This window comes from Sceloporus occidentalis, unplaced genomic scaffold, assembly GCF_023333645.1.
Source record: "Sceloporus occidentalis isolate IW3139 unplaced genomic scaffold, rSceOcc1.0.p SCAF_14, whole genome shotgun sequence".
Lineage (NCBI taxonomy): Eukaryota > Metazoa > Chordata > Lepidosauria > Squamata > Phrynosomatidae > Sceloporus > Sceloporus occidentalis.
In genome coordinates, this window is record NW_028316994.1 from 8,359,378 (window position 1) to 8,481,273 (window position 121,896).

Here is a 121,896-nt window from a genome sequence, read left to right on the forward strand (position 1 = left end):
GTCCTTATTTTTGCTTTAATTTTCCATCCATGGTAGAACAAAAATGGCTCTCTTGGCCCTAGTTTTGGCCCAGACACCCAAAAAAACAAAGCCAGGTGTGATGCCTCAAAGCAACAGCCCTAGCAAAAGATTTTGCCGCACAACCAGCCGCATGCTAAGCTGTAGTGATTTACTGTGTATACAAAGTATGGGCATCAAGGCAGAAAGTGGAGCCAGCTTTCTTATGCTCCTCAGGCAGCCCTTCAAGAAACACAACAACCTTTTCCATAGGTATTGTTGCTAAACCTCCATACAAGTTAGAGCCGTGAAGTAAGAGTGAGTGAAAGGATCCCTGCTGAAGCTTTCAACATAGTATGGAAATGCAGTGATTTGAAGTGTTTTACCTATTCAAACCTCATTTATTATGCAGCCATTACAGGCACAAGAGCTTTGCTGAGGAAGAAAGTGATCTTAATTCTGCCTAGGATATATAGATGAGTGCATATAACTATCCATTATTCAGCTGATATCCTTTCGATGGTTTATAAGCCTATAGTTTGATTTCATTTTTAAAATAAAAGCTGGTATGTTTTGATCTGTGTATTTTTACTTTAAAAAACAACATCAAGCCATCTTGATTCATTTGATGGAATCTGGCTATGAGATCTCTATTAGAAACACTAGGAAACATCTCTTACTGTGGTTTTGGGGGCAGTTGTACATTAGCTAATCAGAAGCTGTGCTCAGAAAAGTTACTCTTGTTTAGGGTTGCCATAATTCTGGACCTCCAAACTGGGACAAATGTAGGACAAAAGTAGGACAAAATTTTCCAAATGTAGGACACATTTTATAAAAATGGAGGACACGCAAAAATTGATGATTTTTTTTAAAAATGTTAATATAAATGCATGTTTCTTAGGCATGATCAAAATGGAGGACATTTTGGTATTGTTCCTAGACAGATGGCAGAAATGTACTTCCCTTTCTGGCTAACCTCCCCCCCCATTCCAAACAGCATATTTGGGCATTGAAGAGGAGGAAGAGTGGAAAAGGCAGAGGAGGAGGAAGAGGAGAAGAAGAGGAGGAGGAGGAAGAAGGGGAGGAAGAGGAGGAGGAGAAGAACAGATGGAGAAGAAGAGGAGAAAGAAGATGAAGAAGAGGAGGAAAAGGAGGAAGAAGGAAGAGGAAGAAGGGGAGGAAGAGGAGGAGTAGAAGAAGAGATGGAGAAGAAGAGGAGGAGGAAGAAGATGAAGAAGAGGAGGAAAAGGAGGAAGAAGGAAGAGGAAGAAGGGGAGGAAGAAGGGGAGGAGGAGAAGAAGAGATGGAAAAGAAGAGGAGGAAAGGGAGGAAGAAGGAAGATGGGGAGGAAGAAGGGGAGGAAGAGGAGGAGGAGAAGAAGAGGAGGAGGAAGAAGATGAAGAAGAGGAGGAAAAGGAGGAAGAAGGAAGAGGAAGAAGGGGAGGAAGAAGAGGAGGAGGAGGAGAAGGAGGAGAGGAGGAAGAAGAAGAGGAGGAAAAAGATGAAGAAGAAGGGGAGGAAGAGGAGGAGAAAGAAGAAGAAGAGGAGGAGGAAGAAGGGGAGGAAGAAAAGGAGGCAGAAGAAGAGGAGGAGGAGAAAGAGGAAAGGCTCTTTCCCCTGCCTGGCTGCCTCCGTCGCCAACGGAGAAAGCCAGGCAAGGGAATGGGGCCTCGCTGAAGCCAAGCCCCAAACCCCTGCCTGGCTGCCTCCGTCGCCGTTTTGCCCCCACCCCCGGGATTCCCCCCCCCCCAGAGACGGAGGCAGCCAGGCAGAGGTTTGGGGCTTGGCTTCAGCCGTCCTCCAAGCCCCAGCCAAGCCTGCAGGACTCGCTGGGGGGGGGGGGGGGAGTCCCGGGGGCAGGGCCAAACCGGGGCGGGACCGTGCGGACCCGCCCCAAATCGGGAAAGTCCCGCCCCCAGGCGGGATATGGGAAGCCTACTCTTGTTGGCCATGTTAATTTTGGGGTCCTGAAAGCTGTAATCCAAAAAAGTCAAAATTTCCATGCTCTGATAGAGGTTTATTACTTGTCGAGAGTACTGGGACAAGTAAGCCAACTGCGTGACTAAACCTTTGTAATAACTTGTTGAAATTCTGCTTAGTTTTCTATTTTTAAAGATACTCAAGCTCTGCTAGAGACAAGGCTCTTGGCAGCTTACCAACAATTGCTGTGGGGCAGGGCTCCTGTGCTTTTAACAGCTTGGGGAAAAGAGGAAATGCGGCAGGTGTGCCTTTCTGTGGACATTTGCGGCCTTATGCCCCCGTGCAGAGAACAAGTTAGCACAGCTGTTAAAGACAGAAACACATCAACAGAAACAAAAGCTGCTTCCTATATATACCCCACCTTTGACCTGCATGTTAACACAGTGGAGGACATGCAGTATATACAATTAGTGCTGCTCCGTGGCCGATACATAAACATTTTCTACTCCGTTCTACATGAATTGCATGCGTGTGGTGTCTGTTTATTGCCCTGTAAAAGACTACGAAACATTCTAATCACAGTGTATTTAGGCTGATACGAATAATGTTCTTCCTTTGGGAGTACATTATGAATTACAGGACATTCTGTACTAGACCATCAAATATGTAAAGGCTGAGTCTCCCTTATGCGGAATTCTGAAATACAAAATGCTCCAACTTTTAAATGGATGGCTGAGATAACCTTTGCTTTCTGATGGTTCAGTGTAAACACACTTTGTTTAATGCACAAAATTATTAAAAATATTGCACAAAATTACCTTCTGGCTATGTGTATATGAAACGGTTACATTAAGTTTCTGCTTAGACATGGGTCTCATCTCCAAAATATCTCATTATTAGAATATGAGCGTTCCAAAATCTTTTGAAAATCCAAAACACTTCTGGCATTTTGGATAAAGGAGAGGCAACCTGTATCATCATCATCCCCAGCTCCATCATTTTGGGCCAGCAATACATTATGAAATTAAAGTAGCTTAACTATTATTATTTGAGCTATTAAGAAATCTTGGGAATTGTAGCTGCCTTACAACCCAATGAAACGCTCACAAAAATGTCACCTTAGACTTCCCAGGATCCCTTGGGGGAAGCAGGGGTAATGCAATAGGTTTATTATATAGGTAGGATGGATGCACCTGTGATACATAAAGACTTTAAGAATTAGGATATTTATTACAGGAAAAGTATTTATGGATAATCATAATCCAAGTATATGTTCCAACAAAAAGGCAGAAAAGGAAGAAATTTAAACACTTTGTGCAGGTATTCAGGAAGAAACCGTCCATGTTGGGGGGAGAGAGGCAGGCTGGCTCCAACTGCCTGCCTGGAAGAAGACAATCCCTCCCTTCAGCCACCATCTTGGGGGGAGAGAGGCCTGTTATGTTTTATTTTAACTTTGTATTGTACTTCCTGTTGTACACCGCTTTGATCTCATTTGGAAAAGCGGTATATAAATAAGCATTATTATTATTATTATTATTATTATTATTATAGGCAATTGATGTGGCTGACAGACTGCAAACAATTAAAATACATTATAGTCCCAAAGAAAGGGGACACAAGGGATTGTAGGAACCACTGGACCAATACATTTATCTCCAATGAAATCAAAGTAATGCTCAAGATTTTACAACAAAGCGTTTTATCATAAAAGGAGTGAGAAATGTCAGGTGTGGAAGTTGGGGTGAGAAAAAGAAGAGGCACCAGAGATCATATTGCAAACATATCTTTGCTAATGGATCAAAGGATCTCAGAAGAAAATCAGAGGTGCTTTATAGATGATAGCAAAGCCATTGGTTGTAGATTGTTGGGTTATTCTGTAAGAAATAGGGTGTCATAATATTTCATTCTCCTGACAAGAGGCTAATTAATGCAAGTACATAATATGGAGAAAAAAGAATGCTTTCCAGTCAATTCAGGTGTCAGAATAGGCTGCGTTTATTAAGCTTTGTTTTTAATTTATACACAGAGCACAGTAAATGAAAAGCAGGATTAGACTCAGAGGAAGGTGAGAAAAGTGAAGGAAGGAACATCAACAACTTGCATCAGAAATGCATAAATACAATCTTGCATCATGAATTTTGTGCATTTTGGTTGGCAGAATAAATGTACCACTGTTTTGTGGGTTTTGGATGTTATTATTGTATTTTGCCTGATGAAGAATCCAGTGGAGGAGCATTGAAAGCTTACATCATAAATTTTGTGTGTTTTGGTTGGTAAAATAAAAGTATCACTGTGTTGTGGATTTTGGATGTTATTGTGCCTTTTTCTGATGAAGAATCCAGTGGAGGAGCATTGAAAGCTTGCATTGTAAATTTTTGTGTATTTTAGTTGGCCAATAAAGGTATCCCTGTTTTGTGGATTCTGGGCCTAATTGTCCTTCTCTGGGAGTGGATATTATGGCTTTCCCAGGGAGGGAGGGAGGGAGGCGACAGTGCTGCATAACAGAAGCACATTTAATTAAGACTGAATGAAAGCTCCCTCTCGCAGCGCATTCCTAGCCTAAAGCCAGCCCTAATTGAAAGAGAGGTTTTGGGTGACGTTCAATTGCTCTGAAACCTGTCACTCTCGTCTCTGAGCCTAAATCAAACAGGAAACGAGGGGAGGAGAGATTAGCAGCTGCCAATCGCTCGCACTGCGCAGGCGCCAACTTTATCCCGCAGTCTCCCTGCATGGACGGCGCATGCGCACAACAGTCCTTTCCTGTCCTCTTCCCGCGGAGGCGCTCGGAGCCACCACCTATTTAGCTTCGAACTGCAAACCATCAGAGGCGCATGCGCGGTGGTTTTATTTACAGAAGCCTCTGCCCGGGCGCGCGCGCGAGAGTCACGTCAGTCCCAGGGAACCTCACTGCGCACGAGCGCATTGTTTTGACAGAGCGCCCATTTACTCCCAAAGCGCATGCGCACTTTCTTTTTAAAACTACGCATGCGCGTTGAAGAAATTAGCTTGCAAAACTGCGCAAGTTTAAAAAAAATTTAAAATAAAAATATAATTGTCTCCTTTAATCTACAGAAGACATGGCCAACTGAGAGAAAACTGGATGAGAAACACCCAATGAAGCGCCATTGTTGTTATTGTTGCAGCCTTTTTCTGGTGCCTCATCTGGCAGCCATTTTGTTTCCTTTCCTCTTGTCCAGACCCGCTACGTAACCTCTTATCATGCGCAGACCTCATCTGCGACACTGCCTCAGAAGAAGCCCCAAAGACTGCTGCCATCCATAGCTATAGCTACCTGTGACTAAACCTTGTTGAACATAATGGGATTTATATCTGAATAAACACTTTTTTAGGACTAAAAGCTTGCTGTGCACTTGGGCTGCATCTACACTGGGGAAATAATAACCCGGTTTGGCAGCGCTTTAACTCTTTTCTGGCTCAAGGCTATGGAATTCTGGGAGTTGGAGTCTGTGGGGCCCAGAGCGGAGCTATGTACTTCTACTGTGGAATAACACAGTACTTAGTGCCTTTTCCCAATCTACTGTACAATAATATGCAAAGTCCACAAAACAAGTGATGACCTTTATTGGGCCAACCAAAATGCACAAAATACACGTGGCAGCTTGCAAAGCTCCATTGGCATCGTCAGATAAAAGGTTAAAAAAACCACACAAGAAATAAAGTTATGATGATATTAGACACAAGCCTGCATTTTGTCAAGATGTAGCTGTTCTCAGTTCAGGTTGTATGGGCATTCATGCAGGCAAGCCACTAAATATACATAGGATAGGGCTGCAGGGCCACAACTAACAGCTGCTCAGGCCAGTTCCAAAAACTGTTTGACTAAATACACATCAAGTTACTTTATCAATTCCTAATGTCAATCTGATGGTCATTTTAATTGTATAATGCTTTTTACTGTCAGCTTTGTAAACTTTTATCTTCACCACCACCTCTTGGTAGTCTGGTATTTCATCCTTTCATCGATGCAATTCTTGTGGAAGGAAAATAACCAAAGCACATAGGTAACATGTGCACAATGAACTTGCATTTTGTGGTTGCTTTAAAACAGGATTCTCAAACTCCTGCAAGGCAGAAGGTTATAGAAAAGTGGTAACAGGTTTAACAAGTTTAAGAATGTTAAGAAAAAATGTAAGGTTCATATCTAACAATGCTGAAGTCAGAACCAAGTCTGAGTAAAATTCACATTTCCGGTTCCTTGAGGCAGCATCAGAAGTTGTGTCACAGTAAAGCTTTTCCATGCTGTTGGGATACAGGATGCACCTCCTCCTTTATAAGCTCTTAACAGAGGTCCTTCACAATAAGAAACTGTAACACACTAGACAAGACACATTCTGTGACGACTGGTCAAAATTTATTTACGATCACTGGTTGCCACTGCATCCTCCAGCTGCTCAAGTGGACTTATGGAAAGATACATTTGGTCCCCCTTCCAAAGATGACAATTAGCATTTGTTTAGAATATTCTCTAGCACTGCTGGCAAAACTATGGTCCCAAACACACTGTAGAAGTAATCCAGTTTGAGACGACTTTAACTGCCCTGGCTCAATGCCAGGGAATTCTAGGAACTGTAGTGTTTGTGAGACGTTTAGCCTTCTCTGTCAGAGAGCTCTGGTGCCACAACAAACTACAGTTCCCAGGATTCCCTAGTACTGAACTAGGGCAGTTAAAGCGGTCTCAAGCTGGATTATTTCCGCAGTGTGTTTTGGACCTGTCTCATACCATTGCTAATTGTTCTTTGTTGAGGTTTCTTCTGCTTGTGTCTGATGTCATGCTAATCTACTACATTGTCTCTTCCCTCTGCAATAACAAAAATTGAAAAATGTACATTAAAAAAGCAAACTTTTAACAGAGCTCTACATTTTCCCCGCCTAGCCACGTCTTCTACTACGGACGAGTAGAGGCAATATAGTGAGAAACTCCTTTTTAAAAGGGGAATTATGACGTTCGTTTAAGTGGGCTGAATTAAAAATTCCTTTTTTAAAAATTAGGAGTTTCACATTATATTGTCCATAAAGGTCTATAGTGACAAAGTGGGTGAAACGTTGAGCTCTGTTGAGGGGAGATTTTTTTTAAGAGCCCACAATTTGCTATATAGAGTCTATACAGCAAATTGTGGGCTTTTAATATATATATTAAATAATAAATATATCCTCTAATATATATAGTTTGAGGGAGAGCAACCCTGGCGGCCATTTTGTGAGAGGAGGCGGTGTGTCACTAAAAGAACAACTAACGGGGAGGCGACAGAGCGAGCGCGAGGCAACCGTTACTCGCGCGTGCCCGCGCCTCAGCTCGAGCCAATCCGCTTGCTCCTTTGAAAAGAAAGAAGCCCTGCGGTCGCAGCGCCCAATCAGCAATCGCCAGACATTGGCGGGGGAGGGGAGGGGGGGCCGTTTGCGCGCGAGCCTCGGGAGCGAGCCTCGGCAGCCCCACCCAATCGCTGCCCGCCTCCTCTTTTCCACACTCTCCCCCTCCCATCTAGAAAAAAACTCCGGAGAAGAGGAGGAGGCGGGGGTCTGGTGTTGGAGCGAGCGAGGGCGCGCACGCCCTTCCGCGCGCAGCGTAGCGAGCCAATCAGCGTGCGCGCCGAGTCCTCCTGGCGCCGCTGCCGCCGCCTCCTCCTCCTCCTCGCTCGCGCTCTTCCCCCCTCCCACCTCACTCCCCCCGCCCGCGCGACGTCGCTGCTGCTGCTCCCCGCTCGCTCCCCCTCCCTTCCCGACCCCCCCTTCCTCTCTCTCTCTCTCTTTCGCGGGCGCCCCCTCCTCCTCCTCCTCCCCCCTCCCCCGCTCTTTGCTGCTGCCGCCGCCGCCGCCGCCGCCGCCATGGACCCGAGCAACTGGAGCAGCTTCATCTTCCAGGTAACCTCCTCCTCCTCCTCCTCCTCCTCCTTCTCCCTCCAAAAGAAAAAAGTGGGGCGGGGGGAGCGCGAGCCGGGAAGGAAGGAGAGCGAGCGAGAGAGAGAGAGAGAGAGAGGGGACTCTGGGCCGCTCCCGCTCACACCCTCCCTGCCCCGCCCCTCCCCTCGGGAATCCCAGCGGGAGGGGGCCTGGGAGGGCGCGCGCGGGGCAGAAGAGGAAGCGGCAGCGGCAGCGGCAGGGCGCCCTCGGCACGCGCCGCTCGGCCTCCGCTGCGCTGCCCCCCGTCCTCCCTCCCTCGTCCTCCCTCCCTCCTCCTCCTGGCGCTGCCCCGACGGTCACCTCCCTCTCTCGCTGCCTCCTGCGCTCCCCCCTTTGACGCCGCCTCGCCCAGACCCTCCTTCCCTGCCTCCCTCCCTCCCGCGCCTGGCGCTGCTGCTGCTTCTTCTTCGCCTCCTCTCCTCCTCCAACGGTCACCTCCCCCTGGCGCTCGCCTCTCTCCGCCCGGCCCCTCGCCATGCCCCCAGCCTTCCCTTCTACCCCCTCCTCCCGCTTCCAGGGATCCTTGCCTCCCCCCAAAAGAGACCCCTGTCTCCCCGTGACACACTCGCTGCGCCTTAGGACTCCTCTTCCCCACACGCGCCTCTTTCCCATTCACGTGTCGACACCTTTCTCACACACTTAACTCTCTTTTCCACAAGGATACAACCCCCCCCCCCCACACGCGCCTAAGCAACTCTTCCACAACCATCGCCTCATTCCCAGATGCCTGTACTTGCCTCTTTCCCAGGCACATGTAACTGTCTCTTTTCCATTTGCATCTAACTAACTCTTTCCCACACATCTAAACAATTCTTCCACAACCGTTTAAGCGCCTCTTTCCCACCACCTTTTCACTACACTTGTGTAACTGCCTCTTTCCCACACGCTTGTAGCCACCTTGTTACTACACTCGTCAATGGCCTCTTTCCCACACACATGGGACTCTTTCCCACAAGCGTGTAACCTTCCCTTTCCCACAGGCCTGTAGCCCCCTCTTTCCCACTTGTGTGTAACTGTCTCTTCCACAGGCGCATAAACGCCTCTTTCAGCTCTCCTGCCCAAAAGCAAAGATGGCCTCTTCCAAAGAGTGTTGCCACCCCCCTCACACACAGAGACACAGAGGCCTAAAAGCCATAGCCCTAGAGGTTCCTTCAACCCCCCCAGTTTGGACTGGGCCATCTTGGTCCCCCTCCGCCACCAGAGGCTGCCTTGCTCTTTTCTGGCCCTGGGGGTCTACTTCCCCTCCTGTTCCCACACACAGAGTAGGAAGGAGCCATGATACTACAGCCTATTTTGGTGCCAGTAGGTGTAGTGTGCATTTTCCACCTGTTTGCCCACCTATTTCTGTGTGTGTGAACACTTTGAGGGTGGGTTGTTGGGTTGCTTCTTGTGGTAAGAAAATGCAGGAAGGTTTCCCCCCCCCCCCCGTCACCCACAGCTGATTAAAACTATGATAGAGAAACATTACCTACAGATAATTAAGAATAGTAAATTACCTTGGATTATACTTGCTCTTACCTTGCTTTGAATGCAGCTGGGTGGCCAGATTTTGCTTGGCTCTTAACAGGGCCTTGCTGCACTTAACACTTCCCATGTATATGCATACACTACCTTATGTTTCCTTCATTGAACTAACCTTCCATACCCAATGGAGCCCCTTCTTTTGACATTACGCTTCCCATATAGACAATTTACTCTTTAAACCCATGACCCCGTGGACCCCAGTCACTCCTCCTTTCAGGTATCTCTCCAGAAAGACAACCTGGCCTTTGCCCTGGCGCTCTCCTCTTTCGCCTGCTGTGTCCCTCCCTCTCCTAGTGCTTCTTCCTCCTGCCCAGGATTTCCTCTTTGTGGGTGGTGCACCGCCAGGGCCTGGGCCTTTCCTTTTTGAGATAGGCTTCTCTAGCCACCCCTAAGTTCTCCTCCCTTCCCAGTATACATGCATATCAGGTTGAAAAGTTCTTCCAAAATAATTGTCCCTTCCTGTAATTGACCAGATTGGTTCTTCTTTCATACTCACTTCTGTGTTATAATCAGGAACCTGAACTTTAAAGCTGTGTACTCTTCCCCACTCTTCCCAAATTGCACTACCTTATTTAATACACTGTATTTTATACATTAAGCCATTTTCTCACAGTTTAAATCAAAGATTCTTTGTTGAATAACCTTTTTTTTTTACTTTCTGTTGCCACTGTTTTCATTTCGTACTATCCTTTAACTTTATTTCCTCGAAGATATCAGTAGCCACCATCTCCCACCTCGCTTTGGGATAGGGAGAGGGTTGTTGTCCTACAAAGGTTGCCTGATCTCATTTCTTTTGTGTCTTTAGCAGAGTCATACTCAGAACCCTCTGCAGGTTGGGACCGAAATCCAGTCCAGGTTTTTTGCTGCTCAGGGCTGCAATCAAAACCCCTTCCAGGTGAGCTTTGTCTGAGCAACAAATGGAGAGCCTTGGACTCCTTTGAAAACAATCATCTCAGTGCTGGAGACCACATTTGTGTAAATAAATTATCTCTGCCTCTAAGGGATTGTCCACTGTACGTATTCTTTTAAAAATTGCTGTAGTTTTTGCTGTAGCTGTTCTCAAGTACAGTATTTGAAGTCATATAATTTCATTATTGACATTGGTGGGATTAACACTCTGAAATCCCATCTCATCCTATTAAGTCTGTGGCAGAATTTTGAAGCAAGTATGCAGTCTGTGCTGTGTTGCAAGAAATCAGCACCCATCCAAATCTCTAATCAGATACACTTAAGTTTATGCCACCTTAAAGAAAAGAACAACTATACTGTTTCCCAATATAGCTGCACATTTTTCTTTCCCCCCACCATACATAGATATATAAAGGTAGAATTAAGAGAGAGGGCCATGTAAGTCTGGAACATGTATGCAAATGAGTCTTGTAGCACTTTTGAGACTGATGGAGGAAAGAAGATGTAGGTAGCATCAGCTTTCATAAACGTGGTCAACTTCCTCAGATGTATGGATGCTCATTTAATCACAAAGGTGCGATTAATGCCACAAGATCCCTTTGCATATGGATTTATAAGTTTATTTTTGTTGCCAGTTGGGAAAGTAACTTTAAAACTATTTTTTAAAATGTCCAGTGTGTACTGATGATCCTATGTATATTTACATATGTCAGTCCAGCCACATTCACTGTCAGGAAGCATAGGCGCGTTACAGATCGCCCCTTTGAGGCGGCCTGTAGGCGCTGCTTTCCCTAGTGTATCGGGGCCTCAGCTGCCAAAGTGGCAGCCTCCGAGGCCCTGATCCGCCGCTTTCCAGGCTGCGGGGAAGTGGCAAAAGGCCGCTTCCCCGCAGCCTGGAAAGGGGTGTCCTTGGGGCTTGAAGCCCCACGGTGGCGGGGAGGAGGAGAAAGGGACCGCTTGGCCCCTTTCTCCCTTGCGTTGCTGGGCACAGCCATCTAAAGGCTGCACCCAGCAACGCAAACCAGGAAGGAGCTCCGAAATGGAGCTCCTTCTTGCTCCGTGGAAAGGGTCACTAAGCGCCCTGGCACAGAGCGACAACATCACATCCGCGCCGCCCCGTATAGAGGCGGCGCGGTCGTGACATCGTCACGGCGGCCCCCATATGGAATGGGAGCCACCATTTTGTATGGACTCAGTCCGTACTAGGGTTAGGGGCGTCCGGAAGTGACGCCCCTTTTTAACCCTAGTATGGACTGACGTACTTAAAGGCCCGTCTGTAACGGGCCATAGAATTTCAGCCTAAATCAGTCTTGTGTTTCACCAATTCTAGACTTCAAAAAGCCAATGTAAATTTTAATGTGTCTTTTGACATTAATAAACCTTTACCAGAGGAAGTGAGTTTCACTGTAAGAATCAGCCACTGGAAACATTTCTCTATTTTCTTGCTGTTCACACGAATGCTACAGCCAAGAACATACTGATAAATTTGGAGAACTGAGGTGTGTGGCTGTTCTTGTCTCTGTAAAGAAGAGACAAAGTCTCATAGTATTTAAAACACACAATTATTCTTATTTTATTCCTATTTTAACGAATAAAGTCATCTTTTTAAACATCCTGAGACTGTCTCTTCTCTATGTCCCTTCTATTGGATGTTACCAGTCCTCTTTGCTCTCTGATTTTTGTTGTTACTAGGCAATGAGGACTTTTAAGTGGCTGGTAAGTGCTGAGACTTTTTTTTACCCGCCAGATAATTCTTGTCAGGGATAAAGCAAACATTTGTGCTCCTACTCTGTCTGTCTGGTTGCAGTGGAAGGATGTGGAGCATCTCTGCTTTTTGCAAGTTTGTCTTTGACAGGGGCAAACCCTCTGCCCTCCAGCTCAGAGCCTGAAAAGGGAGGCAGAAGCTTGTTTGATACCCATTTGCTCTGAAACACTGTGAAGTAGCATAACTAAGAAAGCTGGGATTTTTTTAGAGAAATAGAAGAGAGATTTCTGTGTGAAGTGTTTCAGTCAAAAATGGGTTATGTCATTCTTTGTGATCATGTTTTTTTCTGCATTTGTATAACATTGCTTGGTCCATTTTAGTGCCTAGTGTACTGAGACTGCAGTTGCATATGTGGGTTTCTTGGAAACTAACCTTGCAGAGCCCAGTGGGACTTACTTTCTAAGTAAATTTGTTAGCATCTGGCTGCATACATAATTTTGTCCGTGATTATAAGCTCATGGCTAGACAGGACTTTTAATTCAAACTTTTCCAGTTTTCTTAATTTGATGACTAGATAAAAGTGTATCTTCTCTGCTTTTTACTATAGATGATAATAATAATAATTTGTTTTATTTATATACCGCTATTCCAAAGATCATAGCGGTGAACAGCAAGTAAGCTAATTAGCAAGTAAGCATGATGACATGGCATATTCTATTTATTGTCTGCCCGTGTATATGTGTTAAAAGGAAGATTATCACCTCAGTGAGGTAGTTCCTCTTCCTTGTTGCCTATTGGGAAATGGGAGCAAACACTAGAATAATGGAGCATTGTCTTCTAAATAGGTGCTTCAGTACCAAATATCTTAACTATTTTTCCCTAGGATGTCACTTTACATCAGGAGTATAACTAATATGTAGTAGCTTCTCAGCAAAACCATCTCTTGTGCTGTGAAGATGTATCCTTAAAAATTGGGTGTGTGTATAAAAAAGCCTCATGTTAAATGGCTTAATCTGATGATGTTGACTGCCTACATATATTCATTGGAATTCATTTTTTAAATTGAACATTTCCCTTGATTTTAACAAGTCTGAACACATTGTCTGTCCTTCAACCATGTAATTTCTTTTCACAGTGTTGTAAGCATTTTTAGCAAGTATTAAGAGCAAACTATTATCTACAAGATCCTTATGCCAAATGTTTGGACGTCTTGTTTCTATGAGTCAGCAACATCCTTAAGTCATTCTGAAGAGGTCCATAAGTGTTCAGTTCTGGCACCTTTAGAGAATCTCACACCATTCACATCCTTAGGCATTCATGGTTAGAGTGGAGATCTCATTAAAATCAAATAAAAAGATAAAATGTACATAATCCAGATTAAGGATCAAAATAGACAGGCCTAATGAAGCAGCTTCGGACCACTTTGGAGGTGTGCTGTTAAAACGCACATATCCTAAGATTCTTTCTCTTTAGTGCCAGTTAAAAGAGCAACAAGTATTCCACACTCATGCTTGGTTAATGCATTCTGTATGCTGACATATAAACATATTTGCCTTAGGGGCAGAAAAAGGACTCTGAATAAAATCTCTTAAATGTGAATGAATGTTTATGCAACAACTAGAAAACTGGGTTTGAATTAGTGTGAAGTTTCTACCACTTTGAGTTTGGTGGTACTGCATTATGTCATGAGTGTAGGGTGGGGGCAAATTGCTTGCAGAACATTAGCTCACAATTTTTAAAATGCACTAAAGCATGCTAAAGTATTCACTTAGCTTTACAATGGCAACCTGGCCTCTTTGCAAAAGTAGACTTCTCCAACCCTAAGCAGCTCTTCAGCCTAAATCACAAACAAATATTCACAGGAGGTGGTGAGTGTTTCTAGCCACTTTACACTGCATCTCCAATATGTGGTGATATATCCATATTCAGCCCTCCTACAAGGACCACTGAGGCATGTTAGTAATTCTGCCTTCTGTTCATTAAGATATGATATGTCACCTTGGCATTATTTACATTTTCACTTTGTATAATCATTTCAACAGCTAGATACTTACACCAGGCCAGTTTCAAGGAGAAAGTTGAACAGTTCCAGAGAGCACAGCAAGGTGCAGCTTGCTTTCTAACTAAACTTCAACTAATATCAACAATAGGAAGAAGTTCTTCTCACATAGTTGCCTTGCCTCCCTTATTTGCATGTTGTAATTTCTCAGTGGCATCTTGCATGGAGCAAATGTAGGGGAGTTGGGAGAGGATATGTTTGCTGGAAAGTCAGGGATGCCTCTCAGTACATTTGTTCTTCATTCCTTTTGCCCCTGTAAACTCCCCTTTCTGCCCTGTGATAGGTAAAAGGACTACTGGTCTTATTCCATTGGTATTGCACACGTGCTGGTGTTGTTTTTCATACTTCGTTGGTTCCCATTTATAAAATTTACTGGTAATTTGATCATTGATTTCTCCTTATGAGACAAACCATCAGCATAGTTTTAAGCGGTGGAGAATATAAAATGAAGTGGTGCGCTGAGAAAATACACTGCATACACAGGTGAATACAAATAATATGCTAAAATTTCTATATTTGCTTTGAGTCCTATTCCATAAACTAAATAATGTTTTAGCCAGTCCCTTTTTATTTGTTTCCTAGGATGATTTCAAGCTAGATTATTAAATAAATGAGGTTTGCTTTTGAAGTGGTAATTTACCATTCTCCTCCCCCACCATGTTGCTAGAATACAACAAGTGCTCAGGTTTGGTTCATCGCACTATTTCTCAATTACACACTCTCTTTTTCTCTCCAGACTGCCACCACCACAGCTCCTCCCCAGCAGACAGCTACCACTGCTGAGTCCCTCCAAGTGGACCTCCTGCCTGTCTTGGCTGCAGCCCAGGAAACAGCAGCTGCTGCTGCTGTGGTTGCTGCCGCCACTGGTTCTGCACCAGCTGCTTCCACAGTAGACACGGCTGCCTTGAAACAGCAGCAGCCTTCTGCTTCCGAGGGTGGAGGTGGCCAGGTAGCACCATCCTCTCAAAACACCCAAGCCCCAACCTCCCAGGCAGCTGCTACTACACCACAGGCAAGTGAGGCCCAGAAGAAGCAGAAGAGCAAAGGGCCCTACATCTGTTCTCTGTGTGCAAAAGAATTCAAAAATGGCTATAACCTGCGACGCCATGAAGCCATTCACACAGGAGCCAAAGCTTCTCGTTCTGGGCCCACCACCATGAAGATGCCCACCATGGTTCCCCTCAGCTTGCTTAGTGTTTCTGCCATTGGTGGTACAACCCAAGCAACCTCTTCCCCTGCTGAGGGTGGAGGAAACACTGCAGGGTCAGGTGCTGGGCTGGTGACCACTACAGCATCAGGCAAACGCATCCGGAAGAATCATGCATGTGAAATGTGTGGGAAAGCCTTCCGGGACGTCTACCATCTCAATCGGCATAAGTTGTCGCATTCAGATGAGAAGCCCTACCAGTGTCCTGTTTGCCAGCAGCGATTCAAGAGGAAGGATCGCATGAGCTACCACGTTCGTTCACATGATGGTGCTGTGCACAAGCCGTACATCTGCAGCCACTGTGGGAAGAGTTTCTCCCGGTACGAGAAGTCAAGGGTACAGAAGGAGGTAGTTCAAATGGGAGTTGTTGCAGGGCTTAAACGAGGAGGCTGACCGCTTCCTCCTGGCAAGACAAGCTATTTGAATTAGTTGTTTCAACGCTTATCATCGGTCAGTAATAAGCCTATCAGGCTTCCTCCCTTGCTACCCCATAACTTGCATGCAGCGCTTCCACCTCACCACTGGGGCTGCATTTGGGTAAGGTACCTCAACAAATAGTAGTATAGGAAGTTTCAAGAACAGGGATGTGTATGGAAAATCTGTCCCACTTCTCACCATTTCCATTTTTAGCAGTGTTTCCTCCTTGAGAGTTCTGTTTGCAACTGAACAAATAAGTGTGTGTGAGCAGATGGAAACACATATTTTGAAAGTGTGCCACACTGACTAATTTTAAAGTTGGCAACATGTAACTCACATCAAAACATTTTTACATTCCTGACACTAATCTTTTTGGATTATAATAGCAAAAAATCATAATTCTTGGTTACCTTTAAGTTATACCTATTTGGAGAGGATTCTTGCTGGGCCTGGAACGTCTTGGCATATGTTAAAAGATAAGTTTAGAACCTCAGAAAACCTGTACAGTAGAACAGATGAATTTCAAAAGGTACTGGGAAAGCAACAAAATAATCTATATAGCAAGTTCTAATTTATACCCTCACTTTAAATTTACCATCTGAGAGCAAACTTCAACGTGAAGAAGGAGCATAAAGTACAGTCCTTCCTGAACAATGTCACTTTAGGCAAAGGTGGGACTCTGTTCTTTTAGTGTTCTTCAATTTTTTTAACGGAATATAAAATGCTGGTTTTCATATACAGGTATGGGTTTATTTCAACATGGAAATGCAGACGAATATGGAATCCCACATCTGGAGACTGGAAAGGTGCAAAATGAGAAAGCACCAGACCATGCACAGTTTCTATTCATTTAAGTAGGTCCTTGGATCAAACAATAGTTCCTGAGTCTGGTTTATGCAGAAAAATACCACCTTTTCAAAATCAAACTCTTGCAGAATTATTTAGCAATGGTATCAGGTCACTGCTGGCTGAGTCTGGCAGTGTTTGATAATTGCAAAATATTTCCTACTACATGTTATTACACTACCAGAACTGAAGTGAGAGAACCAATAACCTTTAGGAACATGGAATATTTTCAGTAGATGAAATAATCACACCACTATTTCGTCTGTAGATGAAAGGAAGAAATCAGATGATACTAGCATAATAAAGGATAAGTTTAATGTTGTGGTTTATCCTAGAAGCGAATTAAAAAGTATAGGAATATATTGTACAAGAAACACAACTCCACTTTGAACAGGTTTTTGTAAGCTCATCTTCCTTTTAAGATTTAAATAGAAACTACAGATTTAAGATGTAGGGATTCTTCATTGAGTTTGTACTCTATTTTCATAACCTATTAGTCCATCCTGTTCCTTGATTTTCAGATCTTCATCTCCATGATGAAAAGGTTTTTTTAAAGGGACAATTTTTTTTGGCAGAAACCGGTCACTGAGGGCAAGATGAAGCCCACTGCTGAAAACTAGTTTTTACATAGTGCGCAGTAGCACAGGTATTTAACCCCTGTGGTTTTCTGGCAGGACTTAGTTTTTCAAGGATGATGGGCCTTTGCACAAGGATTTCAGTCACAAATGGGCAATTAAAGGAGCAGGGGGAAACAGAATAGTAAAATTGTCAAAACTTAATAAAAATATATAGTCTGATGAGATTTCTCTCCCAGTTTCTGAGTTATATCAAAAGTTGCCTGTATTATTTTCCCAGCAGCTAAAAGGGCTAAGCATAGCATCCTTCATCTTTGAAAATCAACATATCCGGAGGGGGGGGATGTAACACTCTTGACATGAAAAAGGTGTGCTTAAGGTTTGTAATTCGGAATAACTCCATGTAAAAATGAAGTAGCGGAGCTGATGGTGGGCAATTTGTTTGTGTTTGGTTTATTATTATTATTACAGTACTACCAGAAATGATATTCTCCTTCCTGATTTCAGAGCTATAAGAGACCATAGGTTTGGTTTCAAGTTTCTGATTTGGAAGAATAAGGGAGTCAAAACAAGTTAAAAATGCCACCTGAAAACGTTAGGACTTTCCTATATAAATGTTATATTTTGAAAAGTGGGCCTTTAAACTATGAACGACGGTATGATCTGAACACAAACACGTGTACACCCAATGGGGGGAGAGAGAGTTTCTTATTACCATAAAGACTATAGAGTCCTATCATGAAATGAGATAGATTAAAACACCCTGCGTAGAAAATTTCTCTAAACAAACTGGTTACTGTGTGCCTTTAAGTTATGGCAACCCTAAGGTGAGCCCATCATGGAGCTTTCTTGGCAAGATTTGTTCAGATTTGTTTGCTTTTCTCTGAGGCTGAGAGAGTGTGACTTGCCCAAGGTCACCCAGTGGGTTTCCATGGCTCAGTGAGGATTCAAACCCTGGTCTCCTTAGTCATCTGGTGCTCAAAGCATCATGTTGGCACTTAAGCTGATTATGCTTACTCAGAAGTTATCTTAGGCTCCCCTTGTATGAAAACCATCAAATTTTCATATATAAAGTCTAAGTGGGACAAGAGGGCAGAAGAAAACAGTTGATTTACACCAGAAAACATGAACCAATAAATTTAGAATTGAAATATTTTAACCTTTTGTGAAAATGTGATGGTCTTTTAAACGGGAGTGCATGAACTTTCATTATGTTTAACCAGCTTAGAGAGCCAATGTGATGTAGTGGTTTGAGTGTTTGACTACAGCTATGGAGACCAAGATTTGGATGCCCACTGAACCATGGAAATCCTCTGGGTGACCTTGGGCAAGTCACATTCTCTTAGCCTCGGAGGAAGGCAAAGGCAAGCTTCTGAACAAATCTTGCCCAGAAAGCCCTGTGATAGGGTGTCCATAAGTCAGAGATAACATGAAAGCACACAAAATCAATAGCCAGCTTTCCTAGACCTGTTTTCCCACTTAGTGCCCATCTGTAGCTCTGTCTGTGGGACTAATGAATCAACCATTGAGCAGATGAATTCCCAAGAAAGGATTCTGCACGGTCAGCCAAACATTTAAGTCATTTTTTCAATTTAAGGCAGAACTAGCCTGGTCTTGGTAAGATTTGTTCAGAAGGAGGTTTACCTTACCTTTGCCTTCATTTAAGGCTGAGAGTGTGAGTTGTCCAAGGCCACCCAGTGACCAAGGGAGGATTTGAACCCTTGTCTCCATTCTTGTAGTGCAGCATTCAACTTGCTACACTATTCTGGCTCAATAAAGGTATATTTGAATTATGGCGTATGGGAGCAGTTTAGAATTATGAATCTGCTCAGAATTATGACTGAGCTTATAACAGCTGTGGGATATTTGGCGTTCAAGAGGTACAGTTTGCTCTGGAGTGATACAGGAAGCTGTACCCATTGAATACCTTCATCTTTTGTAAGGGTTAAAAGACAGGCTTTTAAAAAAATGGAGGTCCTGTCCTAGCCAATTCCTTTATGTTAATGATAGCACTTCAGATTCTATGGAAGACCTTGATTTGTATGACAGTAAAGTCTACCATGGCCAGTTTAAAGGATGAATGTAATAAGAGTTGGAAGGAAAAGTGAGGTTTTATTATGAGAAATAAAAAAGGGAAAAACGCCATATAACTTACTTGCATTGTTCTTTCTGCAGGCCGGACCATTTGAATAGCCACGTGCGGCAAGTCCATTCGACAGAGAGGCCCTTCAAATGTGAGGTACCTTTCCACATTGACAATATAGCAGTAGCTAACTCTAGCCATTCACCATGGTTGTTTTTCTTTTGCCACCAAGAATTTGTGATTAATTTCTTAGTTGAAGGAGGTTGGTTCTAATATCTTCTTAAAAGGAACTTTCTTAATTGCCAAGTTCCTTAGTCTGTGGCTGCTTTGGGAAGTGGGCCACGGAAGACAAAAGTTGTTTCCCCATTATTTCTTTTGTCTGATTCAACAGACTTGTGAGGCGGCTTTTGCCACCAAGGATCGGCTGCGTGCTCACACGGTCCGTCATGAGGAGAAGGTGCCATGTCATGTATGTGGAAAAATGCTGAGCGCTGCCTACATCACAGACCACATGAAAGTACACAGCCAAGGACCGAATCATGTCTGTGAACTGTGCAACAAAGGTAAGGGGATAGGGCTATGTATAAAAGCGTATCTGGGGATGAGAAGACCAAAATAAATAAATAATAACCTGTTGGTTTTCCTTGAAGAACTTTAGAAGAATCACTGTACTGCTCATGCAAGTTTCAGTGCTCAATTCAGAAATCCCATTGGTCCTGTACATACTGTAGAAGTAATCCAATTTGAAACTGCTTTAACAGCCCTGGCTTAGTACTACGGAATCCTGGGAATTGTACTTTATTGTGACACCAAAGCTCTCTGACAGAAGGCTAAGTGTCTCACAAAACTACTGATCCCAGAATTCCCTAGCATTGAACCAGGGCAGTTAAAGCAGTCTCAAACTGGATTGTTTCTGCATCATGTTTAGGACCATTAGATTTCAAGAGGATTGCTCTGCACAGAGCAGCATTAATTGGTAGCTGCAGGTCACCCTGATGATGTTTTCTGCCCAGACTATCTCAGTTGCAGCCAGAGTTATGTTTGTCTAATCTGTTTACTGGTAAATTTGAGCCAGTTTTGGTTAAAGTGGTAGCTGGTGTAACTCAGGCAAGGCTCCTGCACCTTTAATAGTTGTGTCAAAGGTGAAATTTCAAGGAGTGTAACTTGTCACGCAAATAACTCCTAATACGATTTCCCCTTCTGCACAACAGTCAAAAGTGCAGGTCTGTCCTCTTCCTTACCCAACTCACCAAGTACAGTTGGCCCTCCGTTTTCGCGGGGATCCATTCCAGTCTCTCCTCCCCCCCCCCCCCCGAAAATGGAGGCTCGTGCATATTCAAGCCTCACAAGTTTGAATGGGGCGTGTCCCCACACGCGCCTTTGGAAATAGCGGAGGTTGCCCCTGCAAAGATATTCGAGGGCACAGATCCCAGATATGTGAGGAGAGGCGACTGTATTGGATCAATGGGCTTCTGAAACACAGCAAAGAGCCAGCATTCTGGTAGGGATATTTGATCCAACAGAACCTCACAACGAGAAGGATTCTTAGTCACTCAAAAAGCTTTAATCCATGACACATGTTTCATTTCATCATAGTAAGAAGCTAAACAGTATGTTTTACAAGAAGCAGTCCCAGTTTGAAGGGAAGGATGATTCTTTTCATTTTGGACCAAACTAGTTTTGGGTGAGAATAGCAAGTTAGGCCTTGCAATTCTGCTATTTAGTATACCTTTAAAACAAGTGTGTGTGTGTGTGTGTGTGTGTGTGTGTGTGTGTGTTAAAACTGTCTTGTGATCAGACATCATGCATAATATTTGGTGTATGGCTCTTGTTCAAGCTTCCCATTTTACCTTGTGACTCCATTAAGCAAACTGCTGGGCAAGACAACTGGCTTCTAATGTGTCTTTCTCCATTTAAACAGCTAAGCATTTCCTTAGTTCCATTTAGCTACAAGTTTAAAATGACTTCACTGTAAGTGAAATATGGCATGAATTGTTGTAAATTGTCAGGATTGCTAATGTCCCATGTAGATGTATAGATGCACTCCAATGAAAAGACAGAAATGTATGCACTTGAGAGAATTAAAAATTACTAAAAGAGAGCTTGCTAATCTCTGAAGTGAATGTGTCTGTTCCAACTTTATCCACCTGCCATCCTCAACATCCAGCTTTATTTTGACTGATTTAATATTTTTAAAACACTAATTGAACCTGTCCGAAAAATATGCAGGTTAATTAGAAACAAATTACAAGCCATGGTGGATTTTAATTTTTTTTTTTAGTTCATTCACACTTTAACTCCTGGATATAGTATTTGGAATAATGTGCATTATTATTTATGTTTTACCCATATATTAAAAACAACATTCTTATCACATTCTTATCTCAATTCTCAAAAGCATAGGACAGTTGTTAATTATTAATCACTGCCTGGATTCCATTATCACTCTAAGGAGTTCATAGTGAATTCCGTATTGTAGAGTACATGGATGACATAGCCCAGAATTGCTGTGAGGATGTGCAGGGTATAAGGGAAAGGTTGTGGGATGATCTGGTGAGTTTATCTCATCTATATATTACTGATCTAGGATTGTAGTTCTGTTCTTTTGTGTTAAGAAACATAAGTTCCTTATATTGATTTCCTCAGTGCCCAGATGCAGCTGCCCTGAGGGTAGGGGGGGTTTACTGTCCATACAGCTATAGCTTGTCTGGTGGTGAGATGGAGCCATCTCTGAGGTGGAGAAGCTGCCTCTTAATCAGGAAGGCTTCTTGCAATGGATTCTTCATTAGATGTCAAGACGCAGCCGCCTCCAGGGTAAAGCATAGCTAATTACTGCAGGACACTAGGATATACTTTCACTAGTCTGGACACTGACCTGGCTGGTTTTTGTCCTTCTCCCCCTCCCGTAGGGTTCACCACAGCGGCCTACCTCAGGGTCCACGCGGTCAAGGACCACGGACTGGCCGCCCCGCGGCTGGAGCGTTTCCTTTGCAAGCTGTGTGGCGTGCACTGCAAGACCCCGGCTCAGCTCAACGGGCATCTGCAGACGCACGCAGGAGAAGGGGCCGCGGCCACTGAGGGCCAACCGCTGCGGTGAAACGCTGGCCGGGCCACCAGGCAAGAGCCACTTCCTTCTGTCCTAGGGGATGGGGAGGGGGGTACCCCTTTGTCCCATAGGATATCCAGGTGTCAGTGTATTTTCAGTGGAAGAAGGGAGAACCCCAATTCCCCTGGGGCGGCTGCATCCTAAATTAGAATCTCTCTGACCTCATTCCAGGGCCTGCATGTTGTAGTGTCTTTCTAGGTTTAGGTGTTCATATGTCACTCAGGAGATTCCTTCTTCAGGTCCATCATAAAAGGAGAGAATGTGAACTTCATGAGGGAAAAATTAAAAAGGCATACACATTCCTTTGAATGTTTCATTTATCTAAATAAGATTCCAAGGGAAACTATTGTTTTCCAAACACCAGCAGGCAATGAAATTTCTTCATTTGAACAAAAAGAACAGTAAGAATGTGGGCCGCTAGTCATTTAGTAAGATTAGCAACAGATCTAGTACACCGATAGTTGTTTGGGGTCCTTTGTACATTTAGAGGCTTTGCCTTTCACAGAATAACATGCATAGCTGGTGTTTTTGAGATATCACTGATTGTGAGGTTGGAGTACATTAATGAATTTCCAAGAGGTTTGATGGGAACAATGGAACATTTTCCAGATTAATTCATTCTTATGAATGTATTTCTTTGTTTTGGATTGCCTCATACAACCTGGAGAACTGTGATGGAATGCACTGCAGGGAGCTAACCTATGAGAATCAAGCCTTTTATTGTGGAAAATGACAGCAACTACTGTCCAGATGTTCATTATCCGAGTGAATTTCTATATTGTCTTCAGTAGAAGGCCTCAGAAGTTTCAGATTAGCCTTACTTTATTATACGTATATTTATGAAGGCATTTCCTTTTTAGCCTTTTAGGGAGGGAACCTTTCTTTGGGATGTCGATGAAGATAGGACTTTGGAGGGGCAGCTGCATCCTTGCCTCCTTTACCACATGAAATCAAATGTTTCTCTACCCAAAATTCTAGTTTAAGGCAGTGGAGGGGTCAGATACATGTTTGTCTTATTACGGAATATATCTCCTGAGTGTGAGACACACATTTGACTTTCTGCATCTGTCTTCCTCCACAGGTACGGGTGAGGTCTGCCCCCTCGCGGCAGCCGTCTCGGCCCCACCTCCTGCTGCCGTCACGGTGCTGCCCATGGAGGGAGCTTCGGTTGTGAGCCAAGCCCTCCCCACACAGCCCTGGTGATTTCTGGGAGCAGGGAGGCAGAAGTCCACCTGCCCAGTCCCGTCCCTCTCCCTCACTGGCAGCTGGAGCCTCCAAGCCCAGATGGATATGCAGTGGCCATATTTGGGTTTCTAATTTAATGGTGGTTTCATTCATTCTCTCCCCTGCCTGTGCTCGTAAAATAGTGGGGCCGGGAAAGCACTTGCCTAGCCAAGGCAGAAGCTCTTGTTCAGAGAACCATGGAAGGGCTTTATGTGCATTCAGAGAGCGCCCTCATTTTATTGACTCCTCTGCTCTATGACCCCTAACGCCTCCTCCCAAAGCAGTCCCAGGAATCCAGGCACCCCCTCCTGTTCCTATCTCTAATGAAACAGCTACAAGTCTTGGTCACCGTAAGTCTCTTGCTCATCCCAGCAGCACCCCCTGTTGCCCCAAATTAGCTACACAAAAAGAATGAGACAGTGGGACAGAAAGACAGGTTTGATTTGGGATCAGAAAGGGGAGGGCTGAAGGCTGGGGTAGCTGTGGGAAAGAATTATGGAGTGACATTGCAGCTGGAGGGAGCCCAGAACTGGGAATAATGGGGTGTGGGTTAAGCGGTTGACAGAGGTTGTGCCCACAGAGAAGTTAGAAAGGGGTACGAATCAGGCCTCGGGGGCATAAGAGGTGCCTGGAGTTCAGATGAAGGGAGGGAGCTGCAGTGAAATGGAATAGAGAAGGTCTGTCTTCCTCCATGGCTGCAGTGGAGTGTCCTCCATTCCTCTGCTGAGGAGCTGCTCTGGATGTCCCTCCCTTGCCCCAGTGCCTCATTCTTCCACGGTGTCTGTTTTAATGCTCCATTCCCTCCGCTTCTCTCGTGGTTAGTGTTCCAAGCGTGTCAGCCTTCCACACCAAGCATCGATGCCCCCCACCCGCTGAACACCTTCCTTGTTGCATGCAACCCCCACTGATTGGGGTTAGAATCTGGCTTTTTTGTATTATATATATATAAAAAGATCCCTTGACATTTAAAATAACCCCCCTTTGTGTTTTTTTGTTTTTGTTAACACAAAATGTAATGAAGCAGTGTCCATCTATCCTCTCTCCCCTTGTTCCTTCCCTTTTACCTCGACCTCTTCCCTTTTCTGTAAACCCTTTCTGGATCTATGTCTGAACAGCAAAAGATTTTAGTAAAAACATTGAAGGAAAAACAAAACCCACACTCGTGCGTATGTGTATGTTTATTGATAGGTTATTTCTGTGCCATTGTGTGTAAAGGAGAAAGACTGTGTTTCCTGGCCTTTTGCTCTTTACAGCGTCAGCTTCTTCTCCTGGGACTTTCTACGCCTGTGCGGGGAAAAAATCTAATGGCTCTCGCACCAGATCACAAACCTCAAGTGGGCTTCCCCAAACCTTGCTTTTTGTGGCCCCCCTCCCCAATGGCTGCACTTGGTCCCCCTTTACAGGAGACGAAGCCAATGTGGCCTTATGGCCGGACATCTGCGGCGGGGGAGCATTGCTTGTGCCTTGGCAAAGGCATCAGCGAATGCTGCGTCGGAGCTGGGCTCCAGTGTGAGGAGGGTTAATCTGTGGGCTGTTTCCATCCTCCTGCGTGTAGCAGCCAGGGCAGGTTATAAATAATGGATGAGAAACTGGATGCGAGGAAAATTTATATAATTTTCTCCCAGAGAGGAGAGGGGAGGAGACAGCTGAGGAAGCAGGATTCCCCCCAAACAAGGTTTTCTGCGCTGGTCTTCTGCATAGAGGGAGATAAAAAGTGCTGTGTTGGTGGTGGTGGGGAACCCCGCATGTGTGGGACTTTGCAGGGTGATCTCCAGTTGCGCCATAGAAGGAGATAAAATGTGCTAGGAAGCCCAGTGGATAACCCATTTTATCTCCTACCGTCCAACTGGGGATCACCCTGCAAAGTACCATACATGCGGGGTTCCCCACCACCAACCCCTTCCTTTGGCTGCGTATCTTTTTCTGCTGCAGCAGTTGGTGCCTGTGGGCAGTCCCTTGGGAATACAGTGGCAGCATGGTCTCTTGTGGTGCCCCTTGCACTTGTGGCTGGCTGATGCGAAGAAGTTTCCTTCAGTTCCAGGGAGGATGTGGGAGAGATGTGGGACCTTTACCAGCCCAATCCCCACTGGTACTTTGCCCCTTCCAGCTCAGCTGATGCTTCATAAAATCCCCAAACCACAACTCACTCACTCGCCCCCCCTCCTTGCGCTTGCATTGGAGAAGCAGGGTCGATGAGACCATTTGACGCGCTTCAGTGCAAAAGGGAGGGGAAGGGGCGTCTTTGCAGACAAAAGCTGCCGAAGGAGCAAGTTAAAAAGAGGTGGGTTGGAGGGCGAAGGGAAGAGGGAAGGGGGCGGAGGCTGCATCTCTTGGCCATCTATCCCTCTTTCTACCAGGGAAGGAGGGAGGGGAGAAAAGGAGGGATACAGCAGAGGGAGGGGGTGATGTGTGAGTAAAAGAAAAAAAAGAGGGGAGGGCATCCATCCTTGCCAAGCCTTTGCCCAGCCCACCCCTTTCTGCCAGCTGGACCGAGCCCGAAGCCCAGGTAGGAGACCCTGCATTTGGGGGATCCTTTCTTTCCCCCCCCCACCAAAAAAAAGCCCCATCCCTCTGAAGGCTGCGGCAAGCGGGCGGGGCACGAAGCTGGGTGTGAACGCCAAAGGGGATCCAGCCAGGATTTTTTTTTGGGGGGGGGGAATCAATGACAAGCAGAAGCCAAGGGGGGGCCTTGGTGGCTGGAAACCTGAGGGATGGAGGGCTATTGGGAACTGTTTTGGAGGGGCTTTCCTAAATTGGGAAAGGTAGGTGGGTGGCAAAGGGGGTCGAAAGCGGGAGAGTAAAGGGGGGTGGGCTCGTGTCTGTGTGTGTGTGTGTGAAAGAGAGAGAAACGTGTCTGTGTGGAGGAATCCAAAAATGGGTCGGAGGGATTAAACAACAACAAAAGGGGGGTCTGGTTTGGGGGAAAGGGGAGGAAAGGTGTGGGGAGGAGAGGCATTTTGGGGGGAGAAGAAGCAATGGTGGGGTATGAGGGGATGGGGAGGGAAGCTGAAAACAACTGGAGCAGGAGTGGGGGAAAGGGGACTGAACTGATAGGGGGCGCCCCCTTTCCCCCACTCCCTGCCCCAGTTGTTTTCAGCTTCCCTCCCCATCCCCTCATACCCCACCTTTTAGGAGCCAAATGACTCCCCCCCCCCCCAAGCCTCCCTTGAAGAAACCCCACTGAACGCCATGGGAGTGACTCCTGAGGAGACCCTGAGACCCCTTTCTGAGGGGGGAACTGTTCAAGAAAGAGGGTGTGTGTGGTGGGTTTGGGGGGTCTCCAATTCCCCTCAGGACTCAGGTGGGTGTGAAGAAGGGGACCCCAAAGTAGAGGAAATGGAGATGGTGGAGGAGTCTCTAAATGGGGGGGGGGAGCCCAGAAGCCCAGCATGGAGGTGAGGAGAAGGGAGGCTGTGGGGCTGTTGTGGGGTCTGAGGGAGAAGAAGAAGAAGATGCTGAGGGAAGGCAACAGGTGAGGGAATTGGGGGGCGGGAAGAAAAGGGCGCCCCCACAGACTGAGGAGGTTTGGGTGGTAGGTGTGGTCAGGGTCCACCTCTCCATTGCTTTCTATGGAGCAGAGTGAGGCATTCCCTCTTCAGGTGGCAGGCTTACTGGACGAAGGGCGCGAAGAAGGTGTAGCATATAAAACGCCTTGTTGTTTCCAGTATCTGTTGCCTGTTGTAAATGCAAGGAAGAAACTACACAGTAATATATAGAGAGAGTTCTCCGAAGATGCCAGCCATAGATGCTGGCGAAACGTCAGGAATAAAGTCTTCTAGAATATGGGCACATAGCACGAAAAACCCACAAAATGCTATACAAGATGAAGGTGTAGCTTCAGAAACAGCCAGAATGGGTTGAAAGGAAGTCAGTAGCTTTATGTTAGAGGTATTTTAAGGGAGAAAAGAGAGAGAAAGGAGGGAGGAGTATGGACTTTATGGCACAGCGAAAAAAGACGGGAGCAGAGCGCTTTGCTCCAGTCAATATCACACAATAATGCAAAGATTTTCACACGACGTCGTGCATCGCACAACATCGTGTGAAAATCTTCTCATTATTGTGCGATATTGACTGGAGCAAAGCGCTCTGCTCCCGTCTTTTTTCACTGTGCCATAAAATCCTATGTTTGTTTGTTGATGCAGGATTGTTGGTGGCATTTTTGTGCCATGAATCAAAAATAAACATAGTTTGGGTTATTTGTTCATTGGTGTATCTGTCAAGAAGGGATTTCCTGTTTTATCTAGTTTGGTCCTGACGGGTGCCTTGAAATGAGAGGACAAGGGGCTTGTGGTGCCACTAGCGGGGTGCGGCCCACACTGGGTGACACTTCAGAAAAAGGGTGACACCCGCTAGATTACTCTTATAGTGCTGCTATTCCACTTTGACTGCTCTGGCTACCTCCTGTTGCATTCTGGGATTTGCAGTTTAAGGAGGGGCATTTAGAATTCTCAGCCAGAGAGCTCTTAGGCCTCACTGAACTACAAACCCCAGAATGCAAGAGGAGGCAGCCAGAGCAGTCAAAGTGGAATAGCAGTGCTATAAGAGTATAGTGTTCCTCATGGTGAAGAACAAGGGCAAGCACCCTATTTTGGCCACCCACCCAGCTGCCTCCCTCCCACAGCGGGTGACACCGGGCATGGGGACACCATGGACAGGGGGCATCACTTGTGGCCCAACCTAGGTGGCAAAATGTCTTGGGCCTCCCTTCTCCAGATGTGGTAGGACAGAAGTGATATGGAATGGATACTATGTGAAGTCAAAGGCTTTCACAGCCAGAATCCCTAATTTTTTGAGGTGTTTTCAAGTTATGTGGCTGTGTTCTGGAAGAGTTTGTTCCTGCCATTTCGTCTGCATCTGTGGCTGGCCTCTTCAGAGAAATCTTCTGAATCCCCTGATGATGCCAACGACAGATGCTGGTAAAACCTCAGAAATAAACTCTTCCAGAACACGGCCACATAGTCCAAAAAAACCAGAAAAAAACAACGGATACTATGTTGAGGCTCCCATTGTGGGACAAGAGAAAGAACGATGGTGTGTGTGTAAGGAAGGATCTAAAAGGAGATGATGGTTGGGAATGGGAATGGAACAATATCCATGAAGGATGCTCAGGGAGGGCAGATTAGGCAATTAGTGTGGCTTTAGACATGGAAGAATTTGAACCACAGGGTTAGGGTAGATATGGTATTTATGTCTTTGGGGGTACAAACTTATATAGTATCCTTACTCCCGTAGCACAAAAGCAGGGAGTGGGGATGATCTAGATGTAGTTGGGCTTAAGTTTCCATCAGTCTGGACCAACTTTGCTGATGATCAGAGTGTTGAAAGTTGTAGTCCTGCATCAAGAAGGTCACAGGTTCCTAATCCTATGCTCCCAACTGCTTTACCTAACAAGAGGGATTATCACTGCATTGTATCGCCTTGGCATATCTGCTAAATTCACTGTCCTCCATCTGCAAATGATATGAAACTTCTAGGATTTCTCATATAAGTAAAAAGCATCTGGATGTCTTATCACAAGTAAAACATGAGCCAACAGTGTGATACAGCAGCCAAAAAAAGCCAATGCAATTCTGGGCAGGAATATAATGTCCAAATCAAGGGGACTATTTGTTCCACTCTATTCTGCTTTGGTCAGACCTCACCTGAAATATTGTGTCCAGTTTTGGGCAATCCAGTTCAAGGATATGCTGAAGTGTGAACAGAGAAGGGTGACCAAGATGATCAAAGGTCTGGAAACCAAGCTATATAAGGAACAATTGAATGTACTGGATATGTTTAGCTTGGAGAACCAAAGACTGACAGGTGACATGAAAGCCATCTTTCAATATTTGAATGGCATGTAGAAGATAGAGTAAGCTTGTTTTCTCTTGCATCAGAGACAAGAACATGAACCAATGGGTTCAAATTACTGCAACAAAGATTCCACCTAAACATTAGGAAGAACTTTCTTACTATGGCTGCATCTGCACTGCAGAAATAATCCAGTTTAACACCATTTTAACTGCCATGGCTCAGTGCCTTGGAATTCTGAGAATTGTAGTTTGTTGTGGCACCAGAAACTCTCTGACAGAGATGGCTAAATGTCTCACAGAACTACAAATCCCAGAATTCCATATCATTGAGCAGTAGCAGTTGAAGTGATGTCAAACTGCATTATTTCTGCAGTGTGGATGCAGCTTATAAGAGCTGTTTACAGTGGAACGGATTCCCTTGGAAGATTTAAAATGTCCATCTTTGGAGGTCTTTAAACAGAAGTTGGATGGGCCTCATTCAGGAATGCTTTTATTATGTTTTCTTGAATGGCAGAGGGCTCGATTAGATGGCCCTTCTGGTACGTTCCTGCTTTCAACTTTTAAGGTGCTATTATTCCATCAAACTTGCATAATTTAGGCTAAAATCCTACATACAGTCGGCCTTTCTTATACACAGATTTTTTATACACGGATTCAAGCATACACGGTTTGAACATTTTAAAAAAAAGTATAAATTTCAAATATCAAACCTTGATTTACCATTTTTTATAAAGGACACCATTTTGCTATGTCATTATATTTAATGGTACTTGAGCATACATGGATTTTGTTATCCACGGGGGATCTTGGAACCAAACGCCAGCATATAACAAGGGTCCACTGTACATACTTATTTGGGAGGATGTCCCACTGAACCCAATGGGCCTTACTCCTGAATAAACATATATAGCAAGTGGGAGTGTTTTCTTTCATCCACTTCAGACACTCCAGACTGCCCTGTTTCTGTGCAAAAAAAGAGTGAATTTTCTGTCCTGGAAGTATCCAGGAGCAGCAATTTGTTTAAATAGGTGGCAACCACCACCCCACTGGCTGACAACATCTGTCACTTTGGTGCAGGATAAATTCCTACTGGCAGAGTTCTGTAACAGAATACCTAAACCGCATGACAATGTAGCACAAGGCATGTGGATCAGTGGTCAATGTACACTGCCAAAAATTCATTAGGCAACTGCAAGGGACAAAAGCAGTGCACATTCACACTCTATTTTAATTTGCTACTGAATGCTCAATGGTCCGATATGCACAATGACCATTACACATTGTCTCCCCCAAAAAATCACTATGCATATGTAACACAACCTGTGCCTGCATGTGCTATAGAATCATAGAGCTGAAAGAGACCTCTAGGGCCATCCAGCCCAACCCCCTGCCATGCAGGAACTCACAATCACAGCACCCTGACAGATGGTCATCCAGCCTCAGTTTAAAGACCTTCAAAGAAGGAGACGTCACCACTCTCTGAGGAAATGTGTTTCACTGTTGAACAGCTCTTACTGTCAGGGGGTTCCTCCTAATATTGAGGTGGAATCTCTTCTCCTGTAGTTTGAATCCATTGTTCTGGGTTCTATTTTCTGGAGCAGCACAAAACAAACTTACTCCATCCTCAGTATGACACCTCTTCAAATACTTATACAGGGATTAACAGGATGCTGATCACTGTTTACTATATAAAAATACCAATTTTGCAAAACCAGAATTAGCATTTTGGCTACTTCTGGGTTTGGGTTGCCTGCTTCCTTGGCATTTTTGGCAGTCTGTGTAGCCCCTAAAAGAACCAAGAGGCATAATATTGGCCTTTGGACCCACACCACAGTTGCCCATCCATACTGCATTGGCTTGCCTTTTCTGTGAACAAGAATTCCCACTTGACTTCTTTGAAGTACCTGGAAAAAGACTATCAGCTTTTTAAACAAAAGTCAGATGTCCAGCTCTCCATGGTGCTTTTGTTGTGTATTATGACATGGCAGAGGGTTGGATTAGGTAGCCTTCCAACTCTTTGATTCTGTCCTAAGGTAAGCAATGCTTAACTCTTTGATTCTGTCCTAAGGTCAGCAATGCTTTTCTGGCAGGAATATCTTTGTAGACAGCACACATGGATTAAGCTGGTAAGGGACATCACACCCCAAATTGCCTGAAAGGACGGGAAGCCTGAATCATCACCGTGTGATGTACTGAGTGCATGTGTTGTTTTTCTTCTTTTTTGAGGATCAAGGATGTGATGTAATGGCAGGGGGTGGCTGTGAGTGTAGGAGAGTAAGTAGGCAAGAGAGTGAGAGCCAGGCAAGGGGCAGAGAGTTTGTGCCAACCTCTCTTTCAACATTATTTGCTTCAATGGTTCATGAGTTCAACATGCAGGGCATCAGCTTCAGTCAAGCTGTTGGTTGTCAGAAACAGAGTGAGTTATAGTGCTGGAACTATGTGGGAATGTGACAGATTGGTCAGATATAGCTGGAAGTGTCAGTCCAAGATGCAAGTGTGCTGGGCAAAGATTTCTTGTTTGTATCAGCCTCATGGTAGGGAATCACAAGGTGCAGGGCGGAGGAACAAATTAAGTGTGTGTGTGAAACACAAAAAAAGGATGCTGGGGCCACGTGTCAGTCTTGTCTGTGTGCCTGATGAATTAATATTAGATAACTCACTGGGTTGTCAGTTAACACTTTGTGTTAATGCTACCTGGAAGACAGTCGGCATGTCACTCTAGTCTATGTTTGTTTTATAGAAGTGCATTCCTTGTCTGGGAGGCTTGATTAGATCAGAATGGTTGTGTCAGTCACAGAATCTGTTCTGACAGCCTCATGCCAACCAACTTCACAACTGTAGGGTCTGGGTGTCAGTCACACACTATGCCAATGTGAAACCAGGAACATGCACTGTCAATGATGGCCGCATTTTTAAAGAGACTGCTCTGCCTTTTAAAGGCAAAGACAAATGTTCCAGAGGTGGGGAGTGGGTTGTAAAATGAACAAATGCTTTTGGAAGATGAAAGTCACCAAGATGTAGGTAGAGAAGCATTGGTGCAGTCACTTACCTCCTTAAGACATGAGCCTCTGTCCTGTTTAATGTCTCTGCCGAATAACTTAGTCTCCTTCAGTTGCTGCTCTTGCCAAATTCTAACAGGGTTCTTGAACATTTCCTAGTTGTGAGGGATCCCTGTTGTAATCCAAAGTACACAGGAGGTGGCTCTACAAAAGACCTGGGCTGGATAGAGAAAATAAATGCTAGAAATCATTTTAGATCAACACAAGCCATCTACATTTTGGACTTTCCTCCATGGGCATGTTGTCATAGAGACTGTTGTGGTGAGGGTCTCCACTTAATATTTTACCCGCTACACTCACCAATCTAGACAAAAATCAAGCAAAACCAAGGCTGATAAAATAATTACACCAGTGTTTATTTTTTTGGGTAGGAACAGTGAGTTTGAGTTTATACAACATGGCCTTTACCCTTCTGCGCCACCCATTCCCCAATATAATGTTTGCATTGCATTTTCCAGCTGGAATTCACCGACTGTGTGTATGTGGTAAGCATGTGCTTGGCAAATTTTGTTAAGAGTGGGTTTGACTTTGCATGCCTCTGAGGTTGAGAGAATGTGATTTTCCTAAAGTCACCTAGTAGGTTTCCAAGGCTGGGTGGGGATTCAAAGTCTGGCCTCCAGCAGGGATGTAGCCAGGATTTTGGGAAGGGGAGGGTCCAGACTAAGTGCCACCATTATAATGGGGCTTGGGTGCAGCAGCGCGGCAGCACACACCATTCATTTTATCTAACGGAAGGGGGGGTCCGGACCCCAAGAACCCCCCCCCCTTGGCTACGTCCCTGCCTCCAGAGTTATAGTCCAATACTCAAACCACTATGCCACTCTAGCTCTATTTCTGATGGTATCTTTGAACCCTCAATAGCTTCTGGTCCTGTAACACAGTACCCTGTTTGCAATCTCTTTCCCTTGTTCAGATATGAACATGTTTGTCATTCCCAGGTTCTAATAATCTGATGCAACATTTTGGTTACTCTGGATATTTTAAAGTTGGGGTGGCAAAGTGGTCTTGGGTCCCATACAGGGAGAAATATAGGATGTAAATTTAATAAATAATAAATAAAGGCTGTTTTTGATACCTCTGGATTGCCCTTTTTCTGGGCAAATACAAATGTGAATTGCCTCTCTTGCAAGTCTTAGAGCTTCCAGCATTGTTTAACAGAAGAAAATGCCATTTGCTTGTTTGTTTACTTTCTTTCTTAATGGCTTTTTGCCTCCTTCTGCCACCACCTGAACCAATGCAGTTATGCACCAACAGGAATTGGGCCTTTCAGTCTCCTTTAATGTTGCATAGCTAGAAGCACTGCAGCACTTGGCAGGGCAGTGTTTCAACTAACCACAGGATGCTAGGCATTTTAATTTTAAAAAATATATTTTAGAACATTTGGACACTGCTGTTTATGAAAGCAGCACAGCAGCAGCCACTTTTAAAAACAAAATCTATGCACCAACAGTAAAACAGAAGTGTGAAGAAAAAAGCGATAACATTGCCCAAGTTAAAACTGACTAACAAAGAAAGCAGAATAACAGAACAGCAAATATTTCTTGAATAATAAGGCTGCAGTCCTTATCAAGGGGTTGGAGTTTTTTGCAGTCCACAATCTGTTTCCAGTCCAACCCAGAGTCCAGTATGGTTCTTGAACTCTGCTGAAATCTCAGTCCCCTAAAAAAAATTAGCTAAGAAAAGCAATTTTTAAATCTACTCCTCAGAGGATGATGGAGCCAGTTCCTTCCAGGAGAGATGAAAAATATTAACCATAGGCACACACTCAGACACACACTCCGTGGAAACGTGAAGAGGTGTATCCAGAAAGGCTGTGGATGCTGGACATGTATTTAAAATAGCTCTACTATTGTTTGTTTCCAGCAAGAAGAAATCTTTGTTGTTATTGTTTTTAAATTCTGTGTGTAGATGTTGCTGCTCCCTCTCTTGCACCTGCTGGGTTCTTACTAGCAGAGCCATAGACTCACCAAAATTTCCAGCATTAGAGGCTTCCAGCATATTAGGTAGAATTGCTGGTTAAGATACTTTTAGAAGGAAAGTCTAGGGAGGCTGCATCACCTTTCCTCCCTCGCGGTGTGGTGCAACCAAGATAAATTGGGTCAAAGCTCCGGGACTTTTTAATTAGACAGGATTACAATGTAATTTGTCACCCTTCCCCCTGGAGACCTCTGTGTTGCATTGGAACTTGGCTTCAGTCCTGGGAGAAGACACTTTCTCATGAAAGGGAGATTTTTATGAGCTGCCTCTGGTATTATGCAGAATGTTTTAAATTTTGGTTGGTGTTGAGTGGGCAATGAAGACTTCTTTGCTCAGGAAAAGACCTAGTGAAGATGAAATCCATTAAAACTGGTTTGTTGAGATGGAGTAAGACAGCAGCCTGGACTCTCCAAATCACAAAGTCTGTATATGTGAGCATCTGCTCTTCAAAATCTGCCACTACCTCATTGCTTCTGCTAGAAGTAACCACCTGAACCCAGAGCTTGGAAAAGCTACTTGTCTGGAATATGTTTCACATAAAGCACTAACTATGCTGGTGATGGATTTGGGGACTTGTAGTGCCTAAAAGTAATTTATCCATGTTCTATGCTGACAGATCCAAAGGATGGAAATTGGAGTAAGGCTTCATCAGAAGAATTTAGATACCTTGGAAGTTCATGCAGGAGCAGATGTTCCCTGAAACAATTAGCACTCAAGTGGGTCACAACTTTAAGGGTGAAAAACACCATTCGGCCCCAAAAGCTGATTAGTAGCTGGAGTAGATGCCCCATCGGGATGCCCCAGGCAGGTAGCCAAAATATCACTTTGCCCCTTCAATGAAACAGGCTGCATTTGGTGCTAGCTGAAGTTTCTGGTCATCTTCAGATAACCAAAGCATGTATGACAGAAGCCTGGGCCCATAATTGTAGATGTAAGTAGCTTATCAGACAAAGCTAAATAGCATTGCCACTAGGTTGTACTGATATGAATCATGATGAAGATGCATGTTCACATATGATGGCTACTTGAAACAAACCACACACCAACATTTTAAGTGTGCTGCAGAGCCTGGAAAAGTTAGTTGTTTGGACTACAGCTACCAGAACCCTCACCCCATTTTCAAAGCTTCAGGAAGTTATAATCCAAAAATGTAGCTTTTATATACCCTGTTAGAGCATGAAGGATGAATGAATAAAACTCCTTTAGGCAATCATGCATCACAAATGATGATGCACCACAAACAGATGTTTGTCAAGGAGGTGTGACATGTTTTTGTGAAGTATATACATGATGACAAACATCTTCACTTCTGCATTTTTTGTCTGAGGAGGAAAAGGTATACAAATATTGAGTCGTAAAAAAGGCAGCACCATTCAGGGATAGCCAGAAACCATCTAACCTCCCATCTGTCATCGTTAGGTCCTTATGGATCTTTGGCTTATTCACTGGTTAATATATATGTATTGAGCAATAATTATTAAACAGTCAAACAGAGGTGTATGCTTTTATGATAACAAATTTATGCATACAAATTAATGTTTGCAATAGAGACAAATTCCCTTGCATTTAAAAATTAAGATAAATGAAGGGAGGATGCATGATTCTTTGCCCACTGTAGATAAACATAGCTATGGTTGCTATGAGGAAACCTTTATCCTCTTGACACCCCTAGATGGGTGGTCTGTACAATTCCCATCATCCACAGCTAAATGATGGGTATTGTAGAGCAGCTTATTTGGAGGTTGCCCAATGGGGAAAAGTATTAATAACAACTATTAAAACAAATATTATTTACTTAACATTCCTATTCGCTATCATCCTCATCACCATCAAACATTCCTGTTTTATGTGTATGCGTCATCTTCTTTGCTTAATTTCTGTACATTACCTTTGAACATATCCAACAATTGCTCTTACTTGTCTCCTGAACACTGAACCTCACCCTGTTTCTGCAACCACTGCTGAAATCTTAAATGGCTTAAACATTATTTATTGTCTTTAAAACCCATTGGCAAGATTTATAAGTTTCCCTCGACTTCAGCTTCCACAGACATACAATCTGCATCTGAAGTTTGGCATTTGGCCCAGTTTTAAGCTTGCAAGACATTTAATGGTCATTTTCTTAGCCAATCTTGGAGATAACAATGCGAAACAAAAAGACAAACGTTTCATATGTTTTCCCACCAAATATGCTGGCCTGAAACCAAGTTGTTCAGCTAACAATCACCAAACAAGCGTATGGATCAGTCAGACTAAAGTGTCAGATAATGGAATGAGGCATCTTGTCTCGAGTGGAAAGTGTGTCAGCTAATGGAAATGGTACTTGTGGTTGTGCATTTCAGTGAAATGGATGGGATTGTTACTTTGAGGTCCAAAAATTAACTTGTATAAACTCTGGGTGGTTCCATTTGGGTGTGTGCACCAGCCATCTGCAGTGTAATGCTCATTTGATCCTCATATCCTTTTATGTTTTCCCAGAGTCATGTTTCGCTGCTGAAGACACACAGAACTAAATCTACAAAATAGACTTTTTGGATATACCTATGGGGGGGGGGGGAGGGAGATAGAAAATGAGGGCATTGTCCCCCAAGTAAAAATTCTCTCCCTCAAATGAAATTTTCCTTCAGCTTCCAAATGTTGAGCATGGCAGCGAGTGAGACACTTGTAAGCAATGCACCTGAATTTCTGCCATTTGTCATGTTTAGTGTTTTAACCAACAAAAATTACCTGGGACCTCAAAAAATCAAACAAACAAAAAACCAACCTCCCCAATAAATCTGTTCCTTTCTTTATGAGGGCAGGAGCATTTTTGTGTCCTAGACAATCATAACATACTGTGTCAAGGATACCGCAGGTCATTTTTCAGCAAACAGTGCTGCAATGAAGCAGAAGTGATGAGGTCTGACTCTCAGTAGATTGGTCCCTTTCAGAGCAGTGGAGAGGCATTGAATTTTCTCCCCTTGGTGAGGCTGAAATTCTCACTGGAGTCAGGAAATATGAGGAGTGTGCATTAGATCCTAACCCAAACCTCAATACATTGTAAATCTCATTGAGGTGAGATTAAGATGCCACGATACATGTAATGCAAGTTTTTAAAATCTTACTGCTTGAAAGGTTTTTTTTTAACCATAGGGCCAAGGTGGTGTAGTAGTTTGAGCATTGGACTATTTTATTTATTTATTTAGAATATTTATACTCCACTCTTCAGCCACAAAGGCTCTTAGAGCATTTTACAGATTGTTAATTTTACAGTCCCCTGCCCTCAGGTTTACAATCTAAAAAGACTCCCTGCTCAAGCATAAAAAACCCAGTGGGTGACCTTCGGCAAGTCGCACACTCTCTCAGCCTCAGAGGATGGCAACGGCAAACCCCCTCTGAAGAAACTTGCCAAGAAAACCTTATGATGAGTTTGCCTTTGGGGTTGCCATAAGTCAAAAATCACTTGGAGGCATGCAACAAGATACAAGACTGCTAAAATTATCTTAAAAACTAATCATAGTTATGGGAAGGAGTGCTTGTTTTGATACAATGACAAAAAAGTTATTCTGTTCATTATTATAGTGTAACATATTGATAAGCAACATCAATAATTACTCTAGAAATGGCACAGATCTTGTTTTCCCATATATCAGGAGCCATTAAAGTTGATCAGAATAATGAATAAAGTTTTATATCAGCACTAAATTATTATTCTACATAATAAAAGCCGCCTATTTTAAAAAATAGGAAAACATACTGAATATCAAGGCACAGATATTCAAGACAGGCAATTTTCCAGATGCTGGCAGGGTCTAGTACCCATCAGGCCCAGCCAGAATGGTCCATTGTCACAGCTAAATGGGAGTTGTAGTCTATCATTTAGAGGTCCACAGTTTCCCTGTCCCTGTCATATAGAATATGCAAGGTCCATACGCAAAACTGTCTCATGTCAAGCCAATTAGATGGAACAGTAGCAGCTTTCATTTCTCTCTAATATGAAAGGATAAAAATTTCTGCCGCAGTTAATAAGTCAGTAATCACTTCCACCTCTGTCTTATCCATGTGTCCTAATCTGAGTGAGGATGGCTCTGTATTGTGTGTTTCAAGTTATTTCTCTTTTATGGCAGCTCTAAAGACAGCCAGCATAATATAGTAGTTCAAGTGCTGGACCAGAGTTTGAATCTCCATTTGACTAATGAAAACCCACTCTGTGACCTTGGGCAAGTAATACTGTCTCAGCCACAGAGGGAGGCAAGGGTAATCCCCCCTCTCAACAAATTCTGCCAAGAAATCCCCATGATAGTCTTGCCTTAGGGTCACCATAAGTCAGAAATGACTTGAAAATATGTAATAGCAACAACAACAATGGCAAGGCAAACCTATCATGGGGTTTTAATGGCAAGATTTGTTTAGGAAGCAGGGCTGAGACTGAGAGAATGTGACTTGCTCAAGGTCACCCAGCAAGTTTGCATGAATGATTTGAACCCAGAGTCCTAGTCCAGCACTCAAACCACTAAACCATGCTAACTCTCAGAGCAATTATAGGAATCCCCCTTTAGCCAAAGGCTACATTGAATTTTAGATACTTTCTTAGGGGGAGGCCTTCTAGTGGCAGGAGAGGCCAAGAATACCAGCATGTTTGGACTAAAATCTCTTACTGCCAGTAACTATGCTTGAAAACAGACATTTCAACCATTTAGAACAGAGGAAAGGACACTGTAAAAATAGCTGGAAAGCCACCAGAAAATGGTGTCATAATGGAAAAGGAGACACAGCATGGCCGTTTGTGGAAGCTCAGAGGGCCCAAATGGCTCTCCAGGTGGCCAGACATAAGTAGGAGGGAAAACTGAGATATCAGTTCCCACCACAGCTACGTGAAGCATACATGGACTGAATCCGTGTGGAAAGATAATTACCTTTGGCCCAAATGGTTCCCCCCTCCAGAACAGAACAGCCTGGCAGTCTGTATTTGGACCACAGAAGAACACCTTTCTTGACATGATTCCATAAGCTTGCAAGGTGACGCTTGTTGTTTTTGCGTACCTTCAAGTCATTTCCGACTCATGATGCCCCTGAGGCGAACCTATCATGGGGTTTTTGTGGCAAGGTTTGTTCAGAGGAGGTTTGCCATTGCCTACCCTGGAGGCTGAGAATGTGTGACCTGCCCAAGGTCACCCAGTGGGTTTCTTGGCCAAGTGGGGAATTGAACCCGGGTCCCCAGAGTTGTAGTCCAACACTTAAACCACTATGCCACACTGGCTCTGTTACAGATGACTAAAGATTTACATGTACATTACAGAGGTTCTCAGGACTTTATTTGGTGTATGTGTCTACTAAGTGTTAGTTCCTAACAATCCGCAGTCGAGCGTTCCATTCCCTTAGTCAGCCCATGTTACTCTAATGTTGGAAAAAGAGATAGATTTTATACTGGAAAGTGCAGTCTTCAGCAATCCTGCGGCTGCAATTGTATCTCTGTCACCTACACTGTTCAAGGTTGTTTCCCAGCTTTCAGGACTCTGCAATACAGCTTCACTTTGGTTTATTAGTAATTTCAGTTCTGAAAGCAAAGAAAAGAAAGTTCGGGGTTCTGTGGAAACTGATATACCTTCTGTCAAACTAAGAGGTATCCTTCCAAAACTCTGCGCTGTCCAGGTGCTGAACTTAGCTATTCTATTCAGGGAAGGTTTTAATGTATGCTTGTTTTTACTGCTGGCTACCTACAATTAGGGATAATTACCTACTTATGCAGTCTGTTTTCTGAGTTCACTGGGTCCTGAGCTTTCTCAGGCCTGAGGTCTCTCACTCTAGAATCTAGAAGGGACTCTTGAAGGACCTTCCTGGGACACTGCGCCCTGAGATTAATTACAACTTCCCATTTTCCAAGGCTCAGTCCTGGCCTTCGAAAGAATTTCTGCAGTTTTCTCAATCCAGAGTCAGACGGGGGAAGGCTTGGTGGCTCTCCCTACACTCATCACACCCTTCCTCTCATTCTCCTCCAATCCAGGTGGATCTGCCCATCATGTCGGACGACGCTGAGAAGAATGAGGCTCCCCCTGGAGCGGCCAAGGAACAGGAAGAACAAGGGAAAGAGGAGCAGGAACAGGAGCAGGCCAAGACTAAGGAGCCAGAGCCAGAGCCTGAGCCCAAATCTGAACCAGAACCGGAGCCAGAAAAACCACAGGACGAGCCAAAGCCCAAATCGCCGCCAAAAACCCCCGAGGCTCCAGCATCACCTGTGATGGTGACAGTGACCATCGAGGAGGAGATTGTTGAGGGACCACAGGAGAATGGAGATCCCCCAGGTCTCAGGGCTGGCTCAGCTGAAGAGCTAGGGACCACGCCAGCAGCACCCACTAGCCCCCCAACCCGCTCCAAATCCGCATCACTGAATGATCTGAAGCCTCAGAACAGCATCAATGGTGGTCCACGAGTTGCAGCGAGGAGCAGCTTGTCTGGGTCTCAAGTACACCTAGCTGGAGCCGCTGGGTCTCCACGGGCCAGCTTGAGCCGGCAGGCCTCTGCATCAGGGTCAGCAGCTGGCGAGGCTGGGGAGAAACCCAGAGACTACATATTCATTGCCGCCCTCTCCTGCTTCTGCCCCATCTGGCCCATCAACATTGTGGCCTTCGTGTATTCTGTCATGGTAAGTGCAAAGTAAGTGGTGAGGAAGAAGAAGAGTCTAAGTGAAAATGGTGGCAGGCTTCCCTGGCCTGCCATACCCTCCAACCTTCATGGTTTGGCAGGGACACTCCTGTTAACCTATCCTCTCACTTGTTCAGCTGCTTTTTAAATGCCCCAGTGTTTCTCCTCTCCTCTCACTTTCCCTCTTCATCCTCTGCTTATTTCAGCAATTGCAAACTGAATTCAAAATGCAAAACTATTTGCACTCCATCACTTCGGCAGGGAGGAGAAGGCAGAGGTTTGCCCTTCCCAGTAAGCTCAGGCAGAAGAAAACTGCTGCAGTATCTTCTAATTTATGTGTTCTTTCCTCATTAAAAATTCTTGCCATCTTCACCACTCTCTGTTTTAGGCCACATAGGTTCCGGTTTTTATTTGTGACATGTTATGGCCTGTTACTCTGACCCCTGCAAGACAATGCTGTATTCCTTTTATGGGGATGGGCTTCTCTCTTCTTGGTCCTTTTGCACTCACTTTTGTCCTTTTATGCCACTTTTGGTACCCTGAACAATCACAGGGGCAAAATAAGCAGGAAAGGAATTGCAATTATTAAGTGTATATCCCACTTTCTCACAGCGCAGGACCCAAGGTAGCTTACCACAGAAATTCAAATTATAACAGTCAAGATAATTTTGTAGAAACCAAAACAATTATTAAAACCAGGTACTGAATTAAAACAGTTTAAAAATATATTTTTAAAAAATATAAGAATAAAGGGAGGAAAGTACAACACACCTCCCCCCCCTATAGATCCTTCCATGGTAGGTAGATAGTGGACAAAAGCCTGTTAGAATAGAAAGGCCTTTGCTGGTGGAAGAAAAGAAGAGATGGGAACAACCAAGTATCTTGTGGAAGTCTCATAACTGTAGGAAGGAGACCAGTCTGCTTTTTAAACTGTCCGTTTTAAAAAGTATGTATATGAGAAAACAAGCTGGTATACCTCTGTTGTTTGACCTTCCTGGAGTCAACACAAGTCAAGAAAGAGGGTGGTAGCCACTTTCATATCACCAAAACAATATCAACAAATCTGATATTTGCATAACATTTGGTGGCGCAGTGGTTAAATGCCTGTACTGCAGCCATTCACTCAAAACCACAAGGTTGCGAGTTCAAGACCAGCAAAAGGGCCCAAGCTCGACTCAGGCTTGCATCCTTCCGAGGTCACTAAGATGAGTACCCAGACTGTTGGGGGCAAATTAGCTTACTTGCTGTTCACCGCTATGATCTTTGGAATAGCGGTATATAAATAAAACAAATTATTATTATTATTATACTAATTTATCTCTGCACAATTAGAAATAATATAAATAAAAATAATTTTAAAATACTTCTGCACTTTGAACTCAGCTTGCAGCAGCTGAAGTAACCTTAGGACACAGGAGGAAATGGGGAGGAGCAGCGAGAATAGTGAGGACTGTAATTTTAAAAGCAGTTGGGAAAAAAGGGATAACAAAGGAGAAATCAGGGAGATTCCTGCCAAATCGTGTAGAGAACGGGAGGGTTTGTTTTAAAAAGAAAAAAACCCAGCCATATAAAATCAACTTGTAGAAAGGAGGGATATTAAATAGATATATACTTTCAGGTTGCAAAATATTGGCTGCCTCTGATTCTTTTAACTAAATTTGCTGTGGATGGCAGAGCTTGGAAAACCTACTGCAGGGGACTACAGCTCCCCAAATCTCCCAGTTAGCATGGAAGAGTTTGGAACTGTAGTCCAAAACAATAACATTTCCAAGCTTTAGGGTCTTGCATCTAGGACCTTTGCATGCCAACCTACCATGCTAAGCTATACCTTTCTTGGGCTGGTTTGCTGGCTTATTTATTTTTAATATTTATATACCAATTTTAGAATATTAATTGAAATGTTTAAGTTTATTTATATGCCAATTTCTTTCCTGTGTCAATGAAAGCAGAGTTTTATATGCAGTACCTTTATATTCTCCCTATTGCTCCAAAAAGGGGGGACAATGACCTGATGGTCCTCATGCCTTTTCTCTTTTTGCCTCCTTGTCAGTCCCGGAACAGCTTCCAACAAGGAGACATTGATGGGGCACGGCGCCTGGGACGGGTAGCAAAACTGCTGAGTGTTGTTGCACTGGTTGGGGGTGTGCTTATAATCGTGGCCTCTTGCGCCATCAACTTTGGAGGTGAGTATCTAGGAAAGCGAAGCTTAACAGGACAACCGAAGTCCTCTTTCATTCACGTTCTAAGCCCCTTGTTTAGCACAAAAGAAGAATCTAATCTGAGACACTTATTGTCCTTTAAAGTGTTGATGTGTGTGTATATCCCAGGCAGACAAAGTCCCATGTGCTATGCGATGGTCCAAAAACTTATTTCTTAAAAAGCCCCATGCGTTTTGTCCTTAATGTCAATTGATCTTCTTCATGGGCGATTATCAGAAATTTCTGGAGTTGCAATTGCATTCTGTATAAAAGTGGAATTTCTGAGTATTAGCAGGAACTGAAGTGAGAGGAGATAAAGCCAGTTATGGTGACTAGTGCCTCTCTCAGTAGAATAAATTGCCACTGCACAGTTATTGATTGAAATATTTCTTCCTTGTCCTGTGTTAAAAAGAGTGCGTGGCAGTTTACAAGTTAAATTAAAACAGTTTAAAATAATATAAATAATTTAAATAAGCTTGAAAGTGCAACATAATAAGTTAGATTTAAAAGATGGGAAGATTCAAAACTTTGCATATCAGTATTTGAGAAGAATCCTTGAGGCCCAAAGGTCTTGATGAACAGCCGAGTTTTCACTTAGTGCCTAAAATGAAATGAGTTTTGGTGCCAATGGGGCCTTCAAAGGGAGGGCTTTTGATGACTGGGGTGCTACAGGGCTTTAAATTTTATCAAAAATGCATAGGGGATAAGGGTCTAGAAAAGAAAAGAGCAAAATAACTTAGTAAACAATGTTTTTTAGAAAAACCATTATTGTCCTTGGCAGGAGTCACCCATTTAAGTGTACCACAAGGAATAATTTCTTTTTAAGTGACCCCTTTATATATTTATATGAAACAGTTACCTTTCCTTGTTCAATAGAATAGAAAAGGCTGCTTATTGAAAACAAAAATTCCTTTGTGTCACTTCCAATTGGCCTTCTTCAAGGCGGCCCATGACCAAATCATTGGATTGTGAGGCATTATGGCCATCAGATCAGAATATAATCGTAATCAGAGGTTGAAAAAAGTATGTTTTTGAATATCACTCAGAGTCAGTGTTGACTGAGGAATTTTGAGAGTTCTAGTCCAAAAAGGACCATGTTTCTAAGTCTTGACTAACAGAATATTGTAGACTTTTTAGTTCAAGTGCTACTTTATGACTTTTATAAGTTGTGCAACCAAAATTGGACTACCAAGAAATAAGAGAAAAACTTGAGTATGCTTTGGGGGAAATTCCAAGATTTTCAAAAATACATGAGCATTTTGGGAAGACCTTAAGAAGTCAAAACCTCAACAATCCCAGAATGGCCCAATGAGACCAAGCATGGTCAATGGACATAGAATGCAGAATGTCTGTTGTAGAGGGAGGACTGAAATGGAGCATCTTGAAAGAAGGCACGGCTGGTTGGAAAGCAGGAAAGAAACATATCAATCTGGAACACCATTTTATCACAGGGCATACCTCTACATTGTTTTAGAAGTGCTAAGGAAGAATTTGAAGGCTCTTCTGGGGCTTGGAAGGGGGGCATTTTTTAAATTTAGAAAACATCTCTCTTACCCTTGGCATATTGCTTTACACTTGCAAGATGTTTTGAGAATTCAAGCGATCAAATCTGGATTCCCATATCCTGAAGAGTGAGGAAATCCGATGCCTTCTCTTCTTTAAAGCAATATTTATTTTCATCATAAAAGCATCTTGGCCTCCTTCATTTTCTTCCTAACCTTCTCATGAAGGCATTGCCTAGGCACTTAAATATTCTGCTTTTTGTTTCAGTTCTTTTCCACTCAGAAAGCTAACAAACCCCTTCTCTTACCATAGCTTCTCGTTTGAATTCAACATCACATTGTGCTTCTTGTAGGGTTATGTTGGCCTACAGCCTTCAACCTAGTTCTGTGTAGTAGGCCTTCTCCATAACCAGCCGCTTTCCCTCAGAACCCTTTCTCATTCTTAACTTTCCCCCTTTCTACTGCCAGCATCAGCGTTGGGCTGAAGTAGGCAAAACAAGGGAAAAAAATGTTTTCCCAGACCTTTCCCTGATCAATCTCCACATTGTTTTTTTCCTAAATAACCGGTTCCCACATGCTCCAGATTCCAGTGGAAGCCAGACATGGAGAAGTTGAATTGGGGCATGTGTGAAAATATTCCTCCTTATGTTTCTTTCCAGGTTAGTAAAATGTTCCTTCTTCTGCCCCCCTTCCCTGTGTTCTTATTCCTCGCCCGTCAACTTCCCTACCCTTGTTCCCCTGCCCCTAAACCTCTTTCCCTCCCCAGTGTTCCAGTGAAGGCGGCATTTGGCTGGCACTTCCTCCCTAGCACCGACATGTTCCATCTTTGGAGCTGGGAGCCAGCATGACTACAGTACATCCATCCCATCCCATCCCATGATCCCATCCATCCGTCAATCATGCAAACCTGGAGCACAAGGATGGAGACGACAGAGAGACCGAGAGAGACAGAAAGAGAGAGAAATGAAGAAATTGGGACATGAGGTCATAAAACTGAGAGAAACAACATCTTGTCACTTCCTCCTGGAAACTTTTAATGCCCAAATAGGCAGAAATTTTGGAAGTGGGCAGGAGGAGGAATCAACCCTATCTTTCTACATTCTCTCTCTTTCTTTCTCTCATTTTCCTTCCATCCATCTTGCCATCCATTCAACCATCTGCCCACCTTCCATCCACTGCCAAATTTCGACAAGCAAATAAAACTCTTTCAATATTCCATGTTTACAAGAAGCTGCTGGAGAAAATAAAAAGCTCTTTTCCCCAATCCTCTGCAAAGGAGGTGGGGGGGCATGTTTACATGTTTGCTGGCAAGAATATGAACAGAACCAGCGCAAGAAGAGAGGAACCACTTTTTACATCTCTTGCCCTCATCGGTCGTGTTTACAAAAGACACCAAACAGGATGAGATGGACTGGGGAGCTGGTGCCATTGGTGGGTTTACGAACTGGATATGGTGGAGTGGGAACTTTAGTGGATTACTATGTAGCAGGAGTGTGCTAAGAAGGTGGTGTGACCAATGTAGATTTGGTGGCATACATTTAAGGCCATGAGGGGAGGCTTATACAACCAAATCTCTTGCCAAGCCCATCAGCAGAAAAGGAATTACACAAGTTTTATGTTATTGACTGAAGAGGGAAATAAAAAGGATATGCCTGAAGAAAGGAATTGAATTGGTGTCAAGGGATGACAGCATTGAGCAAAATAATGTGAAGTAATGGGACTGGGGCAAGGTGTAGCATAAAAATAGGAATATTGAAGAGGCAGTGGAGGAGGAAGACAGAAGGAATAAGCCTAAGTGTCCTGGAAAGTAGGGAACTGACCAATGCAGTAGTAAAACATTTGGAGGAAAAGGTATGTTACTCTCAGCTCAAAGGGACAAGTGCCAAAAAAGGAACCAGGTGGGGCAGGGAGCTCAAGAAGAAAGCCAACAGAGGAGGAAAAAACACCAAAATGGAATGAACACAGAAGAACTGGCACTCTACATTTCATCTAAGAAAATTAAATGGCAAGAAACTGAAGGTGATGGAGGAGAAGCACTGGAGTCCAATAGAGAGAGTGAACAGGGGCTAAAATTGGATAAAGGGGACCAGTTGCAGCTGTAAGAATAGGGCCACAAGCATTTGATTTGCACAGAATTCTTCAGGTGGTATGAAGGAATGTTGATATGGCTCTATAATGGCAAGTGGGGGGGGAACCCTACAAATTAGCACAAGCCTGTGACTATGATGAAAGATGAATTCCACCTGGAGAGATTTTGGGAAACTGAAAGTATGAGTCTGGGGTGGGTAGCATCTGGAGTGTTGGCAGTGAAGGAATTCAGGGCAAACTGGGAACAGCAACAAGAGACTGTGGAGACTGTTGGGATAGTGTAGAACAGGGACTGGAATAATGTGGCCATCTAGGTGCTATCAAACTGCAAATCCCAGCATTCTTATCATAGTCTGGTGGGACTTTCAGTCCAACAACATCTGGAGAGCCACATGATTCCCTTACCTGGTGTAGAAGAGTAATGGCTGTTGACATTAACCTTTAATTTGCTTTAGCTGGTTGACATATGAATCACAGGTCCAGTTAGTTTTAGAACAGAGAGGGAGGGAAGGAAGGAAGGAAGGAAAGCCAACCTGAGAAGACTAATAAATAGCAAACAGAGTGAAGAAGTAATTAAATAAATGTATGTGTAATAAATAAACATTAAGAAATTACAGTAGATCTACCAAGCAATCAATAGCTCTTATTTTATAAATATATAGTCCATACAGTTTTCCAGCAATAGATGCTAATGTCTGTTGTGCATGAATCTTTAACTGAAGGAAGATTGATCGCTATAGATATAAACAAGTCTTCAGTAAAACAAGGTCCAGACATGTTTCAATTTTATTGTCTTGTTTAGCGGCCAACATTATATTTCTTTTAATCTTTTAATTCTTCCCACCAGACAATCATGTAGACTTCATCATAGAATAAGAGTAAAATGCCTCTTGTCTTCACCACCCATAGACCCATTAATTGTTTGGTATATCTAGTGTAACTTTAAAAAATTATAACATAAATTATTTCCTAATATTTTTAGCACAGGGTCATATTTAGAAGGCAGAAAAGACAGTGAAGGGAAGATAGCAAATCATCCATACAGGGTGTGGAAGGCTTTATGGCTTTGTGAGATGTCTTGCATCTGGAGGTAGTCATACTTAGTACTGGGGAAAAATTGCTTGTAATGAACTTAAGCCCCATCCATTTCAGTATGACTAGCTCTCGACCCAATCTTCAAATAATTAGAACAGGAGTGGGAAACTATGGCCCTCCAAGTGTCGCTGAAACTGTAATTCCTTTGGCCCTTGAGCACTGGCTACAGCGGCTGATGAGAACTGCAGCCCAACAAACATGCAAATGGCCACTCTTTCCTGAATTGGCAAATCAGAAATAAAGCAAGGACCAAAGATGACATGAAAACCAGAAAGCCAGCCAGTGCCTGTGATGGGGAAAAGTCTGTATTGTATATGACATGAGAATAATTGCCATGTATGTGCATGGAAAAGTTGGAAGGGGGGGAGTGTTATTTGGACAACAGTTCCCAGAATCCTTCAATCACAGAGGCTGCCAATGCTGTAAAAATAGTGGGGAAGTGCTAGAGAGACGGCCATGTTTCCTTGGAATGACAGAACACAGCAAAACACTTAGCATAGGCCACCAAAGCTGTTCACTGTGATCTGAAATTCAGAAGCCAGTTTTGACAGGAACCTGGGATGCCAAGACAGAGCAATTGAGCAAAGAAAGCATCAAAGGCTACAAACGACCATAGAATTGAGAAAACAAGAGAGGAACAGATGAAGAAGGCTTAGATTAAAAGCCATGTGAGGGGGACAGACAGCATGCATGCCTTTTGTTCAGGATGAAACAGAGAACAGTGAAGCTTGGACAAGTCCACAGAGCTGAGAACATCTCATTTGGAGAGAAAGATGGAAAATAGCAACAAAGAGACAAGTCTGTTTGCAAACAGAATTAACAGGATGTGAAAAGGCATTGGCAGAGAAGTGTTGAATGATAACTTCGCTGATGGAGGAGAGCATACGCTCCATACCAAACAAGAACAAAATATTTTCAAAGGGCCAGTTGGGCAACTATATATGCTACTAGTGGACAAAAAACAATTGGGGTGGGGTGGGAGAAGGGCACCAGCAAAGAATTGTGTGTGTCAGACACGAATTTTCACCCGGCACAATGTGACTTTTACGTTGTTGGTTTTTTTTCCTTCGCAGACTGTTACACAACTGGGGTGGGGGGTGGGCGGGTTGGCGGGTAGTCTCATGTTGTCCTCCTCAAAACTCTGTGCTTGGGAGAGGACACAGGGCTTTATTCTGGGAGAAGGGTGCCTGTAAAACTCCTTTCCCTCATCATCTGCACGAATTATTAACCTCTGACCATCCCTTAACCATCCCTCAAAATGGAAAATCAAAATTGCCTTCCCTTTGATGGGTGCATGGTGTCATACAGCTTTCTACAACATGGCATCCTCCAGATGGGATTTGTAGTCCTCCCACCCATCTGGAAGAAGGCTGGCTGGGGAAAGTTAGTGTAGCAGGAAGGGCAATTTTAATTTATTTTCAGCCTCTATCCTGGGGATGAATAATCTCTAGGAGGTGGAAGGGGGATGGCAGGAGGTGGGTTGTTGTATTTTGATGTTGAAATGCAAGTATTCTAATCTGCATGTTTTTATATGATTATATTTGGGGGTGGGGAGGGAAGTTGGAGGGGAATATGGGGTGGGGGGAGGGAAATGCGAAACACAGAATGAGAGAAAGAGAGATGACAGTGTGTGACGGTGCAAGATTCAACGAGGAGGGGCCGAAACGGGTAGAATATTTGTGAATTGAAGAAAGAGATGTTTGAAGATGTCAGAAGAATTGAGGGTCACTTGGAGATGTGAATGAGGTTCAGTCTTTTCAGACAGAATGAAGGAAAGAATATAATAAAGAAGTGGGAGCTGGGGGAAGATGGGATAGGTCTGGATGCATTCAGAAATACCACAAATCTCATGGATATCTGAAATTCAGAGGTCAATAATTGGAATTCTCAGTATATGATAGTGAGTTTGTCAAACTCCCTCTGAACAAATTGTGCCAAGAAACCCCTGTAGTAGTTTTGCCGTAGGGTCACCATAAGTTGGAAACAACTTGAAGGCTCATGATGATGGCAACATATAGAGATCAGTTGTATGGAAGCCAGTTCTTGCCTGCAAGAGTGTGGAAGACCTCCAGTTGAATGCATTTGCCAAAGGTCCACTTAGAGGGACTTAAGGGTTCCACACTTGAAACTGTCTATGAAAAAAAAAACCCAACAATTGGTTTGGGTCTTATATGTTGCTTAAGGACTAAAATTCCCAGACTCCCCCAATATTCCAGGGGTATGATGGAAGTTATAGTCCCAATAAAATAACTTTTCCAAGCTCTGTATAAAATGTAGGCCCATGATTTAATTCAGAGGGCAGGAGAGAGGGGATTTTTTGGTCTGCTGTTGCCTCAAAATTACCTTGACCCTGCTCCCCAGACTCTGATTCTACAAAATAATCAGTTGCCTTCAATCTTATCCTCATAGATGTGCTTTAACCAACAAACAGAGGTGGGGGAACAGGAGCATATGGGGCATTAAAAGCAGTGAGGAGTAGAAGCAAGGGGGCAGCAGAAGAATGACCCTGTAGGAGTACAACGGTGGAGATTGTTTTGAGGATGGAAGTTGGTTCATTGGGGGGAAGAGGGATTTTACATTTACACATATCAGCTACTGGATGAAAACCACATAATCTATATCTTTGACATGATGCTTGATAGATGTTTTCATATTTGGGGTGGGGAAAGTTTTGGACACTCAAGAATAAAGTTTGATTTAATATACAATTTTAGGGGGGGAGTAAGTTTTTAGTGGGGAGAACAGGAGGGAGATTTTATATTTTATTTCCTTTCCCCCCATTTCTGAGATGTAGTTTAGTTTTTCACTTTGTGGAGCTCTCATTGTGGCTTCACACACAACAACCAGGAGGCACCGGTGCCTTGTGTTTCCTGTCCTTTTGCAACAAGCCTCATCGGAAGGAGAAATGGTCACATCTTCTTTGTTGCTTTGAGAGCCAAATTTCAACCATGTCGTCATCTTACAAACAAAGCACAGTTCATTAGATTGCCTTTACAGTGCTTGCTCCATATGCAGTATTGGGCAAAATGTGGCCAACATTTTTATTTGCTGTATTTATTTTGTAACCTATTTGTTCTTGCTCATTTTCTTATTCAGTTCCTTCCATATTGCTTGTTCCTTCCAATTAAAATGTATTAATTCAAAATGGGAAAAGGCAAGGTCTTTCTGAGCCAGGGACCAACTGGACCCTTCTGCCTGATGCAAAATGGTTTTTTCTTTTATTTTCTTTAGGGAGGTAGTGTGATGGACCATTATAAATCCTAATACCAGTTTGTATAAAGAAATGGTGGGTGGGGGTGGGAGTGGGAAATGGGGTGTGATCAAATTATAAACTGCTACAGACTTTTGTATCAACGCATGAATTGAGTAAATAAACTCAGGTGCATGGAATCAGTGTCTGTTCGTTTTTACAAGTGAAGTCTGTCTTGGAGATGGTGGTCATTACTGCTTGGTCTGCACCAGGAATGGGAAGAATCACGTGGCTCTCCAGAAGTTGTTGGACTACAGCTCCTAGTATTCTTCAGTACTGGCAATGCTGAGTGAGACTAATGGGAGCTGCAGTCCAGGTACAGTTGGACAGTCGTACAATTTCTAGATGTCCTCTAAATGCACTGCTTTTTAAAACTCACAAAGAAAGCCAAATCTTCTATTTTCTTTAGAAAGTACATAGGTATGCACACATTTCCATCTCAGAATTTCTCCTGCTTCTAGTAGCCATAAAAAGAGAGCAAACAGTCTCAGCCACTAACTACTAGTTTGGGACATCTGGCGCGCAGGCCATTCCCCTTTTCCAGATTATGGCTAGAACCAATTTGACTATAATTTTTTTTTACTGTATGCTGCCAAATTTTATGTCACATTCTTAAGATCTTGCCACTTTTTAAAGCATGTCATAATTCGAATTTGAACTGCAGGGATAAGGGAAGCCATGTTACCCTCAGCCACACGAAAAAACACACAACATACATTGGGTCCTTGGGATCTGCTGCAATTTGGTTCCCGGACCCCCCATGGATACTAAAAACAGTGGATGATCAAATCCAATTAAATACAGTGGCATAGTAAAATGGTGTTGCTTATATAAAATGGCAAAAACAAGGTCTGCTCTTTGGAATTTACATGTTTTAATTTTTTTATTACCCAGTACATAGTGCAAATTATACAATCCATATTTCATAATGTACTTTTCTCCCCTCTCCCCCCTCCCAGAAACAGCATTTGGTGGAAATACATTCCAATTAAGTTAACAATCATTATCGGAGATGTGGAAAATATCATTAATTATATTTTTTTACTTCTTCATACCTATTTTACCTTACACTTTCTTAATCACAATTTCCCATTTATCTCTCCACGATTCTTTATTGCTTTCCACAATATATTTAAGTCTTCTTTCCCTAAGGAAATCAAGTAATATATATTTTTTATATATTTAAACAAATAAGACTTATTCCAGTTTGATTTGGAATTTACATTGAAAAAATATTTTCAAACCATGGATCATTGAATCCATGGATAAGGTGGGTCAACTGGAATCCCTCCAACACAGAGACAGAAAATCTTCAGCCCACCAAAAGACCAACTAGTTTATTTCTAACCCCCTTTCCCAGACTTCACTGACTTATATGGTTGCCAACACGAAAATAATATAATTATGATTTGAAACAATACAACCAGAGGAAAAACTGCTAAAGAATTTTTGAAGTATAAAATAGAGGCTGCAATGGATGGTCTTGAGCAATATATGTTGTATTTATCTCTCTAGAAGGAAAGTTCAAAAGGTGTGGCACTACCAGAGCAAAAGTCCTAACCCTAGTGCTGCCAGACTAATGGTTCTGGTTGATGGATTAGGAAGTAGTGCCTCTGACACTGATCATAATCCTGGTGGAAGCAATCCTTCAGATAACACCTTGAATGGGTCCAGAATTTAACAGGCTGCCATTTTAAACAATCCAGAATTCTTGTAATATGATCCAAGGGTCTAGCTCCCCCACACATTCTCTCTTCCACTTTCTAAATCGAGAATAGAGAAGCACTCCAAATGTCCAGAGTGGAAGAGTTGTCCCCCAGCACTACCTTCTGGGTTTATCCCCCCAGGAAGTACTGGAGCCACTGCAACACCATGCCTACAACCTCCACCCCAGAGAGATGGTCCAAAAAAGACCACTGTCAATTGGACCAAAAGCTGCTGAGACTTTCCCCCTACTTACAGGAGGGGGAATCCAGTGGGGTTTGCTTCCAGCACCCGGTGGATACACAAATCCATGGATGCTCAAGTCCCATTAAATACAATGTAAACTGGTGTCCCTTACATAATATGACAAACTCAAGGTTTGTTTTTGGGAATTTATATACTGTATTGCTTGAATATTTTCAAGCTGTGTATGTTAGAACCTGTGGATACAGAGGGTGGACTGTATACATGCACACAGTTGGTGGGTGGGAGGAAATCATGAACAACAAAGACAGAGGCAAATTAACTTATAAACAGTGACAATACTATTCAAGTCTGAATGGGATCAAGCCTGCATTCCTAATTTTCAAAGGCCCTTGCAAAGAATCAGTTCAGATCTCTAGCAGCCTGATGGATAAGGAGGAAGCAGTGTGGGAGAAGTGATCTCAGCACTTTTGGCTTTGGTCTCATCCACCACTAGCAGCAAATCTGTCAGATTACCGCCGAGTATGGAATACAAAAATAGAGGTTGCCACGCTGGTCCTTAGAATAATACAAAACGCACAGCTGGCCAATACCATTATTAGGAGTAAGTATAATTTGACAAGCCAGTGTGGCATAGTGGGTTGTGTTGGATTACGACTCTGGAGAGCAAGGTTTGATTCCCAGCTTGGTCATGAAACTCACTGGGTGACCTTGGGAAAGTCACACATTCTCAGCCTCAGGGGAAGGCAATGACAAAATCTCCTCTGAACAAATCTTGGCAAGAAAACCCTATGAAAGGTTCGCCTTACAGTTGCCATAAATCTGATACAACTTAGAGGCACACAACAACCATTTCACAAAGGAGTGAAAGTGTTTTGAGTTCTCCAGAACGGTTCAGCAGATTAGATTGCTTTTTTTTTTGCCAAAAAAATCAGTGGGGAATTGGCAGGCCAGAGGGAATATGGAAGACAAAAGAAATTAGGTTAGAGGTTTTAGCCATGAGATCTGCAAATCCCCAAAAGAGAGAATATAGGCTAAGCAAGTCACAGGTAGAGGAGAAAATATAGTTTTCAAAGAAAAAGATATTTGAAAACTTGCACTGCTGGCCTGCCAAATGGTGAAAGGGATCCTGGATAATGCCACTTATAAGCATCATTATGGGCAGAAAAACAAACAAGCAAACAAAACCCAGAAGAACAAAACTTACAAAAATATGATAGGAAGGTGGCTTCATTAGAATGCTTCTTGCTAAGCTCTAGGTGTTTTAATGGGGTGTTTCATTTAAAAGTTAAATAAATACAAGGGAGAGTACAAGATGAGCTTCCAACCGTATAATCACATGCCAGTATTCTGAAGTAGTACAATCCAACACCAGCCCCTAACCTCATTGATATGGGTAAACCAAGCAGAGCAAGTGGATGTATTTGGAGTTGCCATCCATTTAGAGCCCAGTTTGATCAAGTCTGATCAGCCCCGTTTGATCACCCCACAGCATTCAGGGGCATGTGCCTTGACTCAATTGCCCAGATCCCATGCACCTGAGGTTCCCTCACACATTCCCACCATCCTTTCCTCACTTTAAATGAGCCTCCACTAGTGTTGTTGGAAGGGCAACTAAAGAACTGGGATCCACAACTCTGCACTTCACATACCTTGAGTGTCTCTCATAACTATAGCTTTAGACTGATTGAATCCTCAGTCCCTCTCTTCTCCAGGTATCTTGGGAACTATGGTTTAGGAAGGAAGTCCTGTAGATAAGGGCAGTGATTCTCAGCCTTTGGTCCCACAGATATTTGCCATTTCAACTCCCAAAGCCCCCATCAGTATGAACAATGATCAGGGAATTAGAGAGCAAGGGTTCAAACGATATGGAGGATCAGTGGTTAAGAACTGCTGGCCTAGAGCAATCTACCAGAGAATTCTCAGTACTTCATCAAAATACAAATCCCAGAATTCCCTTAGAATGTGTCCATGACAATTTAAGTTGTATGAAATTGATATAACAGTGTAAACAGATCGAATATATGTTTTTTGCATTTTGCTCTGGTTGGTTCTAGTAACCAGCATTGACCCAGCAAGCCTGAAGATTGTCTTTTTCTTAAGCTCTGCATTCTGTCAGTCTTGACAATATCCAAAATGCAGTTCAATTTTGAGCGAGAAACAGTGGTCAAACAACACCCACACTTCTCTCTGCCATACTTCAAAATTCTTATATAAACCATTACCCCAGAGACAACTAAATTAAGACATGTAATCAGATGGTGATACAGATGGTCTTTATTACATACAGCTAATCCCACTCTGCAGAGAGAGAGAGAGAGCTCTTATTGCACCAAAATTTTAAATTGGTAAAAACTTATGTATAAATTACACACAGTTTGGGGTTCTGAGGGTGTTGGCAGTGACATTGTGAAGGTAGGACTGGTAAGGTAACACTGGTCCCAAACCTGCAGGAGACAGTGTGGGACATTGCAGGGAGGCAAGTGGGTCTCTTAACTCAAAATACATGTGTGCCTTCACCCCTCCTTTAGTAGAATTGCTTCTGTGGCAAGGTAATACAGTTTGGCTTATTATATGAACACATGAATGGCAACTCATTACACGGGGGGGGGGGGGTCTTCTATGCAGCTGCCAAATCCCAAGTGTCAAATCAGATGATAAACATGTTACCTCTCAGCACAATAATCTCTTTCCCACCTCCTCTATTGCATCAGTTCCCTAGGTCCTACTGCAAATGTAATAATCTGGCTTTTTTGGAGAGGTGAGAGAGTGATAGGTATATCTAAATGGCCACCCTACCAATGGTAAACTTAGCCATCCTTGATGAAAACCACACATGGAAAACAGAACTACAAAGTAATATAGTAACATGTACAAAGGTGGGTCAGGAAAAAGGAATGAAAGGAAAACAAGTATGGAGGATGAGGCTCCTGTTATGCCAGGGTACTGAGATATCTTGTAGGGGAAAATATCTTTCTCCCCTTAAATGAATTTCATGGCAACAGAAGGTTTACTTCAGGGTGGGAATCATGCAGCCCTCCAGATGTTGGATGCAACTCCCAGCATCCCTCACCATTGGTTACACTGGCTGAGGCTGCCTGGAGTTTCAGTACAACAACATCTAGAACGTCAAATGATTCCCACCTACTTTAGTGGAAGAAAGAATAAACAAGTCAGGCTAAATAAAATGGGCATTAAACTTTGTCATTATTTATCAAATATTATGGCTGTACTGCACTTCTCCAAGAGCATAAAAGCATGATTGAGGAAGAGAGGAACATCAGATTGCAACTGTCATCTTGAAATTATGTGCAAAAGTATGGGAAAGGTTGTGCAAACAGACAAGCCAGGAGAATAATGTCTCAATATCGAGGCCACTAATATGGCCTCTCCTAAGTTCACCATTTAGATTTGTGTAGCAAAAACAGCTGATGGTGACTGGGCTAAGCAATATATACTTCAAAAGCAAAGCATTGTTGGGAGAAGGCTGCTCCAAACAGGTGTTTCCCTCTGGCCATGCATACTGCTCCTTATATTTCTGCCAAGACAGCTTGGGCCATCAGCTAAAATGGACACACACAGGGTAAACTAAAGAGCCAGAGAGAATCCTAAGGGGATAATTAAACTTCAAGCCCCAATAGCAGCACTTCATAAGGACACAAGATAATCTGTTTTAAATATGTATGTTAGTATGGTCAGAAGTAAACAACGGGCAAACAGTTGATCTACTCCCTGACCTGGCCCAGATATAGTTGGAGAATTATGGGAATGATATTTTGTCCTTCTCAGATAAACACTCTTGCACAGTTTAGAAAAAAACAATAGGCTCAGGTGGGGCTGAAGAGGACTTCTCTCTGGGTGAATTTGGTTCCCCTCCAGAGATACACCAGCAGTGTGATGCAAAGTTTGAAATCTTGCAAACGAGTCTATTTAGCTGCCTTTCAAAATGGTGGACCAAATTCCTCCCTTTCAACCCAAGCTTGAGGCAAATTTCTCTTCACCAGCTACTTTTCTCCTCAACAATGTATAATATTATGTGGGTGAAGGAGGAAGCCAGGAGGAGCTGGACCTAACCCATCATCCCACACAGACCACAAAGTATTATGGGAAGACAGGGGTCATCACATCAAGTATGAACTGCACAACTGGACTGACTAATCTGAGGCAAAGCTTCATCCCATTGTGGTGAGGGTTGGCAGCTGGTCCCACTGGAGGTGAGGGGCATTTTGCTCCCGGCCCTACACCATAACCTGGAAATGCTATTTCTTCTTTGCTCGTTCAGCAGCATCCAAAGCAGCCATATTGCACGAAGCAGAGACCAAGTGGATTAGGCTGATAAGACTCTTGATGATAGCGATGGGGGCACAGACCCACAGCACTAAGCGATAGAGACCAACGTGGGCTGGTAGAACTGGAAGGCAAAAAGGGAAAACAGAAAGGGTGGAGTGAGGAGATGCATTCCATCAATCCCCAAACCAACATCCCATGGTCTTTCCAGGGACCCTTTCAACTACATAACTGCAGGTTGAGTATTCCTTATCTGAAATGCTTGGGAACAGAAGTATTTGGGATTTCAGATTTTTTTTTTTAATATTTGCATATAAATAATAAGATACCTTGGAGATGGACCTAAAGCTATACACAAAATTCATTTAGCCTGAAGGTATTTTAACAATTTTGTACATGAAACAAAGTTTGTATATACTGAACCATCAGAAAGAAAAGGTGTCACTATCTCAGCCATCTATGAAAATTTTTTGGATGTTAGAACATTTTAGATTTTTGGGTAAGGAATACTCAACCTGTACAGTGCCATGACTCGATTTTAACTTCTATGGGAAACTTCTATAGAATCCCAGGATTTGTAATCTAGGGAGAAGTATTTTATATTCTCAGTCATAGCGCTCTACTGCCTCAACAAACTACAAACCCCAGGATCCCACAGGCAGTTAAACTGGAATGATAGCATTGTATAATTGCGTAACGTGAAAGGGACCCAACTTTGCATACTCACTTTCTGGTCCTTCATCGAAACACAGCAAATACAGCATGCAGTAAAAGAGTTCATTACCAGCACACATAATGAAGAGAACGGGCTAAAGGGAGACAGAGAGAACAAAGTATGTCATACAAAACATGCCAAGAAAAGATAGCAAAGAGAAACTAGTTTAACATTAACTTCTGTATGTCTCTATTGAAGTTTTTATGTGTGTCAAGTCTCTCTTATTTGGAATTCTCAAATACACCAAAATCCAAAAGTGTCCACATGGATGGTTGAAATAGTGACGTCTTTGCATCTCCATCTCCAAGATATCTAACTATAATTAAATAATTCAAAGTCCAAATTCTTCTGGTACCAAGCATTTCTGATAAGGGAGACTCAACCTGTATCTGTATTTGTTTTAAAAATATAAGCTACTCTGAGCCCTAAATTTGGGGCAAAATGGCAGGATATACATGAATTATTAACAATAGAAATTGATTGATTGATTGAATTGATTGAAATTTTATTTATATACCGCCATTCCTGCGATCACGGCGGTTTACAAAACAATAGTAGAAATACATTACAGGACAAGTTACAGATTATAAATAAGAATTAACAGCAAAAAAATCCCTCATATAAAACCATACACTATTATACATCACTAAAATCCGTCGTTAAATCCAATCAAAATCAATAAAACAGTCTAAAAATACGATACACAATACACAGGAGAAAAAACAATCAGGACAACAATCTCCTGACAATACTAGCTACACACCCTTTCCTCAGTCTCCCTCCCTCCTGAGAATCCGCAACGGCGGCACCAGACAACTGTCCTTGGCACTCCTCCCTGATGGTATAGGGACGTGAGTGGCGTCCTCTGCAGGGAAACCGGCGAGCCGGGTTAAAAAAAGCCGCTCCCACCGGCCCCTCCCCTTCGAAAAACGCTACTCCGGCGGCAAGACAGAGTCCTCTGGCCGCTCATGCCCAGATGGTAGGTGGGCGGGTGGCATCCTCTGCAGGGGAGCCGGCGAGCCGGATTTATAGAGGCCGCTCTCACCGGCCCCTCCCCTTGGAAAAACACCGCTCCGGCGGCAAGGCAGAGTCCTCTGGGCCGCTCCTGCCCAGGTGGTAGGTGGGCGGGCGGCGTCCTGTTAAAGAGGGAGGGGCGTCCTCCTCCAGGCAGTCCCTGATGTTGCTGGGTCTGCCTGATCACTCCCTCTGAGGCCAAGATGACAGTTGGGGAGGGAGGGGCCTCTTCCTTCAGGCAGTCCCTGATGTTGCTGGGTCTGCCTGATCGCTCCCTCTGAGGCCAAGATGACAGTTGGGGAGGGAGGGGCCTCTTCCTTCAGGCAGTCCCTGATATTGCTGGGTCTGCCTGATCGCTCCCTCTGAGGCCAAGATGACAGTTGAGGAGGGAGGAGCCTCTTCCTTCAGGCAGTCCCTGATGTTGCTGGGTCTGCCTGATTGCTCCCTCTGAGGCCAAGATGACAGTTAAAGAGGGAGGGGCCTCTTCCTTCTGGCAGTCCCTGATGTTGCTGGGTCTGCCTGATTGCTCCCTCTGAGGCCAAGATGACAGTTAAAGAGGGAGGGGCCTCTTCCTTCTGGCAGTCCCTGATGTTGCTGGGTCTGCCTGATCGCTCCCTCTGAGGCCAAGATGACAGTTGGGGAGGGAGGGGCCTCTTCCTTCAGGCAGTCCCTGATGTTGCTGGGTCTGCCTGATCGCTCCCTCTGAGGCCGAGATGACAGTTGGGGAGGGAGGGGCCTCTTCCTTCAGGCAGTCCCTGATGTTGCTGGGTCTGCCTGATCGCTTTTTGGTTTTGATATGAATGCCTTAATTATATCTGTTGGGTTTGATTTTTACTTTATTAACAAATTAGAGCCTCTTTTTTGAAAGAAAAAAAAATCCAAAATAGCAGATGGTATCTTATACAACCATCATAATATCGTGTAAAAAAATAAAATCAGATCAAACAAAGCAATCAGGTTAATAAAAAGCAGAATGAAGCTAGTCCAAAAGAGTTTCTGGCTTAGGTTAGTGCTTCTTTGTTGTATGAAGGTGGAGGGAGGGAGGAAGGGAGGGGAGAGGCAAATTCCCTAGGAAGGGACGTCCCAATACATTCCCATGTTTACCTCTGACAGTGGAGGCTCACTGAGCAAGGTCTCAAAGGAGAATCTCAATAGACAGGTAAGTTCTTAAGTGAGGAAGTGGTCCTTCAGTATCTTGGGCTTGGGCTATTTAGGGCAGCGGTGTGCAATGTAGTGGTCACAGGCCATATGTGATCCTTGGGACCGCTAGGTGTGGCACCTAAGACACCCCCCCTCAAAAAGAAAACCCTGACACCCAGTTTGGGGGGGATTTTATTTTGTTCCCAAACCATCCAAAAACATCAAAAGCCACTAAAAATGTAGTCGATTTCCCAACTGCCAAACCTCACAAAAACAATTCCAAAAATAGAAACAATGGTTAAAAACTGGCCAAAATGGCAGGCAGAAATGATGGCTTAATTGCAAGGAAGAAAAACAGCCTCCATGCCATACACAGTTGCCAACCTCTGATTTAAAAGACTATACAAAACCAAACCAGCACTATAAATTGGACCTTAAAAATAACTCAACATCACTGAAGTTGATTTGAATTTGAAGTATTCCTGGAAATCTAGAATCCTTACAAAAGCAGAAATCTGGAAATATTTACAAGAATGGCTTCAGAGGAGGGCCTTCTTCCTGTAATTTCCATTTGGAGACAAAATGGAAATCATTAGTATTCATCATCCACTGCGTACTACTCTACATTTCTTAATGAAAGGAGAAAAAATAAATAAATCTTATTGTCTCAAGCTTCCAAGATGGTTTCCAAATACTGGAAATGGTGTGGAAGGACAGCTGGAAGACAAAAGAAAAAGAAATTTCACAGTGTGGATGACTGGAAGCCATTTGGGAGGGAGAAAGGTTGGGACAGCATTTTGCATTGGAGAGAACAAAAGAGGAGGCTATCAGTGGGACTGAGGCAAGATACTTGAGAGATGTGATAGGAACAGTTCTAATAGACGGGTTCTAGACAAACTTCACTCACCCGGGAGCTGTAATACACTCGCAGGATCCGGTTCCCAGATAAATCGATGCTCTTGTGGCTCTCGCCACCTTTCACCACTGTACTGGTGGAAAGAGATTAAAAGCCTTTAAATGAAAGTTTAGAGTACTCAGCCTCTCCTCTTAATTGTATATTGCTCATCCCCATCAATCTCTCTTATGCCACTCCAAGCACTTCACTTGGGAAAGATACTCCTAGAAAACTGTGCGTGTTTCCCAGCAATCACCCCCTCTTCAAACTTTCACATCTTACACTTGAGACCTGTGTCTGACTTAAAAAACAACAACTAAGATCTTCACCCCAAAAAGAAAATGTTGTTGCTCCCCCACAGCATTCTAGTCTTCACAACTGCAAGAAAAATAATAGCAATAATAAAAATATAACACTTTGAACACCTTACAGTCTCATTGCATTCTAAACCTTACATCAATCTGGTGATAGAAATCAGAATTTTTATTCCTATACTGCGATGGATTGACTGATCTTAAGAGAGAGTGGCTTGCCTAATGTCATTTAGTGACTTCTGGGCTATAATGAAATGAGATGCTAGGGACATCTTAATTCATAGTTGACTACAGCTGGTTTTGACCTACAAAGTCCTATACTGCTTGGGTCCAGGTTATTTGAAGGTCTTTAGATTACAGATCCCTTGGACCAGTTCCCAGTTGAAGGACTGGGACTTGCAAAGCTAACAAGTGACAGCTTAAGTACTTGCAGTGCAAGTCCATTCCCATCAACACAGAAGTCCCATTGCCTTCAATGAGATCTACTCCAAGGAAAACATATCTATGATGATAGGTGTTATTTTCAAATCAGGTACAACTCCTGACTGAAAAAGGAACTTGAGAGAGGCAAGCTTTGCCTTGAGAGTAGAAATGATAGCTCAGTTGCAGAGCACATATTTTATATGTAATAGATCTCAGGCCCAGGCCCCAGTGTCTTTGGCTGAATAGATTAGGGAGGCACGTAAATGCAAAGATATCTGCATGGAAGCAGCTGCCTATCACAGCAGGTCACCCAGGGCTAGGATAGATCAGATATGGAGTAGCTTTCTCTATTCCTCACACAGAGTTACATACCTGTGAAGATGGAGCCAGTGGGAGGCAATATCCAGGCTCATGCTGAGTTGGAACCAGAGGGCAGATTCAGGGTAGAGCATAGCCAGGTTCACCAAAAGGCACATAGTGGCACAGCGGTCAGTCAGCATGTCCAACATGGCGCCAAAGCGGGTGCCTGAGAGGAATGTCACAGATTAGGAATAAAAATGTGCTATGAAATACAACCGGGGGGGGGGGGGGGGGAGGGAACACCAACAAAGATGGAGGCAAGGGAGAGGTTCAGCAGGGTTGCAGACTATAGCTTCCAGATGTGTTTCGACTGCACTAGCCAGCATTACTAAGACTGAGAGATCATCATCTTCTATTTATTTATTTGCTCTTTACTCTCCACCATTTTTATAGAAGTGAGGACAGATAATAGATAAATATTCACAACACTAAAAACCTACAAACATTAACATATAATTAAACTGCTAAGACATTTTAAAGCAATTTAAAAACATCATGGGTATTGCAGCCCAGTAACATCTGGAGGACTTTGCCTTCCTTATTGCTCGTTTTTGGGATACAGGCTGTGAAGGTTGTCACATGAGAGTCAAATGCAGCTCATACATTATGATCTGCCAGATGTGTGACAATTTTTTTTGTCATCCCAAGTAGATGATTCAACTTCTAGATACTGTAAAACTGCACACAGAATGAAATGCCACTTCCCCATGGCCTGGAAAAGGGGTATTCTTGGGGCTGCATGCACCCAGACACCCTGACTGGTGCAGCCATGGGAGAAAGGGACCGCCTGGCCCCTTTGTCCCTGGCTTCGTTCCAATGGCAATCTAGTTTCGGAGCTCCTTTTTGCGTCGCAAGCGCCCTCCAGCAGTGCAGTGATGTCACACACGCGCCGGTTGGTGTGGAGGCAGCGCGTGCATGACACGATCGTCCCGTGCTGTGTATGGATGGTGCACCTTCAAAATGGCGCTGTCCATACGAACTAGGGCTGGGGAGCATGCAGTTGCTGCGCACTCCCCAGCCCTAATTTTGGCCCTAGGACGGACCGCACCATCTGTATCAGGCCATAGTCATACTTTTTTTACTCTGTATGATTTTTAACATCTTTACCTGATGAAAAAGCCAGTGGAGCTTTGAAAGCTTGCAATATGTATTTTGTTCATCTTGGTTGTCGTCATAAAGGTATCACTGTTTTGTGCATTTTGGATGTTACTGTACTTTCCAGATGAGGTAGCAATTGATGGGAAGACTTCAGCTGAGATGTTGGAGAACTGCTAGCCATTAAAACAGACAACAGATGATCCAGCCATCTGAACCAACCAACCTAGGCCAGGTTCATACGTTCATATATGAGTGCTCTCTCTCAAAGAAAGTGCTGGTGCTGACTCCAAAAAAGTATACTTTAGAGCATACAAATTCTTTCAAAATCACACGCTGCTGTCCACCACCTTTATGTGCAAACTGAAAAGAGCAATGACCAAACTTACCTTGGTTAAGGACCCGGGCTGCATGACCATCAAAGGCATCCAGGAAACCACTCAGCAGGTAGAAGAACGATGCCGTCAGGTGAGACGTTGGCATAAAATAGAAAGCGAAAAAAGCGAAGATTATGCGGGCATATCCTGCGTAGGGAAGGAAAATAAAGAATGATGCTGAATCACCAACCTACCCATCCTGCAACTCTTGCCCAACCAAATTTCACCTAGTGCCCACCTACTGTTATCCAAATCCCCACCATCTCCGTTTTCTAGAATAGAGTCAGCCAGAGTCCTGAATCTCACCCATTTGCTGCATGATGGTTGATTATGAACAAAATCCCAATTTGAGGGGCAGCATCTTCTGACGTACATAGAATGCTACTTCTAGGGGAGGAAAAACACTCTAGCATGGGCCAAATAACAGTAAGGAGTAAGTATTAGGCCAAATAAGGTGAATGCTTCAGGTTAGAGGTAGAATAAAGGAACAGTAATTTTTAAATTTACCTTTTGGCTCTCTTAGTTTTGCAGTGATAGGGAAAGGAGCTTGTGGGACTTTCTAGCTGTCATGCTCAGAATAACTTGCTGGACTTTTGGTACTATACACCTTGACAAGGATTCTGCCTCAGGTAACAAAACATCTAGGGCTGTCCCCCCATGGCAGGCTTAAGAGCGTCTCTGGCAGTTGCTGCTTTTGGCTGTGCTGCTCTGGAAGCTGCAAGAGCAGAAATGGACTGCATGGAGGAAGATGCAGGGATCCTGGAACTGTCTTTTAGATGGGGATATATATATATATATACACACACACACACACACACACACATACGGATATATGGGGATACACACACACACACACACTGCACATACTGAGTGTGTGTGCATATATATATATATATGAATGTGGTGTGTATATATATATATATATATATATATATATATATAAACATTCTAATATATATATATATATACAGTATATATATTTACATATACTGTATATATATATATATTTGAATGTGTGTGTGTGTGTATATATATATATATATATACACACACATTCAAATATATATAATAAATATATATACTGTATGTGTGTGTGTGTGTGTATATATATATATATATATATACATACATATATATAGTATATACATTTGAATGTGGTATTATATAATCAATAATAGAAACCATGGGGGGGGGGGGGAAGAGAGGAGGTTTCATTTTCGTTTCGTTTCCTTCAAAAGTCACCCTGAATTCTTTCAGCTTTGACTGTGTCCTGTGCCCCATTTCCCCCTATGTATGTCCTCCATTTAGTGGTGCCTTGTCCTCCTTTGAGGGCATGGCTTCTGCTCACCTTGCCCTGCAGAGGCCCTTCACCAACCCCCCATCAATCAATCAATCAATCAGTCAATGAATCAATCAAGTCAAGGCTTCCCTGCAACGTACCAATGATGTTGGGGACGAAGAGGAAAATGTTCTCTTCCTTCATTTTGCAGCTCTTTCCTCTGCTCCTCCTTCTTCTTGTTGCTGTTTCTGGGTGGAAATGGGGGCTTCCCTGCAAATCCTGCCCAAAGACCCAGCAGAGCGGTTGAGACTAAATGCAAGGCCCCTCCAAGCAGCCCAGGGACCGGATCCCGCCTTCCCCTTCTTTTAAGGAAAGCCCTTTTATTGTCTGCAATAATAACCGCCTCTGTTTCCTGCAACCCTCGGAGGAGAAAGAAAAGGCCCGCGGCCCCTTTAAGAGCCTTGATGGCTCGCCGCTCTCCGAGTCGCCGCCCTCCACTGCGTTGGGCTAAACCAAAAGCAAAAAGAGGGGTGTTCCTTTTTTTAAAAAAACCCAACCTACACACATTTTAAGGTACAAACCGGGAGAAAGGCTTCATAACGTAACAAAACGAGGGAGTTTATGGTCAGGAACGTTTCTATTTCCTTGTACTCTTCTTTTACCTCAGAGGCTCTTCCAAGTCTACCCCGCTATCCGTTTTGGTTTAGTCCGACCAACAAGATGCGGCCGCCGTCCGGCTAGAAAGTCCCTTCCTGTTGTTTCCTCGGACCATAGAGTCCCGGAGGACTGAGGCTAGAGAGGCCCAGGTGGCTGCCACAGTGCAGCACTAATGCACTTTAGACACTGCTTTAACTGCCATGGCTCCATCCTATGGAATCCTGGGATTTGTAGTTTGTTGTGGCAGCAGAGCCCTCTGATAGAAAAGGCCAAATGCCTCACACAACTATAAATCCCAGGATTCCTTAGCATTGACCCATGGCAATGGGTCAATGTCAAACTGCACTAATGATTGTAGCAATTTAGTCCTATTTTAATATGATATTTTGTATGTTTTTAACTGTATGGTGTTTTTTAAATGTTGTAGGCCGCCCCCGAGTCCCAGCTTTGGGAGAAGAGCAGGATATAAATATAATAACAATAACAATAACAACAATAACAATAACAATATTAAAATTAAGTATTAAAATTAAATATGAAACATGAAATAAATAAATAATTTTTAAAAATAAATAAAAATAAATAAATTTATAATAAATTATATATATTAAATATTAAAATTAAATATTAAAATTAATTATTAAAATTAAAAATAGTGGTAGTAGTAGTAGTAGTATTTCCACAGTGTAGATGCAATCCCAATTTGGTAAAGATTTTTAAAAATGCGTTTTCATTTAGCCTTTTGCAGAAAGATTGAGTTTTTTAAAAAAGTTGTACGATTCTTTTTTAAAACTTGTAAAGTATCTTTTTTATGTCGTAAAGTTTTTACTTGTTTAAAAGTCGAACAGTGCTTAGTAGCACTGTAATAATTCTTAGTACAGTCGTTCTGTACAGTGCTTTGTAGCATTGTACTAATGGTTGTGTTACATTTAGGGCAGGTTTCTACAACCCAGTTCCTTCCAGATAGGCAAGACTGCAATTCCCAGATTGATTTAAGGCAATGGTGAACTATTATTATTATTATTATTATTATTTACTTATATCCCTTTCTCCCAATATAGGGACTCAAGGCATTGAACACCAAACAAACAGACTGCGTCAGCCAGAAAAATCAGCAGCAGCAGAACCCGTTATAAACCATCCCAGGCATAAAATGCTGTTTGAAAACACTGAAATTCTGGACCACGCCAACAACTATCAGGTCAGAATGCAGAGGAAAGCCATTGAAATCCATAAACACCTGGGCAATTTCAACAGGAAGGAAGAAACCCTTAAAGTAAACAAAGTTTGGCTACCAGTCCTGAAAAACACAAAATCAAAACTCAGCCCATGGAAATGCAAACCACCCAGAGTGAGGGGGGTTCATCCAACAACAGAACAATACATAGATTAACATGCAAATAACCTCCTCTCAACCAACAGTAAATATAACCCACTCTCTTCCATGCCAGCATTCTCTGAAGATGCCAGCCATAGCTTCTGGCAAAATGTCAGGAATAAACTCTTCTAGAACATGGCCTCATAGCCCTAAAAACCCACAAAAAACTAAGCAAACAAACCCCTTAAAACTAGGGGAAACTTTCACTTAACTGAAACTTTCATTGAGCAAGTAATTGGTTCCCATTTGCAACATTCTGGGATTTAGCACAAAGTGGGAATTACCATTTTTTTTTTTATTTCCTGCTAAAGACAGAAATGAATGGCATGTCACTTGTTCATGGAATATGAATTACAATTTATTTTAATCAGGTTGTTTTCTAACAGAATCCATTACAAAATTTATAAGGTAGGTCCAGAACACACTGCAGAAATTATCCAGTTAGAAACCACTTTAACTGCCCTGCCTAAGTGCTAGGAAATTGTGGGAACTGTGGTTTATTGTGGCACCAGAGCTCTCTGACGAAGGTCCAAAACACACTGCAGAAATAATCCAAGTTGAAACTGCTTTAACTGCCCTGGCCCAATGCTAGAGAATTCAGGGAAATGTAGTTTTGCAAGACATTTAGCCTTCTCTGTCAGAGAGCTCTGGTGCCACAATAAACTACAGTTCCCTAGCACTGAGCCAGGGCTGTTAAAACGATTATTTCTGCAGTGTGTTTTGGGCCAGAGAAGGATAAATGTCTCACAGAACTACAGTTCCCAGAATTTCCTAGCATTGAGCCAGGGCAGTTAAAGCGGTCTCAAACTGGATGATTTCTGCAGTGTGTTTTGGACCATAGAGACTCAATTTTAAGCTGATACTGAAGCAGACAGAGTGGGGACCACACAGTACTGCTGGGTAAACCATCTCAGTTCCCAAACTCCTTTTATGTTACAATACTATGCCTACTTCTTGGGGGGAAATAACCACACTACACTCAGGGCTTCCTTCTTAGCAGACTAGTGTAGGATTGTGTTGTTAATTGGTCTTGTTTTTAGCAGAGTAACAACAGCTTAATGATATATTGAAGTACTGCTTATCACATTAATGTGCTGACCTTTACCCAGGTTGCATATAGAAATGTCTATTGTTCCTTAAAGTAGTATATATACCGATGGCATGTATACAATTTTCTCCAAAGCCTGGAAAACTTGCTTGTTCAGACTACAGGTTACAGAAGTCCCCAGCCAATATCATTTGGAAAAGTTACCTTTTAACTACATTTTCAAGAATCTGGAAGTTATAGTCCAAGAAAGTAATTTTTCCAAGCATTTGCTAAAATAATCTCCAAGACCGTGTAAAAGCAATTCTAAAATATAAAGCTGAACATCATGGCTGAAATTAGCTTGAATCAAAAGTTTCTTCTGCCAAGAATGACTTTGAAGATGGTTCAGAATGCACCATAACACCTAAAAACAATTCTATAGACAACACTGCCATATTCCCCAGTTCTGGGACCAGGGGGACTAACATAAAAAACCATACACCTAGGTGTGACTTGTCTCATCAAAGTGTTGCTCTCATGCAGGAGTGGGAGTCATGTGGCCTTTAAGACGATGGACTGCAATTCCCAGCATTCTTAATAATCTGCAGGACCACATGATTTCCATCCCTTCCCTAATGAAACGAAAAGTGCTTGGTTCAATTTTCCTTTCTAAAAGAGGTCTTTAAAAGTTCTGGATCTGGAACCCCTACCCCAAGGCATGACCCAATAGTTCTGTGGTTGAAATCATGTAACCCTCCAGTTGTTTTTGGACCATAGTTTCCATCAGCCATAGCCAGCCAATGGTTATGAACACTAGGGACTGCAGTTAGATAATGTCTGGAAGGGCACATAATGCCCCTCCCAGCTTTAGTTCTGGTGCAGTTATTTTGCTGCCTTTTGATGTTACTAAAAGGGTTGCCACCTAAACTGTAATCTGGAGGCATAAACCTGTGGCATGACCGTTGTTTGTTGCCTTCCATGTTCCAGCAATCCCAGTCAGTGTGGCCAGTAGGAATGATGAGAGTGGTACTGCAACAATATTTACAATATTATAACCACCTAATCTGATTAGAAGTCATTTGAGTCTTATATGTAAAAGAGCAATGGCCAAGCTGGTTTGTTTGTTGCATTTATATTTTATTTTAATTTTTTAAACAGGGAAGAAGTGACAACTGCAGAGGCTTCAATGGTTCTTCCACCCCTTCATGTATTGGCCCTGAAATTTATCCAGGATACCTATTTTTGCAATTAACCCAGTAAGCTTTGCAACACTTCCCCTCTCCCTCCCTTACCCATGCTGGATGTTTTGGGGGTATGAGATGCATTGGACTTTCCCCCATGAGATTATGGAAGGAAAGTGGAGGGGGGATTTGAGCTGTGTGTTCATTATTCCCTTTCTCTTTCAGTATAGTGGATCTGGGGCCAGGTTTATCCAGTGTCCTTAGCTGAGATCTCTGACTGATCAGTGTCGCTGTCCGAATTTTCCTGCTGGTGATGATCCACGCGCCGAGTCACTTTGCTCAAGAACTTCCCTGATCCACCCTGCTGAGAGGGGCAGCAAATCAGGGGATGTAGTATAGAGAGGGGAGGAAATTGAAAAGAAATACGCAATTCTAAGTGCCCCCCTCCAATACACTGACTATTTTTCTGCTTGGCACAGCATGCTGTTGGGAATGTGAGGGAATTTCACCACAAGGTCTGCCAGAAACAGTAGTAAATTTGAAGTGGAGAACCTCACTGGGACAGTTTCTGTAGTAGCATCCCTGTGGCGTGTCTAAAACTGCATGCAGCTGTGTTGATGTAAAACTATTTCTCAGTTTTCATCTCTATCAGGAATAGGGTTGTCAGATCTTAGGTCCTGGCCCAGAGACTCCAGGTTTCAAGAGCTATTTCCAGACAGGACAGGAGACAAGGGTACAAATTCTTCAGTTTTGATGGAGTCTGCTTAAGGCAAAGGAAGTGCTGGGTGCAAATCTCCAGCTCAGATAGTTGCACAGCAGCATGCTACAGCTTGCAAGAATTAATTGGCTTCTTAGAGAGACTTGAAAAGACACTTGGGATGTCTTTGTATTTACTTAGCTTCCTTCTTCCTTCCCAGTTATTGTAGTAGCAAGGCTCGCCCTTCACCCTGTTCTGGCTAGAAGTGAGTAGGCTAGATCAAATGTCCCTTATCCCACCTCTCTATACAGGTGAGTGACTATAGTTGGTACTTAATGCATAAGGTTGTCTCTAGGTCTCAGGTTTTGGCTCTGAAAAATCCAGGGATGACATGATGCTAAATTGGCAATCCTAACCAGCAATAGGTCTTGCTAAACCACCTTTGGGCTAAAACAGGGATAGATGTTGTGCATGGGTTAGGACTGCCATTAAGCTAAGAGGAAACAAGACCCCAAGGGGGTGGGAGGTGACATCATTATCCCTGCTCACCAGAAAGTCCCAGACTTTCAACCCTGCAAACCCATTCTCCACTACATTACTGTAGTGTATATTACTGGTCAGAAATATGGTGTTAGGGTTGCCACCCCTCCTGAAAAATTATTTTTTGTAATACAGCATACACATGATCTGGCTGGGGATTCTGGGAGTTGCAACCCAAAAATGTTTCCAAGCTCTCAATGGGGCTTAGAAAATGGCCATTGCTCTTTTACATGTGTTAAACAAGGTTAACTGTATTCAAATTTAATACTGTTCATACTTTCCCCTCCCAGTACGTGTACACCTATGCACGTGCACACACCCTTCCTGAAACAGTTAAGCATTGGAAAGCCCCAGCCTTGGAGACCTTTCACACTATACAGTTATAGAATACAATCCCACTTTAACTGCCGTGGCTGCTTCCTATGGAATTCTCGGGTTTGTAGTTTGGTGAAGCACTAAAGTTTTCTGGCTGAAAATTGCAAAAGCCCTGCCCTAAACTGCGAATCCAAGGATTCCATAAGTTGCTGCCATGACAGTTAAAGTGGAATCATGCTGCTATAGTTGTGTTGAGTCAAAGAGTCTCAGGCACAATAAAGCCAATGGCTGAGGTGGCAACCCTAAATACTATGAAACCTTGAAAACAAATGAGAACAGCCTTCCCCCAACTTTCAGGTCTCTAGATGAATGAGTTGACAACTCCCTTTACCCCAAGCCAACTTCCATTTGCTGGCTGAGGATAATGGGACTTGTATTCCAGGTTGGTGAGGAGTGATGTAAAGTATGGGTGTTCTTTATCCTGCTGAATGAAAAGTTGTCCCTGGAAGAGAAACTGTGGAACAGTGCTTCTCAGTCTTTGGCCCTCCACGTCAATCAACTTGGCCAAGTGTCAAGGATTCTGAATTCCAGAACATCTGGTGGGTCAACATTTTAGAACCACTGCCTTCACAGGGACTTCCCTTCTTTAAGCAGTGGAGATCTTTAATCAGAGGTAGATATCTTTCAGGGGTGCTTTAAATGTGTATTGCTGCATGATGGAGGTTTGACTGGATGGTCCTTGCGGTCCTTTACAACTCTGTGATTCTATTTCCATGCTAGGGATGGCAGTATAAATTAAGTTGGGCCAGTTATGAATCTTATTCCTGCTTTCCCTACCATTTCTGCTCCTTACACTTTCCCATGGTGCTTTATGCCTTGTGGCCCAGTACCTGAATGGTGCTGAGTTCCTGCTCGGACACTAGCGGGGAAAGTCCATCTACGCCAGCAGAGGGGGACCGCCGGGGCGAGCGGCGGCGCTGGGTCACATAAGCGCCCCCCATCTGATCCTCCAGAAGCACTGTCTCCACCTGATAGAAAAAGAAAGGGAAGGGGTAGATATTTGTACATGTCAATGGGAAGCCATTTTAGGGTTGCAGGGAGAGGATAGTGAGGTTCTTGTGCCATCTTAAAACAGGGATGGGGAATCAATGGCCCTGCAGATATTGCAGTACTACAGTTCCCATCATACTTGAGCACTGGTTAGGGCTGATGGGAATTGAAACACAAAATATTGGAAAGGCCACATGTTTTCCCTGTCTTATAACACATTTACAGTGGGCCTTTGGTATCCGCTGGCGTTTGGTTCCAGGACTAGTGGATACCAAAATCCATGGATGCTCAAGTCCAGTTATATGCAGTGGGATAGTAAAATTGTGACCTTCATATAAAATGGCAAAATCAAGGTTTGTTTATTGGGATTTATATTATTTTGGAATATTTTCAAGCCATAAGTGCTTGAATCTGTAGATAAAGAATCCGTGGATAAGGAGGGCCAGCTGTTTATGATGTCAGCTTCTGTGGACTAAAATTAATCTCACCAGATGCAGGAAGTGTTATTCTCAGTGTAAACAGTGGGATCAAAAAGCCACAACATGCAAGAAGGACAGTCTTGTCATTTTATCACTGTCTGATTGGCTACTGAAGATACAGTCTCCTTTTTCCTTGGAGAAACAGTCCACAAGAAGCTTCAGCTACAATAAATAATTGAATCTTTAAATGTTCCACAAGATTTTTTGTTACAGTGGGTGCCACTGAACATGTACATCTTTTTCACAGTGGAGTATCCAGAGGCAGTGATCTCTCCAATGTCAGTTGCTTTGGAAAGAGGGAAAAGAGGGCTTCCAGGACAGAACTCTGACACCATTAATGTCTGGGAATCAAACCTGCTTGTGCCGTGAAGGATTTCTCCCCCTAATCTGCAGAGACTGACCAGCCTCTTCTTCTATCCCATCTTCTTCCTGATGTGAATTATAAGGGAAAGGATGGAATTAATAGTGCCACAACTAGAGCTATAAAGTTATCTTTTGTACTACAATTCCCAGAATCCCCCAGCCACTATGGCCCATGGCTGGGAGGTTTTATAGTGATAGTTAAAAAAAACACATTTCCAAATTATGGATTGTACTGCCTCTGTGTCATACTTCCTGCTACTTCTTGATTCCCTTTCTGATTGAATACCATTCCTTTCTGTCCAGCCAGTCAGGCGGCTCAGCCCCTGGTACCATGGCCTTAGTCCTCCAGCAGGAGCCACTGCTGTTAGGTACCTTCCTCCCCTCACCCTGGGCCCTTTTCAATGGTTTTGTCATCTCAGGGACCTGGAAGCTGCCACTTTAAATTTTCCATAGTGTCCCAGTGTAACACCATTTCATGGTGACATGGGAATTGCAATGTTGGCTCTTGTCCTATCCACCAATCACCTAGATTTAAGGTGCCCGTGGCAAAATGCCACATGGTGGGCATCCCAGTGATGTTGGCAGGTGGCATCAGAAGGGGCATTTTTGCATGGACACCTCAAATCTAGGGTCAGCCATCCCAACCATTCTGGTCCAGTTTTCTGAAAGGGCAATTCAAGACTCGCCAGGGAGGCCTGCTCTAGAAGAGATAAATGCTCCTCATTGCTTCTTACCATATTGATTTAGCTAAGAGCCATAATACAGGAATATTTTTCTCTGCTGGGCTATTAGTCCCCTGCCCACCCAAGGCCAGCTCAAAACATTTACTGAATGAGTTGGAGCGCCATATTGTAATCCAACTCAAGGTGCATAATGCTCAAAATCAATTTTTTATCTTGTTGCATAAGGCAGAAGGTCCTACAGAACCTCTTCTCAGCCCTGGGAATAAATCCACAACATCTAAGTAAGTAACAATTTGCTGCCCTTTTATGACACCCAATATGTGATGCCTGAGGCAGACACCTTGGTCTTCCTGATGGTAGGTGTCCCCACATACAAATACCACTCTCAGTCCATATGAGGGAGAGTTGAAATGAAAAGCAAATGAGGTTCAAATAAAACATTTCTCAGAGTGGGAGGAAATCAGTCTCATGGGACAACTTGTATAATGTTTGGGGCTGCTGCTTTTCCAGTTGCAGTTACACCTGGAACTTGATTTGAACTAGGTATAAACTGAACTAGGCACATGACAGAATGCTTCTTATAAGCACATGCAAAGTGCCTTTCCTTAAGCACCTAGTGGCTAGTACATTGGAGCATGTACATAGTATCTTTCATTGTTGTGTGCCTTCAAGTCATTTTGGACTTACGGCAGCCCTAAGGTGAAACTACCAGGGGTTTGGCAAGATTTGTTCAGAGGGGATTTGCATTTGCCTTCCTCTGAGGCCGAGAGAATGTGACTTGCTTACGGTCACCTAGTAGGTTTCCATGGCTGAGTGGGGATTCGAACTCTGGTCTCCCAGTGTCTTAATCCAATGCTCAAGTCACAACACTAGGTTGGTTTTTCTGTCCTCAGAGTCCTAGTGGTGTGAAACTTGTGGGTCTCCAGAAATTGTTGGACTCTGACACCTAACATCCTTCACCATTGCCTATGCTGGCTAAGACTGATGGGAGTTGAGGGTTCAAAGACATCTGAAGAGCTACATATTCTTCATTCCTGGTATTATGATAACCAGTCTTTGTGTGCCTGTCATTAGAGGCCAAAGCATACAGGTCCATAGCTTGCACTTCTAGGGAAGTTCGAAGTCCACAGGGATGTTTTTAACTCACTGTTTCTTGGCCACAACAGGATCTAAACACCTGGAGATCATTAATTCCACTTTGAAGGCCATCTTCTGGACTGGAGGGGGAAAAACATGCACAACAAGAAATTGAGTGAATATATTTGTCTTATATATCCCTCCCATTTTCTTAACTAGTTCCTCTCAACAAGTCACTCACGAACAGCTGCATTCAGAGTCTGGACTGGGTTCCCGCTGGACTGAAAATCCTGGCTTGCACTTGAGGACGGGGTGCAGGAGGGCTGCAGCATAAGCGAAAGTAGAAGAGGGGACAATGTTTAGAGGATTTGAGTGAAGCCAAGATCTCAGCTGATAGGGGCACTCATGAGCATGGGAGGGCTGTTTTTGTGTTTACCAGTTAATCCAAAAACAAAGGTGAATTGCCTCATCGGGAAGCTTCCAGGGGATGCAATTAATTTTTTTAAAATAGGTTGCAGCATTCCCTGCACATATTAGCATCAGATACTACCTGTTCTTCAAACCCACAAGGGAACTGGTTTTGGAGCTGGAGCCCCAGAACTGTTTTTAAGGTGCATGTGGGGCTCAATATTGATAGTCAGGTCAATACTAATTTTTTGTGGGTTTTTTCGGATTATGTGGCCATGTTCTAGAAGAGTTTATTCCTGATGTTTCGCCAGTCACAGACGCTGACAAAACATCAGAAATAAACTCTTCTAGAACATGGCCACATAGCCCGAAAACACCCCCCCCCCCAAAAAAAAAACCCTCTATGGATGCCGGCCATGAAAGCCTTTGACTTCACAGTACTAATTTTGCCTACTTGCAGGTACTTGCAAGGGGAGAACAATTTACTTTCCTCATTCATTATCATTCAGACATCCTTAAACGTGAAGACTCTTACAAGCACAAAAAGTGGTTACAGACATAAGGAGTGCTTGTAAAAGTGCCTTCCAATGTGTTCATTTTAGCATACGCCCAACTAAAAGCACTTAGGAGAGATCATAGGCAGCTTTGATTATTCCTGAGACGGTTTAGCAACAATCAGAGTCTTAAGTATTTTTTACAGCTTTATCATAGCTTGCACTCTGATAATTCCAGAGAAGGATGGACTTCATATGAGTCTTTGTGGACCAATTTTGCCAGGTTATTTCAGTAGTAACTCAATCCCCGTAGACTAAGATTTTTGGGGAGATTTATGTGTCCTATGTCCACCTGTTCCTGTTGCCATAAATTGGAAATGATGATACACAACAACAAACAAAGGTTGGATGGGTATCTCTCGGGGGTGCTATATGTATTCCTACATGGAAAGGTGTGGAATTAGGTGACCCTTGTGCTCCCTTCCAAATCTAAGATTCTGTGTGACTATTCTATGATTCAATGACCACTACACAACGTGGGGAGGGAGCTGGTTAGCAACAGGGATGCCAGTCACTTACTATTTTCTGTACGTCGGATGGTTGCACAGAATTCAGAATATGGCATGGGAGGCTGTGACAAGACCTGGAAAAGCCCCTGGTAGTCGGGGGGACTCAAGAAGCCCAAAAGCTGCTCAGCCAACCCTCGGGCTGCGATGTAGCTCAGCCGAGCCTGGCCCAAAGCTTGCTCCGCATGGAAACAGGTCAGCTGAAGAGAAGGCATGGGACTAGGTTATGGTGAGACACCCATTTTTATTATTTATTTACCTGCCATCTCAATATTTAGTTAATTAATTGATTGGCATCCCCAATATGGGATCAAAAGCAGCTTATCAACAACCACAAGTTTATTGATTAGTCGACTGACCATATCAACAGCTTATCATATAGGTTAAAACAAAATGTAGCTTAAACGCTATAGTGTAGAAAAGTTTTACAACCATTAAAAACAAATTAAAACAGGAAAAAAACACATTTAAAACATAATAATAATAATAATAATAATAATAATAATAATATCAAACCACAGCTTAATTAAAAGACTCTTCTAGCACAACATGTTAACAGCTGAAGGCCTGGGTAAATAAAAAAGTCTTTACCTGACAGCAGAAAGAGAGCAGAGAGGGAAATTCAAACCCAGGAGCAGCCACAAAAAAGGCTCTTTCCTTACCAGATGAGCCTGTGAGGATGGTAGGACTGAGGTCCAATCCACACTGCAGAAATAATCCAGTTTGACACCACTTTAACTGTCCTGGCTCGGTGCTATGGAATCCTGGGAATTGTAGTTTATTGTGGCACCAGAGCTTTCTGGCAGAGGAAGCTTAATGTCTCATAAAACTACAGTTCTCAGAATTCCCCAGCATTGAGCCAGGGCAGTTAAAGCAGTGTCAAACTGGATTCTTTCTGCAGTGTGGACTGAGAGAGCACCCTCTCCTAAAAATCACAAGGCTTGAGCAGGTTCATATGGGAGGAATGGGCTAGCCTGGACCAAAGCCTTATAGAGCTTTATAAAGGCCGTAACCAGTGCTTTGCATTGAGTCCAGAAATGGACTAGTCGTCTGTGAAGCTGATTCAACAAACACATTGAGCTTTGCATTATTTTCCAAAGAATTTGCAAATATACAACATTCCTATATAAATCTGCCATAAAATGTTTCCTGTCTTTATCTCCTTGGACCCTAGATGTCACTGGACTCCTATCAGCCCTGTCCATTAGCTATTCTGGCTAGGTCTGGTGGGAATTGGAGTCCAACAACAGTTGTAGTCCTTTCCCCACCTCTTGTCCTAACATCTTAGCAGGAATTCATTACTACTAATAGTAGCAGCACTTTTGTTGAGTGCTAGTACTACTGTAAGTACTTTATTACTAACAGCAACAAAATGATAATAAATATAGTTTGTATTGTCAGAATTTACATGTCCAAACACTTAAGGGTATTAGCTGGGGGATATGAGTCTACATACAAATACTTTTGGGTTTCAACCTTTCTTCCCCTTTGTTTTCTGCAGCAGCAGCATTCATCACTACAGTCAGGCCTTACATCAGTTGCAGGGTTACCTGTGCGGTCTTTTGGGCCTCGGCTGAAACCTGGACCATTTTGGCAGTGTTTGCAACTGTGTTCACTAAGAGCTCAGCCATAGCTTCTGATATCCTGGGTGCAAAGCTGTCTGGAGCTGCCTTGTCAGCCTGAGAAGTGCTTCCCGTGGGAGATTCAGGGATCTCTTCCATTTTGGACCTAAGAGGAATGGGTGCAGGGAGAGAAATGGGTGGACACTAGATGTAAAATGGAAAATTTAATATATATATACTTCCTGGTAGAACGGGAGGACTCTCTTGCAGTGGTGCCATCAGAGCAGGTTTTTGAGGTAGATATCTGGAGCTCCAACTCAACAGAATGAGCAAAAGGGGTCTGATATGGAGCAGGGCAGGCTGAGCATATTTTGAAAGAGCAGCAGAAATAAAGATGAAGCAGATCCATAAAACCATTAAGCCCAGCTGCTAAAATTACTTAACAGTGTCACTGTGTCCTGCCCTCTGCACTGGCTTGAAGGAACTGTTAGCCCCAGGACAATTCATATGAAGCATTAACCTGACTTTTTTTCCCTAGTCTTTTTGAGCTAGATGGTACACAAAGTGCTTCTGAACATGTACAAAGATGTTCTTCTTCACCCTTGAGTTTCCAGGGACGCATACTTGTGAATGGAAATGTTTAACTCATAATTTCCATAGTTAGGTGGGTAGATTGATACTTTGTCAAAATATGCTCTTATCAGACCCCTGCTCCCCTTTTCTTTTTGTTTATGTGATTTATTGGGTTCATTTAGGGACCTCATATACTAGGTTCTCCCACTTGTCTAGATTATCAGAGATACATGGCCTTTCTTTCTTCTAGCACTTTATTGCTGAATTCTCTTCTCCTTTCTGCCTGCTGCCAAATTTGTTGAAGTTTGGGCACCTGGTGAACATATTTCTCCAGGCAGTTAATGATATTAATTAATAGTTAGTTTTATTTATATACCACTATTCCAAAGATCATAGCGGTGAACAGCAAGTAAGCTAATTAGCAAGTAAGCTAATTTGCCCCCAACAGTCTGGGTACTCATTTTAGCGACCTCGGAAGGATGCAAGCCTGAGTCGAGCTTGGGCCCTTTTGCTGGTCTTGAACTCGCAACCTTGTGGTTTTGAGTGAATGGCTGCAGTACAGGCATTTAACCACTGCGCCACCAGGGCTCTGGACAATTTTGAAGTGTTTGTACCTACTACTGAGTTACTGTTTTATTTGCTGTTTTATTATCATGTCTCTTTATTATTTTAAAATGTGTACTGCCTTAATTTCTTTTTATTAGGATGAGATTCTCTCTCTCTCTCTCTCTCTGAGAATGATTATATGATTATATAGGGAAATAGACCACACATATTATTTTCAGCACTTTTTTTTACTGTGTAAAAAGATAAACAGAGGTTAGCGTAGAAGTGCATTAGGCAATGCACAGTTTGCCAAATGCTCCTGGGCCTGAAGCAAATTCCTAATCCTCGATGTACTGAAGAATGGCTTGGTGGTATTTGGGCAGTGAAGAGGAATGGCCTAGGTAGGAAAACACAGAAACTGGAATGAGGGAGCCCAGGCTGAACAGACCTGTCATTATAAACGTCATTTTAGTGCCCATGAACTTCTCCCGGTAACCAATAGATGCAGAGCAATTTATGAATGAACAAGCATATCGGCCTAATTTTTACAGGATGCAGAATTCTCGCTTTCTTGATGCAATTTTGATTGTAAATGTCAGTGCACACTATTTTTTTTCAATAAAGCATTATCAGCACACTGCAGAAATCTACAGTGTGGAGCTGGATGCCCCTTTTGCTATCAATTCTCCATGAAGAACATTTACTTGGAGAGATAAATTACCATAAACTTGCCCTTTCTTTCTTTATACTTTCACTTCAAGATGCAGAGGCTGGGCTTTGCAGCTTGGTAAGCAAGGCCATAGTTCAGAGACCCTTGGAAACAAAGGCATAGCCAGAGTAACAGCAAGATGCAACTAATCCAAAGGTGAGGAGCATTTGTTCCCAATCCTCTCCAGCCCTAATCAGCATAGAAAATCATCAAGGACTGAGAGCTGTAGTACAAAACACTAGGAGGATAAAAGGCTTCAGGTCTCTCGTTTAATCAATACTGTTTTTATAGACTTTTGTAAGCTCTCTGTGTGTGTGAGTGAGTGTGTGTGTGTCAGTGTCAGTTGTCAATTTGTGAATTTTAAAGGGTTTTCTTATGCAAGGAATACTCAGATGTGGTTTTCCATTGCCGTCCTCTAAAATACAGCCTACAGCACCAGGTACTCCTTGTCAGTCTCCCATCCAAGTACCAACTAGGTCTGACCTGGCTGTTTCCAAGATCAGATGGGACTTGGTGCCTTCAGGGTATTTAAGCCTTGCCACTTGCATCCCAAGTTCAGACTGTGTGATCAGCTGGAAGGGCGTGTATATGAATGCGCTGTGACATTTGCTGTGTCCATTTTGCTGTCCCAGTGGGAAGGACAGTTGCAATCATGAGCAGATATCTTTCACCCTTAAGTTGTGGTTCTCAGCTAAAAGTGATAGCAGGACTAGGTGGTGACATCTGGGCATGCAGTACAATATGAGGTGGGCAAAGTGCAGTTTGTGCATCCCAAAGTCCCCCTCAGCGACTAGACCATGGGGTGAGATACCTCAAGAACTGGGGCTAACATTCCCCAGGAGCCACACACAAATTTCATGACAGGTCTCAAATGGTGCTGCTCAAAAGTATGGGTTCCTGGACCAGCACCACTTTGCAAGCCATTGCCTGCCAGTCTCTGGTGAGCTTGCAGGGAAAACAGAAACTGCTGCTGCCAATGGTCACAGATATGGTCACTCTCTCTGGCACATTCCAGTCTTCCGCATCAGATAACCTGAAAAACTCTGCACTACATCAGTGCAAGATATTGCCACACCTATGAGACTTAGACTCACACAAACCAGACGTCCAGCTCCACCCGAATATATAAAGCCACCATATATGTTTTTAAAAATATACCATTGGATTGGCAGCTAAATACTCACAGCCCAACTTTAATGAAGGAATAATTGGAATAATGGAAATTGGAGACTTTGGCCACACTAGTGTTGTTGTGTGCCTTCAAGTTGGTTCCGACTTATGAGAATCTTAAGGCAAACTTATCACAGGATTTTCTGGGGCTAACAGTGCAAGACTCACCCCAGATCACCCAGCAGCCTTCTATGGCCAAGCATGGAATCAAACTCCAATCTCCAGGATCCTAGTCCTATGGTAAAACTACACTACCACGCTGGCTCCATTACACTATGGTGATCATCTGGAAATAGTGTAATGGGAAGGCACAAGTGGGCTTATTAGGAATGTTTCTGCCAGAAAGGTGTCCTAACACCACCCACCAACTTAGGTGCAGAGAACCAGCTCCTTTTGGCTCCCCTGAATACAAACCATCACTCCCTTTGCTGTCAAGCAAGCCCCCTGCGGCAGGAGGTGGACGGCAACCAAAGGTGCTCCTTTGACTTGGCACCCAACTGCCAGAGATGCGGTTGCTATGGGAATGCTTCCAGAGCCCAGTTGCTAGGCAATGGAATTCCTTTGCAAGTCAAGAGGGTTGAATCTTTGCAGAATGCAGAGATGGAACTGGAGAAGGTCTCTGAGAATGGCTGTTTAGGGTGGGGAGAATAGTATTTTGGAAGAAGGAAGAAACTAGCTTTGATTGAAAGTTCCCTCACATAATTCCAACATGCAACAGCTGAAAATTGAACCCAGAGATTTAAAAAGTGGCCCCTTGGATCCAAAATGTTTTTTGGATCCAAGGATGAGACAAGGAGTCTGTTTTTCAAGGTGGAAAATCGGGAGACTTGACATACTGTATATACTTGGCTATAAATCGACTTCATGTCAAGTGCCGTAATTCAATGCAGCAGGTTGCACATACAGATTTAAATGTTATTCCAGCTTTCTCAGCCGAGAACAACCACTACTCCTTGGATCTATGTACACACACGCACACACACCAGGCGGCTTACGTTCTCCACATGTAAACTCAGAGGAAAAATATTTGTGCATCTCAGAAGATTTTATACACACACACACACATAAAATAAAATGTTGACTGATGTGTTGTAAGGACACGAATGTTCGGACCCTTTCCCACGGGGACTTGACAAGCCCAAAGAGACAAAATACTTTTGGTTTTCTTTTTAAATATTCAACATTTTTATTAAAAGATTTCTCACCCCATCTCGAAATCTATCCCACCGGTAGCTCCTGGGGGAGCAACCATTTTCCATCCTTGTGTTCTTTTCCCATTTTTTATGCTCCCCCATCCCAGTAAGAGCCAAGCTTCCCTGCCCCATCGTGGTTGTTGTTGTTGGTTGTTGTTGTTTTTTAAAAAAGTGTTTTTTTTATTTTCTAATACATTCCATAGGACACATATGTCTAAGTTGCCCCCAACATTTTTTCTTCATATATAAAAAAAGACATACACACATACATACACACACTCACATTAGTTTTTAATCACCCACACAGAGGGAGACAGGGAAAAAGGGCAGAGGGGAAGGAGAAGGAAAGCACTAAAAACAAAAGAAAGGGAGGGAGGGAGGAAGAAAGAAAGAAAGAAAGGACAGGAAGAGGTAAACTGTACATGGGGGAAGTTATGGCACCAAAAAACAGAAAAAGGATTCTTTTTTTTAGAAACAAAAGGATTAATTATTATAATACATCAAGCCCCTCTGGCCCCAACCCTCCCCATGCCCCCATTTCCCAATCCCAGGCAGGCAGAAAATCACTAACTGAACATCTTGAAGGAACCAAAGAAAAAGTAAAAACAACGTCCCATTCTCATCCCCACCCTCCCACCGGCTACTTGCTGAAAATGGTGGTGGCCTTGTTGAGAAAATTAACATGAAGGGTCAAAGAGGGGTTTTGTTTTTGAAAAGGTCAGGTTTCCACAGACGTCTGAGAACTTTCCAGAAGATAATGTTAAGGTTGAGGCCTAACCAGTTGCCTGCACTGGTGGGTACAGACAGGTCATCTGGTGAGGAAAGGGGATTTGTGATGATACATGTGGGGGTGGAAAGGAATTGCGTCAGGCATTTCAACTGCTTCAAAGCTCCCCACACCAGAAAGGAAGCATCTAATAAACCTCTGTATCTTAATCCTATATGTAAAAGGGGCATTGTACTATTATTTCTCCCACACAGAGGGAACGTTCTGCTTCAAAATCTTCTTCCAACTGAAATTCCACTCTTTGTAAGAACTGCCTAAGTGAGTTTCACCTTCCCTGCTTCATGTAAGGACTCTCTATTGTGTTTTCTCCTCACATTCAGACCTGCTTCTCCTGTTGGACTTTGGGCATCACTAAGAATGCTGTCTATGTTCTATAGCAGAAGTAAAGCAAATATGCCTAGTAGGAGAAATCTGCAAAGAGAAAATTTTAATTCCACACTTTTCCCCCATTTTTCTTCAGGATGGCAAAATTATTTCCCTACTTCTTCCTGCAAAGGATGGGAAGCTTGGATTGCCCCATTCTTCCTTGAACAACTGGAATTCCTTTTTCACATCTTACATATCTTCTGACCTGATGGAGCCTAAGCCTAATTCACACAACCAGCAGATGGAAACTTAGTGACCTTTTCTTACTTTGTGCAATTTGTGACAATAGGATAGACAACAGTGTACAGCTTCCCTACAGGAAAACCATAAGCATACATTGCATTGCAGAAGGCCAGACCAGAGCTTATCTCTCTGGCATCCTGCTTTCTTTTGCACAGGGCATTATTTATATGGATTCAGTCATATTATCTCCCAGCTGAAACTCAAAAGGTACAGTCCAGCAACTGGTTTACCACCTCATCTGCTATTGGATATGAACATGGCATTCCTTTCTGTGTGGTGGAAACATCTAGAAATGCTCTCTACTGCAATGACTGGGAAAGGAAAAGAAAAGCTCTAAAGGCCAACTTCTCACAGCAGAGTGTTCTAGAAGTGTTTCCAACATGATAGCCCTTCTACCCAGTTTTAAATACCTGTGTATTGTGGCCTCGATGGAATTAACATGTATCCATGCTTCTTCTTAACCCCAAGAAAGTTTTGGAAGAAGCCCTGATTTCCTGTTTATATGCTATGACAGCCTTCCCCAACTAGATACCCTTCAGATACTTGCTACTCCATAATCTGCCAAATCATGGGCCATATGGCCTGAGAAGGATGGAGTTATAATCCAACACATCTGGAATGCATCAGGTTGGGCAATACTCTGCTAGATTTTCAAAGTCTCCTGCTGGAGAAGAAAGTGGACACAAAACTATTTTCACTTGCAGATTTGCCTTTTCATCTTTCTATTTATCACACAAGAACGTTAAGATTCTTAGTTCTGTTCCTCTCTGCATTTACTTCAACATGGTCCACATGAAGGGATGGGTAGGAAAGCATGATTTAGAACACAGAAAAGGTTTTCAAGGTTTTCTCTTAACAGGCAAAGTTGGAAGGCCTACTTTGAAACTCCTGTCCTTAACTGGGCAGGCAGTACATCAGGTTCATAATAGTTTTCTACAGGATGTTGGCATCTTTTCAGTCTCACCCACAAGATCTGGGGGAGCTAAGGAGAGGGACTGTTTCCCATCAGAAAAGTGGTTCAATTTTTTTAAAAAACCTACAGCAGATTATTTTAACACAGAAAAGAGAAGCAGGGCAACTGGACCTTTAAAAATAATTTCCTTATTGTGACAAGTTGACCCCGATCCCAAACCCTGGGTAGCCAGCCATGGGGTTTGATCATACTGGGTGTTTTGTAATTGAAAACTTTTTCTAGGGGTGCATGTGTGTGTGTGGGGGGGGGGGGATGAGGCGAAATGATGGGGGGGGGGAAGCACAGAGAAAGAAGGGATGAAGAAGGGTATATTCTTTGTACTTAAATCTTAACCCAAATGATGTTGTTCACTCTGCTAGGCAACTGATCTTTCGCATGCAGTTATGAACTCAGGGCTACAGATTTAAGGAAATTAAAACAGGGCATGTAGGGTGCATATCAGCCACGTGGAGAACATCAGGGGCCACAGGAGTGACTGGAGGCAAATCTGAAAGGGGCAAAAGGGTTCTTAGAGGAGCTTGCAGGGAGAAAACCAGGTGCAATAGGGAAGCAGGAACTAGATCTTTCAGAGACTTAAGACTGTGGTCTGGAAACTAAATGTTAATGCTTAGCCTGGGGGAAGGAATATAGTTCAAAGTCCCTCTGAATTACCAGAATGATGAGGTGGATTCCCTTCCCCCACCCCCAGAGAGGGAGGAGATGTAGTCTTCATGATGTAAAGATACCTGGGATTGCAATGGATTTCAACCCATATTTCCAAACAGACAAATGGGCAGGTGGGTTGAGAGCACTACTGAAAGTCTACATTCTGGCTCATGACAGGAATGTGAGGACTATTTTCGGACCATCTGTCTTCCTTGTCCCCTCTGTTCCCAATAAGTTGGGACCAGGATGGTGCCAAAGTAAATCTTAAGAGCTGGAGCAAGCCATCTATCTGATAAATGGGACAATGGCTAGCAAGAGCCCAGAGCGTCTTGCAACACACACCTCCCTTGCCATCCAAGACTGTGGTGAGGTAAGGAAGATTCTGGCAAGAATGGTCCAGAAGCAGATTGAGTTCTGTTATCTGTAGGGCTTTGGGTAAGATCAGAAAGCCAACATCCGCACCCAAGTAAGGAGGGAATGTTCTTCACTGTCAATCTGATAGTTCTACGCATGCACAGACTGACCGCCACCACCAGCAATCCTGGGGTCTCTCCAAATCCAGACCCACTAATTTTGATTCCTCTCACTACGTCAACTGATTTAAGGAACAATAATGCAGGAGATAGATAATATACGAGTTTTCTTACTGCAGCAGCTTTGTTCAAGGGCCCAGCGGGCAAGCTATGGGGGCACAATCAGGAATTGTGGATCTGTTGCAATGTGGAATCTTTCCCCCTCCCTCCTCTCTGTCTTTTCCTCTTATCAGGTGTGGGATTGGGAGTATTTTCAGTCCCACCCTGAAGAGATTAATTTAGTCTCCACTGTTGGGGCACTGTTCTATGTCTCTCTCCATCTACAGATTGCAGCAACGCTGGGGGAGTGACCGACAACAATCAGAGATGCAAGGACTGATGGCCAACGTCATGTCCGCAGCTTCGGTGTCTCCATCCATTTGGCGGGGGATAGGAAACCACGATCTGAGGAGGCACCAGCATGCTCCAGAGGCCAGGAATTCAATCTCCCCAATCTCACAGTCCAATCTTCTGCATCTCTGTGCTTGCGAGGTGGTGGCAACTCAAAGGCTACCAACGATGTCTGAGGAGCCTTCCATTGGGGTTCAGTTTCACAGCATCTCCCCCACCCCACCCCCTTTTAAACTTGCTGAGCCCTGGCAAACATGCCCCACTTCCCACCCTTTTCCAACAGCCAATCCCCTGTCTCCCTCAGGAAAAAGTCTCCCTGTTCTCACCCAATCGCCTCATGAGTACGAAAAATGCGACCCATTGAGGATGTGAGAGGTGACACTGGCTGAGCGGCTGATGCCCTGGTCCGACTGGCCACCCGAAGCCGTGCGCCGCAGCGGCTGTGGGCTATTCCTCAGCATGACCACGTTGGAGCGGCCGCCAGGGGCTGAGGAGGAAGAGGAAGAGGAGGAGGAAGGAGAAGAAGAAGGAGGGTGAAGCCAAGCTGAAGGGGGTGGGGCCAACATGGGGGGCTGTCTCCATGCATGAGGAGCACCGGCTGTGTTCTGGACACCATGGCTCCAATGGGAGCCACTGCGGGGAACAGGGCGGGAAGGCCAGGGCTGAGGAGGGGCAGTATAGCCTTGGTTGAAGGCTTCAGCTGGAATGCCTGTGAGTGCCATGTTGCTGAATCCCAGGCGCATGCTTTCCGAGTCAAAGGCCTCAATCTCCCGGGCTTGCCGCTCCAAGAGGCTCCGAATACGGTCAGAACGCTCATTCTGCAAGGCCAACATTTCCTCCTCAATCTATAGATCAACAAAGGAAAACACACAAGAAGAAAGATGACAGACAGAACTTAGAAGTATGTACCTGCAAAACCACAAATGTAATTATGAGGGCGCAAAATGAGGTTATTCTGTCTCCATAAAATGAAATTCTGTCCCCCCCATTGAAATTTTCCTCCAGTCCCACAATTTCTTGCATTGCAGGAACTTGAAAATTCAAATGAGCATTTAGGAATTCAGTTTAGGCATCCAAAGAAAAGGAACAAGTGAAGATACCAAATAAACACTACAAATTTAAGTGTTCTAAGTGTAAATGATTTTCAGTGTCTCATCCTCTAGAATGCTAGAAATTTGGGGACTGAAGGAAAATGTCATTTCAGGACAGGAACAGCATCCTTATGGGAGGGGCAATGCCCTCATTTTCCCCTCACTGTAGCTATATTTCTAATGTAAACCCATTTGCTTTGGAGGGTGCTTTCCCCTTTCCCCTCCTCTCTCTTAGTGAGGCATTAAGAATAAGGCTGAAGGAATGTGGATTCACTTGCATGAACTGTAAAAGGATGGGGAAGATACAGGAAGGTGGGAGAACCACTCTGGTGTTTGGAGGTGGGTGGGACAGGAAAACACACTAGAAACACCATTCCTAAATCATAGGTACCTGAAATTATAGCAAGTACATTATACACTAAAAGAAGTTATACTGGGCCAGGGTTTCTTTTCTGACTTTAGTTCCTCATGGTGCACATTAGCAGCTTGCAGCACTCAAGAAAAGCACAGCTACATATAGGTGTTGGTTGCAGAAATATAGTCCAGGTTTGGATTGAAGAATAGTGTCATGGCACTGATTCAAATGGACAGTGAAAATAATAGCCCTAGGGGACTATTTGCCTTACTCAAAGCACTTCATGTGGAATAATCCTTAAAATTGATTTTGTAAGGTAAATGGCAGCTCCTGGTGGAGGGAGAAAGGCAGCTATGGAAGATACAGTGGGCCCTTGGTATCTGCTGCGGTTTGGTTCCAGGATCCCTTGTGGATAACAAAATCAGTGGATACTCAAGTCTCGTTAAATATGGCATAGTAAAATGATGCCTTTTATATAAAATGGCAAAATCAAGGTTGGCTTTTTGGAATTTAATTTTTGGGGAATATTTTCAAGCTGTGGATGCTTGAATCTGTGGATAAAGAATCCATGGATACAGAGGGCCGACTATTTGTTTGTTTTGTTATTGTGTGCCTCCAAGTCATTTTTTTTTACTTATGGAAACCCTATTTCTTTGCAAGGTTTCTTCAGAGGGGGTTTGCCATTGCCATCCTGTGAGACTGAGAGAGGGTGACTTGCTTAAGGTCACTCATTGGGTTTTTATGCTCAAGCAAGGAAATAAATTCTGATCTCCAGAGTTGTAGTCCAACACTCCAACCACTACACCATGCTGACTCTCATAAGATATTTGTACTCATTAGAAATTTTGGTGCTCCATGAAATATCCTTCAGGGTCATAGATTAAAACAACACAATTAGGATTTTCAATGGGGAAAAAAAATCTATACTGTTAATTTTCTGCAATATGACTTTCAGAAACCCTCAATAGCATAGTCAATGGTCATGTTTGCTGGGGAACTCAAAAAGTAACTTTCTCAAGCTTTGATGCTTATGCAGCAGGGTAAGAAAGCAAGAACTGTGGATTCTGAGGACAAGCCAGTGGATGCAGGTACATACCCTTTGCTCTAGCAGCGCCCGACGGATGGATACCCGCTGCTCAAGCTCCTTGATCTCCCGTTCATGTTGCGCTTCAGTGTGGATCTTGATTTTGCTCTGATAGGCATTCAGTAGCTCCAGCTCCTGTTGCAGCTGCATCCGGAGGACCTGGTACTCTGCTTCTTGCGTCTCATCCAACCGCAACTAGGAAGGGACAAATGGAGAGATAAGGGAAAGAGATAGTAACACAGAGCTGATGCAGAGGTGAAGGTGACTGTTTCTAGAAAGAGAGAGTGGCAGACATGGTTTACCTTCCAGGGATGCAAGGTCTCCCATTGTTTTACAGCTGCTTCTGGAACAAGGCTCTGACAACAGGCTCTGTCCCTGAGCAAAATTTCCCCATTAGTTTTTGCTTCTTAAAGCCATAGGGGTCATTTCACATACTTTTGATATCTACCACAGGGCACAGGGACTCTGTGTAGTAAGTAGGGCTTCCTGGTTCATAATTGCTATGGAACAGGCAGAAATTGAGGTGATGTGCCTCTCGCTTTAAAGTAAGGGAAGTTGCACCTGCTGATTTGCTATTCAGCAAGGAAGAGAAACACATAGGGCTTACCAGGTAGGGGGAAAGACAGGTTTGTATGTGAGGAATTTTCATGCTGAATAAAAGAATGTCAAGACTTGGATCTTTAAGAGTCAAGAATTCAAAATACAACTCAAATGTAGTCAGGCTTTACCTGCTGCCTCTTCCACATGCGTTGGGACTAAACTGCCATCATCCTGGTGTAGAAGACTGAGGAAAGCTGCCCTTGGTAGTCTTGGGCAAGTGAATCTCCATCAGCCCCAGAAAATAATTTAGTGACCAACCTCAGACAGATGTTCTGAGAGTAATAAGGGTGCAAATTTGTTACCACGTTTCTAAGGCATTTACATTATGCAAAGAAGTCCAGAATTTAGAAAGCTTATTTTTTTTCAGATTATAACTCCCTGGATTCCCACATCCAGTATGCTGTTACTTACGAGGCCTGTCTAATTCTGCACCAATGAAGCCAAAATCTTGTGCTCCTTTACAAAACTAGACTGAGTCACTTCGATAAAAACTGTTTGTCAATCAGAATTGGGCAAAGAGGAGTATGAATTAATTTTTGCTGCCTGGATATAAGAGCAAAGGTGGGAAACACTTTCCTGACTGGGAAAATGGGCAGATTCCCCCTCCTCCACCCTAGCCCAGGGTGGTGGGGGGAAGGCAGAGTGGGGTACCTACGGCCTGGGTGGAGAGCATTTCGTTGATGCTGTGGTCGTACTGCTCGGCGAGGATGGCCAGCTTGCGCGTCTGCTCATCCTTCAGGCGTTTGAGGATCCCTTTGTGCTCGCTCTTTGGGGTGGTCTCCAAGAGATGGTTACGAAGGGCCTTGTACTGTCGTGTCTGGATCTTGCAGGTGTCCTGGAACTGCTTTTTGATTTGCAGTTCTTTGGACTGGGGTAAGCAAGAGAAAGAGGAGAACAAAGGAGGAAGCCAAGTAGAAAGCAAAAACAAGATAGCCCATAGAAGTGGAGGGAGGGAGGGAGAACAGTGAACAAAGGAAAAAGGTACCAAAAAGGGAGTGGAGAAAGACAAGAAAGGAGGAGAAGAAGGGGGAGGGAGGGAGGGAGGGAGGGGGAGAGAGAGAGAGAGAGAGAGAGAGAGAGAGAGAGAGAGAGACAGGATCATGTGTTAGACAAACAACTCCCACCAGTCACAGTTTGGTGGGAAGAGCCTGCAGTTCTACTGTTCCACCTGATATTCCCTACAAGGAGAAGCATACCCCAAGGATGTAGCCATGAATACAGTCCAGCGGTGTACTGTGGTTGGACTGAAATCCCACCACCTAAAAACAGCTAATGGTGAGAAATGCTGGGAGGACTGGCCATCCAACATCACCTGGAGGGCTACAAACTCTATGGCAAAGACCCTGCTTCACCTGCAGAAGGTCCCAGGTCCAATTCACAGTACCTACAGTTAAGAGAATGTACAAGTGACCTGTGATCTTCCAGGAGATTTTGCTACTATCAGCCTCAGCCACTACTATAAATGGTAAGGGTTGAAGGAAGTTAAAATTATATAGCAGGACTGGGAGACAGCTCTCCCTCTCTCAGGACCTGGGAAGTCACTGACAGTCAAGACCAAGCACTACTAGGTCAGACAGACCAAACAGCTAATTTGGCATAGGGTTGTTCTATATTTTACATCATGGAAGAACAGGATACAAACGTTTTGATATGAAAATTGCAAGGCAGCTCTGCCAGCAACTCATTTATTGAATACACCCACATTCTGAAAGATTCAGGGGAAGGAAGCAGCTAAAGAGACAGGTGAAAAGCAGGGTAAATATGCTTTGAATGAAAAAACAAAGATGGGTTCCACCACTTTTATTCTAGCATAAAGGTCACTATCTGTCCTCCCTAACAGTCCCTTGGGAACAGCAGATATTCTGCTCAGGTCTATCAAGGGGCCCTTCAAAGACTGGCTCCTAACCACAAATCAAAACAGAGAGATGTAAAGGGAGAACTTTAAAGAACAGCCTCTGTCGCTTTTATTCAGGGGTTGGTTAAATAGTGTGTTTTTCCTCAGATCTAATCTAGGGTTGCCAATGGGTTATATTAAAAAGCCACAAATGCATAATGTAAATGAGGTGAGGCAAGTGTGTGTGTGAGTGAAACCTTGGGCAAGTCACACTCTCTCAGCCTCAGAGGATGGAAATGGCAAACCCCTTCTAAATAAACTTGCCATCGAAACCCCATGATAGGTTCCCACGATATGGTGGGTTACCATAAGTTGGAAATGACTTGAGTACACACAACAACAAACAGCAAAGTATATATATATATATATATGAATTAGTGACACATGTATGATTTCCTGAGAGTTGGAAACAAAAATACAGAATGGAAGGAATGACATGGGTATGACTTTCCTCAAAGTGTGGAGAAGTAACTTTGAAAGGAACGTGTCTCTGTGTTAACCTGTTCTAAAACATATGATGTGTGACATTTTCAGTATTATTCCATTATGGACAGATACCCATCTGTTTTGATAATATTTCACCATCCACAACACTGTACACTGATCAACATGGAAGCCCTTCATTTGAAACTCTCTCTAGGCTGCTTTCTGGTATTGTGTATCTACATTCAGCTCAGTGACATGGTGGCTCAACACCCAGACAGTACTTTTTTGGGAAAAAATTATTCCCTGTTGGTTTTTCTATATCTCAAGAGCAGGAAACTGCAGTGCGTTATATAGTGCTGGACTGTAACTCTCATTAGTCCTATCTTGCATATTCCATGGGGAGGAATGCTGGGAACTAACACCTCTCCTTTATCTAAATAGCTATCAGGTTCCTCAAGAAACCCATCAGGAAAAAGGGGATGGGGGAGTGGAGTGGAGTGCTGAATGCTCCAAGTCTATTAACACTTCAGATAGTACAATAAAGCCAGATCTACCAAAAAAACCAAACCAAACCAAACCAAAATGAGTATCTGTTTCTGGGCTATCTTATGGCAAGGTTTCTGATTCACCTGGAAAGCCCTTATCAGACAGAGCCAAGACCAAAGCCAGAGCTTGCACTAGTTACTTTCTGGGGCTACATCTCCCAGAATCCCCTAGCCAGCATAACCAGGGATCATGCAACCCCAGAATTCTGGAGGTTGTAGCCCTAAAAAAAGTAATTTTTTCCAAGCCCTGACAGTCCTGTCTTCCAAAAGAGATGGGTAAGGGCAAGCACCTCACATTTTTGCCAGGATTAGACAGGGCTGTGTAGTGGACAAGGGCAGGCAACCCTGGTGCTTGGTTACCTGTTCACCTTCCAGGTCTCCTAGGCATCTAGAAAGTTTGAAATTCTGACAGTAAGGGAGAGACTACTGTCTACTAGGAGAACTCTATGCCTGAGTGGTTTGCAATCATTAATGGAGAACATACCCCTCTTTGTTTGTCATGGCCGGCCTCAGAAGATTTAGAAAGTCCAAGGTGGGGGATATTTGGCAGAGGTGGTGGCAGAAATCCTCTTGGGCTGGTGATTAGTACAAAACCTGTTAATGGCCAGTATTCAGGTCATATTTTTGCTTGTAAGCCATATATATAATTATTCTGCGTGGATTTCAGTTATGTGGAAACGAAACAAACTCCACCCCATCCCTTCACTGTTTGTGTGAGACACGATCCATCCATAAGGACTTGACTGAAACTCACCAACAGGAGTAAGAGGATCTCTTGCTTGGTTTTGCCTAAAAGGTTAAAGCTGTCTGCCACTCAAAAGCCCTCGGTGGTACCTCCAAATCCACTTTCCTGAGGTAGCTGCCTCACCAAAATGAATATTTTCATGACTACAATTATTATTTCTTTGTTTCCAACACAGCCAAAGACCATGTAGAAATCTAATTTTCTTCTTCTGTTAGCATATTTTTAATATTTTCCCCAATCTTGGATGCAGAGAATTATGAGAGTTGGGGACTCTCACAGAGAGTAAGGAAAGGAACCAATAGGGAAGAGCAAGCACACACTGTAACAAGAAATATTCTGGACTTTGTAAACCTAGGGTACATGAAGAAATGCAAGTGTTTTGGGGGGCAGAGGGTGTGAAAACAGACTCGTAGCCCAGCTCCTAAACTTACAGTGCCTCATTTTATTTCAAATGTGATAAAAGAATCAAATCAAACTCAAAACTCACAATACGGAGGTGCTGAATTGTGGTGCAGAATTTTTTATTGATTTTTTCCTTCAAAATTTCACATGCATCCACAACAGGGAAGGGAAAAATAAATAAACCACAGATGAACACCTTTCCCCACATAAAATGGGAGAAATAAATTAAAAATATTTAACAGAGAAATAAAAAAATGCAAGGAGGGTAGGGGAAAAACACAGCTCAAACATGCACACAAAATGGGAAGAAATACAAGTACAATATTAAAATGAACAAAATAGAATCTGGATTAATGAATAAGTTTGGCCATAAAAAAGGTTAGAGGAATGCTAAAAATAAATCAATGGCTAAACAAAACAAAATAAATAAAAGACCACAGGTGAACCAAAAAAGGGAGAAATACAGGGCAAGTGCTCAATGCACCAATTGGACACAAACCCAGAAGAGATGAATGTGGAATTAAAAACAAAATCAGAGTTTTTTAAAAAAACAACACACGAACAGATACAATTTAAAAGTAAATCACCAATTAACAAGAAGTATATTCTACTACTCTCAAAATGATTTAAATGTGTGAAAATATGGTCTGCCATCACCTGATGCAAAATGGGTAAGAAGGAATGTGAAAATTCTACCTGAGCAAATGTACTCGAAGTAAACACTGATAAAAGAAATGGAATTTACTCTCAAAGTAGCTCATTCTGAGTGTCGTTTAGGAAGTTAAAGTTGCTGACATTCAGGTCCAATCAGGTTCAGGTGAAAAACAAAAAGCCTGAACATTGTCTGTATGATTCTGGCTCTCTGGCTCCATTCATCACAGAAACAGATCAGTTTGTTTCCTAAAATTTGAGTTTCAAAAGAAGCCAGCAGAAAAGTCATTCACGTGAACTATATCAAGATTCTGTAGTGTTACCTTTCCTAACGTGGCTCTTCCCCAAAAGAGTGGACTGTGGGTGATGAGCTATAGTCCAATACATCTGGAAGGCACCAAATGGGGGGAGAGTGCCATAGTGTTTTTGGGTGCTTTCTGGTCAGAGATAAAATGGGCAAGACAATGATTTCCAACAGCACAATTGTTGTCAGGGTAGATTTATAGGAACTTGTGTCAGAACTCTTCAACATGTTTGTTTCTGGTATTAGAAATGCAGGAATCTTATCTAAGTGTTACTGGGCCAGCAGTAACCACCAAAGCGGTTTGGTGCTCTACGACTGCTGTTTTGGCTTAAGCCAGAAATGTATGGGGATGAAGATGACTGAGTAGCCAAACAGCTATGTGACAAAACTGTTTTCAGCAAAGCTCAATAAAATGGCTCCTAGGCCTGGACCTACACAGTAAAAGAGATGTAAAGAAATGGGAAAGAATGAAGGAGGTGAAAGTGGTTGTACATCCTAAAGGATGGGGCACCCAGATTCAGGGGGTAAGAAATGTGATACTGTACTGTTGAGTCCCTGACAAAAGGAACAATCTGAGGCATTACAACTCCTGCAGCAGTTCCTGTATTTCATCATGTAGCAAAAACAAACAAACAAACAAACAAAAAACCAGAGTATTTCCACATAAATAAAAATTAAAAATGTCGGGTTCTTCATTAACAGAACTCACAACTGTCTCAACACTGTAGGATATATTAAATGTCAAGCCAGCTTTGTTTTCTATGTAGCTTTAAAAATCCAAGTACATATACCCATATGTTAAAATAAAGCAAACCAGCCAAAAGGAGAGTCACTATTTCAAAGGCCCAGAATGTGGGTTTCCATTATCAGTTTAAAAAAAAAAAAAAGAGACGGTGGTAGAAGTAAAAAAACAACTAATGGATGGGCCATTGGGCTTTCAAATGGAAAATCTATGGCAATCAATTTTGTTTCATGTAGATTTCTCCCATTTTTGGTCAGAATATATTTTCCAAAATAAAAACCTCTTATTAGCTCTCCCCCACTCCACAAAATCTGTCTTATATAAAGGTTACAAAGCACCAGTCCTAAAAACATACACAAATATATACATTCAAGTCAAAACAAACAAAAAAGTGAAATGATAGGGATGTTACAAATAGGGTGGGAAATGATAAATATATATAGATATATATTTATAAAATGGTGGGAAAATATATATATTTGAACGGCGAAAGAATCACCTAAAATTAGTAAGCCCTCAGGAGCTGGGAGGAGTCTGCTTTCTTGAAACATGTACACCCTTATAATTTCTTCAGCTTCCGAGTCAAATGGAAAGAGAGGGAGGCAAAACAGTTCTATTTGAGTGGGAACTTTTCCAGAACAGAAGCAGTTATTAGAAAAGTTAATTTCTGGGGCTACAGTTCCCAGAATTCCCCAGCAAGCATCACTACAGGTGCTGCTTTTAGGGGGATTACAGGAATAGTAGTCCAAAAAGTAATTTTACCAAGCTCTAGAACCAAGTTTCATTCATATTAATAATCTAAGTCCCAACACCCTTCCCCTTCTTTTGGTCTTGTTATGTTGTCAAAATCAGGATCACCTACATCTCCTCAATGTGGTAAAGTATATCTCAGAGAAAGCAACTGTGCTTATATGTTTGAAAGGGGGCTACTGGATAGCATTTGTAGGAGTGGAGCATTCTGCAAACCCACAGCCCCTATTATCAAACTACTCTTCTCTGTTAGGTTCAAATCTACAAATACATTAGTATACATACATCTCACATCTCAGTTTTAAAGGGCTTTAGCTTTACCTGCAACACAAAATTCTCTCCGTCTTTCCCCAGCCAGCCTGAATGGGCATTTTTTTTAGTCCACCCAAAACTGCCAGCTCAAAAGGGCATCAGATGATTCTTTCCTCGTTAGGATAATGAACAAACAACAACGCTCCCACCCACCCCCAATATGTAAACAAACAGGGAGCTGGCACAAACCTCTGGTTTCCCCCACCCCATGTCAAGACCCCTTTCTTCAAGCAGACCCTATCTCCAAGGGATGATTGGGCTCTCTTGCCATTAACACATTAAATTATCTCCTAATGCTGCTTGTCTCTCTATGCCAATACTACACATAAGATGGAATGAAGTAGCTCTCACTGTGAATACTGCAAGTGGTTTTGCCTTCTTTCACAAAATTCCAGAGACTGGACAACATCCCAGATTCTGTGTGTTAGACTAAGGACGAAGATATCAAAGTTGCGCCAGAATTACCTGTCTTACTGTTTAAGAAGAAGTTTGAGGGAATTCACAAGCATTCAAGGCCAATTATCTCCAGGGCTTCCTGACAGGCTGGGTAGTCTGTCCCCGACTTCGTCTACTAAGCCGCCTTACGGAGCCCATGGAATGGCCTCTTGGCCTGGCTGCACGGGCCATCAGGCGGGGGATGTGGCTAGGCCTCTCCCCCCGCAACACACGCAGCCCCTTGAGGCAGTGTAGGGCTGAAGGTGGCAGCTGGGCACAAATCACCTCTGTAAGGAACTTGTTGAGGCTGCAAACTGGTTTGGCAAGGAGGGCTACAGCCTTGCGATGCCAGGGGAGTGGTGGCTGCCGTTGGTGGGACAGTACTGGGATACGACTACGGAAGCCACCTTTGTTGGTTTTGGGGAAGAGTCGGAAGAGCCCTCGCTCACTAACCAGGCCCAGGCGCTGCAGAATACGGAAAGCTGGGCGTGGCAGACGAAGAAGGATCAGCAGCCAAAAACGGCGGGCACGCCGGGGGAATCCCCTCAGGCTATACCTTGCCATTGCCCCCAAGAGATAAAGGGGCAAAAAAAGCCAGGGCGATGCTAAAAGATAGGATGCCAGGAGGATGACTGGAACATATAGGCGCCCCCTACTGGCACTCAGGCCCACCACACCCACTGCCCCTGCCATCTTGGCCAACAGTAGAAAGGATGCACCAGAGAGAAGGAAGATAGAGTGTAACAGGGTATACGTAACCCCCAAGCCCACCATAACCCCCTCAAGAGCTAGGAGGATATCCTGAAATCCTCCACCCTGGGCCCAAAGAACCGCCAGGAGCAGCAGGAGAGTTGGGGCACAGGGATAGGCAGAGACCAACAATGCCAAAGCTACACAGAGCACATGAGGCAAAATGGCTGCCAATGGAGCTGGGGCAGGGCGGGGTTTGCTACTTTCCAATTGACTGTAGGGGTCTTCAGGGGCTGGGCAGCCATCACCTGGGCCTCGCAATGCCCCTTCCTCTACAATAGCTGGTAAAGAATGAGGGTATAAACTATCTTCACATTTAAATGGCTCTAGCTTATCAGCCTCTTGTCCATCTGGCTCTGGGACACCTGGGCGTCTCCGGATTGGTAACAAAACCCTAGAACCCTCTCTGTAATGATCCACTCCTTCAAGAAACTTCTCGCTTAACTCTAGATCTGCTGCTCCCTCTACACAGAGCTCTTGCTGTTTCAAACACAGTCCACCAAAATCTAGAATCTGTCCTCTACAGACTTCACTGTCTTTCCCTTCAAGTCCAACACATTGTTGTCTCTGTTCGAGAGCTGTAGCTTCCTGTCCATCTGGAATGACACCAGCCAGCCGCTGCCAAAATGGCTCTACATCTCCAGAACTCCTCAATTCAGACATCGAAGACTCCAAACTCTGCTCACTCAGATCCAAAGCTCTCTTCTGTGACCACTCCTGTACAAGTGCCCCAATAGGCAGTTTCAGCTCTAGATCCTGTTCTTCTTCCTGGCTGTACTGTTCTAGAACCATATGCCCATGACAGTCTAACTCAGGCTTCAGAATCCCCTTGGCATGGACACATTTCCCTAAAAGGTCTGAACATTTTATTCCTGAGTCCACAATGTCAACATCACCCTGAATTTGCTCTAAAGCCCCTCTGATATGTTCACAATGCCCTAGATCATCATGACAAAGAGTGCCTGAATCCAGAACAGCTGTGTCAGATCTTTCTGAGTCAAGGTAACCAACATGTGCACATCCTACATCAGCATCCACTAAGCACTTCTGAACCCCAGCCATGCACTCACATGGACCAGGCCCATCCAAATGGTCCTGTACAGACTCCAGACCTCCAGCCTCACATTTGTCCATTTCCATAACCCCTGGATGCCCCTGCCCTGGCTCCAGAAACCCTGCATCCTGCCCTTCTGGGCACCACTGGCAGCAAGGCGGGGTGTAGGTAGCACCTACTTTGAGGCTCTTAGGCTGTTGCCGGACTTCCATGGCATGTTTCTGACGCAGCTCCTGCTCTCGACGCTTGTTGTACTCCAGCTGGTTTGAAAGCTCAGTTTGGTGCTGCAGGCGGGTGAGTTCTGTGCGGGTGCGCTGGACAGTGTGCAGATGCCGGAATTCCAGCTCCTGGGTGGACTCATGTTGGCGCAGCAGCATAGCACACTCGAGATCCTTCTGTGTCTGTTTTTTGTTCAATTCCTGGGAGAAGCAAAAATTAAATTATGTCAAAACAGGAGCTTCATAAACTGTGAGCTCTCCATAGTATCAAAGTTCATAAAACACCTGGTATCCTTTTTTTGGTTCAAATCCTTTTCCCATTAAAAACTGGGAATACTGGCACATACAATGGTTGTTTTGGGATTAAAACTCCTAGAAATCTGTCCAAGAAGTGGAAAAAAGTAACTTTTTCATATTCTGCTAAGAATGGTGACACGCTTGCTGCTCCTTGCCACAGTATGAAGTCAACATGCACTTTCCACCAATGTGTGTAATAAGTACATGATGTGAGACTGAGAACAAGGGCTTGAATTCTGAGAATCAGCCGTTTTTGTTTGATAAAAACCCCAACAGCAGCAAGGTGAAGGCAAGGTTCTAACAGTGTTTAATGCCAGAAACTGGAAGGATGTAAGTGTGTGAACAGGATTTCCATTAGTTAGATGTAGGCATTTAGAGTTCTGTTCCATTACTAGAATAAAACAAAAGCAAAGTATTTATAGTATACAGAGTATAGCTTACAGCACAGTTTACTAACACTCAAGAATTAGAGTGTCCGCATGTCCAAAATTTGCATTAGTGTGAAGAACAGGCTTTCTGCCAGTTCTGCTTCAACAGAGGGGGGCTACCTGCTGAAACTGTGTTACTTCAGTTCTTGTAACTGAACCACCTAATGCTCCAGCACTCCCAATCACTTATCACCCACTGAGACAGGCATTCAGACATCTGCTCAAGACACCAGTAGTTTTCCTGGGGCTATAGCATCTCCAAAGGGGCACACCAAGAAGAAGGCATATGTGGGGGTGGTACATAAGTGTAGATCTTCAATATGCCCCACCCCTTAGGTCAGCTCTCCTGCTGTCCTGTCTTTTCAACCGTGACCAATAATCTTCCCTCCCCCCTCCCCCCCCCAAGAGCAAGGTCTGATTCTTGGTGCCCACCTCCCGCAGTAGGTCCTGGTCCAAATTGTGGCGTGCCAGCAGCATTTTGCGCTTGTATTGGCGGCACTGCAACTCAAAGTACTGCCGCTGACGGCGCAGAAGGTTGGCCTCTTCCTCAGCCTGGTAATGCTGCATGTTCTCTTTTTGCCTCAATAGCCATTCCTGCTTCTCCCGCTTGGGTGTACTCTGGTTCTCTTGCAGTTCCTAAGAGAAGCACCAGAATGAGATAAGAAACTGAGCACTACACATTTTGCAGATACCTCCCATTACATCCACACAGAGGACTGTCAAATGATCTAAGCATTGAGTCATATCTGATAGTCAGAAGGATGGAAAGAAAACAAGCAATAAGTAGTTCCAAAAGAATGTCTCACATTCTACTTGTTGCTGAATTTTCACTAACTATTCCTTCCTTTTAGTATATTCTCATTCCTTTTGTCACTGAAGAAGAAAGGAAAATCACAGATCTAGTGGAAAACTCAAACTTTATAGAACATTTCCCACAATATGTTTCTCTCCAAAGGGACAAGAACTACTTCTTTGCTCTCAGAAAAGCATTCTGTGGCATTATCCCTTTCCCATTCACAAACAGTTATATTTGCAAGGCATCATGTGAGCTTTCAGCGCACAAGAACAATGGAATGTCCTCTGGCACAAGTCTGCTACATTGCAAAGTTTATATAGTCTGCCCTTGCTTTATGTGGGGGATCCGTTCTGGACTCCCCCGTGTAAAGCAAATACCGCTCATGCTCAAGCCCCATTTAACTGAATGAGGCTTGTGCATGTGGCGGTGCGCGCGCCATGGGCATGTGCCCCATTAGTCGCAATGGGATGCACCATCCCTTGTGCCCCATGTGTGGGTTTCAGCATATGCTGAAAGCTGCGTATGATGGGGGCGCACTATATTTTATTTTTATTTCTTCCAATAAGAGTGCATTAGTGCTACATTTGCTCCTCAGTAAGTTCCTCCAAGAATTTTCAGTTACTTAAAGTAGAGCAGCATTACAGTTTGAAATAGATGGCCATGAATTGGCAATGCCAGTCTTGTAGGTAGGGAAGGCACATCCTTCACCTAAAAGATTTCTAACCACAAAGGAAGTCTGAGTAGACACAACTGGAAAAAATGAGGGATGGGCTGGCGTGGGACAAAGAATTTTGGAAAGGAGACTGCCAAACAGATGTGGTACAAAAATGAAGGCTCACCTTTTTCCCACACACCCTCATCCCAATATTTTCTGCTCCCTTTAAATGCTGGTACCTCTTTGAGTTGTTCCTTGCGTAACTTATACTGGCGCTTCTGTGATTCCAACAAATTACCCAGTTCTTTCTTCTGCTGACCCAAAATATGTTGCTGGAATTTCTTCTCCTCAGCCAGGGCTGCCTTTGCCTGTACAAAGGGAGGAAGCAGGAGAAAGGAAAAGGACAGAAAGCTATCTTAGCCAATTTCAGGGAGCCATGAATGCCACAATTTCATACAAGTGCAGAAATCAATTCAAGAATCAAAGGAGGTTTCTAATCACCAGCTGTGGGAGTGAGGAGAAAATGGATTGTGTGACCAATAATTGGTTTAATTCAACATGGTTTTCTCTGAGATCAAAAGGACAAATGATCCCCAGGCTCTCTACAATGGCTAAGTGCAGTTACTAGATCATAGTTGCTCTGGTCAAGAACAATGGGAAAGACGAAGAGCAGCAATGGGAGTCCAAGATGCTGCATTTCTCGCATATTAGCCGGGACCACTCAAAGAGTAATCCTGTAAGAGCTGGATGGGAGGGAACCAAGCAAAGAAGGAGGGGTAGTTCTTTACTTATTCCCCTACACAAAGTTGTGTAATATCAGCTTTTCCTCTTAGAGATTTGGAGTCTCTTTACCCTCTTCATGGGAGATCATCCAGAGCCTTGAAAAGTTCCTGTTTGGACAACAATGCTAAGAATCCTCTGGTGGGGTGGGGGTAATTCTGGAAAGTGTTCATCAAATATCTTTTCTAAGGTCTGGATTTCTCCTTGCATAAGCCATAATTACTGATCTTCACCCATACCCCATCTAGTCTGGCACGGTGAACTCCCTTCTCTCTACCTCCAGTCGTACAAGTCTCCTCTCTCACCTCCTTCTCAAAAATAGCTTGGTGCTTTTTGGCCAGTTTCTCAGCCTCAGCAGAGAAATTGTTGCGGTGGGCCTCCAGCTCCTTGTCCAGTCGCAACTGGTGCTCATCCAGCTCTGCCCGGAGCTTGTTCTCCAGAGCCAGCAGCTGCTTCTGGTGCTGGCGCCGCATCCGCTTGTAGCCGCTCATCTGATCTCGCAGGGCTGAATCTTGCTCGTGCTCCTGGATCTGGCGAGTCACCTGGGAAGGTGGACAGAAGAGAAAGAGGAAACCCCAAATGTATACTCAATTGTCACATAAAGATTACTCTACTTACATGGTTACCATCATATTTGATCTACAGCTGATGAAGTAGGGAATAAGAGCTTGTCACATTTCTGTCTGCACCATTTTCAACAACCTACCTGGAAAGGTTTGGGAAGCAGGGCTAAAGTATTTTGTCAGCACACTGGTTATGATTAACTTAGTATCTATGATTAAACATGGAGTAAGATTTTTAACACCTCCACAAAGACATACTGTAGTTACCTGCTTAAAAACTGCAGGTGGCAGGCTTCAATGTATTTTACTTATTAGACTTACCTCTTGCCTTTCTTGCATACAACTCAAGACAATAACACAGACATATCCAAGAAGTCTCCCATTCTTGCAGTGATGAGACTCAGAGCCATTTATTTACACCACAGTTTCACCATTATATCATGGTCTAATACAACGTGTTCTCTCTCCACCCAGCTTTCCTCAATCACATACATATATCACTGCTTTTCAGGGCTATTTTTTTCATTCATGTGCAGATTCATTAATCAATTAAAGAAATCACAGTCAATTAACTGCCAGAGTTTTAAGAGAGCAGTAGCCTACACTACACACTTGATCTTAGCCAAAAGGCCGAGAAGCGATAGTAGCCATACAAAGAAACCTAGTCTTTATTTTTAATGAACTTTTCTGGCTCTCTTAGTTCGAAACAGTGCTGGAGAAAGATTCCAGATATGTTCAAAGGCAAAAGCTCTTGGGCCTGAAGTCCGATGCTAATGTTTTCTCCTAGGTTCATATCCTCTAGCCTTGCAAAAGCTAAACAGCCACTGATCTTACTAGGTGAAGTCCCTGAACAGATTGAGAGGAGGGACAGGTGTAAAAGCTAATAATTTTGCTTCATACACCTGCCCAAACCACTTTAAATGGGCTTAAAACCTTTCATTCAGAATCTTTCATTTTAATTCCTGTCTTTAGTTACCCCACTTCTTACTCAATACTTGCTCCACATCAAATTCCCACAATGGACTAATCTTGGCTGGCTACATTTAAAGTAGCCTTTCTCAAGCTAGTATCTTCAGATGTGTTGGATCATAACTGCCAGCCAACATATATTGGCTGGTAATGATTGGAATTGTCCAATTTGAAGACATTTGCTTGAGAAAAGCTGCTGTAGGTGTACTCACTGAAGATGTGGGGGCAACATTGAGAAACTGGTTCTCTAGCCTTGACATTTCTCATACCTGCACAGAAGAACATGGCTTCAACAGGAACAATGAAGCAAATAAAACCACTATGAAGCACGCAGGCACTGATTAATCATGACTCTGTCCTTTACTCACCAGGGAAGCAGTACGGATGGTGGCAAAATGGTCTCGATTGCGGCAATAGGCACGGCGTCGAGCAGCTGAGGATGAGCTCTGGGGTTCCATCTCAGGTTGGTACGGGTCATCATACAAATTGTCATGGCCCTGCAAAGAAAAAAAACACCAAGGTGTGAGGAATGGAAAAGGTGAAGAGCACACACAACTATTAAAATGGGAAAAGGCAGGTGGTTGGGCAATAGGACTTCCATGGGTAATCTGGGGCCAGGAACATATAGCCCTCCAGATGTTGGGATTGCAACTCTCTGGAGGCCTAGATAGCATTGTCAGTGGTAAAGGATGAGGGGAATCTGTAGCTGATCAACATCCTGATGGCCTCCAAATTCCCCTTTCTGATTCAGAACATGCTGCATGTTCTGGGGCAACAAGAAAAGCAGCAAACACGATGGCTTGAGCAGAAAAAAAAAGGCCATCAATAGTATGAACGAGGAGCATGGTCTGTTCTGGGAACTTCCTATTAGTGCACTGATAAGGCTTCAAGTAGAAGATTATTTTCAGTTGAAGGAATAGAAAAAAAATGCCGTGGACAGATCAGAACGGATTTAGGGGATTGCTCTAGGAATGTTGAAGACAGTTGGTATGTTTAACCCAAATCTAAAAAGAACTGGAACAGGGCAGGGAAGAGATGCTAATATTTTTCAGAGGCTTCAAAGGGAATCTTAACGGGGAGAATTTAATTGTGAGGATCCACAATAGTGGGCTTTAATCTACCTTGCTGTCATTTCAATTATTTTATGGGGTGAGGAAGTTTTTCGAGGAGCATCACTCTGAAGTAAGGTGCCTAGGAAGTTCTAAAAAGCAATGATGTTTAATTCCTAACATTTTCTGCTTAAGAGATGAGATGGATCATAAATTTTTGATCTGATCATCAATCTACCTCAACCACACATCATCAAAAGCCTCCACTCACTTTTTTCTCACTATTTGTGCTACATAAACGGTCTCTAATTCATGCTCAGAGACAGTGTGCTCCTGTTAATTTGCCCACATTGTTTGTTTGGATTAGTTGGTTTTTAATCTTATATTGTTTAATCTTGTTTTAAGGGGGGTACTGTGTATATATAGTTGTATTTTAACTTGCTGTACGCCGCTTTGATTGCTTGGCAAAAAGCGGGATAGAAATAATTTTTTTTTATTTATTTTATGGGCAGAGGCACCCTGGGATTCTAATATATTTAGCACTGTTCACCATCACCCACAAGGAGGGCAATGGACATTCCCAGGCAAATTTGACATCTAAAGGTGACACTTCAGATGCCAGGCTTCACACTTCCTCAAACTCAATCTCAAAAAAATCCCACAACGTCCACAATATTCATTTGGTCACTCTCTATGCTACTCTCATCCTCACTGAAGTATACAAATCCTGTACCGGGAGACGATGGATGACCGAGCTGTTGGAGGTGACTGTGTGCTCGCCTTCCTGCATCATGGCAATCTCAGCTCCATCATCATCATCTGAGGCATCTGCCAGGCTGTTGACACTGCTGCTCTGGCTGCTGGCACTGATGGACATGCTGGGCACTGAATGGCTGCTCTCCATGCTGTTAATGGTGCCTGTCCGGTGGAGAAACTGCTCCACTTCCTATAAGGAAAGAGAAGAGATAAGAAAAAGGTACAACTTCTACTTATGGGAAAGGAATGAGAGGAAGCTGTCTTGGGAGATAGTAAGGCAAAAGGATAACAAAATGGAAATCTTAACCTCCTCCTCTTCTGGTGCTTCTGCATTTGGGCCATTCTGTGCTTCCTGGAAAAGGATTTTCTTCATCTTGCGGTACTGCAGGTTGTCAAGCTCCCTCACAGCATCCTTGGTTCGTTGGATCAAATCCATGATAACTGTCTGAGGCCGCTCCCTCAAGAGGAAGCGATGCTGTGGGGTCACAAGAAGCAATAGCATTAGGTAAACTAGACAACTGGTTGAAGAAGCTATCTTAATTATCCACTGGTTCTTTCAAACGTAACCTAAACCAAATCAAGGGGATAGATACAAAAGGAGGTATGCTTATACTACACTAATTGAAAACAATTTAAGAAGTTTACTGTAAGAATAAATCAACAATTTAAGAGGTTTACTCTAAGAATTAACAAATCTGGATCCAATCCAAAGGGAAAATTCAATCCTTTTCAGGGGGAAATTAAAACCAAATGGAACTGCAAATACTGTGGAAGTAAGAGATATAAAATTTCTGGAAACTTTGAAGACACAGAGATGTTTGTGTGTGATTTTTTTCATTTTGCTCAGGAAAAAACCAGAAATCTTCAGGCAGGGGATGCCCTTTACAGCTTGAAAGTCTCTTTGTTGCTTTAGGAACATAAAATCCATTATATAACTCAGTTAGACATAACATTATCATGTTTGATACATTAAAAGTACAGCTTATTTACAAAATCACTGTAAATTTGACTTCCTTTTAAAAAAATTAATTTGTTACAAATGGAGCTACAAGGTCCTGAACTGTAAGGGACAGCTGCACTATAAAGAACCTCTTTGCTTTTGCCAGTTTATGATGTGCAAGCAAAAGAAGAAACCATCAAATTAGTATAGCAAACAAAATTATTTTGTTTCCATTGGTTCTTCATAGCATCAACCATACATAACACATCCATAAAAAAACCTGAACAAAGAAGTGGAGCCAGAATCTGATACTGTACGTTTCCTGTTGTTAATTGCCCTCGAGTCAACCCCAACGAATGGTGATGCTGTGGATGAGACACCTCCAAGATCGCCTATTTTCCACTGCTCTGCTCAGTTCCTGCAAATTCATGTCTGTGACTTTTCTGATTGAGTCTATCCATCTAATGTGTGGTCTTCCTCTCTTTCTACTGCCCTCTACCTTTCCTAGCATTGTTGTCTTAATCCATGCCTTCTCATTACATGGCCAAAGTAGAACAACCTCAATTTGATAATCTTGGTTTCCAAGGGGATTTCAGGCTTGATCTGTTCAAGAACCCATCCGTTTGTCTTTTTGGCCGTCCACAGTATCCTAAGCATTCTTCTCCAGCATCACATCTCAAATGAGTTAATCTTTTTCCTGTCTGCTTTCTTTACTGTTCATCTTGTATCTGTACATGCTGATGGGGAATACAATGGCTTGGGTGATTCTGACTTTAGTGCTCAGATATGTATCTCTACTCTTCCATTCTTTCTAGTTTTTATAGTTCTTTCATAGCTGTCCTTCCCATACCTCGTCTTCCTATTTCTTGACTGCAGTTACCATTCTGATCAGTGATCAGTACAGGACCAATTTAACTACTTCAATTTCCTCATTTTCTAGGATGAATTTATGTATTTCTTCTGTAGTCATTGTTTTTGTTTTTCTTTATGTTCAATATTAAGCCTGCCTTTGCACTCTCATCTTTATTTGTAAGACAAGCCTTATCTTTATTTGGAAGACAGGATCAAAGCTCAAGTGTTCTGATAAATCAACAATGTAATATTCACTTACATTTATGGCACATATGGGGAATGTTTTTTTAAGAATAGGAAGCTATTCATTTATTTTGATTTATAGCTGCTTCTAGGGGAGCAATATTGGGAAAAGTTACTTAGAAATGGTGATTCCACACCTGATTCTGTATATACTAGAATATTTTCAAATTTTATCAAGTCCTGGCATTTGTTTTCCCCTGAACAGACTTGTCCTCCTTCTTCCTCAGCCTAATGTTCAACATCACACAGACAGAGTAGTGCTGTAATTGCTCCATAGTCAAAAACACATTATATTGTGGGTGGATAAGACAGGAAGGCACTTCCTGATGTCAAACTGGGCTGGAAGTACCTTGAGCAGTACATCAGAGGTTGGGCGGTCCTGGGGGATCTTCTGCAGGCACGAATCTACAAAGTTCCGGAAATATTCAGACCTGGAGGAAAGCAAGGAAGGGAAATAAAAGTTTTACTTACTTTATAGCTCCAGACTGCTAAGTTTCTCTCCATCACTAGAGCTCTGAATTTATCAGCCCTAAATTCTGAATTTCAGGAAGGTCCCACCTTCTTATACACACTAGCATTTTTGGATTTTCTTACCAGTGACTAGACTGAAGGAGAGGAGAATCATTCTGGGCGATGTGGTATAAGGCACTCATAGCATTCATGTTAAAGAGAGGTGGTTTGCGCTCCGCTGGGGATACAAAGAGACAGATATCATTCTGTGGCTTCTAGCAGAGACCCTCCTGCCCACTCCATCCAATCCCTTCTTCCTAGATGCCTCCAAGCTTATTAGGGCAAGGAAGCTCTTGGACTATGCCACCACTTTAGTTCCCAAGTGCTCATTATGTACCAAGTTCGATGCAAGTGATTCCAAGTGACCAGACATCCACCTTGCCATCATATTGTCCCTCATCCATGGCTAGGATCACCTCAGGAGCCATCCTAAAAAGAGAGTCCAATGCAAAGTGATGTGTAATTGTGACTTCCAGTCTATAAGGACCTACACAAGGCATGGGGAGTGCACGTGGTCCAACAATATCTGGAGAGCCACACTTTTTCCATCCCTGATGTATGCACTTCAGTCCTTTCTCTACAAAAATAACAACATCCTTTCACTAAAAGAAGACAACCAACTTCATTATACCTTAGCTTCCCACTTCTCAATATCATTGCTACCCTTTCAGTCCCACCCAGGAAATACCCTTTCCCATTATCTAGTCCACTAAATTTTCCTTGCTGTTCAAGGAACCACAGACTCTGAAACATCCATCTACCCTCCACTATTTCCTCTGCCACATTTTAATTCAACCACTATTCTCCTCCTAGTAGGTGCCTTCAAGATGGCTGAAGAGTGGGGAAATAAATACAGTAAATAAATAAATAAATAAATAAATACAAGATCTGTAAGACCTTTCTAACAAGGCCAGGGATTATGGATGTTGTAGTCCTAACCATCTGGGAGGGCATCCGGATGCCCACATTTGGTTAGAACACAGAGACAGATCTACAAATACTTCTTGCTGTGGACATTTTTTTTTTTTAGTCAGGCTGGTCCTGTCAACCTTACCAGTATGGAGTACCAACAAAAGAGTTAGCAGGAGCAATGATAGAGGCTGAGCCAAAGTCCCCCAGCTTCACTTGTCCTGGTTCTGTCAGCAGTATATTCCCAGCTTTCACATCTCTGAAAATATAGGCAAATATTAAAAACTGTATAAAGCAAGCAGAGATGAAGGCTGAAGACTAGTGAATACGCAGTGACCCAGGAAAACAGTGTAGGATAATGGGGAAGGCAGAAGAGTGGACTGGATCACACATGATGCATTTTAAAAAGTAGTGCCATAAAGTCTAAAACTCCAGATTTAAACTGGAAACTGACATTTGCAATTATTCCTCTAGATAGGAGGAATCCTATGGTGCTATAAATACACTCTATATATAACCAGGTTTCAAGCATTAATCTTGGAATTTGCATTCATACAAATATATAAAGCTTTACATGTTTTGTCAGCAAACAGGTGACAGTAGCACTATTTCATCTCTGTGGTGTCTCTGCTGAAAACCTAGCAAATTCTGCACTGAGTTCACCACTGTGTCATCCAGCTTCCCATGCCTTCTTCTCAACATAGCACAGGGAGAAGATGGAGTTATAGAGGGCAGGAAGGGTATACATCTCACCTGTGGATCATGTTGTGCGAATGCAGGTATGCAAGACCCTGCAGGGCACCATGAGTTATGGCTGCAATCTCTACTTCTTGCAGTGGTTTCTTGTGCACTAGGAGAGATGAGAAGGAAGAGTGCACATTGCATAAAACTTGAGGAAAATGGACACAGAAAATTGGTTCAGCTTATATAGGTTTTGGTTACTCACCTTCCAGCAAGTCTGAGGCCGAACCTAGGCAGTATTCCATTACCAGCTGGTGGGGTGAAGTCAGGGAGGGAAGTGAGTATATGTTAGCATTTTCCTCTGAAGGAGAGCCTGTTGCCAAATAGTGTGCCCCCCGCAATCCTGGTACTTCCAATTCACTTAAGAACATAAGAAGAGCCCCTGCTAAATCAGACCAAAAGGTCCATTTAGCCCATTATTTGGACCCCCCAGCAGCCAGCCAGGTGCCTCTAGGAAACCCACAGGCAGGGCATGAAGGCAACAGACCCTTTTCCTTTTGCTCCACCCCCAGAAAAGCTCTGACCAAAACATTCCATTTCACTACCATGGTTAATTGAGCGTGTGTATGTGCATTTAAGTTGCCTGTCAACCTCATGAATTTCATAGGGTTTTCTTAAGAAAGGAACACTAAGAGGTGGTTTCACCAGTTCCTTCCTTAAAGCTTGGAAATATTAGGGATTCCAGAATCACTGGCCATACTGTCTGGGGGATTCTGGGAGCTATAGCTTAAAAATGGTAACATTTCAAAGAACTGCCCAATAGTTTTCCTTTGTGAATCTGTCCCAATGTCTTTTTAGTGCCATTTAAGGCATAAGACACAGCCATACTGTGTGTAAGTGAATACTGTGTATCAATTATGCACTGACTGATGATATTCCCTGGCTTCTCTGTTCTTGGCCTGTTCAGTAATTTATGCAAGAAACCAAGCCACTATTCACACTAGCTGCAGGCCCTGTTCCTGCCTTACATTCAAAGCCAGTCCCTCCCACACATACTTCCTCAAATATCCCATAATTCTACAAATGGGGAAAAACTGCCTGAAGGGTTTCACCCCCAAAGGAATATCACAAGGCATTCCCTTCTCTTACCCATGCTGTATGTTCCCGTAGATAGCAGCCCTTGTATTCAATTGTGTTTGGGTGCCGCAGCTTTTGCAAAAACTTCACCTCCTTGATAATGTCTTGCCATTTCTGGAAGACACAGAAAGAGAACCTGGGCACAGAGTATTTTGCATTTGAACGAAGGAGAGAACAAGTTTTGAAACCTAATGGAAACAGTGGGACTACAAACCAGAGCAAATGAATATCCAGGGCCATTGGCAATTATCAGTTCTTAAAATACCTCTCGTGTTTTAAAAAAAGAAGTGAAGCACAAACCTCGTTAGATTGTTTCCCACTGTAAGACATCTTCTTGATGGCCACCACTTCATTGTTGCGTATGTCTCTAGCCTGGGAAGGAACAGAGAAGAAACCAAGGGAGGAGGAAATTGGAAATAATGGTCAGAATTAGGAGACAGTTAAAAGCTAAGTGATGATTTGCTTCTGTGCCTGGAAGAGGCAACACAGATCAAAGACATAAGACAGTTTCATGGCTTGTTCACCAGGAGTCATGATGTCATCAGAAACAGAACAGAAACAGGCCAGAAATATGAGCAAGTGACAGAGATTTGGCTTCTTTAGTAAAAAAAGCATAAATGGCACCATAAAGATGAACCAAGGATATCAGGTCCAGCTTGTTTTTCAAAGCTGCAATCTGAGCACCTACGGAAATTGAATAAGAAAAGAATGGTCTTCTCTCATCACCAGCATGTGGTTCAATGATATAAGTGCCTCTACTCTTGGGAGAATGTAAACAACCACCATAGCTAGTAGTCCTTGTTATGAGGACAACGGAGAGGCATAATACCTGTGGCAGAGGAAGAAATGGCATTTCACCATACCCAAAGTTTCACTGAACAATATCTTAGGCCTTGAGGTAGAAAATATCATCTTTCTGAACAATTGGCAGGAAAAATACCACCATAAAAAATTAAGTGGCTGTCATCTGCTGCCTTTTCATGACACCTAACATCTCCTGATTGGGACATCAGCCATAGGGGTCTGCCCTTCATGATGCTAAGATTCAGTATCAATGGTTGCGGCAAGGGTCACACAGTTAAAAAATGCTTTCAGTGAGCTCCGCAGACACCTGCATTTCTGCCAAAATTCCCACCAGCACTCACAAAGTAGACAGCTCCGAAGCTGCCATGCCCAATCTCCCGCAGATCAACGAAGAGTTTCTCAGGATCATCCTTGAAGAAAAGTTCTGCTACTTCAGGGTCCTTCAAGCTGCCAGCCCGGGCATTAGACGGCATGGTGGCCGTGGAAGGAACTGGGTCTCGCCTTCACCCTTCTCCTAAGGAAGGGAAACAGAGATTAGCTAGCTTGCCATGGTTGAAACTTGCTGAAACTACTGTAAATTGTTCAGGTCTGGTGAGTATCCTGATAGGGGACTACCTGAGAACTCCATGCATGCCTCCTTCAGTTCCTTGCTAGGCAAAGGCAAGTAGTAAATGTACTAAATGAAGAAACCCAATTTTTTCTGAAGAAAAGGCCATATCCAATCTTGCCAGTGACAATAAGGGACAGATCTGTAGTCTGTAATACAGCCTTGGACTGCAAGAGAGTGGGGTTGGCATGCTGGCTTCCATGCATACCAATGCAAGCAAAGTTTGGAAATATATACTTTTGGAGACTGAAACCCCCATGATTCCCTACCTGGCATAATTACTAACCATGCTGGCAATGGGATTCTGGGGACAGATGTCCACAGAAGATAAACTTTCCAAACTCTGTTTGCAAAAAGTGCATCAACATAGGTACTGACTACATATCTGCTAGGGAGGTTTCACCACGCAAGTGAGGAATCAATGCCTTACAGCAGGAATAAGTACAGGGAAACTTCCTCTTCTCTAGTCTCACCTGATTACTAAATATACTTCAGAAAGATGTGCATTGTTCATTTTGCTTCCAACAAAACCCAGAGCAAAAATGGCACAAGTTCCTTGGGAGCAGAAGGAATGCAAATTTAGAGTTATCAAGAAGATGTATCTGGGGAAGTAGCTTTGAGTCTACGGAAGCTCATGCTACCAACTTCTATCTTTCAGTTAGTCTTAAAGGTGCTGCAAGATCTATTTGCATACAAGAAGATGGCCTATTGTTGTTATGTGCTTTCAAGACATTTTCAATTTATGGAAACCCTAAGGCAGTGGTTCTCAACCTTCCTAATGCCGCGACCCTTTAATACAGTTCCTCATGTTGGGGTGACCCCCAACCATAAAATTATTTTTGTCTCGGTTCCTAAGACCATTAGGAATATGTGTTTTCCAATGGTCTTAGGCAACCTCTGTGAAAGGGTCATTCGACCCCCCCCAAAGGGGTCGTGACCCACAGGCTGAGAACCGCTGCCCTAAATCAACCCTATCACAGGGTTTTCTTTGCAAGATTTGTTCTGCGCTTGCCTTCCACTGAAGTTAGGAGAAGGTGACTTGGCCAAGGTCACCCAATGGGATTCCTTTATAGTCCAACACCCAAACCACTACACAATGCTGTTTTCCAGATGGTTTATCACACTTTTAACTGGACTGCAATACCTCAATAGGCGTAGATGGGAAACATCCCAAGGAAAAACAGGCTTCATTCACAATCCAGGCAAAATCTTTGCAGTCTGTGTTATCTCACACTGACCCTATTGAAAGAGTCCACAAACAACTGGGTTGCCTGTGTGGGCTGACAAATTGATATGTCTGGTCAAGTGAAACTACTTATGAAACCAGAGCCATCTGGGCATCTCTCCATTACCAGAGTCCTTTATCTCTGAGAAAGGATTAGAAGCTTCAGGCTGATTCAAAAGATCATCAGAAAAGTGAGATCCAGTGCATTTTCCAATGGTACCAATCTGCAAATAAATTTCATTTGCTGAAACACTTAGGGTCACTCCTCTTCACCCTCTAGGATGGGCAACTGGCATTATATAGACCCTCCTCCTCCATCCAGGCCAGTGAACAAAAAACAAGGAAATCAAGAGTGTGCAGGCAGGTTGTGTCAGCAAGAGGAAATCCTTGCATTGTTCACTTGCTTCCCAGGGAACAATCCAAAGCAAAAAGGCAAAGCACAAAGCCAACCCTGGCAGTGGGAACACTGGCAGGAAGATATCTGGACAGACCCTTGCTCCATGAATCGACACATTACTACACTGAGGTATGCAGAGCTAAAGACATCTTAGACCAGTGGTTCCCAACCTTGCTAATGCTGCGACCCCTTAATACAGTTCCTTATGTTGTGGTGACCCCCAACCATGAAATTATTTTCGTTGCTACTTCATAACTGTAATTAAATAGGTGTTTTCCAATGGTCTTAGGCGACCCCCATGAAAGGGTCCTTTGACCCCCAAAGGGGTCCCAACCCACAGGTTGGGAACCACTGTTTTAGACTGTAGAGCACAGGCAGACTGCAGCTCCCAGTATTCATTAGCACCAGGCTGGCTAAGGCTTATAAGAGCTGCAACAACATCTGGCAGGCCACATTTTGCCCACTTCTGCTCTGGAGGTGAGGAGAAAGGTATAGATACTAATTCCACAGAGGAACATCAGCCTTGAATCCCAGTTCTGGGATAGGAGAAGCTGGATATACACTGAATGAATAAAAAAATACAGTCAGACTTCCATATTCATGGATATTTTATCCATGGATTCAATCATCCACAGCTTGAAAACATTAAAAAATACATATAAATTTCAAAAAGCAAACCTTGATTTTGCTATTTTATATAAGGAACAGCATTCTACTATGCCACTATATTTAATGGAACTTGAGCATCCACCAACTTTGGTATCCATGGGGGGGCGAGGAGGGAAGTCCTGGAACCAAATTCCAACAGATACCAAGGACCCAAAGAGAAAAACTGCCTCCTTGCAGCATAAGATGCACTACTGCAAAAACCAGCACCAAACTGGATCACAGAAATGGTATTTAGAGTTCTCAATTGAGACAAGGGAAATCCAGGTTCAAGGCCCTGCTTATCCATGAAATCACTGGGTGACCTAGGCAGAGTTATGGTACTCCTTTTCACCACAATCTGTCTCACAGGGTTGCTGTGAAGATAAAGGAGGGAAGATTATGTATGACTCCTTGGTTGAAAGGTGAGATATAAAAACAGGACATTATTTAGTGCATTTATTTATTGGTTTCTTTTACTGTTTATGGTGCTGATATAAAAATGCTTCAGGAGTCATACAACTAACCAATACAGAAATAGTTGTAATGGGAAAAAAAAATTTTTTTAAACAAATCATGATTTTACCCAAAATGAATTGGCTAGTTGTTTCTGCTGCCTGGGAAACAACAGAGCTGGATGATATTTGACCCAACATTTGTGGATTAAAAATAACCACAAAAGAGGGACAGTTTATGACTGTGGCTCCTAACTTTTTTTAAAATCCACACCAACCTGCAAGCATCTGCTGAACCATTAGGAATCTGCTATGCGCAGAGATAAATGTACTGCTATGGCAAGTGTTTGTGGTGGTTAAATTAATACACAAATCGATTCAACAGCACAGTAATGTTTTAAAATAGATATAGAATTTAAAAATATGCTAAAGGAGCAATAAATTTTCTCATGATGTTTAGTTTTTCCTTCTCTTACTTATGGAGGGTAATTAATGAGAATACTTTGGATGTGGCTGGAATCTTCCCCTCAGAAATAAGGCAGCTGACAAACAACTGCATGCTGGTTTTTCTACAAGAGGGATGGAGAATGTGTGACCCTCCAGGTGTTGTTGGCTTGCAATGTCCATCCATTCAGTCAGCATAGCCAATAGGAAGAATGATATGAATCTGTAGGCTATCAACATCTGGAAGGTCACTCATTCTCCACTCCTCCTTCATAGGATATGCTTTCATTTGCTTGGTTGATCTCTCTATAGTGAGCTTGCCTTGGATGGCTCAAGTAGGGCCCTTTGTCCACTTCAGCATTTTGCATGTAGAATTCTTCAAACAGAATGATGGGGATTCTTCCTAGGTGTGTGGGCTATTGGAAAACTGGACCTTTGACCTTCAAGGGATTTCCAGCCTCATTAAGGTAGAGAAATGCAGACTAATCCTTAACAGCATAGGTGGTGAGGGGGGAGGGAAGCATCAGGTTTCTGTCATGCTTTTCTGTTGAGCTGGCGACACCTGCATTGAAACAATGTCATGGGAACAAAACAGTGCCAAAACTGGAGCAGACAATGTTGGAGATAGGAATACAGAAGAACCTCCATACTGGATGTGAATGTATAAAAAGGGCAGACTCCCTTGACTCTAGGTATCTGAAAGAGGAATGTACCTAAACACAAAATCAGAATGAAGAGGTCAGCAAAGGGAAAGTAAAAATGGTCACTGATCTGAAATCAAGAGTTCAGTACTGGAAGTCACAATTGTCTGAAATGATTTTAGTTTCAAAAGGTTGTCCAACATTTTTTGTGGTACTGGCCGCCAAGTGTGATTTTTTAAAAAAACCCAAAACTGTCCTGGTAACTGCCTTTAGACAGTTCATAACGCAATATCATAAGTGAGCAATGATGTTCCACTGCAAATAATAAACAAATATAAATCAAAAAGGCATCCTAGTTTAGGCTACTGAACTTCCACTTCCAGATATGCATCCAAGGTTCTTTCAAATCTTTCTTACCCCCCAGCGGCCCACCACTACCAATACTCAGAGATGCCCATTTGTAAGCTCTTGGGAGAAAGCTGGGCAATCACTAAAGACAAGAAGGGCTACGTTGCTCATCTGCCCTGACCTCTTGTTACTCTCTCTATATACAAACTTTTCACTGCAAAAACAAGGGCTAGAAACTCTGGTTTTCAAACCATTTTCCAATATGGACATCAGATTTATATCCTAACTTTCTTCCATAATGCAATTCAAGATAGCACACACAGAGTCCCCAAGCAACCTCCCATCCAAGCATCAATGCTAGAGGTACTTAGCTTCTGCAAGACTGCAATCATAGGCCTTTCGACAATGGATGGGCAACATGCAGCTCTTTAAATGTTGCTAGACTGCAACTGTTATCATCTCTCTTCACTACTTGCTGGGCATTGCAGTCCAACAGCTGGGAGGCTACAAGGTGTCCACTCATGCTCTTGAAGCAATTAATTTACATGGAACAGAATACAGAGAGACGTGTCTAGTGTTTTCTGTTGTTCCTTGCTTCTCACCAACCATGAATGTATTCAGAAGTAACTTCCAAAGTGTTCAATGGGGCAAAGACCCAATGCTGAGAATGGTTAAGGCAGTGTACTTCTAGGCACGTCTATTCAGAAGCTTCACTGATTTCAACAGGGCTTACTTTCAGGTAAATGGGTGCAGAATCGCCCTGTTTCCTTTCAGAAGTTCTAGGAAGCTTTTCCTGAGAAGGGGCTTGTCTTTGTCTTTCAAGCTCTTTACTTACACAAGATGACAGGATTTATTGAGTAACTAATGGTTAACTCAGGATCAACCCCTTGCCCTTGTAGTCCATCACAAGAACATGACAGAAAAACACTTCAGAAATACACTGCAGTCATTTTCACAGATTTTGCTGCAACCATTAGAAAACTATTTTAAGAAAGGAGAGCTGATATCCTTCCAATTCTAACCAACGTACTTCACCAGTCAAGATAAATGTTTCATCTGACCAGCCCTGCAAAGCAACCAGTCTTCCACATACCCTGTCCCTGATTCTAAGTCCATGAAGCAGTTGCAATCCTGAAATGGACAGAAGGCTGACATTCTCGAAAACCAGACCTGAAAGCAAAAAACCAAACAAAATTCTTGATGTTGCAGAAGACACTTCCATTTCCCCCCGTCTCCTCTAAAATGTTGAAAGGAGAACGTATGATGTAGGATGGGATGGGGAAAGAAAAAAATAAGTCCTGTCCACTTTTCAAGCTTCCATAAGATTTCTTCAGACATTTTAGTGGAAGCCTGAGTCACTGACCTCTCCACTTGTCAGCTCTTGTGACAACATCTATGCTGACAAAATAAAAAGAAATCATACCCAGACACCCTGGACTATTAACAATATTCAACCAGTGTTACCAGTCAGGTAACTGGTAACAATAGTTATAAGCAGGCTCTTGGAAGGCAAAGAATCAGCAGCCAAAAATACAGAAATGGCATCTGTCCTGGCATAATTCCTGCCTAGACTAGGGGAAAAAAGGATGTATTTGTTTTCTTTTGAATTGGACAGTAATTGTCAGTGTAAAACACAACTTGCTACTCCTTGCTTTTCTTACATTGGAGGTTCCAGAAGAAAGCCCATCTCATGGTGACATATCTACCTGAAAAAGTTCTGAGGATTCAGTTTTGTTGTTGTTGCGTGCCTTCAAGTCGTATCTGATTCATGGTGACCCTAAGTCCTATTACAAGATTTTCTTAGCAGGTTTTTTGGGGGAGGGTGCTGCCTTCTCTGAAGGTGAGAAAGAGTGACTTGCCCAGGGTAACCCAATGGGTTTCCATCGGTGAGTGGGGATTTGAACCCTGGTCTCCAGAGTCATGGTCCATCGCCCAAACCACATACTACACTGGTCACTGAAAAAAAGATGTTTGCTTGAATAGTTAAGAAAGGGAGTATGAGAAATCCAACACAGGAAAATAGAAAAAATAATAATGAATGCCCATTCATAAGGAAGTCAAGCTTGAAAATAGCCACTTGCCTGTGGGTAAAAGAATTATATCCACCCGACTAGTGAGAAAGTTTTCTTTTGGGCTGCCGATATGTCCCCCAACAACAACAACAACAACAAAAACCCTACCTAAAACAGCATATTTGGGCAGAAGGCATAGTAATATATTGGCACATTTGTAAGTAAAGGTGTACCAAACAAAATGGACTTTGACAAAAAGACGGCATCACATTACATACACAAATGCTCAGTAGCTGGACCAATACCATCTTAAAAACAAAACCACCTGTTCCATTATATTGATGATCAAACAACTTGCAATGGTCTTTCATGTTAATAGTACAGAAAATTCTTTGTCAAAAATCAACCAGGTAGACATTGTGTCCTATCTTGTATTAGAAAACAACTAGCTAACAGAACAGAATTTGACAACAGATGCAGAAGCCCCCAAAGCAATATTGTTTGCCAGGATATTTACTTATCTTTGACACAAAAAGGACAACATTCATGATAAGATGAATATTGTGGTGTACACACCAACACTAGCTCTAGATGTTTGGATTTCTTTCCAGTATCTACCCTGAGCTGGCATGTCCCAGAATAGCATGCAATTCTGCAAAGGAAACAATGGCCCACATCATATTCCTGGACAGTCAAGTAAAAAGAAAAAGAAATCCATGCAGATTTGAGGCCCAGAAATCTGCCTGTTTTACATCAATGACTCCTGTTCAAAGTGTAACCATTCATTTATTCATCTCCTGAAATACTACATGGACACATGCAAGAAACCTGGCCAGCTCAAAATCTACTGTTGCTTTAGGGGGGGAAATACTAGCATGCTTAGATCTACAGATATTTGAAAATATTCCATATCTATAGAGGAGGTAACTTATCTTGTTGAAGCAGTAACTAGTCTCTCACACCCTACTGCTCACAAACCCCACCTCCTGAAGTGGTAAATAACACTAACCCTCAAATGGGAAGTTCAATATTAAACGTGAGAAAGAAGAGTCCTGAAGCACACTGTATGAACTGAACAATACATGTTGAATAGCACATTGGCCTTTTCTACCCATGAAATTCTTTAGCATACTATTTCAACATATGTATATATCTAGACAGATAGATAAAAAGGGCTTGGAACAGTCCCATTCTACCCATGGCAAACACATTGGGGAGTGGTTTTTAAAGGTACAAGACTGAACCTTATGGGATCTTCAAGATAAATCACTCATCCCTTCTTTCTCTCCGAATGGTAATGCCAAATCTCATTGTTCTGCAGGATCAACGTCATCCTCCCCCAAACCAAATACATTTTTCACCTTCTCCCATTAGAAGCAAAACAAAACTTCTGACAGCACACTATGCTAATAAAATCTAGTACCAGCCTCCAAACCAGGGGCATCTCTGTCCCCTCTTCCTGAAACATGCTTCTAATGCCAAGCCCTGTATTCACAACCTTTTTAGCCTGACAAATAATTCTGAAAAGCCCATGGTAGTCCATCATTCTAACCTGATTATTTCAGGAATATCTAAGGACACAGAAATGGGACGGCAGGATTCCTTGAAAGCAGAGCAACCTATAATAGGAGCAAGGGCCCCAGAGCGGCCGAGTCTAATAAACTGGGGTGGGCGGGTAAGACTCAACCAAGGCTGCAGCCATACTAGAGAAATAACCGGTTTGGCACTGCTTTAACTGCCCTGGCTCAAGACTATGGCATTCTGCGAGCTGGAGTTTGTTGTGGGCCCAGAGCGGAGCACTGGGCCCCACAACAAACTCCAACTCCCAGAATGCCATTGCCTTGAGCCAGGGCAGTTAAAACAGTGCCAAACCAGGTTAATTCTCCAGTGTGGAAGCACCCCTAGATTCCTGGGTTCCAAAGGAGAAAGAGCATGGTTAAAGGTGTGTGAATGGGAAGGGGGATACCAGAGTTCTTTATCCTCAAGGAGAGGAACAAGATACAATGCACTTGGGATGACAGAAGGGAGGACTAAGATCCATGTTTCTTCCTGCAGCAGAGTGACAGGCCCCAGATCTGGGAAAGAGAACTACCAGGTTCCTAGGGCAGAGAAGTGGGGCCTACCTTTGGGAGAGAAAACTTGTGTCAGATGCGATTTCCTCCCTAAGCTTTGAAAGGAAGAAAGAAAAAAAGCAGAAGAAACATCTACTAGTAAATACTGGACATACATACAAGAGCGACAATTAAAGAAAGAAACCCATATACAGGAAGGAACATACGCATTAGGATGAGAGACTGTGTATTAGCAAGTATATTGACTGTAATTGGATAATTTGGTGAATGGAATCGTAATATGCATTATTTGTGAAAAAGATAGCCAAATAAAGGGGGGGGAACCATATATATATATATATATATATACACACACACACAACTGTAAGTCGAACTCCTGTATAAGTCGAGGGCAGGTTTTGGGGCCAAAATTATGGCTTTTCATACAACCCGTGGATAAGTTGAGGGTAAAACTGAGAGGCACGTAACGAAGGATCTAAAGGACGGAGCAAGGAAAACAATGCCAAAGAATTTACAAGGTTCCAGCAGGCATCACTGTTTGTGCTCACATTAAAGGTTAAATAGATGAGAGAGAGTACAGGAGGACCAGTGCTTCCGAGAGATGATCACTCTTGCCTTTCACCAGGGGATAGCTCCTATTTAAATAAGAGTTAAAGAACAGTATTCCCATTGACCCACGCGTGGATAAGGGGGCTCAGGTTTATTGGGTTAATTTTTTTGATTAAAATTTCTAGACGTATACATGAGTATGTACAGTAAATACAAAGGAAGGGGGGGGAGCAAGGGAATGAATGTGCTTCCCAACCTAGGCGTTACGTTTCTTTTATTCTGAAGGAAAACAGGAGGGTGGCGGTGGTGGTTATAACAAATGGATTGCTGCAATACTGCCCTCCTGTTCTCCAAACACAGACCTCCTTTTGCTCATTGCCAAGGCTTCTTTCCTTCCTTCCATCCCAAAGGAAAAACACCCCTCTGTCCTCCCCTTGGAGCCTCACCTGGAAGTCTTGGCAGCTGCCTGGATCCTGTTTCCCTCCAGCTCCAGGGCATCAAGGGTGGGGAGTAGACCCCCAAGACGACGACCACCACCTCCTTGTCTTCTTCCTCCTCCTCCTCAACTCTTCCAATCAAGGAAGAGGGCTTAGAGGGGGCTGTGGCTCCTTTGGATGAGGAAGGCCTGCAGGTGGGAGGCAGAGGGCATTGACGGCATTGACAGCCCCTTCAGCCTCTCTCTCTCTCTCGACTGGAGAAGAAAGGATCCGCAAAAGGGAGGACGTGCAGGGGAGGGCTCTGCTAAAGGGAAAGGGGCATCGCTGCAGAATATATATATTTGGGGGGGGGAATATGGACCTCTTGAGTCTTCTTTATTTAGGGGGTGGGTGGGAACCCCAAATCTAGGGAGGGAGGAAAGATCAAATGATTGTAAAAGGGGAAGGGAGATGCTATTGGGGGGAGGTATGAGAAGTGTGAGACACTGCAGCCCCCCCCCCCAAATGTTAGGGGCCTACCTTCTGATATCTAAAGGGGGTTAAACTAGGAAAAGGGAAGGAAGGGAAATCTATGGAATATCAACTGACTGTAAAAGGCTATTGGGGGGCTACGAGGAGCAAGTGAGACACTGCGGCCCCCGCCCCCAACGTGAGGGGTCTGCCTTCGGATATTTAGACTTTAAAGGGGGTTAAGGTAGGGAAGGGGGGGCGGGTTGGGTGGGGCTACTGGAGCGACGGGGGGCTCTAAGGGGCAGGGGTCCTTGTGGGGAAGGGGAAGGGGTGGGTGGGTGGGGAGGGAGGGAGGCAGGAGAAAGCCACAGGGATCCTGCCAGGGCCAAGGAGGCCTAGTCCTGGGGAGGAAGGGCGCCCTCTCCCTCGCTGAGGGGCTGGGGGGCCTGGCTCTGTGCGGCCCCCCTCCCCTGGCTCGTCTCCTGGGGCTCCTCCGCCTGCCTGCCTGCCTGCCTCCCTCCTTCCCTCCCTCAACTCCAGTTGTCCCCAAATCCAAGATGGCGCCCAAGGCAGGAGCCAGACCGGAACCAAGGCAGGGAGGAGCCAAGGCGCATGCGCGGGGGGAAAGGAAGGAGGGAGCGCTCAGGGGGAAACGCGCACGCGCGGATGGTCCAGGGAGGGAGCTGGTTCCAAAGGCGCATGCGTGGGAGCCGAAGCCAACGCACAGCCGCATACGTAGAGGTGGGGGTTTGCGCATGCGCTACGCCGAGGCTGTGTTTGGGGGAGAAAGAGAGCAGGGAATAGAATGGACAGGAAGGGTGTGTGAGGGAGGGTACGAGAAGCCAAGGTTTTTCCCTGAATGGAAGCTGTTTGCGCACGCGCAACAAGCAGAACTAGACAGCTGAGGGGTGTGTTGATTGGACCGTAGCAGCTCGATGGGTGGGGCTTGCTCTCCATGACAATGTGAAAAGGGTTGCGGGGGAGACTGGAAAAAAAGGGAGGGATGACAAAGGCGCGCCGGGATTGGAGGAATTGTTTCTGGAGGGCGGGCGCAAACAGGAGGCCAGCGTTCCGATAGGCCGAGTGGAGAAAAAGCGCCGTTCAATGAAAGGAGTCAGATTGCCAGATTGGGGCCCCCCTCGAACACGTTTGGATTGGGGACGCTGGGTTTAAGAAGCGGAACGTGATTGGCCGGTTCCTGTTGTTAGGGGCGGAGTTTGTAGCGCTCAGCTGTTACTGGGCAGGATTCTTGGGGAGGGGAAAGCTGTTCTGAGGGGACAAAAAGAAAGGCGCGCGCGGGCGACCGTTAAACCGTCATTAAGGGCCGGAAAAGGGGCGGGGCCAAGGCCCACGTAACGGTTCAGAAGGCTATGGAACTCTGGGAGTTGGAGTTTGTTGTGAC

The 121,896-nt window shown here is 43.4% G+C and overlaps 5 protein-coding genes and 2 long non-coding RNA genes across 13 annotated transcripts; 4 read left to right on the forward strand and 3 right to left on the reverse strand.

Annotated features, from left to right (window-relative positions):
- Nucleotides 1-7,450: 7,450 nt before the first annotated feature.
- MAZ (MYC associated zinc finger protein) lies at nt 7,451-24,650 on the forward strand. 4 transcript variants are annotated; one of them, XM_089479607.1, is made up of 7 exons: nt 7,451-7,797; nt 10,166-10,255; nt 14,770-15,560; nt 19,254-19,317; nt 19,553-19,724; nt 22,071-22,278; nt 23,349-23,435. In XM_089479607.1, the coding sequence occupies exons 1-6, from the start codon at nt 7,762-7,764 to the stop codon at nt 22,256-22,258; spliced, it is 1,341 nt and encodes a 446-aa protein (XP_089335733.1). In that variant the 5' UTR covers nt 7,451-7,761; the 3' UTR covers nt 22,259-22,278; nt 23,349-23,435. The 4 variants fall into 4 exon arrangements, with proteins under 4 accessions (XP_089335733.1, XP_089335734.1, XP_089335735.1 ...); XM_089479608.1 differs by having other exon boundaries at nt 10,169-10,255; XM_089479609.1 differs by lacking the exon at nt 22,071-22,278 and having other exon boundaries at nt 7,643-7,797; nt 23,349-24,650.
- Nucleotides 24,651-25,685: 1,035 nt separating this feature from the next.
- LOC149303778 (proline-rich transmembrane protein 2-like) lies at nt 25,686-49,363 on the forward strand. 2 transcript variants are annotated; one of them, XM_089480158.1, is made up of 4 exons: nt 25,686-25,772; nt 40,303-40,941; nt 42,991-43,123; nt 45,407-49,363. In XM_089480158.1, the coding sequence occupies exons 2-4, from the start codon at nt 40,318-40,320 to the stop codon at nt 45,415-45,417; spliced, it is 768 nt and encodes a 255-aa protein (XP_089336284.1). In that variant the 5' UTR covers nt 25,686-25,772; nt 40,303-40,317; the 3' UTR covers nt 45,418-49,363. The 2 variants fall into 2 exon arrangements, with proteins under 2 accessions (XP_089336284.1, XP_089336282.1); XM_089480156.1 differs by lacking the exon at nt 25,686-25,772 and adding an exon at nt 25,897-25,997.
- A 2,565-nt stretch (nt 49,364-51,928) lies between these two features.
- Nucleotides 51,929-65,334, reverse strand: CDIPT (CDP-diacylglycerol--inositol 3-phosphatidyltransferase). Its single transcript, XM_089479896.1, has 6 exons — nt 65,042-65,334; nt 63,614-63,748; nt 62,142-62,295; nt 61,045-61,126; nt 57,996-58,077; nt 51,929-57,392 (listed from the first exon to the last, which is right to left on the reverse strand). The coding sequence occupies exons 1-6, from the start codon at nt 65,082-65,084 to the stop codon at nt 57,241-57,243; spliced, it is 648 nt and encodes a 215-aa protein (XP_089336022.1). The 5' UTR covers nt 65,085-65,334; the 3' UTR covers nt 51,929-57,240.
- Nucleotides 65,335-65,642: 308 nt separating this feature from the next.
- Nucleotides 65,643-73,044, forward strand: LOC149303780 (uncharacterized). Its single transcript, XR_016271990.1, has 5 exons — nt 65,643-65,686; nt 66,599-66,738; nt 69,101-69,198; nt 69,349-70,131; nt 72,452-73,044. It is a non-coding gene; the product is annotated as an uncharacterized LOC149303780 (long non-coding RNA).
- Nucleotides 69,371-80,853, reverse strand: LOC149303781 (uncharacterized). 2 transcript variants are annotated; one of them, XM_089480617.1, is made up of 8 exons: nt 80,770-80,853; nt 77,346-77,523; nt 75,809-75,995; nt 74,569-74,650; nt 74,398-74,467; nt 72,559-72,633; nt 71,566-71,703; nt 69,371-69,484 (listed from the first exon to the last, which is right to left on the reverse strand). In XM_089480617.1, the coding sequence occupies exons 2-8, from the start codon at nt 77,514-77,516 to the stop codon at nt 69,371-69,373; spliced, it is 837 nt and encodes a 278-aa protein (XP_089336743.1). In that variant the 5' UTR covers nt 77,517-77,523; nt 80,770-80,853. The 2 variants fall into 2 exon arrangements, with proteins under 2 accessions (XP_089336743.1, XP_089336742.1); XM_089480616.1 differs by having other exon boundaries at nt 69,371-69,487.
- LOC149303782 (uncharacterized) lies at nt 73,346-75,954 on the forward strand. The gene is made up of 3 exons (XR_016271991.1): nt 73,346-73,531; nt 74,417-74,502; nt 75,838-75,954. It is a non-coding gene; the product is annotated as an uncharacterized LOC149303782 (long non-coding RNA).
- A 2,839-nt stretch (nt 80,854-83,692) lies between the features above and the next one.
- TAOK2 (TAO kinase 2) lies at nt 83,693-121,069 on the reverse strand. 2 transcript variants are annotated; one of them, XM_089480093.1, is made up of 20 exons: nt 120,054-121,066; nt 110,554-110,726; nt 109,709-109,780; nt 109,421-109,522; nt 108,537-108,582; nt 108,344-108,440; nt 107,736-107,849; nt 107,019-107,110; nt 106,766-106,859; nt 106,521-106,602; nt 104,444-104,611; nt 104,114-104,326; nt 102,700-102,828; nt 101,105-101,341; nt 100,259-100,387; nt 99,001-99,204; nt 97,805-98,044; nt 89,271-89,483; nt 88,028-88,210; nt 83,693-86,330 (listed from the first exon to the last, which is right to left on the reverse strand). In XM_089480093.1, the coding sequence occupies exons 2-20, from the start codon at nt 110,683-110,685 to the stop codon at nt 85,821-85,823; spliced, it is 3,057 nt and encodes a 1,018-aa protein (XP_089336219.1). In that variant the 5' UTR covers nt 110,686-110,726; nt 120,054-121,066; the 3' UTR covers nt 83,693-85,820. The 2 variants fall into 2 exon arrangements, with proteins under 2 accessions (XP_089336219.1, XP_089336218.1); XM_089480092.1 differs by lacking the exons at nt 83,693-86,330; nt 88,028-88,210; nt 89,271-89,483 and having other exon boundaries at nt 92,555-98,044; nt 120,054-121,069.
- Nucleotides 121,070-121,896: the final 827 nt, after the last annotated feature.

What these genes read in the sequence shown, in the direction of transcription:
- MAZ (XM_089479607.1), top strand. Translation starts at nt 7,762, where the DNA reads ATGGACCCGAGCAACTGGAGCAGCTTCATCTTCCAG. An exon ending in GCAATCAAAACCCCTTCCAG is followed by an intron (nt 10,256 to 14,769) that starts GTGAGCTTTGTC and finishes TTTTCTCTCCAG; the next exon opens with ACTGCCACCACCACAGCTCC. An exon ending in CTGTGAACTGTGCAACAAAG is followed by an intron (nt 19,725 to 22,070) that starts GTAAGGGGATAG and finishes CCCCTCCCGTAG; the next exon opens with GGTTCACCACAGCGGCCTAC.
- LOC149303778 (XM_089480158.1), top strand. Translation starts at nt 40,318, where the DNA reads ATGTCGGACGACGCTGAGAAGAATGAGGCTCCCCCTGGAGCGGCCAAG. An exon ending in CCTTCGTGTATTCTGTCATG is followed by an intron (nt 40,942 to 42,990) that starts GTAAGTGCAAAG and finishes CCTCCTTGTCAG; the next exon opens with TCCCGGAACAGCTTCCAACA.
- CDIPT (XM_089479896.1), bottom strand. Translation starts at nt 65,084, where the DNA reads ATGAAGGAAGAGAACATTTTCCTCTTCGTCCCCAACATCATTG. An exon ending in AGCCCGGGTCCTTAACCAAG is followed by an intron (nt 62,296 to 63,613) that starts GTAAGTTTGGTC and finishes CATTCCTCTCAG; the next exon opens with GCACCCGCTTTGGCGCCATG. An exon ending in GAGTGTATTACAGCTCCCGG is followed by an intron (nt 58,078 to 61,044) that starts GTGAGTGAAGTT and finishes GTCTCCCTTTAG; the next exon opens with CCCGTTCTCTTCATTATGTG.
- LOC149303781 (XM_089480616.1), bottom strand. Translation starts at nt 77,516, where the DNA reads ATGGAAGAGATCCCTGAATCTCCCACGGGAAGCACTTCTCAGGCTGAC. An exon ending in CATCCGACGTACAGAAAATA is followed by an intron (nt 74,651 to 75,808) that starts GTAAGTGACTGG and finishes CTTATGCTGCAG; the next exon opens with CCCTCCTGCACCCCGTCCTC. An exon ending in GACTCTGAATGCAGCTGTTC is followed by an intron (nt 74,468 to 74,568) that starts GTGAGTGACTTG and finishes TTCCCCCTCCAG; the next exon opens with TCCAGAAGATGGCCTTCAAA.
- TAOK2 (XM_089480092.1), bottom strand. Translation starts at nt 110,685, where the DNA reads ATGCCGTCTAATGCCCGGGCTGGCAGCTTGAAGGACCCTGAAGTAGCA. An exon ending in GCTTCGGAGCTGTCTACTTT is followed by an intron (nt 109,781 to 110,553) that starts GTGAGTGCTGGT and finishes GTTCCTTCCCAG; the next exon opens with GCTAGAGACATACGCAACAA. An exon ending in GCAAGGAACAACTCAAAGAG is followed by an intron (nt 99,205 to 100,258) that starts GTACCAGCATTT and finishes TGCTTCTCTTAG; the next exon opens with GAACTGCAAGAGAACCAGAG.